Here is a 144,179-nt window from a genome sequence, read left to right on the forward strand (position 1 = left end):
ATGCTAGTCATACCAGTTATTCATGCCACTTATCAATACATTGTCATCGTGTATGCACATAACGGCTATTCGTGCTTCACACAAGTTTACATTACGGGTCTATGATTCCAGCAAAGATACTTAGCAGTCCCTCACGTTTAACAATTAGCAGGTAACGGAAAAAAAATCGTCACATATCACATAATATGCACATCATCTCGTAACACACATTAAGCATTTACACACATACAAGTTTATACACCACTTCACGTTGTAACCAGCGACTTAACCGTTCACTACCTAAATCAATTTAAGGCCCAAGTTTATACACCACTTCATCTAGTGTGTGATCGTTTACAAACATGCAGGCCACATGTTACACAAATAGCATTTATAGTCACATAAGTGGGCGACCCGCCTGGTCTGTGGCCCAAATACGTAAACACCTTCACGCAGCCCAGTTGAAGTTAAATGGACCCTTTTTGTTTGTGCAGCCCAATCACTCACAAATAGCCCAATCAGGATGTATGATAACAGCTCCCCTAATAGCCCGAAACAACTTGTATGTTATCAATTCAATCATGATTAGCAGTCAATTAATTTGACTTCAATTAAAACAAGATGTGTATGTGGACAATAATATTCATACGTGGCCAGTGTATTAATATGTAAACATGTGCCTACCACTTCACCTGGACAAGTTCTGACACTACCATAACTTTTCAAACAGTTACATCATCATTCACATTCATGGGCAATCATAACAGTCATCTCCACAACCTTTGATTAAAAAACAGATAGACAAGATGAATCACTTGGATCCGACACGTGTATTAGTATAACCTTTGATTATTTTCGCACTTTTGCACTTGTTTAAGAGATTATCTTAGTTATTGTAGTAGGCCCCTCTTTTGAAGGCGACGTTACCCTCAACCCAGTAGTTTGAGTCAGCAAGGATACAATCCTAAAGGGTCGGATTATTGAAAGATAATGAATTAAGTTATTAATGCAAATTGTGGTAGGCCCCGCTTTTGGCGGTGACGTTACCCTCGGCTAAGTAGTCTGAGTCAGCAGGGATACAGTCCTAAATAGCCGGGTTATAGTATTAATAGTAGTTAACTTATGAGGGGGTCAAAGAGTTTGGATCCCCGCCATCCAATACCTATGGGCATTGAAGGAGATCCTACTAAATTTGACCCAGGTCCCAAGCAGGACCTCTAAACGCTGAACAAGGGCAAGACCTTTACCAAACCGTTCCCTTAACCCCCGACCAGGTAGCCAACATACCTCCATATAGACCGTGGAGATATGAATGGTGAAAATCTTTTATTTTATATAGACAGTAAAATAATGCCAAGACACCACGGACAAACGATAAGGAAAGATCACCTTCAACATAAGTAACTAGTTATTAAAGTCATTAATACAAAACCAAATAAAAAGTGCAAAAGATTAAAAATAAAAAGTATTATACTAAACACTTGTCTTCACCAAGTGATGTAAGAGACTTAGGCAAACATGGCCTTGATTGTCAAGAACTCTTACGATCAATCTTGGATCCCGAGACGACTCACACACTCTACGATGGACAATGGATGATGGTGGTGGATGATGGTGTTATGGTGGTGGTGGGTGGTGGATGAGGTGTGAGAGAGGTGGTGTGCCAAGGGATGAGGGAGAATGAAACCAAGCTCCTCTATTTATAGGCTGGACAGAACGCTGGACACGGCCCCGTGTCCGCTGGACACGGCCCCGTGCCCGTCTGACACTCTCTCTCTTCATTAATTGTAATTGCGAATTACAATTAATGCGCCTGCTGTACTTTCAACACGCCCCCGTGCCCGCTGGGCACGGCCCCGTGGTGAGCAATGGAAGCTTCTACTGGTTTGTCTTTTCTGCTGCTTCCTGGGCACGCCCCCGTGTTCGCTGGACACGGGGCGTGTTCAGACTCTGTTTTCTTCTCTTTGTTTTGGGAGGTGCCGTTGAGGGTCCGGGCAGTCCACTTTTGTTCCTTTTCTTGTATTTATGGTAGAATTAGTGGTCTTTTTGCTTCTTTTGTGATTTTGAGCTCATTTCATCCTGAAAATACAAAAGGAAGACAAAAACACTCTTTTTCCAACATTAGTACTTAAAAAGGGTTAGTTTTATGCCTTAATTGATGTGTTTTATATGTTGCATTTTACACACATCAAATACCCCCACACTTGAACTTTTGCTTGTCCTCAAGCAAAACTCTTTTAATGTGGCTTACACTCCCAAATGGAATAGGTAGAAGAGAAGTTTTTTAGCTTGTCCTAGAGTGTCGGGAATCCAAGGTTTTTATAGGTTTTATTTTTATTTTATTTACAATCCTATTCGTCATGATTTATTTTGAACTTTTCATAAGATAAACTACTTATTTTGGTATAACATGACTTATTAAAATTCCATTTATATACAAGTTCACATACCTCACAGGAGATCACTCAACACTCGGCCGAAGGTGTATATTTAAGTGAATCGCTCGAGAGCGGCACGGACTTACGTTTTCCATAGGCTTGCCAAGCGATCAATCCTCCTCCTTTTTAACTTTTTACCTTTGTAAATATCAAGAGGACTTTTGGGGTGAAGGCTTGGGTTTAAAGGTGGGTGGTTGGTTAGTGGTTAGTAAAAAGGGCGAAAATCGTAACAAGTGTCGGTTTTCATACCTTTTTTTTTTAGTGACATTTATTTTTGAAGTATTTCTCCAAACAAGCTTTTGTAGCTTTTGTTTGCTTTTGACTTCATTATTCATTTTTTTTTTTCGTCACGTAGAGGGTATGTTTATGAAAAACCGAGCTTGTTACTAAAATAAGGGTGAAAAAATGAAAAAGGTTTTTGGTGGGTAAAAAAAAATTGTTTTGGGGGTAATGAAATGAAAGGTTTAGGCTCAAAGGGGTTTTTCTAGGGGGATTTTGGGTAGGTAAAAAAAAATGAAAAATAATGGTTTTGAAAGAAAAATAGTTAGTCCTAATGCCTCCATCATTTACTTACTTGGGTTTAAGTTGGTAAGGACCGGGAATGTATCGTCGTGGCAAGTTCTAGATTTGTAAAGACCGAGCGGCTATTCACACAAGAAACGAAAAATGAGCATTTAATCTAAATATGTATATTTTTATGCTCAATAAAGGCTCAAAACTCACTTTTGTGGGAATGGGTTTTTAATGTGACCAAGCATATATAATCGAATTTTAGCTAGACTTGTTATACCGTTTCATAATTTTCTTATGTTAGTTCTTTTTATCACGACGCTATCGGTTGTAAAATAAAAAAAAATATATAACCCTTTTATAACTTGTTATTCCCAACTTAAACTAAGACAAGTAAATAAAAAAAATGAAAAAGTTTTTTGAAAAAAATTTGGGGTGTTTAGCGGTTCCAATAGAGTTTTGTGTAAGGCTTGTTTTAGGATTTTGCAAAATTTCAAGGTTTTAGCATCCCCCCCCACACTTAAATTACACATTGTCCTCAATGTGTCCAAAAATAAAGTTTTTGGTTGATTAGAATATGTAAAAGTGTGTTTAAAAACAAAGATTTGTGTTACTGGCACTCTGGACACGGCCCCGTGTTGACCGGGCACGGCCCCGTGGTCAAGTGCCAGTAACAAAAATTATAGAAGTGAAACAGAAGCCTGGACACGGGGGCGTGTCCGCTGAACACGGCCCGTGTCCAGTTACCTGAACTGGGTGATTTCCTGCAGGGGGCTCAGCACGGGGCCGTGTTGGTTGGGCACGGCCCGTGTGGAGCCTTCTGTTATGGAGATTTTTGTCGGTTTGTTCTGTTCTTCTGCATGGTTCCATTTTTTCTCGTTCCCTTTTTCATCCATTACCACCATGAGTCCATAAATCATAAAAACCATCATAACATTGCTAATCATAAAGACATTACATAAAGATAAAAATTACATAGATATTAAGCTTATGGAGTTCTAGCCCTATGTTTTATTTTAATTTAGCAAAATTTCCAAGAATCTACTGATCTTGGTTAGATAAGGCTTTGTAGAGCTCCACTTTTCGGGCGCGGTTCTCCTCACATGTCGGCAAGCCACTCCTCTACCTCCCTTGGAAGGAGGAAGGAGGGCTCGTTTGCATTTGTTTGAGGAGTTTCAACTTCCGCCGGAACTTCTTGTGGGTTTTCCATAGGAGGTTCCGCGGGGATGTCTCCCCACCCGGTAGGGTTGTTAATACCGAGTGCCAGGTTCCAGTCTTGTTGTGGAAGAACTGGTTCCATAGGGGGTGCCACCAAAATGTTTAACCTTTGGTGCAAAAGGTTAATCTCTTGGAAGCTGCTTTCCAATCCCATTGTAAGATCGTTAATACGGTCAATGAGGACCTCCTCCACGGATGTCATTTCGTCGAGAGCTTCCCTTAGCGCTATCACGTAGTGCACAAGTGTAGCTTCAACGGAGGGCCTCCTTCCCCTTCGGCTGTTTGAGGAATGCACGGATGATGTTTCGCTGTTTTCACTCGCCATTCTACGAAAAATAAACCAGAAATAGTTTATAAGACGAAACAGCTTCTGGACACGGCCCCGTGCTCACTGAGCACGGCCCCGTGTTCATCTTTCTGCAGAATTTTGGAGCAAGGAACCTTGGTTTTTCAAGTTATTTTCTGAGTTTGTGCAAGCTTTTTGACAGTAAATAACTCTAAACAATGCTACATAACATGTTTTTACCAAGATTCCATGACCAAAACTCCTTGTTTCCTACCATAAAGATTGAAAATTCAAACTTTTCATGGTGGCTTTTGAAGAAAGATGAAGAAGAAGGAAATGTCTAGAGGAGGAAAGGACAAGATGGGTTGTTGGAAACTTCTTTTAGACTTACCTAGGATTGTTTGAGAGAAGATTCCTTCAAATCTCTGTCCCCAAGTTGGTCCAAATGTGCAGGAATTTTGGCTGCATTTATAGAAAATGACAGCCTGCTGCACACGGCCCCGTGTCCGCTGGACACGGCCCCGTGTGCAGATGAAATTCTGACACAGTTTGTCCGTATTCTGACGTTCTGATCAGATAGGAATCTTTTGGTGGACACGGGGGCGTGTTGGCCGAGCACGGCCCCGTGTCGGAAAGCTGGCTTTATGAAGTTTTGTCTTTATTAAGGAGCTAATTTGTATCGGGTGGCTCCTGACTTGTTGGAACAACCCCAAAGTGCCTAAGATACCTTAATTGTCCTATACTAAGGCGAGAACGCAAGAGGTTGTCGGTGAGGGTAATTCCTATTTTCATTCTAGGTGGACAAGTCCAACCCTTTCCCGGGCTCTCGTTAAAGAAGGTGTATGCCGAATCGCTCAGGTCTATGTATGCACCGAACGAGGTCGATGGGGAGTCCTTCACGGCACAATCGGCACAGGGACGACTATCGTCCACGTCTTGTTTAGGAAGAAAGGTATTTTCGGGAGCAACGAGGTTGTCAGAATGCGATTCCAACATTTCCTCATGGTCATCTTCTTGGGATGGATCTAAAAAATCCTTCCTAAGTTCTTTTGACCAATTTAGAAGTAGTTCTTCTAGTTGAAATAGCTCGTCAAGGAGCATTTCTCCTAGAATGTCTGGCTGGGCGCATTCAAGGGAGAAATAATGTTTATTTTTACTTTCGCCCCTCTTAAGGTTACAAGGAATTGGTGGGTCTATATAGTGTGGCCTATAAGTGAGGAAGAAACATTTTAATTCCTCGTGTTCGCCTCCACATATTCGACACCACAAACCATAAGAGTGCCGAAAGTAAAAAGAATCATTATTACTCATGTTTGTATCAGAAATTACCAACCGCCGGGATCAAACGGTTCTGTTTTCAGCAACTGAATCTTGGGCACGGGGGCGTGTTGAGTGGACACGGCCCCGTGTTCAGCCTACTGTCTGATATAAAACAGGATTGCCAGTTCCAATGATTGGGCACGGGGCGTGTTCAGCGGGCACGGCCCCGTGCTGAGCTCTGCAGAAGCTGAAAAATCTAAAAAAAATCCTAAAAATTAAAGAAAAATAAAAAGATGATTAGGCCGTTGATTCCTAACTTTCTTAAAATCCTTGTGTCCCCGGCAGCGGCGCCAAAAACTTGATGTGTGTCGGTGTGTATATATTTTTAGATATATATTTAAGCCCTTTTTACACTTTTAGCCAAGTTTTAAATTTATAAAACACGATATTTACTAACACTAAACACACATATGGGCAAGTGCACCCATCGTGGACGTAGTATAGTGTTGGTAAGATACCGAGGTCGTCCAAGGACACAAGAGCTTTTAATACCGGTTTATCCTCAACGTCTAATCAAATCAAAAGGTTAGAAAAAATGATTTAAACTAAGAAAAATAAAAACTAACTAAATGCTGAAAAATAAAATAAAATAAAAAACAGATAGACAAGATGAATCACTTGGATCCGACACGTGTATTAGTATAACCTTTGATTATTTTCGCACTTTTGCACTTGTTTAAGAGATTATCTTAGTTATTGTAGTAGGCCCCTCTTTTGAAGGCGACGTTACCCTCAACCCAGTAGTTTGAGTCAGCAAGGATACAATCCTAAAGGGTCGGATTATTGAAAGATAATGAATTAAGTTATTAATGCAAATTGTGGTAGGCCCCGCTTTTGGCGGTGACGTTACCCTCGGCTAAGTAGTCTGAGTCAGCAGGGATACAGTCCTAAATAGCCGGGTTATAGTATTAATAGTAGTTAACTTATGAGGGGGTCAAAGAGTTTGGATCCCCGCCATCCAATACCTATGGGCATTGAAGGAGATCCTACTAAATTTGACCCAGGTCCCAAGCAGGACCTCTAAACGCTGAACAAGGGCAAGACCTTTACCAAACCGTTCCCTTAACCCCCGACCAGGTAGCCAACATACCTCCATATAGACCGTGGAGATATGAATGGTGAAAATCTTTTATTTTATATAGACAGTAAAATAATGCCAAGACACCACGGACAAACGATAAGGAAAGATCACCTTCAACATAAGTAACTAGTTATTAAAGTCATTAATACAAAACCAAATAAAAAGTGCAAAAGATTAAAAATAAAAAGTATTATACTAAACACTTGTCTTCACCAAGTGATGTAAGAGACTTAGGCAAACATGGCCTTGATTGTCAAGAACTCTTACGATCAATCTTGGATCCCGAGACGACTCACACACTCTACGATGGACAATGGATGATGGTGGTGGATGATGGTGTTATGGTGGTGGTGGGTGGTGGATGAGGTGTGAGAGAGGTGGTGTGCCAAGGGATGAGGGAGAATGAAACCAAGCTCCTCTATTTATAGGCTGGACAGAACGCTGGACACGGCCCCGTGTCCGCTGGACACGGCCCCGTGCCCGTCTGACACTCTCTCTCTTCATTAATTGTAATTGCGAATTACAATTAATGCGCCTGCTGTACTTTCAACACGCCCCCGTGCCCGCTGGGTACGGCCCCGTGGTGAGCAATGGAAGCTTCTACTGGTTTGTCTTTTCTGCTGCTTCCTGGGCACGCCCCCGTGTTCGCTGGACACGGGGCGTGTTCAGACTCTGTTTTCTTCTCTTTGTTTTGGGAGGTGCCGTTGAGGGTCCGGGCAGTCCACTTTTGTTCCTTTTCTTGTATTTATGGTAGAATTAGTGGTCTTTTTGCTTCTTTTGTGATTTTGAGCTCATTTCATCCTGAAAATACAAAAGGAAGACAAAAACACTCTTTTTCCAACATTAGTACTTAAAAAGGGTTAGTTTTATGCCTTAATTGATGTGTTTTATATGTTGCATTTTACACACATCAGTGACTACCTAGTAGCCCAACTAAACAGCCCATCTCTCATTATGTGTGTGTATAATCTGACATCAGAAACCGGCCCCAACACACAAATAACTTTGGGCTTCACTAGGCCCAATATAGATCCGGTGCACAGAGGTGCTCGCTTTGGGCTTCGGCTCGTGTAGCTCGGCCTAGAATGATTTGCGTGTGTGTGCGTGGGCCGAAGGGAAGTGTAACAAATGCGGCCCAAACTAAACTAAGGTCCAAACATACGAATGATGAATCTCGTTTTCGTTAAGGTTTAACAATAACAAATAGCAATCGTCCACCGTAACGTGTGATAAAAACGTAGTGTAACGGGAGTAATACAAAATTAAAGTTACAAGATTAGACGACACTAACCTTGGCAATACGGGTTGTCACAAACTCTAACTTTGAAAGGTGAGAATACGATAGAATAATGTATAATATAGGTTCTAATAATCTATTATAATAAATAAAAGTTTTTATTTTGTGTCATGGGCCGTTTCAATAATGCGAGTTTCTGCCTCCGGTTCTTGCCCAAAGTTTCAGACCCTACTCGCAACTCCAATGACTACAATTTTCAATTCAAAACAATTATAAAACAAAATTACGTTTGAAAACATCTCTTTTTATTTATAGTTCGATTAATATAAAGTAAATTTTCCTACCCGCGAAGTTCGCGGGTGATAACCTAGTAATACTATATACAAGTTTTTTTTTATTGTCTTGTTAAATGCCGACTAAAATTCAACGCATCCTTTACCATCTAAGCCGGTGTGCTTATTGTTATCTCCTAATTTATTTTTTCAGATCCGTCTATTTTTGTGAATACTAAAATTCAATGTTTATTCGTAGATACTGTTATAAATAAATTATAATATTATGGTTATCAACTCTTAAAATAGACTGGCTTCTTCTCCAAGTTTTCTTCTTCTATATATACTACATTGTATCTCTTGTATTAGACACACCTATCAATGAAATATCAATCTCTTTTCTCTCTACATCTCTTCTATATTGTTTTGCTTTTAGGCTAGTTTCACAACACGTTATCAGCACGAAAGTTCTCTTTGTTTTCAGTCGACCTCGCTACCCTTTTGTTTGTGAGGTCTTTGAAGTTCATAAATTTCCAGTCTGAATCAATCTCTGGCAGCGATGAGAAAGAAACCTAATAATTAAAGGAGAAGACGGAATCCACACTTATGCGATGGAAAGTTGGAAACCGTAGTAGCGTGAACAGGTAATAAATTTCCATTCAATTTTTTTTTTTTTAAATATTTGAAGTGCTATATTGGGAATTTTGTTTTGCTTCTATGTTACATAATCTGTTATTAATTTTCCCTGGTTGGTTGGTTTACAAAGTGCATGTATGAACTCCTATAATGGCTGTTAATCTTGGATTAATATGTAAGTGAAATTTTTGTCATTACAACGGCTTATTAAATGTTAAGAAAACCAAAAGGAGGCTATATGAATAAAATAAAAGGGTTAGCTATTTTGAAAATTATAACTTTAGTTGAACTCTTAGAGCACTATTAAACTGAAGTTGTCGTACCTATATAGCTATTTTTAAATCTTGCTTTATTTTAAATCCTAAAACCAAATTTTGGATTAAATAAGTCACATTTGGAGGTGTGCCATTATTTCCTTTACTTAAATAACTTATAATTTAATATATTGTCATTGTTATAATAACATAATAATAATTAACTTGTATCATATGGTATATCAACAAGCGGTAGTCTCTTTTTATTGGTTATAAATCATGTCTTTCTAAATACTTGAGGAAGTTTATGAATCTATCGTATGAATATATGAATCTATCATATGTTTGCATGGATCAAGAATATAATTTATTTGTTTTGAAATCATATACTGGAATTATTTTAGATATCTTTAATGCAAAAGTTATGAATCTATCATATGAATATTTTTAATTTCCTTATTGCATAGATATGCGTTATGCTGATTCAATTTAATTATTATTGTCATTCAAAATATGCAACGAAATAAATAAATTTAAATCAACTGGTGCCCTATGAAGATGGGTTCCAGGATGCTACTTTATGAAAATTGGTTGATTCATGACAATTGATTTTAATATATACGTTTTGTTTCTAGTTCAATAACACGTTCTTCAAATGAATTGAATATCAAACACGAACATAACATATACAAATCTAAATGAGCTTTACTAATAAGTCACCTAAAGGGCATTCTTTAAATTGTTAATCCCTGGGCTCCACATTGTTATGTGAGATCTTTGTTTCTTGAATTGCATGATACACCATTATGAACTAAACCATTAAAATGTTGATAATAGAGCATGATACATATCACATATTATTTAGTGTTATTAATATGTCTCTATTTTATATCTCATAGGTTTTATATATGATTTATGGTTTTTTTGTTTCAAAGTAGTGTGACAAATATTTTAATTAACAATATGCATGCAATTAGTTAGTCATGGTAGGTTAATACATGAATTATATATGTTTGCTTATAAATGATGAAAAACAAAAAAATATTGTTTCATAAAGTTTTATTATAACTCATTTTATATGGTGATATGTTATAATGTCATGCATTGTATAATATGATTTCTTGGTATACCATGTATTTTGTATGCTATTATTTATGTATACAAAAAAATATTGAATAACATAACTAAACCAAAGTTATGATATGTTCACTTAATGAAAGGGTACAAATATGCTAAGATATGGCACCTGAAGTGTCATACTTTCTGATTATGAAGTTATAAAAGGCTGTAAGATGTTAGACCAATAAATTTATATGATTCAGACATGTAATTACATCTCAATTGATGTCATGTGAAGAGAAGATTATAAAACAATTTATGGAATATTATAGATTAAGTATAACAGGTTCGAAATGATTTCATATTCGTTTGTCCAAGAAAGCAATGATAAACTATGAAACTTAGTTGCTTCTACTACATTCCTTAAAGTGAATATGACTATATATTAATCTTTGTGATCATGAACATAACTGAGAAATTGTAATAATGGAGTCTGACTATCAGTATTGTAAGGATAGTCATAATGTGACAAACCATAAAAATGTAATGATGGTCATGTTGATAATGAGATTTACCACCATAAGCGGCAAAGTAAGGGATTGATTATATGAGAATGAAGTGCGGAAAAGATAAAATTGATATTACATGATAGTTTGAAATGATTCTTTCGTATATTTTATCTTGTAAGCATAAGTGTGTATAAAGCATAAATGATCATAGACTACGAGGTTATGGATCATGATTATTAACATAATGGTTTTAACCTTAAAATTATAATACATTTTCTCGTATCATAAGTTTTGTATTACATACGAGCAAGTAACACATACACGATCATAAACCAAAAGTTTATAGATCATAATTAATTAATTAATTAATTAATTAATTAATTAATTAATTAATTGGCATGACCGGTTAGACCACACCGTGTCAATGATGATGTGAAATGTATTGAAGAACTAGAAGATTCTTCAAGTTGGTAATTAGCATGCAATATTTTCTCTAAAGTGAAATTCATTATTTACCAACCAAAGTAGGGTAGGAATCCCTAAATATTCTGAAAGTGCTTAAAGGATATGCATATCTCAACATGATACCATTTAGTGTTTTAAATCGATGCATCGTCTAAATGGTTATCAAATCCACAACCTGAAGTTTGTGTGATTGTGGCTTAGCTAATGTGATAGCAAGCATATTAATCCAGATTAGTATGTTTATTTGGTAATAATGAATTTGATTCCCAAGTTATTAACCATCATTGGAATAAATGTTGAACTTCATATAGCTTATGTTTATACAAGAATTGCTTTGTTGAGACGATCATTAAACATTCACAATTTATTGCAAAGCCAATGATCATAAGAGCAACACTTCATATTTGTATTTGGGTACATGTGATTTTACATGTACAACATTTATTCACATCAAGCCAATATGTCATCATACTTTCCCCGTTATAGTTGGTTTTTGGTCAGGAACCAAATACATCCCTTCTAAGATTTTGGTTGTGTGGTATATATTGAATTTGATCCACCACGACGCACAACGATGGGAACTTAAAAGGTGGTTGGGAATATATGATAACGAATAGAGCCTTTCACAAGATATTGATTTACGGCTCAATTGATTGATATCCATCTCAATGGATTAACATTCCCAACATCAGGGGGAGATAAAACGCAGTTGGAAAAGAAATGAGTTAGTATCATTGATCCTCAAAGCTAAAAGAGTGAACGAGAAGTTCAAAGGATAACTCAATTACAAAGATTAGCGAATCTATTACCAGACGCATTCACTGACCTTAAAAAGGTGACTATGTCACATATACCAACTGCTAATGCTCCAATTAAGATGATTGTCCCAAAAGGACAACCACATGTTTATAATGAGTCTATTGCACGTCTGAATCATGGTAGACTAGTCGATTCCAATAATAAAATTCCTCGAAAGTTAGAGCAACTAATTAAGATGGTCAATTCGAGGTTATATTAAAAAAGGTCTCTTGAAGAGACATTAGACATGATGGTTCCAGAAGAACCTCAGGTACCTGAAATTAAAGAGATCTCGTTAATTTGTATCATGTCTAAATATATATATGGAATCGAATTAAAATCGACGTCGTTATACTTTTGTATATAATGTAGCGCTTGAAATGATTAAATGAGGAGGATCAAGGTTTGAGATTTGCCGATGAACGTAAACATAGAAATGATTGGCCAAAATAGAAAGACGCAAATAAGGCAAAGTTGAATTCTCCAATGACATGGAAAGTCTTTGGACTAACAGTCCATATACAACTGAAGTTGTAAAATATGTTGGATATAAACAGGTCTTTTATGCGAATTATGTGAAAGTCAAATTGAGTGATATAAGGAAAAAATTGGTGGCACAAGAATTTTCGAAAAGACCTATGATTGATTACGAGGAGACGTGTTCTCCAGTGGTGGATGCATTGACTTTCCAATATTTTATTAGACTGGTAATATAAAGAGAGAATTGATATGTGTCTTATGAATGTTATGTATCACTTGATACTGAAAGTTTACATGAAAGTCCCAAAGGATTAAATTATGTAAGTCATGTAAAGTAAGTTTTCGAGAACAATATGATCATTGTATACATATTCGGATTTGAATAGGTTATGAATTTTTACATGTTAGATATAATTGGAACTCCTGATGAGTTTCTAAAGCAATTGAGTGTCTTAAAAAGTTAATTGAAACATCTTAACGATGTAATACTTGTGCACCAAGAAACATACATAGAAAACGTGTACCCGATGATTATGATATCTCAATAAATAGTGTACACACATGGTACAATATGGATTTTGGAGATAAAATCAAGTGTTTATGAAATTTGTTGGATAAGATGGGAAGAATTCCCTCATGGATTGATAATGCTAGAAGCATTGATATAAAAACCTTAAGGACATACTATATGAAGTTGACAAAATATGTATGGACTAAAATAGTCGGGTCGAGTTTTGTACAACTCGAGATATTCGCATAAAGAGGGATATAAGTTTGATTAAATTAGCCATGTTTTATCAATATTCTGCTTTTAAAAGCTCACTATAATCGTAGTTTACAGTGATGGTGTGTAGGCATCAAAGAGAGAAACTGTCGAGCTTTTAGATGGAGAATTTTTGAATGACCTTGGCACAGTCTAATCATTACTCGAACTGCAGTTCGAGTATATATATGTAATTATATTTTATCAATCCCTCAAGTACATCTAGAAGATGATGTTGGGATATTTTAATATGGGCGTAGTTGAACCTTAAAGGATGTTAAAGGTTCTTAAGTCACTTGTTATAAGAAATGCTTATTATCATCTCCTACCAAAGTAGAGATTCTCATTCTAGAAGTACCATCGTGAAATGCATATGTTCATTAATATATTTTGCTAGCTATGTATGGTTATAATATCTTTCACTTGAGCTAATTGTCATGATATAGCCTTTGTCAAACGAAGAGATATTGAAATGAGTTCAAAGAAATATTTCAGGTATAAATGATATTTGATTATATTTTACTAACCCATCAAAACAAGCTTGGTTAGTCTTATAGATGAAGGAATGTAACAAAACATAGTCATGGACATATGATATTTTTGGAGACACCTGAAGTCTCGTTAGAAGATTGTACAACATTCCTCAACATAAATGATTGCACATTAAAGGATGGAGCGACAAATAATTGACTACAAAAGCTTTGATCAACTTTAAAGGAGGATAGACACACGTCACTTAAAGGATACATGTTAAAATGAGGGGGAGACTTATTCAAGTTGCACTCTTTTTCCCTCACTAAGTTTTGTCCCATTTGGGTTTTCTTAGTAAGGTTTTTAACGAGGCAACATACATGATCCAGATTATCATGAGAAGAAAATACGTGCTGCACTCTTTTTCCCTTAACTGAGGTTTTGTCCCACTGGGTTTTCCTAGCAAGGTTTTTAACGAGGCATCATCTCAAAGCGTATTAAGTTGATAATCAAGGGGGAGTGTTATAAATAAATTATAACATTATGGTTATCAACTCTTAAAATAGACTGGCTTCTTCTCCAAGTTTTCTTCTTCTATATATATAGTATATTGTATCTCTTGTATTAGACACACCTATCAATGAAATATCAATCTCTTTTCTCTCTACATCTCTTCTATATTGTTTTGCTTTTAGGCTAGTTTCACAACAGATACAAACTATTTGAAAATACACTTATGCTTTTAAATTTCATTTCATTCTAAAATACGTGACTTCTGATTAAGAACATCGTTTTGTTAGTTTTATATCATGTGTTAATTAAAAAAACATGTCTCATTTTTCTTTTTGTAATTACAAAATAAGAAAAACTAAAAAGTTTAATATCTATTATAGGCTAAAAACTAGAAACCAAATTTGACCCGACTTATGGTTAAGTCGTCAATTGGTTTGGACGTAGTTATTGTATAAAACTATAATATAGTAGAAGAATGAACTATTGTGATAAATATTTCTTTTACTGTCCCTTTTAAATCAACTTTTCTATAGCCATATCATTTCAAGTAATAAAAGATATCCTGAATTAATAAAAAGTAAATTCAAAATGATATTGTAAAAATGGTTTATGGATGCTTGAGGCACCATAACACTTTGGTCACAAATAATATTAAATTTCTTTCATAGTACTATCATTGTTAATGGTCACAATTAATATTAAATTTCTTTTATAGTACTATCATTGTTAAGTTCGTTTATATCGGTAATAGTAATTGATCCTCGTTACACACATGCGTCTAATCTTTGAAATGTACTTGTCACTATTAAAATTGTCAAAACTCGTAATAATAATACAAAAACACCAGAATACCCAAAACAAATTGTTAATGAAAACTCAAAATTATACAGAATTGTTTTAAAAAAAAAACAAAGACAACTTTGACATCAAGTTTTTATGTCCACTTATTACCTGCATATATACGAATCACATGCTACGCATACAAAAAACAACTAAACTAAAGTTTACGATCATTGTTTCATTCCAATTATCAGCACAAATTACATAAAGATGGCAGGTAGACGAGCAATAAACTGCGCCGTCATCCCCTTTAGAATAGAAAACCCTAATCTACTAAAAACAAAGCCTCGCCCCTGAGGGGTTGAAAAGTTGATGTGGATCACACGCTGAACTCTAGCCAAGAACTGAACCGCCTCCGGCGCCAAGGAGCCGAATGTGTCAAACGACAGGGGGACAAAGGCATGCTGATTATCCTCGCAAGCTTTGGTGTGCTTTTACATTTTCTTTGACTCTGCGTTCAGTACCACTTGCCCCGCCAAAAACCCATTTTCCCGGAACCCGGCTAGGGGGGATACACCTGTGAGATCGACACAAGCATGTTCCCGCCCTCCCAACTAAAAACTAGCACGTCAGGCGGGCCTTCCGCCGGGTCTGTAAGAAAATTAACCGGCGCCTCTTTCTTTGCCGAGATCCACGCTCGTCTGAGAATATCTATTAACGCATCTCGAACAAAGTCATGGTGATAGTTAAACATCGACAACTCTCTACAGTGTAACGCATGCTCCCCGTTTTTATCCACGCATGCTTTACGGCAAATTGGACAAGTTTCATCATTCGGGAACAGAGGGATCATCAGACGGTACTTAAGGATTGACCGGTACTCCACCGCTGACATACGTTGACCCAGACCTTCAATAGGAATAACAGTTAAGAAATCCTGAGCGTGAGGCCTTTGTAGGCATTCAATGACGGCTTTCTAGCGGTGGGACAAATGGAAATCTTCTCCCAAACTTTGTGCAATTCGACAACAAAGAGTATTCGCCAAAGTTTTCTGTGGCTTTTTGGAGGCAGTATCCTTGTTATATGTTATTAGAAAGTTGGTTCTTCATAATATCCGTATTGGTATTTGTTGAGTTATTTGAATTAGTTGATCATGAAAAATATTTTTCTCTAAGCATGATAATTATCTTACTAAAAGTCATTTGTGTGTTCATATTTGATTCCTGGTCCAGATTCATTGTTTGAGCCGACAAATTTACATTACACAAATATATATGATGATCAAAAGGAATAACACTTAATTAAAAATTAATATAAATCATCAAAAGAAAACAAAATATGCATATATGGAAACGACGCAAAAAATGGATTGCGTGGGCTATTTTAATTCTTTTGAAATGATCTTAAAGTTTGTTTCGAATATATTATTTTAAACGGGACGATATGATAATATGACAAGTCGCCATTGTATTTCTAAACATGTTACTTTTAAGCAAAATTTGGACTCCGTTGTGTAAATTCAATCACGGTAAAATATCTAGGAACTGAGTCTACTTTATATGTGGTTGAATGTGTAGATTTCTGGTCACATTATTTTTTTTGAACGGCTAATTTTTTTTTAGGCTAATTTTTTTTTAAACTGCTAATTTCTTTAATTATCTGTGGTACCACTTGAATATTGAATATTATGGTTGGATACTTTGTATTCAGATTATACACACATCATATAACTTAAAAAAAATTAAGCCTACCAACTATAATTTTATAGTTTATTTTTTTCGGTCCAAAGCCCGAGTAGAAGGGTTTGTATCAAAAAGCTTTTTAAAAGAGCTCCGACTTTTTAGTTTGTTTAGAGCTTTTAAAAACGTTGGACCGACCCTGTAACCGACTTTTGAAAATACGACACGGTCGCACGTCGTGATGCTAATAACACTAACATTTGCCTATTAAAAGCACGTGACGGCCACAACTTATCCTCTTAACCACTCTTAAAGAGTGATGACGGGGTAGCTCAAAGCTCAATAAAATGACTAAGAATACATAACGGCTTGAAGGGTTAAAAGGTTCAAAGTTTTAAAGCCCGGGAACTGAGCTAAGGCAGCATGTGTATAGTAATCAGTCATTTCACTGATTACTTGAGCAACTCTCCCAGCCGCAAAAGCAGAACGTGTGCACAGAGTGTAGTCTTTTATCCGCAGGTCCAAACGCTTCAACCCCTAAAAGGGTAAGTCCTCCACTGCAATCAGGGTTCACTAGTCCAAGGTTTCCTCTTTTAGCGATCTCTTCCTCTATAAATGACACTTCATTTAGTGCATTTGAGACATTCCGATCAGCCCTGATTTCCTTGGGATCTCTGATCTTTCTTCTCGAGCACTTGTTTCATACAAGTCTCCTTTCTTCACATTCAACACACACAACTTGAACAATCAACGAACATAATTAGTGAACCTCTCTCCAGGTCTTGCAAACGTGGGGGGACCCCACGACCTGCGTTAGGCAAACCGGAAGCCTCCAAGCCTTTTGCCTAACCAGACTACTCACTATTGTTGGTCTTGTATTTGTTGCATCAACAAGTTGGCTCCCACCGTGGGGCCACGCCGCTTACTTTCTTCAAAAGACCTAGCAGTGTAGCTCCATTCTCTCAAGAGTTATCATGTCGGAAAGTGAATCTCCGGGAGAGGTAAACCAAGTCCCACATACCTCTACCCCAAACACCAGCCAAACACATGCGGCTGTACCAACTTCCTTCTCAACACCAGGAAGCACTCCAACTCGAGCAACTTACCCCGAGTTCCTCACTTTCCAAATGCCGACACCGTCTCGTTCCGGAGTTCCATCCCCCAACGTTGGTGCTTCTAACACCCCCTCACGTGTTGACCTTACTCCCAAAGGAGTCGCCAATAACTTTCTAGAGTTAAGGTCTCTGCTTAATCAATACGTGAGTAGAGAAAGAGACAAAGGAGTGGGGATCCATCTGGATTATGACGAGCCAGAACCATCACTATCTCCTGGACCTCCCGCTCTTCCTTTTACAAGCTCACAGCGAACCGTGTCCTGGAATGACGCTGGTCCCAGCAATCCTCCACCAAATCCTAACCCATATCTATACACAAGGTCAGATCCAATGTCTTTTCCCCTCTTTTCTTCCCAACCGGTGGCAACCGGTGCTCCCTTGGGGCACGAGCTAACTTTGGACCAGCTCCTACAATCCCCAGTAGCAAGCCTTCCACCTTTGGCGACAACTACGTGGGAACAAGCTTTGTCTGTGCTCCCTTTGGCACGACGTGTTGTCATGAGCACTCCTTTAGGGATAAACTGCCCAGTTGCACCTGAAAGCCTTCAAGGCTTCAACCTTATGCCTCAGATGATGGCTCAAATGATGGCAAGCTTCCCTTGGCAACACTTTATTAATCAAGTGCTGGCCACCCAAGGGAACAACAGTAACAAGAACACAGGTGTAAGGGTGGAAGAGGATTTGGCCAAGCCATATAAACCAAGCAATTTGTCATGCTTCTCCCAGCAAATCGCTGATTATGATTTCCAAACAAAGATCAAAATTCCGTCCCTTATCAAAACATATGATGGAACTGAAGATCCAGAGGATCACCTCCAGATCTTTACCGGTGCTGCTAGAATCGAGAAATGGTCTAACGCTGAATGCTGCCTCATTTTCATGCAAACCCTAGTTGGGTCAGCTAGAATATGGTTCAATGACCTGCCTGCCAAAAGCGTTCGAAGCTTCGATGACCTTAGCAAAGGGTTCCTGGCCAACTTCTCCCAACAAAGGAGGTACGTTAAAGATGCCACGGTGATCTTCCAGATAAAGCAAAGAGATGACGAAAGCCTTCAAGAGTTCATAGAAAGGTATAAAAAGGAAGGTCTAACATATGTGGGGGCAGATGAAAAGATGAGAGTGGCCGGCTTCATGAACGCCATCACCTCCAAATATATTACAAGGGATTTCAACAAGTCCCTGCCAAAGACCTTGGAAGAAGCTCTCGAAAGGGCCGAAGCCCACATCAGAGGAGAGGAGGCTGTAGACATAAAGGAACAGAGAAAAAGGGGGTATAGCTGGCGAGGCAACAGCCCCACTAGAAATAAGGGAAATTTTCATCCCTATGACAGATGCCAAAGGGGTTCAGAGCAACGAAGGTCTGAAAGCCGGAACCCTCCAAGCAGGGAGAAGGCTGTAAACTTTACAGTTCTTACAAAAACCCCACAGGAGATCCTCGCTACAGAGGAAGTGAAACAAAGCTTCCAACCTCCTAGACCTCTCCCTAAAAGCAAAAGGAATGAAGATTCCACCCAGTTTTGTGAATTTCATGAGGAGAAGGGTCACCATACTAACGATTGCTTTCAACTCAAAAAGAGGATTGAGGAGGGCGTCAAGTCCGGAGAGCTTTCCCACTTGGTAAAGGGGGTAAGTGACAAGATAACCGAAGGAAAAAGCAAGGAGGTTAACAAGGTGGATTTCAATAGAAAGGTTCCTCACAAAAGGCAACGGTTGGAAGCATGGGAGCTTCAGTGTGTCTGCTTCCCGCCAACAGAAAGGGACCCACTCTCAAACCCTCTTGTAGTTGAAGCAACTGTGGGTACGCTAAAGACAAACAGAGCCTACATAGACACCGGAGCAGCTACTAAAATTATGTTTGAAAAGTTCTTCAATCGTTTAAGCAATGAGGAACGTTCAAAGCTTCAACCATCCGGAACCTCTATAAAAGGTATTGCCGATATACCCCTCAAGCCTTTAGGGCAACAAACCCTTGATGTCCGTTTCAGTGAAGGCGAGATGGAAAGAGTTCAGCCTCTCACCTTTGTGGTTATCAATATACCTTCCAACTATGATGTCATCATAGGAAGGCCAGGGCAGTGTGCATTCTATATGGCTGTTTCAGTTGGTCATGGCACAGTGAAGTTCCCCACCGAGAGAGGGATTGCAACCCTTCAACCCTATCAAGAAGCTTACATGGTTAAGGGGGAAAGTTCAAAAAATGAAGGCGACAAGCAAGGGCTGATCATAAACCCCAAATATCCTGAACAAAGGATAAGGGTTAATCCAAGCCTTTCTCAAGAAACCCTCTCGTACCTTGAAAAACTGCAAGTACACTATAGTGATGTCTTTTCTTGGTGCCCAGAAGATATGACGGGTATCCCTCGAAGCATTGCTGAACATGAGCTAAAGATACCACCTGATGTCAAGCCTGTTGTCCAAAAGAAATGAAGTCTAGCACCCGAAAGAAGCTTGGCAACATGCCAAGAAGTAGAAAAGCTTGTCTCAGCCGGAATTATTCGGGAAGTCAAGTATCAATCCTGGGTTGCAAACCCAGTCATGGTTTGAAAGTCTGACAATTCTTGGAGAATGTGCATCGACTTCAAGGACTTGAACAAGGCTTGTCCCAAAGATTGTTACCTGTTGCCAGAAATCGACCTTAAGGTTGATTCCCTTACTGGTTACCCTTTCAAGTGTTTTCTTGATGCCTACAAGGGTTATCATCAAATCCGTATGAAAGAAGAGGATGAAGAGAAGACCGCTTTTCACACGGATAAGGGTATCTTTTGCTATCAAAAGATGCCTTTTGGCCTCAAAAATGCGGGTGTAACCTACCAACGCCTGGTTGACAAAGCTTTTACTAGTCAAATTGGTAGAAACATGGAAGCATATGTCGACGATTTGGTAATCAAAAGCAAAACAGAATACCAAATTCTTGATGACATACAAGAAACTTTCAAGAATCTAAGGAAGGTCAACATGAAACTCAACCTTGAGAAATGTTCGTTTGGGTTTGAAGAAGGCAAATTTCTGGGGCATATTGTGGGAAAACAAAGTATAAAGGCCAACCTAAACAAAGTCAAAGCTGTTCTTGAAACCAAACCACCACAAAGCAAAAAGGAGGTGGAAAGTCTGAATGGAAAGCTTGCAGCCATGAAGCGTTTTACCTCAAAACTGGCTGAAAAATCTTTACCCTTCTTTAAAATGCTTAAGGGATGATCTGACAAAAAAGATTTTAAATGGACTGAAGAAGCAAAAGAAGCCTTCAACCAGATGAAGCAACACTTGGCTTCACTCCCAGATATTGCAGCCCTAGAAACAGGAGAGCTGGTCTCTGTTTACCTTTCAGTTGCCGAAGAAGCAATAAGTGCGGTTTTAACCATCGAACGAGACAAAGTTCAGGTACCCGTTTATTTCTTCAACAAAACCTTAAAATTGGCAGAGATCAAGTATCCTCCTCTGGAAAAACTTGCTCTAGCCCTAGTCCAAACGGCTAGAAGCCTTCGAAGGTATTTCCAAGCACACCCCATACAAGTGGTCACCGACCAACCCATTAAGAGTGTGCTTGAAAAACCAGAAAACTCGGGATGGTTAGCCAAATGGGCTGTGGAACTAGGTGAACACAAAATCACCTATGTTTCAAGAAAAGCTATCAAAGCCCAAGTCTTGGCTGACTTCATTGTGGAAGTTCCAAAACAAGCCACCACAGAAGTCAATACAACTACCGCTGAACCCTCTGACCTTGAAGCTTGGAAGCTCTTTAACGATGGGGCTTTAAGCGTTGAAGGGTCAGGGGCTGGGCTCATTCTAATCAACCCTGAAGGGTTAGAATTTACATATGCTCTTCGACTTGAATTTCAGACCACCAACAATGAAGCTGAATACGAAGCATTGATAGTTGGCTTAAGGATAGCCAAGGAAATGAAGGTTCAAAAGCTTCAGGTCTTCACAGAATCGTTGCTTGTATCAAGTCAAGTCAATGACAGCTATGTTGCAGAGGAGCCCAACATGAAGATGTACAAAGAAAAGTCTAAAGAGTTGATGAACACATTCCAAACATGTACCATCAAGCAAATTCCAAGGTCTCAAAACAAGAAAGCCGATGCCTTGAACAAACTTGCCTCTCTCACCTTTGCCCATCTTACCAAAAAGGTATTGGTGGAGGTGTTGAAAACTCTTTCGATTCAAGAATTGGAGGTTCAAGATGTAATCATCGAAGAAGACCCCAATTAGATGACTCCTATTAAAAAGTTCCTCAAAAATGGTGAGTTACTTGCAGATCAAACAGAGGCTGAAAGGGTTAAAATTAAATCTAGGCAGTATGTATTGCAAGGTGAAATCCTCTACAAAAAGGGTTACCTTGAACCATTACTAAGATGTGTTGGCCCTGAACAACACCAGTACCTGGTCAAAGAGGTTCATGAAGGGATATGTGGATCCCATTTTGGGACAAGGACGGTGGTTGCCAAGCTAATGAATCTCGGGTATTTTTGGCCTTCCATGCACCGAGACACCTCCGAACAACTAAGAAAATGTGAAGCTTGCCAAATACATGCACCGGTGCCCAAAAGCCCCAAACATGATCTTGTTCCGATATCTTCAGCTTGGTCATTTCATAAATGGGGGATGGATATCGTTGGTCCATTCCCACTAGCCAAAGGTGGAGTAAAGTTTCTATTGGTGGCCATAGACTACTTTACCAAGTGGCCTGAAGTCAAACCACTTGCAAAAATCACGGCCAAACAGGTCATCGACTTCGTTTGGGAAAACATAATTTGTCGCTTTGGGCTGCCAGGAGTGCTGGTCACAGATAATGGGAAACAATTCGCTAAAAAGCCTTTTAGCAATTGGTTCAAAGAATTCAGAATAACTCATGTATTCAGCTCAGTTGCATACCCACAATCAAACGGCCAAGTTGAAAGGATGAATTGGAGCATAGTTGAAGGGATCAAGACCCGATATGGAAGAAATGAAAGCAATTGGATTGAAGAGTTGCCAAACGTTCTATGGGCTATATGAACAACGGAAAAAACAAGCCATAAAAGAACACCTTACAGCTTGATGTTCGGATCAGAAGCTGTGATCCCAGCTGAAATAGGAGTTGTGACTCAAAGAATACTCAACATGGATCCCGAAATAAACAACAAAGTGACCATGTTGAACTTGCAACTCCTCGAATAAACACACGATCAAGCTGCCATTCAAGAAGCCAAGTACAAACAAAAGATGGAAGCTTATTACAACACGAGAGTCAAGCATGAACGCTTCAAGCCAGGAGACCTCGTACTTAGAAACAACTAGGCTATCACCCGGGAACATCCCGGGTTAGGAGAATTTAGTTTTCGATAATAAAAGGTACATAAACAACATGTTTTTTTAAATTATATTAGAATACGTTATTACTTGAATTTGCAACGAAATACATTAATAAAGGAATTATAATCAACGGTTTTTTTTTTGAAATCTTATGTAATTGGTTTTGGTTTTTCTTTTATAAAGATTCATTGATTTATGTTAAATAGAGTATTTTGACCAAGGTGATAAAAGCCTTAAATGTCAAATGTATGGACGATTAGCTTAAATAAAAACAAAATTATTTACTTTAAAAACGATAGAATTATTCACACATATAAAAACAAAATAAACATCAAACAGTAAACTCAACAAACAGAAATAATAAAAAAATTAATGTTTAAGACGTAAAAACATAAAAACTAATTTTCAATTCTTAGATATAGGAAGCTCAATCTCTTTCTTGCTAACTTTCTCCGAATCCTTGATGTTACTTGAAGTTGGAGAGTTGTAGACGTCAACCAGTTTACGCTTGTTTATTTTATTATTATAACAACTCGTATTCACATCATCATTGTTAGCGGTTGTGATGGTAGTTTGACTTTTGACACATTGAAGAATGTTTTCTAGAGACAAATGTTAAAAGTACGTGAGTAACAATAGAATTTTATAAACTATAAATATTAATGTATTAATATGAATCATCTGATTGTATAAATAAAGACCTCATTGGAGCTCATTAATAATTGACTCATCATCAGTCATGTTTGTAACAGCATATACTTCATTAAAAGTAGTCAAATTATCACTTGTTATCTCATGAAACCTGGCCTGACCTCCAGAACGATCTCCACCGTCCAATTATCACATTGTTAAAATGATCACGAAATTCGACGATTGCTTTGGTTATGTTATATCCTCTTCGTGTGCATTTGCAAATAATTCTTTACCAGATTCCATTACTTAAAGCTAACATAAATTTTAACCCGTTAAAAACATGATACGTCATATGACAACACGTAGCAACAATAATATGTAGATACTTTTTTTTGAACCCAAAATATCAATGTAAATTTTCAAAACTCTATGCCCTGTCATTTACCTTTTTTACCCATTCTTCATTTTATCAAATAAAAACTACTTATATTGAGATTTCAACTACTTCACGCTATGACTTAATGTATGTACACAGTATTTTTTCTTGGTGTTTTGTTTCTTTTTTTTTTTAATCTACAGTTCAACCGGTACAACCGGCCGGTTTGAACCGGTTTTTAAAACATTGGTTGAAAGTGGTTCACATTGGTGCTCACATGTTGTGATAGCCAACCCATAAAAGATCCGGTTGGAGCATAGAGAAGCAAGTCAACAGACCCACAACCCTACCCGGGTGGAGCGGCATGGACCAACCTAATTCAGCCGTCGCCTTTAAAGTCCTAGCAACTACACGCATGAGCATTTCATGCACACCCACGTTCACATGTTTACATCAGCGGCGAGTTTATAAAAGTGTTAATTTTATCTCCATGGATTCGTGAATTAGAATCAATTCTTCCGTTGCTGATTGCTAGTTTAAATTTGGCAATTTAAATTGTGTTCTTTGGAATCTAATCACATGTTTAAATTGTGATTTATGTATCCTAAACTCGTATTAGACTTCCCTATAGGTTGGTGGAGTTGTGTATCTGGATCTCGAGTGACCCGTAGCCTGTCCGTTTTGTTTCATTGCCTCTTTGATTCGTATCATGTTGACACGGTGTTTTCTTGGTAACATGGTGCACCGTTGGTTCTATTGGTGATGCCTCTTTGGTTTAGAGTGAGTTTTTTAAGGTATTGAGTTGAGGTGTGTACTTAAGATGAAGCATAATGAAGCAATTTGATAACGTAAGGTCATTAAATTTTTATCCAAGTGTTTCTTTTTAATAATTAAGTTGTAAATTTTTGTTTTACTGAACATCAAATTATTTTAAAGAAACTAATAATGAACTTATGTGTCATGTAACCAACTTAGCATACCAAAGACAAAAGTAAAATATTTTGTTGGTTTGAATGCAGGATTCCTATTGTTGTGGCAGTATTGCCACAAGTGGATGCGGTTGCACTCCCACCGCCCTTAAAGACGTAACCCTAAACATGAACCATGCCGTTCGGACCACCACATCGAGGTTAGTATAACCATGGAGTACAAAATTCGAATCACAAGCACCCTATTATCAAGGTAAATTACGGAAACATTATACACGATGTGACTTTACCCATGATGCACTCATGAGCAGAAATCACCTACAGTAGGAAAGATACCATTGGCAAAAGTCAATTGGATATCGATATGACATTCAGTATGGTGTATCGATTGTGTCTACCCTACATTAAACTATAAAAGACCTCAACCTCAGACGACAAAGATATGTGTAAGTCCCGTTTAACCGGATCTTTCAATGATATCAAACCTAATCTTGTGAGAGTGCGGAAACCAAACACAAGATGATTCAAGATAAACCGAAAATATGAAACACGAAAACCAAACCGAGTCACCTTTCAAACTTGCACACGATTCTATTACTATCAACTAGCAAAACCGTCTGGTACAAGTTCCTACACCACAATCGAATCGCCTCTCTCTAACTCTAGAACTTTTTCGTAACAAGAGGCTCCAAGAGGTTCAAACCCTAAAACAAGTTGTAAACTTGTTTATATACTAACTCAAGCCCAAGTCCCTACATGGGCTCCCCTTGGGCCTGCTTGGCCCACATGGCCTAAAGCTTGGCCCAAGTGACCTATAAAGGTCCACAACCTAATATAAACTAACCCAATAAAGCCCAGTTCGTAACCATAGCCCGTTGTGTTAATTTGATGCGTCAGTCTCACACTTTAGGGTCTAACAATCTCCCCCTAGACTGATGCCATCAAATTGTCTTCATAACTTGAATTCAGCAACGTCTTCAACGAAATCTATGGTTGATGCTATGCTGCAGATGTTGTGGAAGTTCTTGACTTCTGAACTCTCAGCACTGGGTCTCTTTCTTCAGATTTTGTGGTTAGCTTCATATCAGGATCTCTATCAGCATTGCTTGAAAATCTTTGTCAAAAAGAATGTGAGAGGAGGATTCTCAACAGCTCTTTTCTTCTTCAGTCTTTTTCTTCCAAGCAGGTTCACGGTACTTCTTCAAACGTACTTCCACTGTCAGACGGAGTTTCGTATCCGGTTCTTCTGACTCAGGTACATCTTGTTGTTGTGCTGCTTCAGGCTTCGTTAACAGCAAACAACATCTCAATCTTCATCAACCCCTGTTCTTGATTGAAATCAAGTTCTGCACATGCTCACAAACTCATAAGCAAACATTTCTTATGCAACAGGGAGAGTACCACATGAACACTAGGTACATAAAATTTCACAATTTAAATTCTTTTAACTTTTGATGATCAGTCAAATCTTCAAGAACGGTTATATTTTTTTTATTTTTAAGAAAACAAATAAACACTCTATTTTTGGATTTTTGGTTTTATAGAAAAGCAAGACACTATTTTTGTATTTTTGAATTTTTCATTTTTTTTATTTTAAAAAACTAGAAACAAATAAAAACTCAAAATATAAACAACTACCATAATATACAATTACAATTGCAATGGGATCAAAATTCGTTCTCAGGCAGACTAAGGAACACTTTTCAGCACGAGCCTAATCAAACTGGTCTATGCGATTGCCAATATGTTTGTCCACTTAAACTTTAACGCTCAACTTTCAATTTTCAACTTCGTGATATGCTTAAGGTAATATTATACTATTATACCCGTTTGTCCCATTCCAAGACATACCCCCGCGATCAAGGTAAGCACAACGATTCATCGTAGCAGGTGAGTATACTGATGTCATCCTTTAAGATATCCTGACTGTGTCTAGGTCTGCATATAATCTGTTTTATCATGTTTTGATTTCTTAACACTGAACACCCAAATAAATACTAATCAAATCCCAAAAATGTAAACAGCACACTCTATCATGCAAGTATCTTCCCTACCACATATTTCACAAGTCCAATCCAGATTTCTGAAATCTTAACTGGGAATAGGTTGAGAAGAGAACAGAATAGATCTTAAGCAGAGATGGTATAATATACAGATCAAATGAGTTTTTCTCAATTTGATATAGGTTTCTTGGGGTTTCTTTTGGGCACTAGAGGGCCTCTTTCGGGTGTATTAGATCTATAGCGCGACAACGTACAGCTAGGTCAGCCTGTATCTGGATGCAGCAGAAGCTGACGTTGCCTAGCACCTCCAGGTCAGCATATATCTGGATGCAGCAGAGGAGGTACACGACTTTTTCAGAGAAGATTTCAGAATCAGATCAAAATTGTGTGTATCGGGATAACATACAGACATTCAAATAGAAATGAGCTAATTCCAAGTGACTTTCTTTCCTGGGGTCATGTACAATTTTAGTTCTAAGCAGAAGAACAGCCAAGATATCCCCGGATGATTCAACAATATAAAGACCCGAAACCTCAGATGTTGGCTATCTATCAATGCAAGATTTAAGACCATAAAATCATACGCCGTTGGTATGTTACCCACATGGTACATAGTTCGTTATGTTTATATCACTTAATATCTATTATCATTTTGAGCGTCAAGCCTATCGACATATCGCAGTAGATCCTAGTCTTTTCAGCTATGACACCTTACATGTGTTTGTCAAACCCTTTAACACAAACATTTATTTCACTTCCCATATCATGCAATTTTTCTTTTTGGCTTTTTCATTTTTCTAATGTTTTTGTATTTTTCTCATTTTCTCCCCCTAAAACAATGCATATATATACAGCAAACTCTTTTTGAATTTTTCTTTTCTGAGAGTTTTCTCCCCCAAGACTCTATATCTATCTATATGTTCCTCTCCCCCCCCTAAATTTGTGCATAAATCTTGTATTTTTGCGCAAATTTACCATTTACTAGAGAAAGGACACTTTATGTACAAAGTTATAAACTAAGAAAAAGAGAGAAAAATATTTTTGCTTAACCGTTCTGTCATCAGACTGAAGACTAATCAAATTCAAATCAAAGTACTGAATTTAAACGGTAGCTTTTGCTGATCTTATCTTACTTCTCTAATCTCCTCCAAAGGAAACATATCATCTGTAAAAAAAATTTGAACTTTTTGCAACAGTGAAATGTTACCCGTTTTTATCTCTGGAACAACCGCTATCAACATTCCAGAGATTGTCAACAGCTCCTCCTTAGTTGTTCCTGAAAAGTAAGGAGATTAGTAAGACATGGGTACCCAGGCCATCGTGGTCCTGGGATTACCTGAAGCATCAAAATAAGACACTTCTTTCAAACACAAGTCCCCTTTAATTTCAAGGATTGGAGACGTTGCTGCTTTGGATTTGGGTTTCCAAAACTGTTTCGGTCTAGCAAACGCGTTTGTTGCCTTCGGTTGAGCAACTTTAGCTGTTTCAGGTTTGTTAGTTTTAGAAACACGTTTTTGTTCCTGAACAGCCTTGCGTTTGTTTTTAGCAGCATTCCAATCCCCATCAGAAGGTTTAACCTTGGGATTCACATTCTTCATTGCCTTAGGTGAAGATACCTTCATTGGCTTAGAATAGTATTTATCCTTAGGTGTAACCCTCTGATTTTGCATATAGTAGGGTACATAGGGACGATGTGTGCAGTTTCGAGCAATGTGACCAGCAATGCCGCAATTGAAGCATGTTTGTCTTTTCATGTAGAAAGTATTCTGATCAGCTGGATTTGCTCTTGCAGGCCCTGAAGGACGAACCGGTCCTTTCTGTTCTTGTTTATGTTGCACATTTCCAGTAGACGAAGATGAATTTGGATGCCTATACTTGTCATTTACTGGGGCCTTCTGTGGTAGAGATTTCTTTTGATTCTTCTTGTTTTGTTGAGACTGCAAGTCTTGTTCAGAAATCTCACCAGTCTTTCTGAAAGCTTTGTTAGCACAGTCAAATGCATATTTCTCACATTTGCCATTACAGACTGGCTTAACAAAAGTATTTTTCACATTACGAGCCTTTTGCGGAAGATTGCTGCCCGTTGAGGACTGTGGAGAGCCTGGTTGTCTTTGATGTTTAGGCTTCTCATTCCTTCTCTTTCTATTTGCTCGTTTCGGCTCTTGTTGCTTGATCTGAACCTTTTCATTTCTAACAGAAGGTTCAGACTTCTCAGATATTGTACTTGGAGCCTTGTTCACATCAGTCTTCTCTTTATCTTTCATGTCATCAGCTTTGACAGAATCGAAGAGTTCTGGTTTGTCAGATGAAACACTAGAAACTTTAGTAGAAACTTCAGCTGAAACATTTGCCGAATTTTCAGCACAGGACGGTTCTGCACATGACACCTTTGGGCTGAAACCACTAGAATCAACTGATTCCAATTTCTCAGAATCAACTGCTTCAGATGAATCACATTTGGAATCAGATGGTTCAGCTGACTCATTCGTTTCATCTGCCGATTCAGTCGCTGTTACACAAGCATCAACATTTTCGCCCAAACCATTAGGCCTAAAATTAAACACAGAGCGAAAAACCGAGTTAAAAATACTACACGCCAAAATAGAGTCTGGATTGGGTTCATTTATTAAATTTTCAGATGAATCAGACTCTGATGCTTGTTCATCCTCAATTACATTTTCAACTTTCACTTCATCTGCAGGGGAGGACAAAGTATTAGTATCATTCACAGATGGAGAAGTAAACGTGATCAGAGGAGTCGCTTGTTTTTCAACAGGTTTGCTGTTGAATGATGACTTATCAGTCTTTGGACCGTAAGTCATCTTGTCCTCATTCATTAACTCCTCTTCCGTGAAAGGCAGATATGTATAATTATGATTGTATGGAGGAGGAGTTTTAGTGTATCCCAAACCAGCCCCTTTCTTTTCTTTGTACTCAAGCTGAATATCACAAATGTTCTTGACCAAATTACTAGAAGTGTCATACTTTTTAATATTAATTTCATTTACCTGATATTTCAACTTTAAGTCTTCTAGTTCTTTGGTCAAGTCACTAATTGTTGCTAGAGCATCTAAAAAGTTACAATTCTTAGCGCTGAGATCTTCTTTCAACTGAATGATATCTTTCCTTTGGGCTTCAATTTTTTCTTTATAAAGTTTTTCATTTTTAGCCAAAGTAAAGTTTTTATTTTTAATATCTTTGTAGTCTTGAATCAACTCAGCGTTGTGTAACCGATATGCCTCAACTCTTTCTCTACACTCAGGTGTGCAAAAGACAGAAAGTATCTCTTCACGTAATGTCATAATTTCAATGGGTGGTTGATACTTTTGTTCTTCTCCTCAAAACACAAACCAAACGAGCACCCGTGTACTCGCTAACTCAAACCCTTTGCACGCGAATGAACCTGCTTTCTGAACCGTGCCTCAAAAACCTGTCAAAACCGTTATCACTAACAAACAAACTTTTTTTTTTATAATTAATTTTTTTTATTTTATTTATTTATTATTTTTTTTGTTTTTTTAATTAATATATAAGAAAACTATTTATTATTATTATTAAAAATCAATGATTATGTAATAATTACTAAATGATTATGTTATGATTATTATAATTATTATTACTAAAATTAAAAACTAATTCAAACAAAAAGAACCAACTGTTCTTCTTCGTTACAAAAAAGACCCAACGGAACTCTAATATCAATCTGTAACCGCCAAATCTATAGACGAGCAAGACGATGAAGGTGAACGGTTGTGAGACTACGGTGGTTGGAGTATGAACGGAGACGAAGATGAACGAAGAACGGAGAATGATGACGGCGGACAAAGGTGGTGAATGATGTACGATCAGAGGTGAGTGATCGGAAAAGTTTGTCGGAGACGGGAAGAAGATAGTTGCAGAGATGATGATGGAACGAGAGGCTGAGATTGCGACAGGAACTCGAAATCAATGGTTGCGAGTCGAAACGGTTGGACTCGGAACCGTGGTTGCGAGTCAGAGAGTGACTCGAGACCGGAGTTGATGAGTTGCAGGTTTTGACGGTTGCGACTCGGAACGACGGTTGCGACTCAAGATGCTGTGATGTCGAAACCACAAAAGATGATTGCGAGTCAGACGTTGGTAGATGTAAAGATGTAGACGTTGCGAGTCGGAAGCAGACCTGTTGATCGAAGGGAACTCGAGACCGTGAAGGATATGCTTTCGTACTCGAGACCGTGAAGGATGAAGATGGTGAACGATGATAACCAGCAGATGATGTCGAAACTGAGTTGCAAGTAGAAACCGCGGTTGCGACTCGAGATTGCGAGTCGGAAACGGTGCGAGTCGAGACAATGGTTGCGACTGGAATGTTGATGAGTCGAGATCTAGGAGATGATTGCTACTCGAGACTGGAGGATGTAGATTCGGAACCAAAGGATAAGAAAACAGTGAATGGAAAGTTTTAAAAACAATTTTGAAATTATGGAAAGAGAAAATCTTTAAACCAAAATCTCGAAAAACTTGGGAATTTTTTTTTAAAATCCTTTTCAAACTTAAAACAATATCAAATCTTAACAACTTTAAACAAAAATCAAAACACCAAAGTATAGTGATTTTTGATAAATTTTCGATGAACACCACGAAGAACTTGAACAACTCGAAGAACACCAAACCAAATACAACGAAAATCTTGAATATTTGATATCAAACCGAGCCTAGAAATAGGTTCTAAAAGCTCTGATACCACTTGTAAGTCCCGTTTAACCGGATCTTTCAATGATATCAAACCTAATCTTGTGAGAGTGCGGAAACCAAACACAAGATGATTCAAGATAAACCGAAAATATGAAACACGAAAACCAAACCGAGTCACCTTTCAAACTTGCACACGATTCTATTACTATCAACTAGCAAAACCGTCTGGTACAAGTTCCTACACCACAATCGAATCGCCTCTCTCTAGCTCTAGAACTTTTTCATAACAAGAGGCTCCAAGAGGTTCAAACCCTAAAACAAGTTGTAAACTTGTTTATATACTAACTCAAGCCCAAGTCCCTACATGGGCTCCCCTTGGGCCTGCTTGGCCCACATGGCCTAAAGCTTGGCCCAAGTGACCTATAAAGGTCCACAACCTAATATAAACTAACCCAATAAAGCCCAGTTCGTAACCATAGCCCGTTGTGTTAATTTGATGCGTCAGTCTCACACTTTAGGGTCTAACAATATGCACTTATTCATTGCAGTACAATTACCACAATCATTCAGCACGCTTTCACTTTTCTCTCAACCACAGTACTCGTTCGAATGCCTGAGTCAGTCATGAGAGGAAACACCCATCTCTATGTGACGAAGGCTAACACTTGTTCCATATATCAAAGATATCACTCATCGTTACACAATACCCTGTTGGTAACAATCTTCTTTTAAGTACACTTACTTTTGCGGACCCAAACAATTTCCAACCAAGCGAGACTATTTATTGTGTATCCCAGATCAAAAATTGAGAGTTGAAAGAGTTTTCTCTTATTAAATGGTTATTCCCCAACTGCCGACTTTCATTTGAAATGAAATAAGCAAGCCGAACCCATCTCCATTGTCCATCTTCTTCCTACATGCTTGCATGTACCATTGGAAAAACTTGGGCTGGTTTTTACACTAATACACCAACAATTAATACCATACACAGCAATAAGAACCTTATATGCGAAACCCATCAAAACTACATAGTTTTGATTATACCTAAACTTCTACTGTAGATAAACTTTATAGCACCCAGAGGTCCGTTTCTTGACACGAACATGAACTCCATCTTGTTTGAACCCTAAACAACATTCTTGAAATGGTTGACTTTTCATTCCCATTAGCATCTTGAAACTTATGATGAATTCGGGTAATATTGTATGTGAATAAATTAGGAACAATAATGATAATAAAAACAATTTTAAAAGTAAACAAAAAGTGAACCAAGAGTACCAGCACTTTGGCAAGAAAATACCATCTTATTTGTCTCCTAGCAACGTTGCATACTGGTGTTGGCTCGAAGGAAACTGAACAAACTGAGAACCAACATAATTCATTGTTCCATAAACTCCAACAGGTATCTCGCTTTTAGGAGAAGTTAAGCAGTAGTGCCAGTGGAATGCAGAAGGCGGTACTTGAGTATAAGCATAATCTGGAATCTTTTCTTGTTGCATCTGAATTCTAGGAGCAGTTTGAGCAGTCCTGCCAGTGACCGCTGTTGTTCAAAGACTTGATATTAAAACAACTGATCATGATAAATCATAGCTGGTTTTTGTCTATCGTCACTGCATTCCACACATATAGTCATATAAAACATTTAATAAACATCAAAACCCTGGGGTTTAAAAAGCACGCCTAGGGCGCGCCTAGGCGCAAGGCGCACTAAAGCACAGGCCTCAGCGCCTCATGTCACCCGAGTCGCACTTTTTCCAAAAAGCGCACGAAAAGTACAATTTTTGGGTTTTACACAAAGCGCGCTTTTGTGTGTGTCTCGCTTTTTAAAACCAAGATCGAATATCAAAATCAAACATCATTTCCACCTAGGCATTTATATAAACACTGAATATGGACTCTAAACAATCAAACTAAAACACCTAATTCACATCTAAACTCAAAATCACACATCATATTCACTCGGGCATTTCTACAAATACTTAACATGCATTCTAATCAACCAAATTAAAGCATACAACACACCTCGAAACCGAATCCATAGAAGCCAAATCAAAACCAGCAGATAGCTCTATCTTACCCGACAGATGACAAATCAACCTCCTCCTTTGATAAAGTAACTGTAATCACAGACGCATGACGGGTTGTTTCAAGACTACATTCAAAGAAATATAAATAAGTTTCTGCACATCTATATATAAGAGAAAATAGATTATGAACATTCACATCATAGCAATATTATTAATTTTTTCATTCTTACGGAAGGAAGCCTTCTTCTAGTGGTTACACGTGGGAGGTTTATCTCAATACACGTAACAACACATCCAACGGAATCTCCTGTCACTCGAACTGCTTCAATAGCTGCGATCAACACATTGTAGCTTCTGAACTCATTTATACTACAAAACTATGAGATATATTCAAAAAACGATACCCAGAAAAGCAAGCGATAGCAGCATGACGTTTACCCATTGTGCCCCCAAGCGCACCTTTTGGCAATAGTCGAAACTGTCCAAAAAGCAAATCTATGTCATCCTAAATCTGCAAATGATATATTATGACTCATGAATTCAACGTATACAAAGAGGTAAGGTTAAAAAGCAAAAACATTTTAGAGACTTTACCATGAGCATTTGCTTTGGTAGAATGTTATATTAAGAAACAATTGCTCCAACCTTTTTAAAAGAAACCAAGAATACAATAAATTGCACAATATAAAAAAGAAAAGAAATACAATAAGAAATCTTTGACCAAACGTGTGCTTACCTTAAGCCTCCTGAATAAAAAGGACGCAGTCATGATCCTATCTTTTCAGTATGCATGTAGAAACTAAAAAGCATAACAAAAAAAAATTCAAATGGAATAAAAAATACTGCAAGTACATCAATAATAGATAAGGACCTTGTTAAAGTCCCAATTGCAGCATTTGAGGACAAACAATAGTATACACTTTCAAGTTGCTATCCTTATCACACCAAATTCATCCATCTTTGATCTCTTATACTACAAAATTATAAGTCAAAAGGGCAACTAAATAACTAACGATAATCACAAATAGGTAACTAAAAGAATGCAGCACTTTGAATTGAAAACAAAAGTTGATCAAGTTTACCTTAGTATTCTGGTGCCTGTGAATGCCACTAAGGTCCTCATCTCCATCAACCTTCCTTTTCTGAGACCATTGAATAACAATAATAAGATTTATAGTGTGGGTGACTTAAACATGAGCCTAAAAAAGTTTCTTACTCAATTTTCTTTTAAATTTCTCAAAATAAAAGCAGCGTAATACGACAGAAGAATCTAACCTTCTCATGGGGTTTCTTCAAATGCTCAGCACCAGAGTCACGAGGATTTATTTTATCATTCTCGTTTTTCTTATCCTTATGATGATGATGATGTTTGTGTTTTTTATGTTCTTTGTCTTTGTGCTTTTTATCCTTCTTTTCCTTGCCCTTTAATTCGCACATTGATCTTCCAGCTTGTGTAGGAACTCCCTTCTTTGACTACAAAACAACACAAGAAAATAACACCTCTCATTAGTTACATATTTCAGTACTTTACATGATATGTAATATAGGTAAAACAAAGCAATGTAAAATTGAGCATTGAAATAAAATAGTCAACTTTCTTACGTCTGGAAGCTCAATGGGAGCCGTTTCCCTCAAGTGAAAGGCGTCCCCGAGAGCATTAAGATCAAATGGATGCATTGCCTCTTGTGAAATGGACTTATTATCATTAATGAGCTGATTTAACTGCATCCCTTCGCATTTACGAATTTCTTTGTCTCCGAAAACATTATGAAGGTAATGTGCATCTAAAACCGATAAAGAAGTTGACTTCTTGCAAAAGAACTCATAGTGAAGAAACAATTTGTAGTATTGTACAAGATCGACGGCTCCAGTAAGTTCCTTTGGACCTGATGGCAAATAGCACAAATTACTCGTGAAACCACTAAAGAACAGATGAAATATTAGATGATCTTAAGTTACAAATTATTTTAGAGATTGTTGGGCGTAGTAACAGTTTTTACCTGAAAGAAAGGATGCTGAAGAGCTTCTGATGCTGTTGGCCTCTTACACGGATCCCAAGGATAAAGCAACTACATAGCAAAACAATGGAAAAATTAACATCTTTAGTTTAAAATTTTTTGCGGTTGCAAAGCATAGTAACCAATACCAATGCTTACCGAAATCAGATTGACTGCATCCTTGCTTGCAGATGGTACTAATGCAGAAAGATTTACACCACCAAGCTGCTAAGGAAAAACAAATCAACATGCACCATTATTTTGTAATTATAAATACAGGAATTTAAATAAACCAAAATCAAGATTATTATGATATACCCGTTTTGAGTGAAAGTTTACCTGCAGAAGGCAGAGGAACACCAGCAAAATGATAATTTTATTTAAGTTCAGGGGTTGTAGTAAAGATCGATTAAAAAATGAAAAAGAAAATCAACCAACTAAATTGATGGGGGTGTAAACAAAAATTTAAGTGTAGGGGGAAAATAAACCAACTAAATTGCAAGGGGTGTCAACCGAAAGTTAAACTAAAGTAGAAAGGATAAAGTTAATTTTATTAAAGTTAAAGGAGTGTTAATAAACCTTTGGCTAAAAAGTAAAAATTACTAAAAAACAAAACTGTAGCTAGTGTTCCCAGAATTGTTATATGTATAGATTTGAAAAAAGTAACCGTTATGTAAGTAAATTTAAAGTTTGTAATTACCGTTGCCAGAAAGCTTAGCAATAGCTCCAGCCACCATCCGAAGAGTTTGAGGATCATCGGCATTTTGTGCGGTCATTGCGAGCAAACTGATACCCCCTTGAGACATTATAAGCTCCTGGTTGGTTTCTTCAAATGTATTTCATTATTAAACTTATGCGATACACAACATCTTTAAAACGCAAAAGACAGGAAACAAAAGACTACCGTTCATTGATAGGTTTGCAATTGTGCCTGCAGCAACTCAATGGATATTTCATTATTTTTTTATTTTTTTTATTTTTTATTTCACCTATCTGAGATAAAACATAACCCACATCGGCCCGTACCTAAGTGATTGGGTCAAAACTGCCAGGGTTGACCAGAAGACACCATCTTATCTACTTTTTATGAATAACATGATAACAAAAAAGATATTATTACAGTAATGATCTAACTCTTTAAAAAAAATTTGGAGGCTGTTTGCATCAAAAAAACAAACTTTGGGTGTATTTCGGACCGTTTTGAGATAAAAATGCAACCAAAATTGACCCGTTTGTCACACCTATACAAACTTAGATCCGGGGACACACTATGAGTTCAATATTTGTCATCCCAATACATTGTACTGATCCGGTACAACTGTTGTACACTAAGAACCTGTAAAACAAAACAAAATAAAGTATAAACACACAAATAAAACACTATTCGTACAGGAAATATAATAATCACCTTGCTCAAATAGTTTTGCCACCGAGCCCTTCTCTTGCTCCCCTGAATGCTTCATATGCGGTTGCCTAACGGGAGAGATAAGGGAATCCATGTCTACCGTCATTTCGGCACTATGATCACCACTCTCCAGCTGTTTCTTGTCTAAAAAAGTAAAAAGTAAAAGATATATAGTCAGACATTTAACAATTAACACATCATATACCAAACATCATCATTAGCATCAAATTCCTCATCGGCATCAAAGCTTAACTGCAGTAGCTGAGTTTGTAAAACAGATATTTCTTCTTCAAGCTTCTCTGTCTGATGAACCTTGTCTTCCAGCATCTTGCAAAGCTTTACGATTTCAGTGTTTCTCGCCACAAAAAGACAACTTTTTTATTACGGTTCATCTATCGATTCCTTAGATAACGCACGTAGAACACTATAAATTTTATGATAATCTAATGAGTAAAGTACACGGATGGTCCCTGTGTCACACCCTGGCTTTGCGGAAGCGTGGTTAATTTGGTGTGACTTCTTAATACCATAGCTTAATCATAACAAAGCTATATGAATTGAAAATATGCAAGATCATCCATTAAAATAAAAATACCATAACATTGTCTTAACGGGATAATACCCTAACAACCATAAACTTGTTCACCAAACATTACAAATTCAAACATAACATAAACATGATTCAAGGACTGTGACTTGTCCAGGAAAGAGTCACATTCCCCAAACCCTGGATGACCTCGGTGACTAATGCAGCGGAAAACATGTCATACCGTGCCAGATCTTTAATTCCCTGAAATACATGTAAGTTGAAAAATCAACAATAATGTTGAGCGAGTTCATGTGTAAGTGAGTAAATAAACCTTTGTATTTATCAAAAACCCTGGTATGTAGCAAATAAGGAAAAAGAGATCACCAATGGTTTGCAAGGCCATTGATATGTGTGAAATGCAAGTAGGAAGACTCAAACCTAGCGGATTTATGCGTCGGGCACTAAGTCACCCCGAGGTCCGTTATGCTGGACCTGGGGCTGGGCTCGCTACACCCAGATAGATCTACCGCTTCTGTCCCTCGGTCCTACCATGAGGATTAATGGCCTCAAGTTTCCGCCTACCCATTCACATGATCTAAGTAACCAACCTCCTTACGCTAACCATACCATGTATAAAGTATTCATAGACATTGTAACATGTATTTCACCCCCGCAGTTTAGAAAACTGAAAACAGTTAAGAGAAAAGGGGGACATGAACTCACAGTCAGTGCGTCGCTATACCAAGTAATCCGGATGTCAGGCAGCTGTGCAACGACCTACATGTGCTAATTCTATTAGACGGATGGCCGTGCCTTAGCTTTATAGTTTAAGTTTTTGGGAAATAGTTAGACAACTATTTCGTGTTTATATTTTGCATGTACTTGGTAGTTAATCTCCTTCCCAAGGATGGGGGATTTAATACATGTGTATTTGTATTATATCATTAAGTACCACTTAATATATTTTTACTTCTACTTCCAAAATATAGATATTTTTCTCAAAAATATTATATTTTCACTTCACATAATACTTCCAAAATAATGCGTTGACAAGATACGCGTTCATGAATATTTCCGTATAATGCGTAAGTTACGTTTTAACGATTAAGTGGTAATAATAATTACCGTTGTAACTTATATGTTTGTCGTGTAAGCGTTTGTATTATTTTGGAGCTGTTATCGTTTGAAATATTATTTTTTTCTCTAAAAATAATATTTATATATTTTCACAAAATAATCATAAACAGTGTTGTGAAAAATATATTTACCAAATATATATTTATCACGTTTAGTTTTGTGAAAATCCCACCTCTGAATATTTGTAAATAAAGTCGTGGCGAAATATATTTTGAAAACATATCAAAAATAATTCTAACACTTGTAAATAATTCTAAGTGTTAGATTTTAGAAAAATTTCGCCAGAGTTTCCCCTGTAACTGGAGGTGGCCACGCTTTCTAGCGTATCATTTTCTTTTACAAAATCATTTCAACACTTCTTTAATCAATCAATCAATTTCCGACACATCAAACTAGTCGACAAGTATGTAAAATCGCATAATCACATGAACTTGTGGTTTTTCCGAAAACTATAGTGTAGATCCCGTTATATTTTGTGGATCTATGTGTAAAATAACTTAATCCCGTAAAAACCTCGTTTTTTAGAATAAATCATCCTTTACAACTTCCCGTCATCTTTTTCAAAGATTGTTATTTTGTCGAAACTTTTCATTTCACAAGTGTTTATACACTTATGGTTTGTAAAAATCATATTTGTTAGTGTGTCATCCGACTTTTATAAAACATGATTTTCTCGACACTTGGTTCTACGAAAATACCACTTGCAGATACGTAGATCCGCTAGTTTTAAATACTATTTTACAAGTAAAAACACTTTTACACAAGTTCATGTTTCTCGTGTGGTAGAGTTTCACCTTTTAACCCTTGTACCGATAGAAACAAGCTTATGTCAAGATCTAAGACCTTAACAAAGTTGGGTTAAACGATGATCCGAGCCACCACAACGTAGATCGGGCCTAAATCATCACCATATTTAAACACTACAACTTTTACACAACTTATGATCTTTTAACCAACAAGATTCATGTTTTTAGTAGACTTTAAAGTTTCAAAACGCAAGTTTCCGCATTTTAACCGTTACAAATCTTATTAACCACTTTAGATACGTTCGAGAATGAGTTTTAAGTGTTATTGTAACACCTCGAAATTTTGTGTCCAATAATGTGTTAACACGTGTCATTTGATTACACGTGGCATTGATATTAAATAAAGGACTAATATTGACAAACCTTGAAAGTATATAAATTCAAGGGTTATAAATGTCAATCAATGGTAAATATACTGTATAGTCACCCTAAATGATGCTCATACCTTCAAACGAATAAATCATGGATCGTACGGAAGCGAAACACGAAAGAAAGTGAGAGATTACAAGCTACAGGGGTTAACTGTGTCAACATGTTTAATTATACCTCTGAGTGACCCTTTAACGTTCCCAAAGCTTTGTAACAGTGTTATACACTCACTAAAATATAATATATAAATTTCGCAAGGTTTCGTTATGAAACGGGAAAGTTACGATCGAATTCGTAGGAGAAGGGTTAAAAGCGTCAATAATATAAGTTAAGGCCTTCTGAATAATAAATAAATTAACCAGGGGCTTAACGATACGGGTAAATAACGCGAGGTCCTTAATTGTAATTAACCGAGGGCCATATCGCAAAGTTACCCCTTCAAACCCGAAAGGTCAGGTAATGAATTACCAAGATTCTTAATCATTACAAAAAGATTTGAAAAAGATTTAATTTTAACCCCTTACGGACCGTAAAGGGTATGCCTTACGGACCGTAAGGAGGGGGAATGATTGTATTGGATCCGCCTATGGCTTACGGACCGCAAGGCCGAAGCCATACGGTCCGTAAGGGATGCCCAGCGACAGATTTTTGGCTGTTGGCTGTTTAAAGCGGCAAAACACTCAATGATGGGTCTTCCAGACGTATGGGCGACCCCTACTCGACCCATAACACTTAGGGACACCTGCCCATGATCCATAAGCACTTGTAGACCCTTGTGTGATGATCTTGGACCATGTCTTTGGCTATAAATAGCAAGCTTGTGTTCATAAGTTCATCACAACTCAAACTCACTCATCTGATCATTCTAAAGCTCCCAAGCATTTCTTCTCTGCTCTCTAAGCAAGATACAACTTCTGTAAGTCGTTCAAATCCATTTTGGTCTTATATTTCCATAGATTTAGCTTATAAACTCAACCGTCGTAACTAACGGTTGTCATAACGATAATTCACAAATGGTCCAGTGAATTGTCGGATCAAAAGTAGTTTTGAGTTGGTATTTATGTGGGTAATAAACCCCTAAAAGGGTTCCCTCTGATCACCACTCTAACTATGTCAAATGTCGAGTCAAACGTGCACTTAAAAAGTCAACAGAAAGCCATTTTGCCGTTTTATACATAATCTGTAAAGTATAAGCTATGAAACCTGTTTTGGCACTCATAAAACATGATATTAAGTATATAAACTTGTTTACGCTCGTTTGAATCGACCATTTGCTATATTGACCCGGTTCGGAGCCGAATGTCGCAAAAGTTTGACTTTTGCTTTGACTTCAGTTCTGACCCGTTTTAGTGAGGTATAGATATGCCTTAGGACTCTCTTAGGACCAGGTTACATGATGGTATAGACCTCTGTGATCGGTTCATGAATTGTCCGAGTCTTTTACGCATTTCCGTTAATCGCCTAAAAAGTTGACCGTAACGGCCTTTTAAAAATAAAACGAGTATTTCGGACACGTGAACGGACTATAACCTTGCTTACTAAATTATAAGCATGTCCTTAAAGTTTCACGCCAATCCGAGGTCTAGAATGAGAGTTATGCTAAATAGCGCGATTAAAGTAAACTTTTGTAATAAACGGCGCAATTAGCATAACGCCCATCTAAACCAAGATTTCGTCACCAAAACTTTTACCCACTGTTATAAAATAATATTTTTGGAATTTTAAAGATTTTTAATAATTTTTACCTTGCTCATAACCTGCGGTTATGGCTACGGTTCGGTAAATACCGAATATGCCCTTTTCGGCCAAAACTTGAGTTCTACAAGGTCTTTTGACCCGATTCCAGTTGCTACTGATTTTAAATAATAAATAAAGTATTTTAGACTTTATAAACTGTTCGGGAAACTCAGATTTCCTGTAGAACTCGAAAAGCTCTTTAAAAGTCTTTAAAATGACCGAAAAGCCCCTACGGGGCATAATATTAACTTAAACTCGTTACGGGCACCACGGAAGGTATCCTACTGATACCACAACCTCTTTAAGGCATATTGACTTAGGAAATAAGCGTAGGACTCTCATGGTTAACCGTTTCGCCTATTAAGCGCACGGTTCGGCTTATGAAACTAGTTTTCACAAATAAGCCGATACGGGTCAAATTATATTATTTGAACCCCAAAATCCATAGTGTGAACCTTGAACCCATATAAAACAAGTCTCTGAACTTGTTTGGGGCATAATCACATTCCATTCTCGGTTTTCGCCTTTTCACGCGATTAAACCATATTTATATTCCGGAACCAACCGGTCTAGGCTACGGCCAATAAAAAGACCCGTTAGGATTCTAAGAGGTTAATTAAAACCTTCGTTCCAGATTAGGAGCCCAGTAAAAGCTATCGGTGATTTAATCAAATTAAGGAATAATACTTGCAAAGGTAAATACTTTAACTTATTTCCCCTATACGGGCTTGGGTTACGGTATGTTAATACCGCTTGGTTGAGCATTATATTTTTCCATCGCTTAGGTGGTTAATTAAATAATATGATCGGCTCATTTAAACAGTTTTGTTTCTTAAAAGCCTTTGGGGGGTTTAATGACCGTTGTCCCGGATATCCTTGGCATCATTTTACGAAATGGCCACGACCATCGACATCCCGGTGTAGGCGTACACCCGGTATACATTGTCGACATTAAATTAAAAGACGTAGCCGTTGGTTTTTATACTACGGTTTTACGCAATGTGGTGTGTCTATAAATCTTTAACCCGGCACGACCCGGGCTACTGAACGCATAAAAGAACATGTAAAACGTTCACAAGATTTTAATAATTTTCCCAAGTTATAAAAGAGTTTGTGCCTTGTGCATTCAAATCAATTTTAATAAACATTTTCAAATGTGTCAGTTGAATGTATTTACCAGCGTAAACTGACGTATTTTCCCCAAAAGATTAAGTGCAGGTACTATACGAAATTGGCTGGTACTAGCTTCCTAAGCATCACGAATAGTCTCGCAAACTCGATGCCGTATCTGAATGAACAATATTTTATTATTATTTTGATCCGCTGTGGATATATTCGACTTCTGTAATACATTTGATATTACAACCAGAGGTTGAAGTATATATTTATCTTTAAGCTTCCGCTGTGCATTTATATAATTGTGTGGTTTGACTATATTGTTGCCAACATCGTCACGGTAATCCCCCACCGGGCCCACCGGTGAAACACGTGGAAATCGGGGTGTGACAGGTTGGTATCAGAGCCAACATTGAGTGAATTAAACACTATCCTATTGTGTTTAATCTCAATGACACAATTGCACATACTTGAGTCTAGACAATAACTTAGGACAAATTCGGATTAATACTCCTTTTGTCTTTATTTTCATTCGATTTTTAATAAGTTTTGGAGCAGGAAAATGCCACCTGTTATATTCCGAGGAAGAGGAAGGGGAAGAAGAGGCAGAGGAGATATCGTGACACGTCACGATCACGAAGCTGGACCGTCAGATACAAGACCTCCTTCGATGACAAGGAGCGAAGAACCACAACGACGAAGAGATCTTTACGAACCCGCGAGGCATTCCACCTCGCACAGCTCGACGCCATCATACCGGCACTCCTTTGGGCCAAACTCAGAGAATGATCCCAACAACCCGCAACCTTCCTTCATACCTCTACAACGTTCGGTATCGCACCGAAATTACGACGACCCTACTCCATACTTCATAGGTTAGTTTAATCCAGCTGACTACATACAGGAACCTTCGGGTTTTGTCCCATTAGGGCCACAAGATCACTTCTCCGAAGACCATATGGATGAAGATACTGATCCAACAGAACCTGCTCGTGGTACGCCCACGCATCCGATAGAAGTCTCTGATGGGTCATCCTTCCATGGCACACCCTATCAGGGACCAGATAGTTTCCAAGCGTTGTTCGACCGACATGAGTGGTACTACACACCACCTCACCAGACATCACAACAACCGCGACATCCACAGGATCCCTCTGAGGATTCACGCTTTGAGGCAGTTACGCCATCACCTCCGCCACCGGCGCAACCAGTAATGCCTGATCCGCCAAGGCGTAGGAGGACAAATGCTCGTATGTCCACACGAGGAGGAGGGTATCCACTTTAGCACCCCTCGACATTCTAGTAGTAGCCACTATCCGCCACTACAAGAAGAAGGACCTTCAAGTCCTATACAGGAGGCGAACTCCGCACCAGCTGCACCAAATTCGCCACCATTTGGGTACGACCAACCCATACCTGCTTACACGGGTCCAACGGCTTACAACCCGTTCGAACCGTCACAAGCACATTACAACTATAATTATGAGCGCGACCCATATGTGGTGTCGGCTAGATATAATGCACGCTACCCTGACGGAGCTCATGGGAACATGGGAGCTCCGGACTACTCAGCTCATGGGTATCCAATACCTCCCAGACTTCCAGTTCCGCAACAAGCGCCACAACCACGATTCTCTCCTCCTGAACAGGAAGAGATACTCCATCAACTAGATCGTGTGGAGAGAGAGTTCGAGGAAGAGAAAAAGAGCCACCGAGGATTTCTCAAAGGCTTGGCGAACCTACTAAAGGGCAAAAAGAAGAAACGTGACCATTAGGCCTTAATAGTTGTACTAATGTAATTTCTACTTTAAAAGAAGTCCCTACGTGGACACTTATCGTATTTCAGTCCCTACGTGGACTTATCTTTTAGTCCTTGCATGGACGCTTATGTTATGTTAGTCCCTGCGTGGACTTGTCACCTATTTTAAAACCTCTATGGAGGTATGTACTATTTGAAAGACCCGTTTAGGGCAATATGTGATTGTATTTGAGATTTTGGAATGTATGTTATGAGTTTTGTTTTAATACGTATGAAATAAATCAATACCATTCCTTTTAAATTGATCTGCCTAAATAAAGAATCTTACGAGTGAAACCTAGCCTGGTGTCTTTTAAGATCCGGCCAAGATGGTAGGACTTAATTAAAAGATTCAGATTCCCTGTTAACCGCTGCAAGCATGTTACCAATCATGGCAGATGTGATTCGTTAAAATCACGCACGTCATTCTTATACAATAATCCTTTAAGGATTTCAAAACCCAACTAAATGATCTATAAATCATGGGTTAAATCACCAATGAAGGTGATCAATCTTATTTAAACATCCATTAGTGATGTAGTGCCTGAGGGCCAAATCTTATTAAATCATCCATTAGTGATGTAGTGCCTACGGGCCAACCATATTGAAACATCCATTAGAGGTGTAGTGCCTATGGGCCGTAATAATTGTCTTATAAAGACAAAAGACAGTGGTGGTCTATGACTCCCTGTCAGAAAGAGATAAAAGAACTACGTTTCAAATCTCTATGCCTTTGATTCTCTGAAATCTCGGCTAATAGTATAAAAACATCCTCGTGATTAGGCTTTATGCCGCCAATATTATTGTTATAGCTAAAATAGGATGTATTCAAATCCTAAGACTTAATGAGTAATAAGTTAACCAAATATGGCCTCTTTTACCATGGTTGACAAACTGTCATAAAAGACAATTATATAATAATCTCCTGAATAAAATTTTGTTATCTTCTGTAACAGATTCAAGTTATAATGGCGGATCCCAATGGAGAGAACAGCCATACAAATGAAGATGACTACGACAATGCGTCAGTGCATCTGACAGGCGCATAGCTAAAGGCTCTAATTGACAATGCTGTTCAGGCAGCTCTTGATCGTCAATACACTGAGTCTCATAGCAAATCTGTAACAAGACCACTCTCCAAACCAAAGACACACTCCAAACCACCCTCTCAACCCAAGAAGGATGACGACAATCACTCGTCAGCTGAAAATAGTATTCGTCGTGAACGAGAGTACACTGATGCATCTGGTGCCAAGGGTTGCACCTACAAGTATTTTGTATCTTGTAAGCCCCGGGAATTTACGGGGGAGAAAGGTGCTGTTGATTGTATCACCTGGCTAGATGAGATGGACACTATTGTGGACATCAGTGGGTGCGCAGAGAAGGATGTGGTGAAGTTTGTGTCCCAGTCATTTAAGGGCGAGGCCCTGGCATGGTGGAGAGCGTTGGTGCAGGCATCAGGTAAGTCTGCTTTATACAAGATGACATGGGAGGAATTTATTGCTCTCATTAAGGAAAACTACTGCCCTCAGCATGAGGTTGAGAAGATCGAGGCTGACTTTGTGTCACTGGTAATGACGAACCTGGACTGCCAGGCTTATTTGACGAGCTTCAATACGATGTCTCGCCTGGTTCCGTACCTTGTGACACCAGAGTCTAGAAGAATCGCCCGTTTCATTGGGGGCTTAGAGCCTGCGATAAAGGCTAGCGTGAAGGCCTCCCGGCCGATGACCTTCAGGTCAGTTACTGACCTCTCCTTGTCTCTAACTTTAGATGCTGTCCGTCTGAGGACACTAAGGAGCAAGGAGGCTGAGAAGAGGAAACGTGTGGATGATACCTCACGAAGGTCAGGGAAGAAGCACCGTGGAAACGGTGAAGGCAAAAGAGGGTCGGAGGCGAAGAAAGATGGGCAAACTGGTGAAAGGCCCAACTGCAAAATCTGCAAGAAACCCCACTCTGGGAAGTGCAGGTTTGCATCAAATTCACAGTCACAACCAAAGACTCCTTCCTGTGGAATGCAAGAAGATCAAGGATGCAACCTGCTATGGTTGCAACGAAAAGGGGCATATCAAGAGTAACTGCCCTAAGAACGCCAGGAAACCGGAGGAGACCAAGAAGACAAACGCGAGAGTCTTCCGCATGGATGCAAAGGAAGCAGTATAGAACGACAATGTGCTTACAGGTACTTTTCTCGTAAATAATATATTTGCAAGAGTACTTTTCGATTCTGGCGCTGATAAGTCCTTTGTAGACCAAAAGTTTTGTAAACTATTGAACATGCCGATCAAAACCCTAGATATGAAATACGAGGTAGAGTTAGCAGACGGCACGATAGAAACCGTCTCCACTGTTCTAGAGGGATGTGAAATGTCCATTAAGAACCATTCTTTTCCTCTATCTCTACTTCCTTTCAAACTAGCGGGTTTCGACATAGTCCTAGGCATGGACTGGTTATCCCGTAATCAGGCCCAAATCATTTGCGGCAAAAGGCATATAGTATTAAAGACCCCGAGTGGTGAATCGCTTACCATTCGAGGAGATACGCAGTACGGATTGCCCGAGGACGTATCTATGCTCAAAGCTTCTAGGTGTTTGAACAGAGGCTGTGTAATTTACATGGCTCGGGTGTTAATTGAAGAACCTAAGCCGAAGATCGAGGATCTTCCTGTCATTTCTGAATATCCCGAGGTTTTCCCCGAAGAACTACCTGGTTTACCACCAGATAGACAAGTGGAATTCAGAATAGATATCATACCAGGAGCAGCTCCTATAGCTAGAGCACCTTACAGGCTAGCTCCTACTGAAATGAAGGAACTGAGAACCCAGTTGGATGAATTGTTGGCAAAAGGTTTTATCAGACCTAGTTCATCTCCTTGGGGAGCACCTGTCCTATTTGTAAAGAAGAAGGACGGATCGATGCGGTTGTGCATCGATTACCGTGAGCTGAACAAAGTTACCATAAAGAATAGATATCCTTTGCCAAGGATTGACGATCGGTTCGATCAGCTGCAAGGAGCGAGCTACTTCTCAAAGATCGACTTAAGGTCGGGCTATCATCAGCTAAGGGTCAGAGATGAAGATGTACATAAGACAGCATTTAGGACTCGTTATGGTCATTACGAGTTCCTAGTGATGCCTTTTGGGCTCACAAATGCACCGGCTGCGTTCATGGATCTCATGAATCGCGTCTGCAAGCCGTATTTGGACACACTACAACAAAAATGGCTTTTTAGGACCTTTTCTGTGGGACGCTTGTAAAAGATGGTCCTAAAAAACTATTTAATGGGACTGATGAACTTTTGGGGTCCTTTTATAATATACTCTACTAAACCGGTGTCCTAAAAAACTATTTAATGGGATTGATGGTTTTTTAGGGTCCTATTATCCTATAATTTAATAGGACACTTAAAATGTAGATCCTAATAAAGTACTTTATAAGACATTTAGTTGTTAGTGTCCCATTATGTGGTACTGTATTAGGACACTTGATCATCTGGGGTCCTATTATAACATAACTTAATAGGACACGATGTAGTTAAGTCATAAATGTTCAGTGTTATAGGACTCTTTCTAGTCGAAGTCATATTAGAACTTAACTTAATAGGACACTTGACACTTGGGTCTTATAACTTTAAACTTTATAGGACGCTTAATCATTGTGGTGTTATTATAATACAACGTAATAGGACACTTGATATTTGAGTCATAAAACATTAGTTTTATAGGACGCTTATTCGCTAGAGTTTTATTATAATATAACTTAAAAAGACACTTGACACTTGGGTCTTATAAATTTCACCTTTATAGGACGCTTAATCATTGTGGTGTTAATATAATACACTGTAATAGGACACCTGATATTTGAGTCATAAAACATTAGGTTTTATAGGATGCTTATTCGCTAGAGTTCTATTATAACATAACTTAATAGGACACTTCACACTAGGGTCTTATGACTTTAACCTTTATAGGATGCTTAATCATTATGGTGTTATTATAATACACTGTAACAGGACACTTGATATTTGAGTCGTAAAACCTAAGTTTTATAGGACGTTTATTCGCTAGAGTTTTATAACACTACAAAAAAAATGTCATTTAGTGGCATACAAAAAATGCCATTAAACCCCAAAAAGTGCCACCAATGGCCCTTGTAAGAATGTGTGGCACACAAATAAGTGCCACTAGAAGTGGTGACACTAAAGCCTTTTAATGGCACTTTTTAATTCTGCCGCTAGAAATTTTTGGACTTTTAGCGTCACTCTTTTTTTGCCGCAATACAAAAATGGATTTTTGTGGCATACATTTTGTGTCACAAAAACTATTCATGATTACATAACCATACTACTTTTAGTGGCACTTTTGTTTTGCCTTAATATAAAAGACTTTTATCGCACAAATTTTGTGTCGCTAAAAACAAACATCTTCTTTGCACTATAAATGTTTATCAAATTAATTTGATTACTTAAAACTGTTTTTATTTACAATATAAAATAAATCACACAATCACAAGTGTCACTAATAAAACAATAGACATCTTCATCTTCTTTGTTATCATATGAAGTGTTCGATCCTAGGCATGCAATCCCACCATCACATACAACATGTGTCCACTCCATCATGTCTCTCATTAAGACTCCGCTATCATCATCTGAACCCGATCCTGTCGACATATACAAAACAAATTCATGCATGCTAGTTGACTAATAGGAGTACCCAACCAAATATTTATTTCAGGTCTTACCTTACCTGGAACCCGCGTAGCTCTCAACATCCCACAACATTAACTAAACGTAACATCCTCCAGCATAAGCCTTCTCAACCCACTATATTTGATTTTAATAACTTCATCTTTAGAGGAGATCATATGTTCCTTCAGTTGGTAGGTCTACCAAACAAAGCTTTCATATATTGCTCAATGATAGTAAAAATAACTACCATTTTATACATGCAAAATAACTAAATAAGTATGGTACTACAACTTGTGTATGGATTAAAATTTGATATAAAAGTAACTAAAAATTTGATTAAAAAAATCAAAACACCATATATATATATAATCTACTTAATCAGTTATTCTAATCTAACTGATATTGACGAATCGAGGAATCAAAAAAAAAAAAAAAACATAATACATGCTCATCAATCAAGCCAATCATAACATATATTGTTTTTTATCAAAAACCTATTTTCTTACACAAAAGAACAATGATACACCTAGCGGTGTTAACAAGCCCAGAGGCTTGAGATGTAGGTAATGACATTGCCTTTTACCTTCGAGCCGAGCTCAAGGTTTAAAAATAAAGCTTGGATCGAGCCGAGCTCGAGCTCGAGCTTTCATATGTTAAACGAGCTCGAGCTCGGCTCCGCTAGTTTGCACCCCTATAGTTAAAGACCACCCAATATAATTAAAGACCTTTGACTAACTAAAAATATTGCAGCTATTAGCAAAACTATGACTTGTAGCACCTGCTACCCATCAATTAACAAATAGAGGCAAAATAAACCCAACTCATTTGTTAATCGACCAGGAGAATAGAAAGCAAAAGAAAATTTAATACATATTGATCTTATTTGAATCAAATCAACTTTATGAGATCTCTGTTTAAATCTCAAAATGATGTTAACCATGATACAACTTAGTTAACTGATGTACTCTATTTTGTTTGATATAATAAATTGATTTAAATGTCTTTTCCCTTTTAAGCCCCATAATCCCATTACTTAAACTGAACCAATAACAGTTTCTCTTCGATTCAACTTTTCAGTAATCTTGTTGCATAAAAAAAGCAAACAAATTCTAAGCCATCAATTCATTATTAACATACAATTAAAAATCATATCTTAGACTCAACCGAATAGACTAGCCCAACATCCTATCTGACAAAGAAGAAGTCGATTACAAGTTACAGGAAAAGAATACTTACAATCGACTCTTGAGAAGAATGCTAATCACCAAACGCCGCTTATACTCGCAATCTTCGTGTGCGTGAGTAATGCAGATCCAACTTAGGGATATATTGAGATGAAAGAGTCCACAACCTACCGATGTGTTTGGTAAGTTTGCTAGTAACAGATTAGACCCAAATTTATTAATTAAGTTGTTAAGTGTAAAAATATACCTATATTTGTAAGCAATCTGCAACGAAATGAAACTACCATTAGCATATTAAAAACACAATTTGACATTTTTTTTCTCAAACTGTACCCCTTTTCTGAAACTTAAAGAACATGAGAATTCTGTAAATTTACAAACCTTAGGATCCTTTGAAGAATCATTCTCCAGATTCCCTGACCTTGTAACGGAGGGATCACCTATAAAGTTTACGTTAACATGAACTCAAATAAGAGAATTTAATCTGTCAAAGTTTTTAACATTCTACATGTACATGAATCATGAAGATACAAATTTGATTTAACTTAGTTTATCAAAGATGTAATAAACTACCAAGAAGAAGTATTTGTATCAAATTTATGCCAAAATCAAATGTACAGGGGATTAATTTGCTAGGAAAATAAGAAGATGAAATTAGGGTTTTTACCATGAGATTATAAATTATGCAGTTAATGCACTTTCAGACACATATCTGCTGAACCCGACTAATATCCGCCAATTAGCATCAACGGAATCATTCGTTGGTACCAATCGCCGCTAGCACTCGATTCCGGTATCTAGGTGACGAGTTCCGATATGGCGACAACAGAAACAACGATGCCCGACGATGAGGGAATTTGACTGCAATCTGATGATGTTAGGAGATGGGGATGGAAGAAATTTTAGGATTGGAGTTGCCCTAGTTTGCAAAGGGAAGTTGATTTGATGAATGTGATTTTGGGGGGAGTCGTAGAAGACTTAAAATGCTTGAAAAATTCTAATATTAGCTGGGAGGGAAGAAATTTTGGAGATTTTTACTAAAAGGTTTAAAGGAGGGAAAAGAAAACTTTTTAGAAAAGTGCTTGAAAATTTCAATTATGTATGTAAATGAAATAAGTCACTCGAGATCCGTTTGAAAAAAAAAATAATCTTGATAAGAGTTAAGATTAAATGAGTTTTAACCGGAGCCTGTATATAAAAATAAGTTTGTTTAATAAATGAGTCAAGCTTCACTTATCGTGCTCACAAGCCTAAATGAGCCAATTGTTTTTGTAGTTTTAATCAATATTGTTTTTATAGTTTTAATTAATATACTAAATATATAGTTAATTATTAATAATAAATGAGCCGAGCTCGAGCTTGAAAAACTACCTATGAGCCGAGCTTGAGCTGAGTCAAGTTCAATGCATATGTAAAGTGCCATTAAAACTTTATTAAACGTTTTAGTGGCATAGATAAAGTGCCATTAAAAACCTAACTCTGTGGCATAAAAGTTAAATGCCATTAAAAGTGAGTATTAAGCAAGTATGGCACACATAAAGTGCCATTAAAAACTTACATTAGTGGCACAAAAGCCAAATGCCATTAAAAGCGTGTGCCACTGAATGGCATTTTTTTTTGTAGTGACACTAAGTTATTGACCCGCTTAATCATGGCCGGTGAGTGGTGGGGGTGAGTGGTGGTGGAGGTGGTGAGAGGTGGTGGTGAGTGGTAGTGGTGGCCGTTGAGTGGTGGTGGTGGTGGCCGGTGAGTGGTGGTGGTGGTGGTGAGTAGTGGTGGTGGCCGATGAGTGGTGGTGGTGAGTGGTGGTGGTGGTGGTGGTGGTGCTGAGTAGTGGTGGTGGCCGGTGAGTGGTGGCCGGTGAGTAGTGGTGGTGGCCGGTGGTGGTGGTGGTGAGTAGTGGTCGTGGCCGGGGATTGGTGGTGGTGGTGGCCGGTGAGTGATGGTGGTGAGTGGTGGTGGTGGCCGGTGAGTGGTGGTGGTGGTGGTGGTGAGTAGTGGTGGTGGTGGTGTTGCTGGTGAGAGGTGGTGGCGGCCGGTGAGTGGTGGTGGTGGTTGCCGGTGAGTGGTGGTGGTAGTGAGTAGTGGAGGTGCCGGTGAGTAGTGGTGGTGGCCGGTGGAGGTGCCAGTGAGTGGTGGTGGTGGCAAAAATGAAGTACTCAATGGTACAAAAAGATTTAACTGAACTTTTTTTAATAAAATTGTTGCAAAAATATATTGAAATAGCAACCATTTTATTTAAAAGTTGCAAATTTACTAAAAACGGCAACCGTTTTCTTGAAAGATTGCAATTTTTGTTGAATTTTGCAACTTTCGTTAGAAAGGTTGCTTTATTAAATTAAGACACAACTCTTATTTTAAAAGGTAGTGTAGTTTAATGAAACAAACAAAATAAAGTATATAAGTTTTGATTTGTAAATACTAAAAAACTTCAATTAGGGATTTTTTGCCATTTTCATTCAAAAATCTAATTTGTTCTATTTTTTCTATTAAACACTTGAATGAAAATGGCAAAAAATCCCAAATCTCAGGGACGATTTTGGCCAAAAAAAAGTCTGACGTTTGGATGAAAATGACAAAAAATCACAAAAAATGAAGGACTAAATGGTACAAAAAAGTTGTTTCGAATGAAAATGACAAACATGCCCAAATCTCAAAGACGATTTTGGCAATTTACTCTAAATTAAAAAAAAATGAATCTCATCTTGAAAGAAAAGATATTAGAATATTTACGAGAACCATTTTTGCTATGCACAAATAAATAAGTGTAAGTTATATTATGTAGAGTAAACTGTCATTTTGGTCCCTGAGGTTTGGCCAGTTTTGCCACTTTAGTCCAAATATCAAACCTTTTGTCATTTTGGTCCCTGTGGTTTCGTTTTTTTGCCATTTTGGTCCAAATTTCAAATTTGGCCAGATTCCCTAAGTTAAAACCTGATATTGTGTCTTTACCCTCAGGGGTATTTTAGTTATTTTGGAATTATTATAACACATTTTTAATTAAACAATACACATTAATCAATAAACCCTCATCTTCATCTCCCCCTTCAGATCTTCAAAACCCTCATCTTCATCACCCCTTTCAGATCACCACCGCCAGCATCACCTCTCTCTCTCTCTCTCCCTCTCTCCTTTATGCCGCCACAAGCACCACCACCACTGTTTCTGAAACTCCGGCCTGGTCTTATGTCCTTCATCTCCGTCGTACATGGGTTGAGCATTCTGGGTTGTATTTAAAGAAATGGCTTTGAATGTTAGGATCTGCAAGTATGTTAATAACCCTAATTTGGGGCAGCAGATGATTTGGGGGTGTTAGAGAGAGAGAAGAGAGAGAGACATAGGGTTGTTTAGAGAGAGAGGAGAGAGAGAGAGAGACAGGGGTTCTAGAGATAGAGAGAGAGGCAGGTGGTGGTTAAAACGTAATTCAGCAATTCCGGTGAGCTTGATTATGTGTTCTTCATCATCATCATGCTGGTGGTCTTCGAAGCAACCAAAATTCATTATCTGTTTCATTATCATCCGCTTGATTTGATTCTGACCTCGTTGTGGTGAAATCATATGTTTGTTCGACGATCTCTTTGATTGATCACAGTAGAATGATGCAGATGTCATTTTTGTAACAATTGAGAATGAAATTGAAATGAATTTGTGGTGTATTTGGGTCAGACCCGGGACTGTTGATTTGTGGTGTATTTGGGTTTAATTATGTTTAATCAATTTTGAGTTATAATAAATCTAAAATGACCAAAATACCCCTGAGGATAAAGACAAAATATCATGGTTTTAGTTGGGGAATCTGACCAAATTTGAAATTTGGACCAAAATGGCAACAAAAAAAAAAAAAAAACGAAACCACAGGGACCTAAATGACAAAAGGTTTGAAATTTGGAGTAAAATAACAAAACTGGCCAAACCTCAGGGACCAAATGGCAGTTTACTCTATTATGTATTATCATCAATAATCAATAATCAATAATTAATAATAAACAAATTTAAATCCAAAAGATCAAAGTCATCGCTTCCCCCAAATATTTTGGTTCCACCACACCCAAATTAACTTCCCTCCCCCTAATTCTAACCTGCTCATTTCTCCCAAACCTAATCGATTCTCGGTGTTTGCTCTACCTTTCTCCCCTAAATCAATCATCGCTCAACGATCTATGGATCTGCAGTTCCGATGAAATCGTCCTTTTGGCCCTTTATTCTCATCGTTCGTAAAGGTCCGGTCAATCTCTCTTCCCGATTTCTTTTTTATTTCTGATTTGGTTTCAAAAGTTTCTGCAATAAGTTGCTTTTTTTTGTGTGATTAACTTTATATATAGATTTTTTGATATTGTGGTGGAGGAATTCAACAAAACAAAGAAAGATTGGGACGAAGCCTATCTTCAAACCCTAGCCCACATTAAGTTCAAGTTGTTATCTTTGTTGCTGTCACGGCCCCCGACCCGGTTTGACCCGTTTCAGGAGCCGCGGGACAGAAATCCTGCGGTATTTAATTTAGGCGACAGCGGAAGTCTTTTAAAACAGGATCTTTAGTATTGAAACTGCTCATTACATAATTTAGGGATAAAACCCAGTAATTGACAATAATGTGATTTCCATGGAAATCTTTATTTTTAAAACATGTTCCTTTATTTATTTACACTGAGCCACTTTTCTAAGCTGGTAGTGCTTCCTGGCACTTTTCTTTGCTCATAACAGATTACCTGAAACATGTTTGAAAAAGGTTTTGTCAGCGGGGAAATACTGAGTGAGTTCATTCAGTTTTTAGGAAATGACCCATAGTTATAAATTACAGCATAAGAGCGATTACAATGGTTTACATCTTTATTTTTATCTGGCTTTCTGCCACAATGGTGACAAGTCACAATGGTGACGATGGTCATACCACTATTAGGTTAATGAACTCTAATAGTGACGTTTCTCCCTAGTAGGTCAATGAACCTAACTGGGAGAAATAGTAATGTGCACAATACCCCACTAACCAATAAATCAAGATATCCACGACTTAGTCCCTGTAATTATAACATTTTGAAAATAATTTGGAGTATTGTAAAATAGTTGATAAAAAGAAGAATGACTCACATTGCAGATTTAACGAGCAGTGTATAAGCCTACTGATTAGCCTTGATTATTTCTAATCTAACAATAATGCACACAAAACAGGATTAGTGATCAATACAACAGTTACGATAATTCCCCGAGATCAATTTTGACAATGAATGTCCAAGTGCAATACTTCGGCTCATTTATCAAAATGACAAACGATAAAGTATAGTACTTCAACTCGTATATCGAATTATCGACAACGACAAAGTACAATGCTTCGGCTCATTATCGAATTATCGACAACGATAAAGCATAACCCAATGTGGGCGGCACTTAGACATTCTTTGAATGTATTGATTCCGGAAACTGAATCGTAATAGCGATCGAGTAATTACCCTGTTCTGCGGCAGCGATTCGATAATTGTGTGTGTGTGTTGGACTGTTTTGCTTATAACTCGACCTACGTAACTCCGATTTTCGTCGTTCAAGTGCCAAAATTCAAGTCCCAACCCCTGCTATTTATACTGAGATTTTGACACCGTCGCGTAGCGCGAGGGGTACCCCCTTAGCAGTCGCGCTACGCGAGTGACCATCCTATTTTCATAGAGTAGCCCTTCGTGCGTGTAGGCTGGCTGTGTTGTCAGTTTCTTAAAATTCGATTTTTACAATTAGTTATGAAGATAATCGTTGGCTAGGGTTTATCCCTCCTGAGTTTTAGGGGCCCTGATCCTGATTCTGAAAATTCTGAAAATTTTAGGGTTTGTGTAGAATCACTTGGGTGTCTCAATTAGAGTTTCCTTAATAGCTAATTACTATCCTAATTTAGGGATTTTAGTGACAGTTGTTACAGTTGCCACTATCTTTGTTAGTAATGCTTTTTTTTTTTTGTAATTACACATACCATTGAAGTATGGCTAATGGCTGCAATTAGTATCAACATTCTTTTACTTGATTTCTAATTTGGCAGTTGAACTTGCTAGGCTTTTAACTATGTAGTTAAAACCTTTTGTTTAGACTATACGGAGTGGGAGGGGATGAGGAGGGGGCATTAAGCACCATGTGGCAGCCACGTCGCATAGCAAGAGGGCGTGGTAAAAAAAAGCACGGAGTGTGAGGGGCGTGAAAGTTGTGTTTTTAAAACAAAAAAAATCAACCAATTGAAACAAATCCAAACAACACCCACCAATCATAGGTCATCAAAATACGACTCGATAAATTATAAGTTACCAGAACGGACATTAGGTCTATAGCATCGCGACATTCAGATTAGCAAGGCACTCCTCAAGGAGATTTTGGCAGCCAAGAGAAGAAACAAATCAGTGAAAGGTTTGGGGCTTGAAAACCTGAACAAACACGCTCCTATTATCCCTTCTCACCTCACAAGTTCCACTCTTTGGACAGCTTAGTTTCAGGTAATTAAACATTAAACAATTTTAGGACGTGCATGAATAGCATAAACTTGCTACACTTTTACCTTTACATAGTCTAAAACTTTTTTTGTGGCAGGCTGACATCTTCTGCCTACAGGAGAGAGATTGGGGAAAGCATGGAACATGTATTTACAATGGTTAGCTAACTTGCCTTTATCTCAAATGGGTTACAACATGGGTCGGGCATGGGGTTGTCTGATGTGTTTAGTAATCCATAAAAGATTCTAAATTGTTTTATTAAAAGATTATATTTATATTATTATTCAAATAATAAATGTTTCTCATCATACTTCACATGTTAAATTTTGTTAGTACGTTTAATCAAAAGTGTTTTTCACACGTTACCTGACCTTGGGTTTTGCCTCCTCCAATCTCATTTTTTATTCTCCAACTACTATTAATTAGACCTGCCAGATCGCTGAGGATTTGGGCAGAGCCTTCTCAGTCCGGTTAGTTTTACAAACATTTCTTGATGTTGAAGCAACTGTTCCATATATTTGGTCGCTTCTCTTATGCTGCAATCCAGGTACGTCTAGCAGCGGAATTTAAAGTGATATCTTTTACACTTGGTGTATGTTATTTACTGTATCTTGCACTTTCCCACTTTGACCTCGCAGATTGCGTTCACAGTTTCACATTTCTGGTTTATTTGGCATCCATACTTGCTTATCTGGGTCAACTTGATTAAGATAGAGGGAGTGGAATCTAAGTTTCATTTTTAAATGTTCTTGGTTAGCATGATTTGTTAGAATTAGAATCTAAATTTCATTTGTTTGGTTGAGAAATAGAACTGAAACGTATTCGCTTAATGATGAGTTTGTTTTGCGATTTAATGCTTTGTCCCGCTGGCGCAATGAGCGGGACAAAGCATTAAGTGTTTATGGCTAAAAGTTAATGATGTTTAGTCATATATTAGTTTATTGACCCCGACCTGTTCTAACCCAGCCCTGTTCTGACCTGGACCCGTTTCGTCCCGAACCAAAACAACTTTTTTTATATTTGACCCGTTTTGACCAATGACCCGACCCGACCTGACCCATTTGCCAGGTCTTATAAGCACTGATCCTTAAATAAATTGGGCATTATGTACCAAGAGTAAAGGTGGGATTATTGTGTATAAGATTGTAAACATGGGATTATTATGTACCAAGAATAAAGGTGGGATTATTGTGTACAATATTCTGAACGTGGGATTATTAAAATCCAATTTTTCTTAGTTTTTTTTATAAAAATTGTTAGCCTGCTAATGTAAAACTTTGTTAATTTTTTTGTAAAATGATTTTTTGCACTATTACTACTAGAGGTAAATAAATATTTGTTGAAAACTAAAATCTAGATCGGAGATGAAGCTTTCCTCAAAAGCATTCTAAACTCTACCGAGACTGTAGCAAGAGGAAGGTTTTAAAGCTTGGACCCAAATGATCTAGTTGGTGGTACAGAGATTGGACCAGAACGGTGTGAGGTAAACGTTCAAGTACCAATAAAAAACATGAAAACTTGGTAAGACCATGTGGTTTATTTTCTACAATTCAAGATTGTATTGGTGCATCCATCGCATGCCCCCTATTCATTCATCTAGGTATGTAATTGTTAAACTTATGATATAAATAATTTTAATATCATGGAACTTAATGCTTATACATGGATGGTTTATTTGTAGGTAGTCCATGAGGATTGAGGACGCATGATGACTCAAGATTTTATGCTTCTTATTTCTTAAATTGCTTTTAATTTCTTTGTTAAATGTTAAGACTTTATGTTAGATAATGTTATAACTTATTTATGGCTAGTGTTTTTGTTATGAACATGCTTATTTGAATTATAATGAAGTTTTATTTCTTTTATTAGTTGATGTTATACAATAACTATTAGGATGTTATATGTTGATGGTCTCTTTATCAAATTGGTTTTATAATCTTATTTGGGATATTAGGACCATTTTCTTGATATTAAAGTAGTTATAACATTACATCATAAGGGTCCTATAAATTAATTTTTAAGGACGCTTGTATGTGTATCAAAAGATTAAAAGTAGGTAATCACATATTAAAACATTGTAAAAGTGTCCTAATATGTTCTTTTTAGGACGCTATTTAAGTTGTCTATAGACATATTATGCGACCATAAAATTGGTGTCATAATCTTATTTGGTATATTAGGACCCTTTTATTGGTACTAAATTAGCTATAATGTTACATCATAAGGGTCCTATCAATTAATTTCTAAGGACGCTTGTAAGCGTATCAAAAGATTAAAAGTATGTAAGCACATGTTAGAACATCGTAAAAGTGTCCTAATATGTTTTTATTAGGACACAATTTTGATTGTTCAAAGACATATTACGCGACCATAAAATTGGTTTCAAAATCTTATTTAAGATGTTAGGACGCTTTTTTAGTTTCGGGACTTATTACGACCCCTTTACATGAAACGCTTTTACCGTTGGTCCTATTAAATGAAAGGTCCTATAAAATAGCATTTTAGGACGCTTTTGCGCGTACTAAAAACCCAGTTTTCTTGTAGTGACAAATTTGTCATAGTCTTCATCGACGATATCCTTATATATTCCAAGAACCAAGCTGACCACGAGAAGCACCTCCGTTGCATTCTCGAATTACTACAGCGTGAGAAACTCTACGCCAAATTCTCGAAATGTGAATTCTGGCTACGAGAGGTTCAGTTTTTAGGTCACGTTGTGAGTGAGCGTGGTATCCAAGTGGACCCCGCTAAGGTAGAGGCAGTCATGAACTGGCAAGAGCCAAAGACGCCTACCGAAATTCGTAGTTTTCTGGGATTGGCAGGATACTACAGGAGGTTTATTGAAAATTTTTCGAGGATTGCTGCACCCTTGACCTCCCTAACCAAGAAGAAGGAAAAGTTTATTTGGGGCCCAAAGCAGCAAGAGTCCTTTGAAGTTCTGAAGCAGAAGCTAAGCAACGCACCTGTGTTGACATTACCGGAAGGTACAGATGAATTCGTAGTTTACTGCGATGCATCACACACAGGCATGGGGTGTGTGCTTATGCAGAAGGGCAAGGTGATTGCCTATGCTTCAAGGCAATTAAAGGTGCATGAAAAGAATTACACCACCCATGACTTGGAGTTGGGTGTCGTTGTATTTGCACTGAAATTGTGGAGGCATTACCTTTATGGTATTAAATTTGTGATTTATTCTGATCACAAAAGCCTCCAGCACCTGTTCAATCAGAAAGAGTTGAACATGAGGCAGCGTCGTTGGATGGAAACCTTGAATGACTATGATTACGAGATCAGGTACCATCCCGGCAAGGCGAATGTAGTCGCTGATGCCTTGAGCAGGAAGGAAAGGGTAAAACCTATTCGAATCAATGCCAAGAGCATTGAGGTCAAGAACAATTTAATTGAAAGGATATTAGCTGCACAGCGAGAGGCTGTGTTGGAAGCTAATTATCCTAATGAAAAGTTAGGAGTAACCGAGGAGCAGTTGACTCTTAGCAAGGATGGAATCCTTAGATTAAACAGACGAATATGGGTTCTGATTTATGGAGGACTACGAGATGTTATCCTCCAGGAAGCCCATAGTTCCAAATATTCTGTCCATCCTGGTGCAGACAAGATGTATCAAGATTTAAAGGCGAACTATTGGTGGATAGGCTTGAAAAAGTCTGTGGCCGCCCATGTAGCAAAGTGCTTGACTTGTGCTCAAGTCAAAGCCGAGCACCAGAAACCGTCTGGCTTGCTACAACAGCCTGAGCTTCCCGAGTGGAAGTGGGAATGTGTAACTATGGATTTCATAACCAAGTTACCCAAAACCAGGAAAGGAAACGATACAATATGGGTTATAGTCGATAGGCTGACTAAATCAGCTCATTTTCTACCCATCAAGGAGACGTATAGCTCCGATATGTTAGCCCAACTTTATGTTGATAAGATTGTAGCCTTACACGGCATACCTGTGTCTATTATCTCCGACAGGGATACTAGATACACGTCTCATTTCTGGAAGAGTTTCCAGCAATCTTTGGGCACGCGTTTGAACTTCAGTACGGCTTACCATCCACAGACGGACGGTCAAAGTGAGCATACTATCCAGACGTTAGAAGACATGCTTCGTGCATGTGCGATCGATTTAGGTGGTAACTGGGATAAGAATCTACCCCTGATTGAATTCTCCTACAATAATAGCTACCACACCAGCATAAAGGCTGCGCCTTTCGAGGCATTATACGGTAGGAAATGTAGATCGCCTGTTTGTTGGGCGGAAGTAGGAGAGGTCCAATTATCGGGACCAGAGATAGTTTTCCAGACAACGGACAAGATTGTCCAGATCCGGGAACGTCTCAAGGCTGCCCGCGATAGGCAGAAGAGCTACGCTGATCCAAAGCGTAAGGATTTTCACTTCGAAGTGGGTGAAAAGGTGTTGCTTAAAGTATCACCCTGGAAAGGGGTGATGCGTTTCGGCAAGAAAGGTAAGCTGAGTCCGAGGTACATAGGACCTTTTGAGGTCATTGAACGTGTCGGATCAGTTACCTCTAAATTGAAATTGCCTGAAGAGCTCAATGGAATCCATAAGGTGTTCCACATCTGCAATCTCAAGAAATGCTTCGCCGATGAATCATTGGTAATCCCGCATACAGATGTGCATATAGATGAGAGCTTAAAGTTTATAGAAAAACCTTTGTCGATTGAGGATCGACAGGTGAAAAAGCTTCGAAGAAAGCACGTACCGATTGTAAAAGTCAAATGGGATGCTCGTAGAGGTCCTGAATATACGTGGGAAGTCGAAGACACAATGAAAGAAAAATAGCCCTATTTATTTGAGTAAATCTCGGGTCGAGATTTATTTTAAGGGGGTGAGGATGTAACACCTCGAAATTTTGTGTCCAATAATGTGTTAACACGTGTCATTTGATTACACGTGGCATTGATATTAAATAAAGGACTAATATTGACAAACCTTGAAAGTATATAAATTCAAGGGTTATAAATGTCAATCAAGGGTAAATATACTGTATAGTCACCCTAAATGATGCTCATACCTTCAAACGAATAAATCCTGGATCGTACGGAAGCGAAACACGAAAGAAAGTGAGAGATTACAAGCTACAGGGGTTAACTGTGTCAACATGTTTAATTATACCTCTGAGTGACCCTTTAACGTTCCCAAAGCTTTGTAACAGTGTTATACACTCACTAAAATATAATATATAAATTTCGCAAGGTTTCGTTATGAAACAGGAAAGTTACGATCGAATTCGTAGGAGAAGGGTTAAAAGCGTCAATAATATAAGTTAAGGCCTTCTGAATAATAAATAAATTAACCAGGGGCTTAACGATACGGGTAAATAATGCGAGGTCCTTAATTGTAATTAACCGAGGGCCATATCGCAAAGTTACCCCTTCAAACCTGAAAGGTCAGGTAATTAATTACCAAGATTCTTAATCATTACAAAAAGATTTGAAAAAGATTTAATTTTAACCCCTTACGGACCGTAAAGGGTATGCCTTACGGACCGTAAGGAGGGGGAATGATTGTATTGGATCCGCCTATGGCTTACGGACCGCAAGGCCGAAGCCATACGGTCCGTAAGCGATGCCCAACGACAGATTTTTGGCTGTTGGCTGTTTAAAGCGGCAAAACACTCAATGATGGGTCTTCCAGACGTATGGGCGCCCCCTACTCGACCCATAACACTTAGGGACACCTGCCCATGATCCATAAGCACTTGTAGACCCTTGTGTGATGATCTTGGACCATGTCTTTGGCTATAAATAGCAAGCTTGTGTTCATAAGTTCATCACAACTCAAACTCACTCATCTGATCATTCTAAAGCTCCCAAGCATTTCTTCTCTGCTCTCTAAGCAAGATACAACTTCTGTAAGTCGTTCAAATCCATTTTGGTCTTATATTTCCATAGATTTAGCTTATAAACTCAACCGTCGTAACTAACGGTTGTCATAACGATAATTCACAAATGGTCCAGTGAATTGTCGGATAAAAAGTAGTTTTGAGTTGGTATTTATGTGGGTAATAAACCCCTAAAAGGGTTCCCTCTGATCACCACTCTAACTATGTCAAATGTCGAGTCAAACGTGCACTTAAAAGTCAACAGAAAGCCATTTTGCCGTTTTATACATAATCTGTAAAGTATAAGCTATGAAACCTATTTTGGCACTCATAAAACATGATATTAAGTATATAAACTTGTTTACGCTCGTTTGAATCGACCATTTGCTATATTGACCGGGTTCGGAGCCGAATGTCGCAAAAGTTTGACTTTTGCTTTGACTTCAGTTCTGACCCGTTTTAGTGAGGTATAGATATGCCTTAGGACTCTCTTAGGACCAGGTTACATGATGGTATAGACCTCTGTGATCGGTTCATGAATTGTCCGAGTCTTTTACGCATTTCCGTTAATCGCCTAAAAAGTTGACCGTAACGGCCTTTTAAAAATAAAACGAGTATTTCGGACACGTGAACGGACTATAACCTTGCTTACTAAATTATAAGCATGTCCTTAAAGTTTCACGCCAATCCGAGGTCTAGAATGAGAGTTATGCTAAATAGCGCGATTAAAGTAAACTTTTGTAATAAACGGCGCAATTAGCATAACGCCCATCTAAACCAAGATTTCGTCACCAAAACTTTTACCCACTGTTATAAAATAATATTTTTGGAATTTTAAAGATTTTTAATAATTTTTACCTTGCTCATAACCTGCGGTTATGGCTACGGTTCGGTAAATACCGAATATGCCCTTTTCGGCCAAAACTTGAGTTCTACAAGGTCTTTTGACCCGATTCCAGCTGCTACTGATTTTAAATAATAAATAAAGTATTTTAGACTTTATAAACTGTTCGGGAAACTCAGATTTCCTGTAGAACTCGAAAAGCTCTTTAAAAGTCTTTAAAATGACCGAAAAGCCCCTACGGGGCATAATATTAACTTAAACTCGTTACGGGCACCACGGAAGGTATCCTACTGATACCACAACCTCTTTAAGGCATATTGACTTAGGAAATAAGCGTAGGACTCTCATGGTTAACCGTTTCGCCTATTAAGCGCACGGTTCGGCTTATGAAACTAGTTTTCACAAATAAGCCGATACGGGTCAAATTATATTATTTGAACCCCAAAATCCAGAGTGTGAACCTTGAACCCATATAAAACAAGTCTCTAAACTTGTTTGGGGCATAATCACATTCCATTCTCGGTTTTCGCCTTTTCACGCGATTAAACCATATTTATATTCCGGAACCAACCGGTCTAGGCTACGGCCAATATAAAGACCCGTTAGGATTCTAAGAGGTTAATTAAAACCTTCGTTCCAGATTAGGAGCCCAGTAAAAGCTATCGGTGATTTAATCAAATTAAGGAATAATACTTTCAAAGGTAAATACTTTAACTTATTTCCCCTATACGGGCTTGGGTTACGGTATGTTAATACCGCTTGGTTGAGCATTATATTTTTCCATCGCTTAGGTGGTTAATTAAATAATATGATCGGCTCATTTAAACAGTTTTGTTTCTTAAAAGCCTTTGGGGGGTTTAATGACCGTTGTCCCGGATATCCTTGGCATCATTTTACGAAATGGCCACGACCATCGACATCCCGGTGTAGGCGTACACCCGGTATACATTGTCGACATTAAATTAAAAGACGTAGCCGTTGGTTTTTATACTACGGTTTTACGCAATGTGGTGTGTCTATAAATCTTTAACCCGGCACGACCCGGGCTACTGAACGCATAAAAGAACATGTAAAACGTTCACAAGATTTTAATAATTTTCCCAAGTTATAAAAGAGTTTGTGCCTTGTGCATTCAAATCAATTTTAATAAACATTTTCAAATGTGTCAGTTGAATGTATTTACCAGTGTAAACTGACGTATTTTCCCCAAAAGATTAAGTGCAGGTACTATACGAAATTGGCTGGTACTAGCTTCCTAAGCATCACGAATAGTCTCGCAAACTCGATGCCGTGTCTGAATGAACAATATTTTATTATTATTTTGATCCGCTGTGGATATATTCGACTTCTGTAATACATTTGATATTACAACCAGAGGTTGAAGTATATATTTATCTTTAAGCTTCCGCTGTGCATTTATATAATTGTGAGGTTTAACTATATTGTTGCCAACATCGTCACGGTAATCCCCCACCGGGCCCACCGGTGAAACACGTGGAAATCGGGGTGTGACAGTTATACCTCTAGCTCGGGGCTAGGGAAGAATCTAGGCGAAAATGTGGTGGATAAAAGCAAGGTAACGAGGTCCTTCCGCTTCCGTTTGCTCCAAGACTCCTAATACGTGACCTTGAATACTTGTGTGATGTTGGAATGGATTGAACAAGACTCGACAATGGATGTAGGAGAGGGAGAGGGTTCGGCCAAGAGCTCTTGGAGGGAGAGAGAGAGTGTTTTTGGTTGATGTGTGGTGAGTTATGATCTTATGTGTTTAGTGTTAGTATTTATAGACAATTTCAAGTTCCAAATCCAATGGTTAATGTGTCTTCAAGATTTGAGACAAGATTTATTATTATAATCAAAAGGGTACTAGTCTAGTTACAAGGGGACCGAATCGGCCCAAGGGGGGGGGGTGTCTTGGTTCGATTTCAAGTGTTTAGTTAGAGTTTAGTTAGATTAACTAAGTTAGATTAGGGGTTAACTTAGTTAGTTACATGTTGCGCTTTAACGCGGGTGTTGGGGTAATCAGGGACCCTAACTGGCTCAGAAAAAGATCAATAATATTTTTGTCAATATTTTCATGTTCCGGGTTTAGTCCGGTTGTTCGGTTGGATGGTAATCCGTTAAAGTGCTTAAGTAAGCTTTTAAGCGTCGTTAATAATATTTTTAGTGACACAATTTATTTCCAAAAGTGTCAGGAATACTTCCCCATGTTTTGGCACTTTATCAGTTAGCCAGAAGCTAGTATGTTAATAAAAGTGTTGTGTTTTGTGCTTAGAGTACGTTTTAGGCACATCCAATCATTATATCTTATTCCTAGAGACGCAGTTCTACAACCCTTGTATCCCTACACTCACTATGGGTGTAGTAAAATATTTCTGGCTCATACAGGCCTTTAGAGGCAGTGTCTGCCTGATGCTGGCTTTATCAGCATGTTCAATAGGTTATCCGTTCTAATGCTACTGTGCTTTTGTGCATCATGTTTGTCACTAAGGTTCAACTTGTAAATAATGTAGTGACGGCAATCAAAGTATGATGCAGGAATATACAAGTGCTAGAAATCAAGTAGCAGTTCATTGGCAATTTCAGTTAAGCACAGTAATTAAGCAGCAATTATTTATTAATTAATTCGTACGGATACCTGGTTTAGTGAGGGTTGTCACATTCTCCCCCCGTTAGAAAAATTTCGTCCCGAAATTTTAAGCTACAAGCAGAGCTTAGGAAATAAGTGGGGGTATTTCTCTTTCATTTGGTCCTCACGCTCCCAGGTGAATTCAGGACCATGTCTAGCATTCCAACGAACTTTAACAAGCTTGACACTGCTCCGGCGGGTCTTGTTAACTTTCCAATCCGTGACCTCGACAGGTTCTTCAACGAAATGGAGCGTGTCGTCAACATGAATTTCGTCGGTAGGAATGACAACGGTATCTTGTGTTGGACTTCTCTTCAGATTGGATACATGAAATGTATCGTGAACACCATTCAGTTCGGCAGGTAGGTCCAACTTGTATGCTACTAACCCGATTCTCTCCAAGATCTTGAACGGTCCAATATACCTCGGGTTCAACTTTCCACGTTTCCCAAAACCTGCCACACCCTTCCAGGGTGATACCTTCAACAAAACCATCTCACCAACCTCAAACTCTAGAGGTTTCCTGCTTCGATCTGCGTAGGCTTTCTGCCGGTCACGAGCCGCGCTGATGCGATCTCGTATCTGTGCGATCTTATCTGTGGTTTCCTGTACCACTTCAGGACCAACCAACTGTCTATCACCTGCGTCAGCCCAACAAAGCGGCGATTTGCACTTGCGCCCATATAAAGCTTCGAATGGCGCGACACCAATACTGGTGTGGTAGCTGTTGTTGTATGAAAACTCAACCAAAGGCAAATGCTTATCCCAGCTACCACCCAAATCCATCACACATGCTCTCAGCATATCTTCTAGTGTCTATATCGTCCGCTCGCTTTGGCCGTCGGTCTGTGGGTGAAACGCAGTGCTCAGGTTCAACTTTGAGCCAAAAGCTTCCTGGAAGGATTGCCATATCCTTGACACGAACCTTCCGTCTCTATCAGAGATAATCGAGAGAGGTACTCCATGGCGTGTAACAATTTCTCTCATGTAAATTTCAGCCAGTTTGCTCGTATTATCCTTCTCTCGGATAGGTAGGAAGTGTGCTGACTTTGTTAAGCGATCCACTATTACCCAAATAGTGTCATGGCCTCTTGGCGTTCTTGGCAACTTCGTAATAAAATCCATAGAGATTTGTTCCCACTTCCACTTGGGAATCTCTGGTTGCTGCAGAAGTCCCGAAGGCTTCTGGTATTCCGCCTTAACCTTGGCGCATGTTAAACATTTGCTCACATAAACAGCAACATCGCCTTTCATCCTAGGCCACCAATAATAATCTTTAAGATCCTGGTACATCTTATCCGCTCCAGGATGGATAGAGTACCGCGACTTGTGAGCTTCATCAAAAATAACCTTTCTTAAACCTCCAAACAAAGGAACCCAAATCCTTTTCTCAAAACACAATGTTCCTTCCTTGTTTGGTACCAATAACTTCTCCATCCCACGGAGATACTCTTCTTCAAGGTTTCTTTCCTTGAGAGCTTCTTTCTGTGCGGCACGAATGCGCAAAGAAAGATCGGTCTGAATAATCATCTCCAAAGCCCTAACCCTTATGGGTTTGATCCTCTCTTTTCGACTTAGGGCATCGGCGACCACATTCGCCTTCCCTGGATGATACTTAATCTCGCAGTCGTAGTCATTCAACAGTTCTACCCATCGTCTTTGCCTCATGTTCAACTCCTTCTGGTTGAATATATGTTGGAGGCTCTTGTGATCTGTGAAGATTGTGCACTTCGTACCATAAAGGTAGTGTCTCCAGATCTTTAAAGCAAAAACTACTGCGCCAAGCTCCAAATCATGCGTGGTATAGTTCTTTTCGTGCACTTTCAGTTGGCGTGACGCGTAGGAAATAACCTTTTGGCGTTGCATCAACACACAACCCAATCCTTGACGCGATGCGTCGCAGTATACCACAAAATCATCTGTACCTTCTGGTAGAGCTAAGATTGGCGCGTTGCAAAGCTTATCTTTCAATATCTGAAATGCTTCCTCCTGTTTGATTCCCCAATCAAACTTCTTATCCTTCTGCGTGAGGAGCGTCAATGGTTGAGCGATCTTTGAAAAATTCTCAATGAACCTTCGGTAATAGCCAACCAAACCCAAAAATTGCCGAATCTCGGTTGGCGTCTTTGGCGTTTCCCAATCCTTGATCGCCTCGATCTTGGTGGGATCCACGTGGATTCCATCTCCGTTTACCACGTGCCCAAGGAATTGCACTTCTCGTAGCCAAAACTCGCACTTAGAGAACTTGGCGTACAACTGTTCCTTCTTTAGCAGCTCCAGAATGGCTTTTAAGTGCTGCTCGTGCTCAGCCTTCGTCTTTGAATAAATCAAAATATCATCGATGAATACAATCACGAACTTATCCAAGTACGGCTTACAAACTCGATTCATCAAATCCATGAACACTGCAGGTGCGTTTGTCAAACCAAACGGCATAACGAGAAACTCGTATTGTCCATATCGAGTTCTGAAGGCTGTCTTCGGGATACTCTCCTCCTGTATCCGTAGCTGATGGTATCCAGATCGAAGATCGATCTTTGAATAGAAGCTTGAACCTTGTAGTTGGTCAAACAGATCATCGATTCTTGGCAGGGGATACTTATTCTTGATCGTCAGCTTGTTCAACTCTCTGTAGTCAATACACATACGGAAACTACCGTCCTTCTTCTTGACAAACAAAACTGGAGCTCCCCAAGGCGAGAAGCTCGGTCGGATGAATCCCTTGTCTAACAACTCTTGAAGTTGTGTCGACAGTTCTTGCATCTCACACGGAGCAAGTCTGTAGGGTGCCTTAGCCACAGGCACGGCGCCTGGAACTAAGTCAATGCGAAACTCCACTTGCCTTTGAGGCGGCAAGCCAGGCAAATCTTCTGGAAAGACTTCTGGGTATTCCCTCACGACAGGGATGTCTTCGATCTTTGGCTCAGCAGCCTTCTTATCTACAATGCCAGAAAGGCAGCACATCCCTTTTGCAAACACTTTCTTGCCTTCAGGCAGCTAATAATCCTCAACGGCGTCTCACGCTTCTCTCCGTGAACAATAATGGTCTCACCATCATCGGTCGGGATACGAACGACCTTCTCATGACAAACTATCTCGGCCTTGTTACTCGATAACCAATCCATCCCTACTACCACGTCGAAGCTTCCCAACTGGACTGGTAGTAGATCTAGAGCGAACTCGCGCTCTCCCAACTCGATTACGCAACCTCGAATCACCTCATTAGCTTCTACTAACTTCCCGTTTGCTAATTCGATCGAGTATGGAATATCTAACTTACTAGCGGCTAACCCAAGCATATTCTTAAATTCTAACGACACGAAGCTATAATCGGCGCCAGTATCAAATAAAACGGATGCATAGCGTTGGTTTACAGGGAACGCACAAGTGACAACATTGGGATCCTGGCGCGCTTCCCTTGCTTCTATGTTGAAAACCCTTCCGCGGGCTTGGTTCAATTCCGGGCAATTCCTCTTGTAATGCCCAACATCACCGCAGTTGAAACATCCGGGCCTCTGCCCGTTCCCACCATTGTTTCCAGCCTGATTGTTTCCCTGATTTCGATTCATGGCGCCCGCTTGGTTTGCGTTGTTGACTCGGTTCCCATCACCTCCATGGTTTCCTTGGGGGCGGTTCCCATTACCACCACGATTATTCCTATTCCCAGATCCTCCTTGGCCTCCCCGGCCAGCACTAGCCCAACAAAAATCCTTCGTATGACCAGTCTTCCCACATGATTCACAAACTCTTAGCCTGCAACGACCAGAGTGATGTCGTTGGCATGAGTTGCACTTGGGTTGTGCACCCATATATCCCTTTCCTTTCTTCTTACCAACTGTATCCTGAGCTGGCGCGTTCTGCTCTCCTTTCTTAACCACCACCCCGGTGCCCTGCTTGAAGTTTGAAAACTTCCTCTTGTTTCCTCCAGATGACTCCACATGAGTCTCCTTCTTCTTAGGCTCCACTTCATCAAACTTGTTTAAACGAATTGCCTCCTCCGTAAGAGCCACACTCAAATCAATGGCTTCAGTGATAGTTGCAGGTTTGGAGGAGGTCACCATGCTGATGATTTGAGGAGCTAATCCCAAATGAAGCGTTCAATTCTCTTGAACTCAGGTGTAACCATGTAGGGTACCACATGCGACAAGTCGTGGAACCTCTGAACATACTCAGCTATCTTAGGACCTTCCATTTTTAGATGCCAGAACTCGGTCTCCAATCTCTGAATTTCAGCGCGAGAACAGTACTTCTTGCGCATGAGTTCTTTCAGCTCGGTCCAAGTCAGTGCGTAAGCAGCAGCTTCGCCAAGTGTTTGGACTTGTAGATTCCACCATGATAGGGCTCCATCCAAAAATAGCCCTGAGATGTAAGTGACTTGTTGATCCAGCGCGCATTTGCTCATGCGAAGTACGGACTCAGTTTTCTCAGCCCAGCGGACAAAAGCGACTGCACCTCCTGTGCCATCAAAGTTTACGGGCTTGCAGTCCAAGAACTGTTTGTAGGTGCACCCTGCACATACATTACAACGCATGATTGGCATTAGCACTCTGCTAAGGAAATCCATTTAGGTCATGGTACGTCTTAATGACTTAGGGTTACCATGAGGTGGATTGTTGTTGTTGCCCGTGTTGCCAGAGTTGCTTCTACTCATTCCTCCTTGAGAGGCAGCATATTGAGCAATGGCTGCAGCAATGACTTGCTGTAGTTCGTCCTGAGTAGTGGGCATTGGCTGAGGTTGACGTCTTGGCGGCATCTTCTAAGGATGTGTTTACGTCGGTCAGGCCATAGTAAAGCGTACGTATATAGTAATAGTAATAGCACATAACATCTCATGTTATCAATACTTCACAAATACTAATCACACAACATCCCATGTCACAAATATTATACAAACAACATCCCATGTCATAAAAATATACACAACATCCCATGTCACAATAATGTAAATAAGCAATCAAGCGAATCAAATATGATGAGAACACTGCGATTGCCATATATATCGAGACCACAACGTAAGTGTATCAGTACATCACTGTGTCATACAATCATCAATCAACTAGGGGCTACATCACCCCTGTCCAAAAGCTATATCAAATCAGTGTCAAATACATCAAATACATCAAGTATGTGTCAAAAGTCAGTATCATCATGTAGTCTCCAAAATGCTGTGCAACCAAAAGCAATCGCGGTCCTCTCACCAACGTCTACACAAGCAGTACTGATGAGCTCTATTCAGATGGCGGTGGAGGAGGGGGAAAGTAAGTATAAAGCAAGCGGCGTAGCTGAAGCCAGTCCTCCTCCATAGCCTGCTGAGTGCGAATGACAGAGGCAACCTGCTGCTCTAGTGTAAAGAGACGAGCAGCAAAATCTGGGGGTAATGATCGACATGGCTGAAGAGGAGGGTGTATCTGATCATGGCATGAACATGGTGGCAGCTGAGCTTTCTCAAGCTCCTGGAGACGCTGCGTGTGTGACTCATGCTGATGAACGAATGTCACACCCCAAAATCCACACACGGAGTACCACCGCTTGGGAGCGTGACTGACCAGGATCAAGCCACCAATCATATTGAACATGTAATTAATATCAAGTAAAATAAATGTAAACCATACATCCAATACGATAGGTGTTCAAAACATAACCATAGTTTCAAAGTGTAGCGGAAGCATAGTAAATAATCCAACACTAGTTAATAGTTTTAAATGTCATAATAGTTCAACGTAGGAACCACGATCCTTGCCCACAACGACCCGCTTCTCCAGTGCAAGCTCCATATGTACCTAAGGTCCTGCAAGGCATGCAACAGAGAGTCAACAACTAGTTGAGCGAGTTCACAGTTAACAGTTCAGTAATAATATGGTATGAGTAATAGTAAGTTCGTTCGTTTATATCATGTTTCATATTCCATCGCGGCCTCCCAGGCAGGTGTGCGAAGATATTAGGGGATGTTCTTCCCAAGTATTCTAGACTAGGTTTATTTGTATCGCGGCCTCCCAGGCAGGTGTGCGAAGGTTAGTAAGTTTAGTTCGCGGCCTTCCAAATTCAGGTGTGCGAAGATGTCATAGTATCGCGGCCAACCCGTGGCAGGTGTGCGAAGATCAGTTCAATGAGTGTTACTAGTCTAGTAGGTTCGTATCCGTTAAGTTCTACCATCTGAGTGTGCATAACAATCTATCAAATCCCATTCCCCACCCAGGAACCCATGCCTTGGCTGTGTGAACTCACCTTGGGTTTGCTCGGTATGCTAAGTATGTGCTCAAAGTAAATCAATCATGTCCTAGAGTATGCACGTATTCAAATCAGTTTATATCCAAGTTGTGCACGTATAAAAAAAATCATACAAGTACCAACATGTATTCGTTATCACATAAGTTAGGTACAACACTTAACAGCAGTTAGATAATCCAGTTATCATTTAACAGAGTTACTATGTTACTGTGCAAGTTATCCTGGTTGGCGAAACACTGGTTGACGAAACACAATGTGTTTCGTCAACTACCCTTTGGCGAATCTAAATTCTGTTTCGTTAAAGACCTTTGGCGAAATACGTTTTCTAATTCGTCGACATCCTTGGCGAAACACATTCTGTTTCGCCAAGACTTTCACATTCGTCGAGCATTCACATTCGTCAAGCATTCAGTTACGTCAACATTCTGATTCGCCAAACATTCAGATTCGTTAAGCAGTAATTACGTCAACATATCAGTTACAGAAAATCATGCAATCAATCATGGAAATCCCTAATCATTCTAGCAGCCACCTAGAACACCATCAAGAACAATCATCATACTATCATCAGATCGACGCACCATTATCGTAACCCAGAAATCATAATCAACAAAGTTTAATAACATTAAACCGACATGAACATCGTTAGATCTAGATCCACCCATCACGTAATCATATCAATCCGATCAGTTAATAGTATTCCTAAATCAACATCATAATCCGCATAAGAATACGTAACCGATTAATCATGCATACGAATTAAGATTATCTAACGCATGTACTCACATCCGATCGTAAATCAAGCATACACAATATGTATAGAGAAATCCAGGAAATCCAGCATAGATATAGCATAAATCAAGAATCATGAACACATAAACAACTAACCGAAAGGATTAAGGAAGCAACTAAGTCTCGGTTCTAGGCTTCGGGTATGCAAGATCGCCGTCACAGAGCAAGGGAGTTCTTAGGGTTTCGGTAGTTTTGATAAAAGTGAGAAACAGAAGGTCGTTTCACATTTTACACACATACAGGCGGTTTGGGCCTGTAATGGGCTTGGCGAATCTGGGCTCGGCGAGACATTCTGTTTCGTCGGGGCTGAGGTTGGCGAAACATGCATTTGTCTCGTCGGGTTGCTATTGGCGAAACACAGTTTGTGTTTTGTCGAGCCTGGTCATATGCTTATACTACTAAGTCTCATATTATATTACAATCACACACACATGCAATAATCCCAACGCATTTATTATAACACAACATATACAGCTGTACGTTAAACAAGTAAACAACCAAATAGTCAAAGTCAATGGTCAAAGTCAACGTGCATTTAAAGTCGAAAGGTCGAGTTGTCACATTATCCCCAACTTGAAAGAAATTTCATCCCGAAATTTGGTACGTACCTACTGAGGAAGCTAGATAGGTTGCATCGTTCACTGGTTTTCCTGGGGTGTCACATCCTCCCCCCGTTGATCTGGAATTTCGCCCCGAAATTCCGTGGTAGTAGCTTCAGCCTCAGCAGTGGTTGTATTGGTTTCGAATAACTGGGGATACTTTTCTTTCATTTGGTCTTCGCGTTCCCAGGTGTACTCTGGGCCACGTCGGGAGTTCCAACGAACTCGAACAAGAGGGATTCTCTTGTGTTTGAGGACCTTCACATCCCGGTCCGTAATTTCAACAGGTTCCTCGACGAACTGCAACCGCTCGTCGATAGTGAGTTCCTTAAAAGGAATGATAAGGGTCTCATCTGACAGACACTTCTTCAGATTCGACACGTGAAAGACATTGTGAACTGCCCCGAGTTCTGCTGGTAAGTTCAATCTGTAGGCTACCTTGCCGATTTTCTCAATGATCTCGAATGGTCCAACATATCGCGGATTTAACTTACCCCGTTTGCCAAAACGTACCACACCCTTCCAGGGTGAAACTTTTAACAATACCCGGTCCCCGACCTGAAATTCCAAAGGCCTTTTACGCTTATCCGCGTAGGCTTTCTGACGGTCGCGCGCTGCCGCCATACGTTGTCGTATCTGTGCAATCTTTTCTGTGGCGTCCACTACAATCTCTGGACCCGTAATCTGACTATCCCCCACCTCTGCCCAACAGAGAGGTGACCGGCACTTACGCCCGTACAATGCCTCGAATGGAGCGGCTTGAATGCTGGTGTGATAACTGTTATTGTATGAGAACTCCACCAAAGGGAGGTGCTTTTCCCAGCCGTTGCCGAAATCGATAACACATGCCCGGAGCATGTCTTCAAGAGTTTGGATCGTTCGCTCAGACTGCCCATCCGTCTGAGGGTGATATGCCATGCTCATGTCTAACTTTGAGCCGAAAGATTTGTGCATTGCTTGCCATAGCTCTGACGTGAATCGTGCGTCGCGATCTGAAATGATGGAGATGGGCACCCCATGCCTCGAAACAACTTCTTTGAGATAAACGTCTGCGAGAGTGGAGAACTTATCTGTTTCCTTTATAGCCAGAAAGTGTGCAGACTTGGTGAGTCGATCCACGATCACCCATATGGTATCGTTCCCGCGCTGGGATCTAGGTAAGCCTGTAACGAAATCCATGGAAATTTCTTCCCATTTCCATTGCGGTATCTTAGGTTGCTGAAGTAGACCCGCTGGTTTCTGATATTCCACTTTGACCCTTGCACATGTCAAACACTTGCCGACGTAGGTGGCGATGTGGGCCTTCATGCTTGGCCACCAATAAGTAGTTCTGATGTCGTGGTACATTTTGTCCGACCCTGGATGTACCGAATAACGGGACTTGTGAGCTTCATCCATTACAAGCTCTCGTAGACCGCCATAAAGTGGAACCCAAATACGCCCCGTTACATAGTAGGCGCCGTCTTCCTTTTGTTCCATTTGTTGCCTCGAACCACGTAAAGCTTCAGCCTTTACGTTTTCTGGTTTCAATGCTTCCACTTGAGCATCTCGTATCTGTGCAGGAAGACTAGACTGAATAGTGAGCTGCAAAGCTCGTACGCGTCTAGGTAGAGTGTCTTTCCGACTAAGGGCGTCAGCCACAACATTGGCTTTGCCTGGATGGTACTTGATAGCGCATTCATAATCATTCAGTAGTTCCACCCATCTTCGTTGACGCATGTTCAAATCCTTCTGCTTAAGGATATGCTCGAGACTCCTGTGATCGGTGTAAATCGTGCACCTGGTACCGTACAGGTAGTGTCGCCATATCTTAAGCGCGAAAACAACAGCTCCTAGCTCTAGATCGTGCGTCGTGTAGTTCCGCTCGTGAATCTTGAGTTGACGAGAGGCGTAGGCAATAACTTTATCCCGCTGCATCAACACGCAACCAAGACCCTGTATTGATGCGTCACAATAGACCACGAAATCTTCCGTGCCCTCTGGCAATGAGAGTATAGGCGCGCTGCAAAGCCTATCCTTTAAGTACTGAAAAGCCGTTTCCTGGGAGTCTCCCCAACGGTAGGTGACACCTTTCTGTGTCAGAAGTGTGAGCGGCTGAGCGATCTTCGAGAAGTCTTTGATGAATCGCCGATAATAACCCGCCAAACCCAAGAATTGGCGTATTTCTGTCGGTGTACGCGGTGCAGGCCAGTTCCTAATCGAATCCACCTTGGACGGATCGACATGAATCCCATCCTTGTTAACCACATGGCCTAAGAAGTGGACTTCACGAAGCCAGAAGTCACATTTAGAAAACTTGGCGTACAGCTGTTCCTTCCGAAGGAGTTCCAAAATAAGGCGGAGATGCTGCTCGTGCTCCTCCTGACTCTTGGAGTAAATCAAGATGTCGTCGATGAAAACAATGACGAACTTGTCAAGATAGGGTTTACACACCCTGTTCATAAGATCCATGAATACGGCAGGCGCGTTCGTTAACCCGAATGGCATGACTAGAAACTCGTAGTGTCCGTAACGAGTTCTGAAAGCAGTTTTGGAGACGTCCTCATCCCGGACTCTCAGCTGATGATATCTTGACCTCAAGTCTATCTTGGAGTAGAAACTCGACCCCTGAAACTGGTCGAATAGGTCGTCTATACGCGGAAGAGGATAACGATTCTTCATCGTCACCTTGTTCAGTTCACGGTAGTCGACGCACATCCTGAAAGTGCCATCCTTCTTCTTCACGAAAAGTACTGGTGCTCCCCAAGGCGAAGAGCTTGGACGAATAAAACCCTTTTCCAAGAGTTCTTGTAGCTGCTTCGACAGTTCTTCCAGTTCGGTTGGAGCTAAACGATACGGTGCGCGGGCTATAGGTGCTGCTCCAGGGGCTAAATCAATCTGAAACTCGACTTGGCGATGAGGAGGTAAACCGGGTAAATCTTCAGGAAACACCTGAGGAAAATCACGCACAACTGGTATATCCCCCAGTTTCCTTTCCTTTGCCGATGCGTCAGTAACGAGTGCCAAGATGGCTGTGTGCCCTTTTCGTAAACATTTCTGCGCCTTTAAGAAAGAGATGATGCCAACCACAGCACCACTCTTGTCGCCTTGGACTTCGAGAGGTTCCTGACTAGAGCGAGGAATACGAATAACCTTTTCCTTGCACAAGATTTCTGCGTGATGCTGGGATAACCAATCCATACCGATGACGACGTCGAAACTACCCAAGACTATGGGTATAAGATCAATCGAGAAAGTCTGACCAGCTAGAACGATGTTACAGCCCTTGATTACATGTGCCGCTTCTACACTTTTACCATTTGCCAGTTCTACGACGTGTTTAGTGTTTAGGGGTGTTGGTGTACGTTTTAACAATTTACTCATTTTCAATGACATATAACTTGTATCAGCACCCGAATCAAATAAGACAGTAACATAAATATCGTCGAGAAGAAACTTACCCATAACCACATTGGGGTCATTCATTGCGTCACCCCGACCTAGCACGAACATACGACCACGAGCTTCGTTGCCATTGTTGTTGTTTCCCCCGTTGTTGTTGTTATTGTTGTTATTCCCGTTGCCCTGGTTGTTGTTGTTGTTGCGATTCTGGTTCAACTGTGGGCAATCGCGTTTGTAGTGGCCTTCAGCCCCACACTGGAAACATCCCCGGTTTCCACGCTGTGGCTGCTGCTGCTGGTTCTGTGGAGCTGGCGGTGGGAGTTGCTGGTTTTGGTTTGCTGGTCGCGAGCTTCTACAATCTTTAGCCTCATGGCCCGGCTTGTGGCATCTTTGACAACGTTCCTTGCGACATCTTCCACTGTGGTGTTTGTTGCACCTGTTACACCACGGGTGAGTTCCCCTATAACCACTCTGTCCCTGGTTGCCCGATGATTGCTGATTCGGGCTCTGATAATCGTTGGTGCGACGCTGCTGAGTTTGGGACTGAACCGAAACTGATCCCTTGCTAGAATCCCCATCCCACTTTCTTTTGTTCTCGCTGGTTGTGGCAGAAGTAGTAGCAGGTGGAGTGGCTGAAGTAGTAACTGTAGCAGTAGCGTTGACACGCTTAGGCAGTTTATTCTGGTCCACTGCCTGGTCGGTGATGCGATGAGCGAGGCGTTGAACAGCCTGGATGTTGTCGAGATTAGCCGATGTTACGTGGCTCTGGATTTCCGGTGCCAACCCCTTGAGATACATCTCGATGCGCTTGTATGGAGGGTCTACCATAGTTGGGCACAGCACGGCCAGCTCATTTGACCGTTTAGTATATGCTTCAATCTCTGATCCAACCATTTTCAGGTTATACAGCTCGTCTTCCAGTTTGTGAATATCTTCACGCGTGCAATACTCTCTCTTGATAAGTTCCTTAAAATCGTTCCAGGGTGTGGCGTTAGCAGCTGCCAACCCCAGAATTTGCACCTGCGCGTTCCACCAGGTTAGCGCTATTCCCTCCAAGGTGCCAGTTGCATACTTGACCTTGCGAGCCTCAGGGCACTCGCACATTTCGAATACTGACTCTAGCTTTTCAAACCAATGGAGGAGTCCCACTGCCCCCTCGGTGCCACTGAAAGAATTTGGACGACAGTCCATGAAGTTCTTGAATGTGCAGACAGACTGCTGCGCGTGTTGACCTATTGTACGAATAGGACGAAGTTAAATACGGGAGTTAATGTAGGATCTAAAGACCCTAGTATGAGTCTATACTGCAGGGTATACTACCTGCTTGAGCGGCTGCAACTGCCGCAGCAACGAGAGCCTCTAGCTGGGCTTGAGTCATGTTAATTCGTGCGGCCATTGATCTTCACATCAAAGGCAACATGAGTGAGAAAGGTTCGCGAATAGTGCGATGACAGAAGAGTGTAAGCACATAAGTGTTCTCAAGCAGTAACAGATAGCGAGCAATAGTAGGGTAAGCATACTACGAGCAAAGTTCTAAGCAGTTCTAGCAAGCAGGTAATAAACATAAACCTTATTACCTAGGATGTCGAGTCTTGCACGTGGAGCGAAGCGTCGTTGTGGATCGTTGAGAGCACTGTTCTGGTTATAGTCTGGTTTTAATAAAAACGTTTTCCCATATTACAACCAAGTTCTCTATAACCAATGGCTCTGATACCAATCTGTCACACCCCAAAATCCACACGCGGAGTACCACCGCTTGGGAGCGTGACTGACCAGGATCAAGCCACCAATCATATTGAACATGTAATTAATATCAAGTAAAATAAATGTAAACCATACATCCAATACGATAGGTGTTCAAAACATAACCATAGTTTCAAAGTGTAGCGGAAGCATAGTAAATAATCCAACACTAGTTAATAGTTTTAAATGTCATAATAGTTCAACGTAGGAACCACGATCCTTGCCCACAACGACCCGCTTCTCCAGTGCAAGCTCCATAAGTACCTAAGGTCCTGCAAGGCATGCAGCAGAGAGTCAACAACTAGTTGAGCGAGTTCACAGTTAACAGTTCAGTAATAATATGGTATGAGTAATAGTAAGTTCGTTCGTTTATATCATGTTTCATATTTCCATCGCGGCCTCCCAGGCAGGTGTGCGAAGATATTAGGGGATGTTCTTCCCAAGTATTCTAGACTAGGTTTATTTGTATCGCGGCCTCCCAGGCAGGTGTGCGAAGGTTAGTAAGTTTAGTTCGCGGCCTTCCAAAGGCAGGTGTGCGAAGATGTCATAGTATCGCGGCCAACCCGTGGCAGGTGTGCGAAGATCAGTTCAATGAGTGTTACTAGTCTAGTAGGTTCATATCCGTTAAGTTCTACCATCTGAGTGTGCATAACAATCTATCAAATCCCATTCCCCAACCGGGAACCCATGCCTTGGCTGTGTGAACTCACCTTGGGTTTGCTCGGTATGCTAAGTATGTGCTCAAAGTAAATCAATCACGTCCTAGAGTATGCACGTATTCAAATCAGTTTATATCCAAGTTGTGCACGTATAAAAAAAATCATACAAGTACCAGCATGTATTCGTTATCACATAAGTTAGGTACAACACTTAACAGCAGTTAGATAATCCAGTTATCATTTAACAGAGTTACTATGTTACTGTGCAAGTTATCCTGGTTGGCGAAACACTGGTTGACGAAACACAATGTGTTTCGTCAACTACCCTTTGGCGAATCTAAATTCTGTTTCGTTAAAGACCTTTGGCGAAATACGTTTTCTAATTCGTCGACATCCTTGGCGAAACACATTCTGTTTCGCCAAGACTTTCACATTCGTCGAGCATTCACATTCGTCAAGCATTCAGTTACGTCAACATTCTGATTCGCCAAACATTCAGATTCGTTAAGCAGTAATTACGTCAACATATCAGTTACAGAAAATCATGCAATCAATCATGGAAATCCCTAATCATTCTAGCAGCCACCTAGAACACCATCAAGAACAATCATCATACTATCATCAGATCGACGCACCATTATCGTAACCCAGAAATCATAATCAACAAAGTTTAATAACATTAAACCGACATGAACATCGTTAGATCTAGATCCACCCATCACGTAATCATATCAATCCGATCAGTTAATAGTATTCCTAAATCAACATCATAATCCGCATAAGAATACGTAACCGATTAATCATGCATACGAATTAAGATTATCTAACGCATGTACTCACATCCGATCGTAAATCAAGCATACACAATATGTATAGAGAAATCCAGGAAATCCAGCATAGATATAGCATAAATCAAGAATCATGAACACATAAACGACTAACCGAAAGGATTAAGGAAGCAACTAAGTCTCGGTTCTAGGCTTCGGGTATGCAAGATCGCCGTCACAGAGCAAGGGAGTTCTTAGGGTTTCGGTAGTTTTGATAAAAGTGAGAAACAGAAGGTCGTTTCACATTTTACACACATACAGGCGGTTTGGGCCCGTAATGGGCTTGGCGAATCTGGGCTCGGCGAGACATTCTGTTTCGTCGGGGCTGAGGTTGGCGAAACATGCATTTGTCTCGTCGGGTTGCTATTGGCGAAACACAGCTTGTGTTTCGTCGAGCCTGGTCATATGCTTATACTACTAAGTCTCATATTATATTACAATCACACACACATGCAATAATCCCAACGCATTTATTATAACACAACATATACAGCTGTACGTTAAGCAAGTAAACAACCAAATAGTCAAAGTCAATGGTCAAAGTCAACGTGCATTTAAAGTCGAAAGGTCGAGTTGTCACATTATCCCCAACTTGAAAGAAATTTCGTCCCGAAATTTGGTACGTACCTACTGAGGAAGCTAGATAGGTTGCATCGTTCACTGGTTTTCCTGGGGTGTCACAACGAAGGACATCAAAACGTCCTCTATAGTGTGTCGCACATGAAACGGATGGTATGGATCAGTAGGTGGCACGGCTGGTGGTGTCGACCAAAAGCAAAGGCTCACTGGTGGGGTCAAACGGTGCCACATGAAATGGTGAAGTAGAGGGTGGAACAGATGACATCTGGGGTATGAAGGGAATAGACATCGGTACGTGCCCAAAAGGATGGGCTGAAGAGCCCTCTCCAGGCCTCGCTGGAGGTACGAACTGAGGAACCTGAAAAGTGAAATCAACAGGTCGTGTAACAGGGATCTGAGGGGGCAAAGGTGGAACGTCCTCATCAGCAGGTATCCAACCGTGCTGTGCATGCTCATCCGGTGGATCCATGTGGTCTGCAAACAGTGCGTGCTCAGGCTCAAGTGGAATGGGATCAAATGGGGGAGCAACAATAGGATCAACTGGTGCAATGTGCTCAACAGGTATATCAGCAACAAAAGGTGGAGGAACAACAGGATCGACAGCAACAACATGATCATCCTCCAGATGATCATCAATGGGCGGGTCAGCTAGAACGGGCTCAACAGGGATGCCAGCATGTACGGGGTCATGCTCGGGCATAGGATCTAGAGCAGCTGCCTGCTCAGGAGCCAAGGCAGGCTCATGGTCATCAAAAGCCATATCAAAGTCGAACTCAGGATCAATAGGGTCAACTGGATCAGCGGGGTCCTCCATGAGCTGGTCCATCGGGATAAACTCGATATCATGATCCGGGTCGAATCCCGGAGGAAAAATGGGATCAGAATCCTCTATGTCGTCATGCTCAAATGCAAAGCTCGGAATAGGTGCTGCTGAGGATGCCTGGTCAGGATCCGAGTCGTGTGCAAAGTGCTGTGCGCTCACCTCGTGAGAAGGTGCGGATGCCACAGACTCAAAGGAGTCTGGGACCGGTGAATGTGCGGGTGAGTCCTCGGCAGGGGCATCAGCGATCATCAGAAGATCGCCAGCAGGAAGTAGGGCTGCGTCCGGGATCTCATCCTCTATAGGCTCATCCTCAAACAGATCGATATCGCCGTCAGCCTCGGCGTCAAGTAGTAAGTCATATGCGGGATAAACGGCTAACGGTATAGGAGCCGGAATCACAACTAAGGGTAAGTACTCAGCAGGGGGGCCATCCGCAAGCTCATCAGCTCCCTCGGGTAGTGCGAAGGGCTGGAAATCATCGTCATCCGTGCTGGTGGAATCAGATGTATGCACATCATGCTCCGAAGATGGGAGGTCATCAGATACGATAGGTAGGGGTCCGATGGTGTCCGAGTCACCTGTGCCTGGTGAGTCCATGTGTCTGTAACACAAGCACAAATATGCACAAATAATCAGTCATACAATCAGGTAATCACATAAGTCACCAAGTAAAATATCACATAATTCTCCTAGTCCCACTAGCTTCCCAGCCTCCCAGACTGCTTTTCCTAGTCCCACTAGCCTCCCAGTCTCTCAGACTGACTCCCTAGTCCCACTAGCCTTCCAGTCTCTCAGACTGACTCCCTAGTCCCACTAGTCAATTCTCCCAGCCTCCCAGCCTGACTCCCTAGTCCCACTAGACAACTACCTCGATCCATTAGATCGAGCCTCGGCCTCCCAGACCGAGCCTCAGTCTCCCAGACCGAGCCTCAGCCTCCCAGACTGACCCTAAAAATAATAAATAAAATGCGCTCAACATTTGTTTATAAAAAGGTTTTTGATCTGGGCTTAAGTGGTATGCAGTAAAAATGTTTTCGTGAGAGCCCTATTGATCATAGTCTAGACTCGAGAAGGAATCCTAGTTCGCTATGATCAGAGCTCTGATACCAAGCTGTCACACCCTGGCTTTGCGGAAGCGTGGTTAATTTGGTGTGACTTCTTAATACCATAGCTTAATCATAACAAAGCTATATGAATTGAAAATATGCAAGATCATTCATTAAAATAAAAATAACATAACATTGTCTTAACGGGATAATACCCTAACAACCATAAACTTGTTCACCAAACATTACAAATTCAAACATAACATAAACATGATTCAAGGACTGTGACTTGTCCAGGAAAGAGTCACATTCCCCAAACCCTGGATGACCCCGGTGACTAATGCAGCGGAAAACATGTCATACCGTGCCAGATCTTTAATTCCCTGAAATACATGTAAGTTGAAAAATCAACAATAATGTTGAGCGAGTTCATGTGTAAGTGAGTAAATAAACCTTTGTATTTATCAAAAACCCTGGTATGTAGCAAATAAGGAAAAAGAGATCACCAATGGTTTGCAAGGCCATTGATATGTGTGAAATGCAAGTAGGAAGACTCAAACCTAGCGGATTTATGCGTCGGGCACTAAGTCACCCCGAGGTCCGTTATGCTGGACCTGGGGCTGGGCTCGCTACACCCAGATAGATCTACCGCTCCTGTCCCTCGGTCCTACCATGAGGATTAATGGCCTCAAGTTTCCGCCTACCCATTCACATGATCTAAGTAACCAACCTCCTTACGCTAACCATACCATGTATAAAGTATTCATAGACATTGTAACATGTATTTCACCCCCGCAGTTTAGAAAACTGAAAACAGTTAAGAGAAAAGGGGGACATGAACTCACAGTCAGTGCGTCGCTATACCAAGTAATCCGGATGTCAGGCAGCTGTGCAACGACCTACATGTGCTAATTCTATTAGACGGATGGCCGTGCCTTAGCTTTATAGTTTAAGTTTTTGGGAAATAGTTAGACAACTATTTCGTGTTTATATTTTGCATGTACTTGGTAGTTAATCTTCTTCCCAAGGATGGGGGATTTAATACATGTGTATTTGTATTATATCATTAAGTACCACTTAATATATTTTTACTTCTACTTCCAAAATATAGATATTTTTCTCAAAAATATTATATTTTCACTTCACATAATACTTCCAAAATAATGCGTTGACAAGATACGCGTTCATGAATATTTCCGTATAATGCGTAAGTTACGTTTTAACGATTAAGTGGTAATAATAATTACCGTTGTAACTTATATGTTTGTCGTGTAAGCGTTTGTATTATTTTGGAGCTGTTATCGTTCGAAATATTATTTTTTTCTCTAAAAATAATATTTATATATTTTCACAAAATAATCATAAACAGTGTTGTGAAAAATATATTTACCAAATATATATTTATCACGTTTAGTTTTGTGAAAATCCCACCTCTGAATATTTGTAAATAAAGTCGTGGCGAAATATATTTTGAAAACATATCAAAAATAATTCTAACACTTGTAAATAATTCTAAGTGTTAGATTTTAGAAAAATTTCGCCAGAGTTTCCCCTGTAACTGGAGGTGGCCATGCTTTCTAGCGTATCATTTTCTTTTACAAAATCATTTCAACACTTCTTTAATCAATCAATCAATTTCCGACACATCAAACTAGTCGACAAGTATGTAAAATCGCATAATCACATGAACTTGTGGTTTTTCCGAAAACTATAGTGTAGATCCCGTTATATTTTGTGGATCTATGTGTAAAATAACTTAATCCCGTAAAAACCTCGTTTTTTAGAATAAATCATCCTTTACAACTTCCCGTCATCTTTTTCAAAGATTGTTATTTTGTCGAAACTTTTCATTTCACAAGTGTTTATACACTTATGGTTTGTAAAAATCATATTTGTTAGTGTGTCATCCGACTTTTATAAAACATGATTTTCTCGACACTTGGTTCTACGAAAATACCACTTGCAGATACGTAGATCCGCTAGTTTTAAATACTATTTTACAAGTAAAAACACTTTTACACAAGTTCATGTTTCTCGTGTGGTAGAGTTTCACCTTTTAACCCTTGTACCGATAGAAACAAGCTTATGTCAAGATCTAAGACCTTAACAAAGTTGGGTTAAACGATGATCCGAGCCACCACAACGTAGATCGGGCCTAAATAATCACCATATTTAAACACTACAACTTTTACACAACTTATGATCTTTTAACCAACAAGATTCATGTTTTTAGTAGACTTTAAAGTTTCAAAACGCAAGTTTCCGCATTTTAACCGTTACAAATCTTATTAACCACTTTAGATACGTTCGAGAATGAGTTTTAAGTGTTATTGTAACACCTCGAAATTTTGTGTCCAATAATGTGTTAACACGTGTCATTTGATTACACGTGGCATTGATATTAAATAAAGGACTAATATTGACAAACCTTGAAAGTATATAAATTCAAGGGTTATAAATGTCAATCAAGGGTAAATATACTGTATAGTCACCCTAAATGATGCTCATACCTTCAAACGAATAAATCATGGATCGTACGGAAGCGAAACACGAAAGAAAGTGAGAGATTACAAGCTACAGGGGTTAACTGTGTCAACATGTTTAATTATACCTCTGAGTGACCCTTTAACGTTCCCAAAGCTTTGTAACAGTGTTATACGCTCACTAAAATATAATATATAAATTTCGCAAGGTTTCGCTATGAAACAGGAAAGTTACGATCGAATTCGTAGGAGAAGGGTTAAAAGCGTCAATAATATAAGTTAAGGCCTTCTGAATAATAAATAAATTAACCAGGGGCTTAACGATACGGGTAAATAACGTGAGGTCCTTAATTGTAATTAACCGAGGGCCATATCGCAAAGTTACCCCTTCAAACCCGAAAGGTCAGGTAATTAATTACCAAGATTCTTAATCATTACAAAAAGATTTGAAAAAGATTTAATTTTAACCCCTTACGGACCGTAAAGGGTATGCCTTACGGACCGTAAGGAGGGGGAATGATTGTATTGGATCCGCCTATGGCTTACGGACCGCAAGGCCGAAGCCATACGGTCCGTAAGGGATGCCCAGCGACAGATTTTTGGCTGTTGGCTGTTTAAAGCGGCAAAACACTCAATGATGGGTCTTCCAGACGTATGGGCGCCCCCTACTCGACCCATAACACTTAGGGACACCTGCCCATGATCCATAAGCACTTGTAGACCTTTGTGTGATGATCTTGGACCATGTCTTTGGCTATAAATAGCAAGCTTGTGTTCATAAGTTCATCACAACTCAAACTCACTCATCTGATCATTCTAAAGCTCCCAAGCATTTCTTCTCTGCTCTCTAAGCAAGATACAACTTCTGTAAGTCGTTCAAATCCATTTTGGTCTTATATTTCCATAGATTTAGCTTATAAACTCAACCGTCGTAACTAACGGTTGTCATAACGATAATTCACAAATGGTCCAGTGAATTGTCGGATCAAAAGTAGTTTTGAGTTGGTATTTATGTGGGTAATAAACCCCTAAAAGGGTTCCCTCTGATCACCACTCTAACTATGTCAAATGTTGAGTCAAACGTGCACTTAAAAAGTCAACAGAAAGCCATTTTGCCGTTTTATACATAATCTGTAAAGTATAAGCTATGAAACCTGTTTTGGCACTCATAAAACATGATATTAAGTATATAAACTTGTTTACGCTCGTTTGAATCGACCATTTGCTATATTGACCCGGTTCGGAGCCGAATGTCGCAAAAGTTTGACTTTTGCTTTGACTTCAGTTCTGACCCGTTTTAGTGAGGTATAGATATGCCTTAGGACTCTCTTAGGACCAGGTTACATGATGGTATAGACCTCTGTGATCGGTTCATGAATTGTCCGAGTCTTTTACGCATTCCGTTAATCGCCTAAAAAGTTGACCGTAACGGCCTTTTAAAAATAAAACGAGTATTTCGGACACGTGAACGGACTATAACCTTGCTTACTAAATTATAAGCATGTCCTTAAAGTTTCACGCCAATCCGAGGTCTAGAATGAGAGTTATGCTAAATAGCGCGATTAAAGTAAACTTTTGTAATAAACGGCGCAATTAGCATAACGCCCATCTAAACCAAGATTTCGTCACCAAAACTTTTACCCACTCTTATAAAATAATATTTTTGGAATTTTAAAGATTTTTAATAATTTTTACCTTGCTCATAACCTGCGGTTATGGCTACGGTTCGGTAAATACCGAATATGCCCTTTTCGGCCAAAACTTGAGTTCTACAAGGTCTTTTGACCCGATTCCAGTTGCTACTGATTTTAAATAATAAGTAAAGTATTTTAGACTTTATAAACTATTCGGGAAACTCAGATTTCCTGTAGAACTCGAAAAGCTCTTTAAAAGTCTTTAAAATGACCGAAAAGCCCCTACGGGGCATAATATTAACTTAAACTCGTTACGGGCACCACGGAAGGTATCCTACTGATACCACAACCTCTTTAAGGCATATTGACTTAGGAAATAAGCGTAGGACTCTCATGGTTAACCGTTTCGCCTATTAAGCGCACGGTTCGGCTTATGAAACTAGTTTTCACAAATAAGCCGATACGGGTCAAATTATATTATTTGAACCCCAAAATCCATAGTGTGAACCTTGAACCCATATAAAACAAGTCTCTGAACTTGTTTGGGGCATAATCACATTCCATTCTCGGTTTTCGCCTTTTCACGCGATTAAACCATATTTATATTCCGGAACCAACCGGTCTAGGCTACGGCCAATATAAAGACCCGTTAGGATTCTAAGAGGTTAATTAAAACCTTCGTTCCAGATTAGGAGCCCAGTAAAAGCTATCGGTGATTTAATCAAATTAAGGAGTAATACTTGCAAAGGTAAATACTTTAACTTATTTCCCCTATACGGGCTTGGGTTACGGTATGTTAATACCGCTTGGTTGAGCATTATATTTTTCCATCGCTTAGGTGGTTAATTAAATAATATGATCGGCTCATTTAAACAGTTTTGTTTCTTAAAAGCCTTTGGGGGGTTTAATGACCGTTGTCCCGGATATCCTTGGCATCATTTTACGAAATGGCCACGACCATCGACATCCCGGTGTAGGCGTACACCCGGTATACATTGTCGACATTAAATTAAAAGACGTAGCCGTTGGTTTTTATACTACGGTTTTACGCAATGTGGTGTGTCTATAAATCTTTAACCCGGCACGACCCGGGCTACTGAACGCATAAAAGAACATGTAAAACGTTCACAAGATTTTAATAATTTTCCCAAGTTATAAAAGAGTTTGTGCCTTGTGCATTCAAATCAATTTTAATAAACATTTTCAAATGTGTCAGTTGAATGTATTTACCAGTGTAAACTGACGTATTTTCCCCAAAAGATTAAGTGCAGGTACTATACGAAATTGGCTGGTACTAGCTTCCTAAGCATCACGAATAGTCTCGCAAACTCGATGCCGTATCTGAATGAACAATATTTTATTATTATTTTGATCCGCTGTGGATATATTCGACTTCTGTAATACATTTGATATTACAACCAGAGGTTGAAGTATATATTTATCTTTAAGCTTCCGCTGTGCATTTATATAATTGTGTGGTTTGACTATATTGTTGCCAACATCGTCACGGTAATCCCCCACCGGGCCCACCGGTGAAACACGTGGAAATCGGGGTGTGACAGGTTGGTATCAGAGCCAACATTGAGTGAATTAAACACTATCCTATTGTGTTTAATCTCAATGACACAATGGACATACTTGAGTCTAGACAATAACTTAGGACAAATTCGGATTAATACTCCTTTTGTCTTTATTTTCATTCGATTTTTAATAAGTTTTGGAGCAGGAAAATGCCACCTGTTATATTCCGAGGAAGAGGAAGGGGAAGAAGAGGCAGAGGAGATATCGTGACACATCACGATCACGAAGCTGGACCGTCAGGTACAAGACCTCCTTCGATGACAAGGAGCGAAGAACCACAACGACGAAGAGATCTTTACGAACCCGCGAGGCATTCCACCTCGCACAGCTCGATGCCATCAACCCGCAACCTTCCTTCATACCTCTACAACGTTCGGTATCGCACCGAAATTACGACGACCCTACTCCATACTTCATAGGTCAGTTTAATCCAGCTGACTACATACAGGAACCTTCGGGTTTTGTCCCATTAGGGCCACAAGATCACTTCTCCGAAGACCATATGGATGAAGATACTGATCCAACAGAACCTGCTCGTGGTACGCCCACGCATCCGATAGAAGTCTCTGATGGGTCATCCTTCCATGGCACACCCTATCAGGGACCAGATAGTTTCCAAGCGTTGTTCGACCGACATGAGTGGTACTACACACCACCTCACCAGACATCACAACAACCGCGACATCCACAGGATCCCTCTGAGGATTCACGCTTTGAGGCAGTTACGCCATCACCTCCGCCACCGGCGCAACCAGTAATGCCTGATCCGCCAAGGCATAGGAGGACAAATGCTCGTATGTCCACACGAGGAGGAGGGGGTATCCACTTCAGCACCCCTCGACATTCTAGTAGTAGCCACTATCCGCCACTACAAGAAGAAGGACCTTCAAGTCCTATACAGGAGGCGAACTCCGCACCAACTGCACCAAATTCGCCAACATTTGGGTACGACCAACCCATACCTGCTTACACGGGTCCAACGGCTTACAACCCGTTCGAACTGTCACAAGCACATTACAACTATAATTATGAGCGCGACCCATATGTGGTGTCGGCTAGATATAATGCACGCTACCCTGACGGAGCTCATGGGAACATGGGAGCTCCGGACTACTCAGCTCATGGGTATCCAATACCTCCCAGACCTCCAGTTCCGCAACAAGCGCCACAACCACGATTCTCTCCTCCTGAACAGGAAGAGATACTCCATCGACTAGATCGTGTGGAGAGAGAGTTCGAGGAAGAGAAAAAGAGCCACCGAGGATTTCTCAAAGGCTTGGCGAACCTACTAAAGGGCAAAAAGAAGAAACGTGACCATTAGCCCTTAATAGTTGTACTAATGTAATTTCTACTTTAAAAGAAGTCCCTACGTGGACACTTATCGTATTTCAGTCCCTACGTGGACTTATCTTTTAGTCCTTGCATGGACGCTTATGTTATGTTAGTCCCTGCGTGGACTTGTCACCTATTTTAAAACCTCTATGGAGGTATGTACTATTTGAAAGACCCGTTTAGGGCAATATGTGATTGTATTTGAGATTTTGGAATGTATGTTATGAGTTTTGTTTTAATACGTATGAAATAAATCAATACCATTCCTTTTAAATTGATCTGCCTAAATAAAGAATCTTACGAGTGAAACCTAGCCTGGTGTCTTTTAAGATCCGGCCAAGATGGTAGGACTTAATTAAAAGATTCAGATTCCCTGTTAACCGCTGCAAGCATGTTACCAATCATGGCAGATGTGATTCGTTAAAATCACGCACGTCATTCTTATACAATAATCCTTTAAGGATTTCAAAACCCAACTAAATGATCTATAAATCATGGGTTAAATCACCAATGAAGGTGATCAATCTTATTTAAACATCCATTAGTGATGTAGTGCCTGCGGGCCAAATCTTATTAAATCATCCATTAGTGATGTAGTGCCTACGGGCCAACCATATTAAAACATCCATTAGAGGTGTAGTGCCTATGGGCCGTAATAATTGTCTTATAAAGACAAAAGACAGTGGTGGTCTATGACTCCCTGTCAGAAAGAGATAAAAGAACTACGGTTCAAATCTCTATGCCTTTGATTCTCTGAAATCTCGGCTAATAGTATAAAAACATCCTCGTGATTAGGCTTTATGCCGCCAATATTATTGTTATAGCTAAAATAGGATGTATTCAAATCCTAAGACTTAATGAGTAATAAGTTAACCAAATATGGCCTCTGTTACCATGGTTGACAAACTGTCATAAAAGACAATGATATAATAATCTCCTGAATAAAATTTTGTTATCTTCTGTAACAGATTCAAGTTACAATGGCGGATCCCAATGGAGAGAACAGCCATACAAATGAAGATGACTACGACAATGCGTCAGTGCATCTGACAGGCGCACAGCTAAAGGCTCTAATTGACAATGCTGTTCAGGCAGCTCTTGATCGTCAATACAGCTAAAGGCTCATAGCAAATCTGTAACAAAACCACTCTCCAAACCAAAGACACACTCCAAACCACCCTCTCAACCCAAGAAGGATGACGACAATCACTCGTCAGCTGAAAATAGTATTCGTCGTGAACGAGAGTACACTGATGCATCTGGTGCCAAGGGTTGCACCTACAAGTATTTTGTATCTTGTAAGCCCCGGGAATTTACGGGGGAGAAAGGTGCTGTTGATTGTATCACCTGGCTAGATGAGATGGACACTATTGTGGACATCAGTGGGTGCGCAGAGAAGGATGTGGTGAAGTTTGTGTCCCAGTCATTTAAGGGCGAGGCCCTGGCATGGTGGAGGGCGTTGGTGCAGGCATCAGGTAAGTCTGCTTTATACAAGATGACATGGGAGGAATTTATTGCTCTCATTAAGGAAAACTACTGCCCTCAGCATGAGGTTGAGAAGATCGAGGCTGACTTTGTGTCACTGGTAATGACGAACCTGGACTGCCAGGCTTATTTGACGAGCTTCAATACGATGTCTCGCCTGGTTCCGTACCTTGTGACACCAGAGTCTAGAAGAATCGCCCGTTTCATTGGGGGCTTAGAGCCTGCGATAAAGGCTAGCGTGAAGGCCTCCCGGCCGACGACCTTCAGGTCAGTTACTGACCTCTCCTTGTCTCTAACTTTAGATGCTGTCCGTCTGAGGACACTAAGGAGCAAGGAGGCTGAGAAGAGGAAACGTGAGGATGATACCTCACGAAGGTCAGGGAAGAAGCACCGTGGAAACGGTGAAGGCAAAAGAGGGTCGGAGGCGAAGAAAGATGGGCAAACTGGTGAAAGGCCCAACTGCAAAATCTGCAAGAAACCCCACTCTGGGAAGTGCAGGTTTGCATCAAATTCACAGTCACAACCAAAGACTCCTTCCTGTGGACTGTGCAAGTCCAAGGATCATAAGACTGTGGAATGCAAGAAGATCAAGGATGCAACCTGCTATGGTTGCAACGAAAAGGGGCATATCAAGAGTAACTGCCCTAAGAACGCCAGGAAACCGGAGGAGACCAAGAAGACAAACGCGAGAGTCTTCCGCATGGATGCAAAGGAAGCAGTATAGAACGACAATGTGCTTACAGGTACTTTTCTCGTAAATAATATATTTGCAAGAGTACTTTTCGATTCTGGCGCTGATAAGTCCTTTGTAGACCAAAAGTTTTGTAAACTATTGAACATGCCGATCAAAACCCTAGATATGAAATACGAGGTAGAGTTAGCAAACGGCACGATAGAAACCGTCTCCACTGTTCTAGAGGGATGTGAAATGTCCATTAAGAACCATTCTTTTCCTCTATCTCTACTTCCTTTCAAACTAGCGGGTTTCGACATAGTCCTAGGCATGGACTGGTTATCCCGTAATCAGGCCCAAATCATTTGCGGCAAAAGGCATATAGTATTAAAGACCCCGAGTGGTGAATCGCTTACCATTCGAGGAGATACGCAGTACGGATTGCCCGGGGACGTATCTATGCTCAAAGCTTCTAGGTGTTTGAACAGAGGCTGTGTAATTTACATGGCTCAGGTGTTAATTGAAGAACCTAAGCCGAAGATCGAGGATCTTCCTGTCATTTCTGAATATCCCGAGGTTTTCCCCGAAGAACTACCTGGTTTACCACCAGATAGACAAGTGGAATTCAGAATAGATATCATACCAGGAGCAGCTCCTATAGCTAGAGCACCTTACAGGCTAGCTCCTACTGAAATGAAGGAACTGAGAACCCAGTTGGATGAATTGTTGGCAAAAGGTTTTATCAGACCTAGTTCATCTCCTTGGGGAGCACCTGTCCTATTTGTAAAGAAGAAGGACGGATCGATGCGGTTGTGCATCGATTACCGTGAGCTGAACAAAGTTACCATAAAGAATAGATATCCTTTGCCAAGGATTGACGATCGGTTCGATCAGCTGCAAAGAGCGAGCTACTTCTCAAAGATCGACTTAAGGTCGGGCTATCATCAGCTAAGGGTCAGAGATGAAGATGTACATAAGACAGCATTTAGGACTCGTTATGGTCATTACGAGTTCCTAGTGATGCCTTTTGGGCTCACAAATGCACCGGCTGCGTTCATGGATCTCATGAATCGCGTCTGCAAGCCGTATTTGGACAAATTTGTCATAGTCTTCATCGACGATATCCTTATATATTCCAAGAACCAAGCTGACCACGAGAAGCACCTCCGTTGCATTCTCGAATTACTACAGCGTGAGAAACTCTACGCCAAATTCTCGAAATGTGAATTCTGGCTACGAGAGGTTCAGTTTTTAGGTCACGTTGTGAGTGAGCGTGGTATCCAAGTGGACCCCGCTAAGGTAGAGGCAGTCATGAACTGGCAAGAGCCAAAGACGCCTACCGAAATTCGTAGTTTCCTGGGATTGGCAGGATACTACAGGAGCTTTATTGAAAATTTTTCGAGGATTGCTGCACCCTTGACCTCCCTAACCAAGAAGAAGGAAAAGTTTATTTGGGGCCCAAAGCAGCAAGAGTCCTTCGAAGTTCTGAAGCAGAAGCTAAGCAACGCACCTGTGTTGACATTACCGGAAGGTACAGATGAATTCGTAGTTTACTGCGATGCATCACACACAGGCATGGGGTGTGTGCTTATGCAGAAGGGCAAGGTGATTGCCTATGCTTCAAGGCAATTAAAGGTGCATGAAAAGAATTACACCACCCATGACTTGGAGTTGGGTGCCGTTGTATTTGCACTGAAATTGTGGAGGCATTACCTTTATGGTATTAAATTTGTGATTTATTGTGATCACAAAAGCCTCCAGCACCTGTTCAATCAGAAAGAGTTGAACATGAGGCAGCGTCGTTGGATGGAAACCTTGAATGACTATGATTACGAGATCAGGTTCCATCCCGGCAAGGCGAATGTAGTCGCTGATGCCTTGAGCAGGAAGGAAAGGGTAAAACCTATTCGAATCAATGCCAAGAGCATTGAGGTCAAGAACAATTTAATTGAAAGGATATTAGCTGCATAGCGAGAGGCTGTGTTGGAAGCTAATTATCCTAATGAAAAGTTAGGAGTAACCGAGGAGCAGTTGACTCTTAGCACGGATGGAATCCTTAGATTAAACAGACGAATATGGGTTCTGATTTATGGAGGACTACGAGATGTTATCCTCCAGGAAGCCCATAGTTCCAAATATTCTGTCCATCCTGGTGCAGACAAGATGTATCAAGATTTAAAGGCGAACTATTGGTGGATAGGCTTGAAAAAGTCTGTGGCCGCCCATGTAGCAAAGTGCTTGACTTGTGCTCAAGTCAAAGCCGAGCACCAGAAACCGTCTAGCTTGCTACAACAGCCTGAGCTTCCCGAGTGGAAGTGGGAATGTGTAACTATGGATTTCATAACCAAGTTACCCAAAACCAGGAAAGGAAACGATACAATATGGGTTATAGTCGATAGGCTGACTAAATCAGCTCATTTTCTACCCATCAAGGAGACGTATAGCTCCGATATGTTAGCCCAACTTTATGTTGATAAGATTGTAGCCTTACACGGCATACCTGTGTCTATTATCTCCGACAGGGATACTAGATACACGTCTCATTTCTGGAAGAGTTTCCAGCAATCTTTGGGCACGCGTTTGAACTTCAGTACGGCTTACCATCCACAGACGGACGGTCAAAGTGAGCGTACTATCCAGACGTTAGAAGACATGCTTCGTGCATGTGCGATCGATTTAGGTGGTAACTGGGATAAGAATCTACCCCTGATTGAATTCTCCTACAATAATAGCTACCACACCAGCATAAAGGCTGCGCCTTTCGAGGCATTATACGGTAGGAAATGTAGATCGCCTGTTTGTTGGGCGGAAGTAGGAGAGGTCCAATTATCGGGACCAGAGATAGTTTTCCAGACAACGGACAAGATTGTCCAGATCCGGGAACGTCTCAAGGCTGCCCGCGATAGGCAGAAGAGCTACGCTGATCCAAAGCGTAAGGATTTTCACTTCGAAGTGGGTGAAAAGGTGTTGCTTAAAGTATCACCCTGGAAAGGGGTGATGCGTTTCGGCAAGAAAGGTAAGCTGAGTCCGAGGTACATAGGACCTTTTGAGGTCATTGAACGTGTCGGATCAGTTGCCTATAAATTGAAATTGCCTGAAGAGCTCAATGGAATCCATAAGGTGTTCCACATCTGCAATCTCAAGAAATGCTTCGCCGATGAATCATTGGTAATCCCGCATACAGATGTGCATATAGATGAGAGCTTAAAGTTTATAGAAAAACCTTTGTCGATTGAGGATCGACAGGTGAAAAAGCTTCGAAGAAAGCACGTACCGATTGTAAAAGTCAAATGGGATGCTCGTAGAGGTCCTGAATATACGTGGGAAGTCGAAGACACAATGAAAGAAAAATACCCCTATTTATTTGAGTAAATCTCGGGTCGAGATTTATTTTAAGGGGGTGAGGATGTAACACCTCGAAATTTTGTGTCCAATAATGTGTTAACACGTGTCATTTGATTACACGTAGCATTGATATTAAATAAAGGACTAATATTGACAATCCTTGAAAGTATATAAATTCAAGGGTTATAAATGTCAATCAAGGGTAAATATACTGTATAGTCACCCTAAATGATGCTCATACCTTCAAACGAATAAATCATGGATCGTACGGAAGCGAAACACGAAAGAAAGTGAGAGATTACAAGCTACAGGGGTTAACTGTGTCAACATGTTTAATTATACCTCTGAGTGACCCTTTAACGTTCCCAAAGCTTTGTAACAGTGTTATACACTCACTAAAATATAATATATAAATTTCGCAAGGTTTCGCTATGAAACAGGAAAGTTACGATCGAATTCGTAGGAGAAGGGTTAAAAGCGTCAATAATATAAGTTAAGGCCTTCTGAATAATAAATAAATTAACCAGGGGCTTAACGATACGGGTAAATAACGCGAGGTCCTTAATTGTAATTAACCGAGGGCCATATCGCAAAGTTACCCCTTCAAACCCGAAAGGTCAGGTAATTAATTACCAAGATTCTTAATCATTACAAAAAGATTTGAAAAAGATTTAATTTTAACCCCTTACGGACCGTAAAGGGTATGCCTTACGGACCGTAAGGAGGGGGAATGATTGTATTGGATCCGCCTATGGCTTACGGACCGCAAGGCCGAAGCCATACGGTCCGTAAGCGATGCCCAGCGACAGATTTTTGGCTGTTGGCTGTTTAAAGCGGCAAAACACTCAATGATGGGTCTTCCAGACGTATGGGCGCCCCCTACTCGACCCATAACACTTAGGGACACCTGCCCATGATCCATAAGCACTTGTAGACCCTTGTGTGATGATCTTGGACCATGTCTTTGGCTATAAATAGCAAGCTTGTGTTCATAAGTTCATCACAACTCAAACTCACTCATCTGATCATTCTAAAGCTCCCAAGCATTTCTTCTCTGCTCTCTAAGCAAGATACAACTTCTGTTAGTCGTTCAAATCCATTTTGGTCTTATATTTCCATAGATTTAGCTTATAAACTCAACCGTCGTAACTAACGGTTGTCATAACGATAATTCACAAATGGTCCAGTGAATTGTCGGATCAAAAGTAGTTTTGAGTTGGTATTTATGTGGGTAATAAACCCCTAAAAGGGTTCCCTCTGATCACCACTCTAACTATGTCAAATGTCGAGTCAAACGTGAACTTAAAAAGTCAACAGAAAGCCATTTTGCCGTTTTATACATAAACTGTAAAGTATAAGCTATGAAACCTGTTTTGGCACTCATAAAACATGATATTAAGTATATAAACTTGTTTACGCTCGTTTGAATCGACCATTTGCTATATTGACCCGGTTCGGAGCCGAATGTCGCAAAAGTTTGACTTTTTCTTTGACTTCAGTTCTGACCCGTTTTAGTGAGGTATAGATATGCCTTAGGACTCTCTTAGGACCAGGTTACATGATGGTATAGACCTCTGTGATCGGTTCATGAATTGTTCGAGTCTTTTACGCATTTCCGTTAATCGCCTAAAAAGTTGACCGTAACGGCCTTTTAAAAATAAAACGAGTATTTCGGACACGTGAACGGACTATAACCTTGCTTACTAAATTATAAGCATGTCCTTAAAGTTTCACGCCAATCCGAGGTCTAGAATGAGAGTTATGCTAAATAGCGCGATTAAAGTAAACTTTTGTAATAAACGCCGCAATTAGCATAACGCCCATCTAAACCAAGATTTCGTCACCAAAACTTTTACCCACTGTTATAAAATAATATTTTTGGAATTTTAAAGATTTTTAATAATTTTTACCTTGCTCATAACCTGCGGTTATGGCTACGGTTCGGTAAATACCGAATATGCCCTTTTCGGCCAAAACTTGAGTTCTACAAGGTCTTTTGACCCGATTCCAGTTGCTACTGATTTTAAATAATAAATAAAGTATTTTAGACTTTATAAACTGTTCAGGAAACTCAGATTTCCTGTAGAACTCGAAAAGCTCTTTAAAAGTCTTTAAAATGACCGAAAAGCCCCTACGGGGCATAATATTAACTTAAACTCGTTACGGGCACCACGGAAGGTATCCTACTGATACCACAACCTCTTTAAGGCATATTGACTTAGGAAATAAGCGTAGGACTCTCATGGTTAACCGTTTCGCCTATTAAGCGCACGGTTCGGCTTATGAAACTAGTTTTCACAAATAAGCCGATACGGGTCAAATTATATTATTTGAACCCCAAAATCCAGAGTGTGAACCTTGAACCCATATAAAACAAGTCTCTGAACTTGTTTGGGGCATAATCACATTCCATTCTCGGTTTTCGCCTTTTCACGCGATTAAACCATATTTATATTCCGGAACCAACCGGTCTAGGCTACGGCCAATATAAAGACCCGTTAGGATTCTAAGAGGTTAATTAAAACCTTCGTTCCAGATTAGGAGCCCAGTAAAAGCTATCGGTGATTTAATCAAATTAAGGAATAATACTTGCAAAGGTAAATACTTTAACTTATTTCCCCTATACGGGCTTGGGTTACGGTATGTTAATACCGCTTGGTTGAGCATTATATTTTTCCATCGCTTAGGTGGTTAATTAAATAATATGATCGGCTCATTTAAACAGTTTTGTTTCTTAAAAGCCTTTGGGGGGTTTAATGACCGTTGTCCCGGATATCCTTGGCATCATTTTACGAAATGGCCACGACCATCGACATCCCGGTGTAGGCGTACACCCGGTATACATTGTCGACATTAAATTAAAAGACGTAGCCGTTGGTTTTTATACTACGGTTTTACGCAATGTGGTGTGTCTATAAATCTTTAACCCGGCACGACCCGGGCTACTGAACGCATAAAAGAACATGTAAAACGTTCACAAGATTTTAATAATTTTCCCAAGTTATAAAAGAGTTTGTGCCTTGTGCATTCAAATCAATTTTAATAAACATTTTCAAATGTGTCAGTTGAATGTATTTACCAGTGTAAACTGACGTATTTTCCCCAAAAGATTAAGTGCAGGTACTATACGAAATTGGCTGGTACTAGCTTCCTAAGCATCACGAATAGTCTCGCAAACTCGATGCCGTATCTGAATGAACAATATTTTATTATTATTTTGATCCGCTGTGGATATATTCGACTTCTGTAATACATTTGATATTACAACCAGAGGTTGAAGTATATATTTATCTTTAAGCTTCCGCTGTGCATTTATATAATTGTGAGGTTTGACTATATTGTTGCCAACATCGTCACGGTAATCCCCCACCGGGCCCACCGGTGAAACACGTGGAAATCGGGGTGTGACAGTTATACCTCTAGCTCGGGGCTAGGGAAGAATCTAGGCGAAAATGTGGTGGATAAAAGCAAGGTAACGAGGTCCTTCCGCTTCCGTTTGCTCCAAGACTCCTAATACGTGACCTTGAATACTTGTGTGATGTTGGAATGGATTGAACAAGACTCGACAATGGATGTAGGAGAGGGAGAGGCTTCGGCCGAGAGCTCTTGGAGGGAGAGAGAGAGTGTTTTTGGTTGATGTGTGGTGAGTTATGATCTTATGTGTTTAGTGTTAGTATTTATAGACAATTTCAAGTTCCAAATCCAATGGTTAATGTGTCTTCAAGATTTGAGACAAGATTTATTATTATAATCAAAAGGGTACTAGTCTAGTTACAAGGGGACCGAATCGGCCCAAGGGGGGGGGGGTGTCTTGGTTCGATTTCAAGTGTTTAGTTAGAGTTTAGTTAGATTAACTAAGTTAGATTAGGGGTTAACTTAGTCAGTTACATGTTGCGCTTTAACGCGGGTGTTAGGGTAATCAGGGACCCTAACTGGCTCAGAAAAAGATCAATAATATTTTTGTCAATATTTTCATGTTCCGGGTTTAGTCCGGTTGTTCGGTTGGATGGTAATCCGTTAAAGTGCTTAAGTAAGCTTTTAAGCGTCGTTAATAATATTTTTAGTGACACAATTTATTTCCAAAAGTGTCTGGAATACTTCCCCATGTTTTGGCACTTTATCAGTTAGCCAGAAGCTAGTATGTTAATAAAAGTGCTGTGTTTTGTGCTTAGAGTACGTTTTAGGCACATCCAATCATTATATCTTATTCCTAGAGACGCAGTTCTACAACCCTTGTATCCCTACACTCACTATGGGTGTAGTAAAATATTTCTGGCTCATACAGGCCTTTAGAGGCAGTGTCTGCCTGATGCTGGCTTTATCAGCATGTTCAATAGGTTATCCGTTCTAATGCTACTGTGCTTTTGTGCATCATGTTTGTCACTAAGGTTCAACTTGTAAATAATGTAGTGACGGCAATCAAAGTATGATGCAGGAATATACAAGTGCTAGAAATCAAGTAGCAGTTCATTGGCAATTTCAGTTAAGCACAGTAATTAAGCAGCAATTATTTATTAATTAATTCATACGGATACCTGGTTTAGTGAGGGTTGTCACATTCTCCCCCCGTTAGAAAAATTTCGTCCCGAAATTTTAAGCTACAAGCAGAGCTTAGGAAATAAGTGGGGGTATTTCTCTTTCATTTGGTCCTCACGCTCCCAGGTGAATTCAGGACCATGTCTAGCATTCCAACGAACTTTGACGAGCTTGACACTGCTCCGGCGGGTCTTGTTAACTTTCCAATCCGTGACCTCGACAGGTTCTTCAACGAAATGGAGCGTGTCGTCAACATGAATTTCGTCGGTAGGAATGACAACGGTATCTTGTGTTGGACTTCTCTTCAGATTGGATACATGAAATGTATCGTGAACACCATTCAGTTCGGCAGGTAGGTCCAACTTGTATGCTACTAACCCGATTCTCTCCAAGATCTTGAACGGTCCAATATACCTCGGGTTCAACTTTCCACGTTTCCCAAAACCCGCCACACCCTTCCAGGGTGATACCTTCAACAAAACTATCTCACCAACCTCAAACTCTAGAGGTTTCCTGCTTCGATCTGCGTAGGCTTTCTGCCGGTCACGAGCCGCGCTGATGCGATCTCGTATCTGTGCGATCTTATCTATGGTTTCCTGTACCACTTCAGGACCAACCAACTGTCTATCACCTGCGTCAGCCCAACAAAGCGGCAATCTGCACTTGCGCCCATATAAAGCTTCGAATGGCGCGGCACCAATACTGGTGTGGTAGCTGTTGTTGTATGAAAACTCAACCAAAGGCAAATGCTTATCCCAGCTACCGCCCAAATCCATCACACATGCTCTCAACATATCTTCTAGTGTCTATATCGTCCGCTCGCTTTGGTCGTCGGTCTGTGGGTGAAACGCAGTGCTCAGGTTCAACTTTGAGCCAAAAGCTTCCTGGAAGGATTGCCATATCCTTGACACGAACCTTCCGTCTCTATCAGAGATAATCGAGAGAGGTACTCCATGGCGTGTAACAATTTCTCTCATGTAAATTTCAGCCAGTTTGCTCGTATTATCCTTCTCTCGGATAGGTAGGAAGTGTGCTAACTTTGTTAAGCGATCCACTATTACCCAAATAGTGTCATGGCCTCTTGGCGTTCTTGGCAACTTCGTAATAAAATCCATAGAGATTTGTTCCCACTTCCACTTGGGAATCTCTGGTTGCTGCAGAAGTCCCGAAGGCTTCTGGTATTCCGCCTTAACCTTGGCGCATGTTAAACATTTGCTCACATAAACAGCAACATCGCCTTTCATCCTAGGCCACCAATAATAATCTTTAAGATCCTGGTACATCTTATCCGCTCCAGGATGGATAGAGTACCGCGACTTGTGAGCTTCATCAAAAATAACCTTTCTTAAACCTCCAAACAAAGGAACCCAAATCCTTTTCTCAAAACACAATGTTCCTTCCTTGTTTGGTACCAATAACTTCTCCATCCCACGGAGATACTCTTCTTCAAGGTTTCTTTCCTTGAGAGCTTCTTTCTGTGCGGCACGAATGCGCAAAGAAAGATCGGTCTGAATAATCATCTCCAAAGCCCTAACCCTTATGGGTTTGATCCTCTCTTTTCGACTTAGGGCATCGGCGACCACATTCGCCTTCCCTGGATGATACTTAATCTCGCAGTCGTAGTCATTCAACAGTTCTACCCATCGTCTTTGCCTCATGTTCAACTCCTTCTGGTTGAATATATGTTGGAGGCTCTTGTGATCTGTGAAGATTGTGCACTTCGTACCATAAAGGTAGTGTCTCCAGATCTTTAAAGCAAAAACTACTGCGCCAAGCTCCAAATCATGCGTGGTATAGTTCTTTTCGTGCACTTTCAGTTGGCGTGACGCGTAGGCAATAACCTTTTGGCGTTGCATCAACACACAACCCAATCCTTGACGCGATGCGTCGCAGTATACCACAAAATCATCTGTACCTTCTGGTAGAGCTAAGATTGGCGCGTTGCAAAGCTTATCTTTCAATATCTGAAATGCTTCCTCCTGTTTGATTCCCCAATCAAACTTCTTATCCTTCTGCGTGAGGAGCGTCAATGGTTGAGCGATCTTTGAAAAATTCTCAATGAACCTTCGATAATAGCCAACCAAACCCAAGAATTGCCGAATCTCGGTTGGCGTCTTTGGCGTTTCCCAATCCTTGATCGCCTCGATCTTGGTGGGATCCACGTGGATTCCATCTCCGTTTACCACGTGCCCAAGGAATTGCACTTCTCGTAGCCAAAACTCGCACTTAGAGAACTTGGCGTACAACTGTTCCTTCTTTAGCAGCTCCAGAATGGCTCTTAAGTGCTGCTCGTGCTCAGCCTTCGTCTTTGAATAAATCAAAATATCATCGATGAATACAATCACGAACTTATCCAAGTACGGCTTACAAACTCGATTCATCAAATCCATGAACACTGCAGGTGCGTTTGTCAAACCAAACGGCATAACGAGAAACTCGTAGTGTCCATATCGAGTTCTGAAGGCTGTCTTCGGGATACTCTCCTCCTGTATCCGTAGCTGATGGTATCCAGATCGAAGATCGATCTTTGAATAGAAGCTTGAACCTTGTAGTTGGTCAAACAGATCATCGATTCTTGGCAGGGGATACTTATTCTTGATCGTCAGCTTGTTCAACTCTCTGTAGTCAATACACATACGGAAACTGCCGTCCTTCTTCTTGACAAACAAAACTGGAGCTCCCCAAGGCGAGAAGCTCGGTCGGATGAATCCCTTGTCTAACAACTCTTGAAGTTGTGTCGACAGTTCTTGCATCTCAGACGGAGCAAGTCTGTAGGGTGCCTTAGCCACAGGCGCGGCGCCTGGAACTAAGTCAATGCGAAACTCCACTTGCCTTTGAGGCGGCAAGCCAGGCAAATCTTCTGGAAAGACTTCTGGGTATTCCCTCACGACAGGGATGTCTTCGATCTTTGGCTCAGCAGCCTTCTTATCTACAATGTGTGCCAGAAAGGCAGCACATCCCTTTTGCAAACACTTTCTTGCCTTCAGGCAGCTAATAATCCTCAACGGCGTCTCACGCTTCTCTCCGTGAACAATAATGGTCTCACCATCATCGGTCGGGATACGAACGACCTTCTCATGACAAACTATCTCGGCCTTGTTACTCGATAACCAATCCATCCCTACTACCATGTCGAAGCTTCCCAACTGGACTGGTAGTAGATCTAGAGCGAACTCGCGCTCTCCCAACTCGATTACGCAACCTCGAATCACCTCATTAGCTTCTACTAACTTCCCGTTTGCTAATTCGATCGAGTATGGAATATCTAACTTACTAGCGGCTAACCCAAGCATATTCTTAAATTCTAACGACACGAAGCTATAATCGGCGCCGGTATCAAATAAAACGGATGCATAGCGTTGGTTTACAGGGAACGCACAAGTGACAACATTGGGATCCTGGCGCGCTTCCCTTGCTTCTATGTTGAAAACCCTTCCGCGGGCTTGGTTCAATTCCGGGCAATTCCTCTTGTAATGCCCAACATCACCGCAGTTGAAACATCCGGGCCTCTGCCCGTTCCCACCATTGTTTCCAGCCTGATTGTTTCCCTGATTTCAATTCATGGCGCCCGCTTGGTTTGCGTTGTTGACTCGGTTCCCATCACCTCCATGGTTTCCTTGGGGGCGGTTCCCATTACCACCACGATTATTCCTATTCCCAGATCCTCCTTGGCCTCCCCGGCCAGCACTAGCCCAACAAAAATCCTTCGTATGACCAGTCTTCCCACATGATTCACAAACTCTTAGCCTGCAACGACCAGAGTGATGTCGTTGGCATGAGTTGCACTTGGGTTGTGCACCCATATATCCCTTTCCTTTCTTCTTACCAACTGTATCCTGAGCTGGCGCGTTCTGCTCTCCTTTCTTAACCACCACCCCGGTGCCCTGCTTGAAGTTTGAAAACTTCCTCTTGTTTCCTCCAGATGACTCCACATGAGTCTCCTTCTTCTTAGGCTCCACTTCATCAAACTTGTTTAAACGAATTGCCTCCTCCGTAAGAGCCACACTCAAATCAATGGCTTCAGTGATAGTTGCAGGTTTGGAGGAGGTCACCATGCTGATGATTTGAGGAGCTAATCCCCAAATGAAGCGTTCAATTCTCTTGAACTCAGGTGTAACCATGTAGGGTACCACATGCGACAAGTCGTGGAACCTCTGAACATACTCAGCTATCTTAGGACCTTCCATTTTTAGATGCCAGAACTCGGTCTCCAATCTCTGAATTTCAGCGCGAGAACAGTACTTCTTGCGCATGAGTTCTTTCAGCTCGGTCCAAGTCAGTGCGTATTGAGCAATGGCTGCAGCATATTGAGCAATGGCTGCAGCAATGACTTGCTGTAGTTCGTCCTGAGTAGTGGGCATTGGCTGAGGTTGACGTCTTGGCGGCATCTTCTAAGGATGTGTTTACGTCGGTCAGGCCATAGTAAAGCGTACGTATATAGTAATAGTAATAGCATATAACATCTCATGTTATCAATACTTCACAAATACTAATCACACAACATCCCATGTCACAAATATTATACAAACAACATCCCATGTCATAAAAATATACACAACATCCCATGTCACAATAATGTAAATAAGCAATCAAGCGAATCAAATATGATGAGAACACTGCGATTGCCATATATATCGAGACCACAACGTAAGTGTATCAGTACATCACTGTGTCATACAATCATCAATCAACTAGGGGCTACATCACCCCTGCCCAAAAGCTATATCAAATCAGTGTCAAATACATCAAATACATCAAGTATGTGTCAAAAGTCAGTATCATCATGTAGTCTCCAAAATGCTGTGCAACCAAAAGCAATCGCGGTCCTCTCACCAACGTCTACACAAGCAGTACTGATGAGCTCTATTCAGATGGCGGTGGAGGAGGGGGAAAGTAAGTGTAAAGCAAGCGGCGTAGCTGAAGCCAGTCCTCCTCCATAGCCTGCTGAGTGCGAATGACAGAGGCAACCTGCTGCTCTAGTGTAAAGAGACGAGCAGCAAAATCTGGGGGTAATGATCGACATGGCTGAAGAGGAGGGTGTATCTGATCATGGCATGAACATGGTGGCAGCTGAGCTTTCTCAAGCTCCTGGAGACGCTGCATGTGTGACTCATGCTGATGAACGAAGGACATCAAAACGTCCTCTATAGTGTGTCGCACATGAAACGGATGGTATGGATCAGTAGGTGGCACGGCTGGTGGTGTCGACCAAAGCAAAGGCTCACTGGTGGGGTCAAACGGTGCCACATGAAATGGTGAAGTAGAGGGTGGAACAGATGACATCTGGGGCATGAAGGGAATAGACATCGGTACGTGCCCAAAAGGATGGGCTGAAGAGCCCTCTCCAGGCCTCGCTGGAGGTACGAACTGAGGAACCTGAAAAGTGAAATCAACAGGTCGTGTAACAAGGATCTGAGGGGGCAAAGGTGGAACGTCCTCATCAGCAGGTATCCAACCGTGCTGTGCATGCTCATCCGGTGGATCCATGTGGTCTGCAAACAGTACGTGCTCAGGCTCAAGTGGAATGGGATCAAATGGGGGAGCAACAATAGGATCAACTGGTGCAATGTGCTCAACAGGTATATCAGCAACAAAAGGTGGAGGAACAACAGGATCGACAGCAACAACATGATCATCCTCCAGATGATCATCAATGGGCGGGTCAGCTAGAACGGGCTCAACAGGGATGCCAGCATGTACGGGGTCATGCTCGGGCATAGGATCTAGAGCAGCTGCCTGCTCAGGAGCCAAGGCAGGCTCATGGTCATCAAAAGCCATATCAAAGTCGAACTCAGGATCAATAGGGTCAACTGGATCAGCGGGGTCCTCCATGAGCTGGTCCATCGGGATAAACTCGATATCATGATCCGGGTCGAATCCCGGAGGAAAAATGGGATCAGAATCCTCTATGTCGTCATGCTCAAATGCAAAGCTCGGAATAGGTGCTGCTGAGGATGCCTGGTCAGGATCCGAGTCGTGTGCAAAGTGCTGTGCGCTCACCTCGTGAGAAGGTGCGGATGCCACAGACTCAAAGGAGTCTGGGACCGGTGAATGTGCGGGTGAGTCCTCGGCAGGGGCATCAGCGATCATCAGAAGATCGCCAGCAGGAAGTAGGGCTGCGTCCGGGATCTCATCCTCTATAGGCTCATCCTCAAACAGATCGATATCGCCGTCAGCCTCGGCGTCAAGTAGTAAGTCATATGCGGGATAAACGGCTAACGGTATAGGAGCCGGAATCACAACTAAGGGTAAGTACTCAGCAGGGGGGCCATCCGCAGGCTCATCAGCTCCCTCGGGTAGTGCGAAGGGCTGGAAATCGTCGTCATCCGTGCTGGTGGAATCAGATGTATGCACCTCATGCTCCGAAGATGGGAGGTCATCAGATACGATAGGTAGGGGTCCGGTGGTGTCCGAGTCACCTGTGCCTGGTGAGTCCATGTGTCTGTAACACAAGCACAAATATGCACAAATAATCAATCATACAATCAGGTAATCACATAAGTCACCAAGTAAAATATCACATAATTCTCCTAGTCCCACTAGCTTCCCAGCCTCCCAGACTGCTTTTCCTAGTCCCACTAGCCTCCCAGTCTCTCAGACTGACTCCCTAGTCCCACTAGCCTTCCAGTCTCTCAGACTGACTCCCTAGTCCCACTAGTCAATTCTCCCAGCCTACCAGACTGACTCCCTAGTCCCACTAGACAACTACCTCAATCCATTAGATCGAGCCTCGGCCTCCCAGACCGAGCCTCAGTCTCCCAGACCGAGCCTCAGCCTCCCAGACTGAGCCTAAAAATAATAAATAAAATGCGCTCAACATTTGTTTATAAAAAGGTTTTTGATCTGGGCTTAAGTGGTATGCAGTAAAAATGTTTTCGTGAGAGCCCTATTGATCATAGTCTAGACTCGAGAAGGAATCCTAGTTCGCTATGATCAGAGCTCTGATACCAAGCTGTCACACCCTGGCTTTGCGGAAGCGTGGTTAATTTGGTGTGACTTCTTAATACCATGGCTTAATCATAACAAAGCTATATGAATTGAAAATATGCAAGATCATCCATTAAAATAAAAATACCATAACATTGTCTTAACGGGATAATACCCTAACAACCATAAACTTGTTCACCAAACATTACAAATTCAAACATAACATAAACATGATTCAAGGACTGTGACTTGTCCAGGAAAGAGTCACATTCCCCAAACCCTGGATGACCTCGGTGACTAATGCAGCGGAAAACATGTCATACCGTGCCAGATCTTTAATTCCCTGAAATACATGTAAGTTGAAAAATCAACAATAATGTTGAGCGAGTTCATGTGTAAGTGAGTAAATAAACCTTTGTATTTATCAAAAACCCTGGTATGTAGCAAATAAGGAAAAAGAGATCACCAATGGTTTGCAAGGCCATTGATATGTGTGAAATGCAAGTAGGAAGACTCAAACCTAGCGGATTTATGCGTCGGGCACTAAGTCACCCCGAGGTCCGTTATGCTGGACCTGGGGCTGGGCTCGCTACACCCAGATAGATCTACCGCTCCTGTCCCTCGGTCCTACCATGAGGATTAATGGCCTCAAGTTTCCGCCTACCCATTCACATGATCTAAGTAACCAACCTCCTTACGCTAACCATACCATGTATAAAGTATTCATAGACATTGTAACATGTATTTCACCCCCGCAGTTTAGAAAATTGAAAACAGTTAAGAGAAAAGGGGGACATGAACTCACAGTCAGTGCGTCGCTATACCAAGTAATCCGGATGTCAGGCAGCTGTGCAACGACCTACATGTGCTAATTCTATTAGACGGATGGCCGTGCCTTAGCTTTATAGTTTAAGTTTTTGGGAAATAGTTAGACAACTATTTCGTGTTTATATTTTGCATGTACTTGGTAGTTAATCTCCTTCCCAAGGATGGGGGATTTAATACATGTGTATTTGTATTATATCATTAAGTCCCACTTAATATATTTTTACTTCTACTTCCAAAATATAGATATTTTTCTCAAAAATATTATATTTTCACTTCACATAATACTTCCAAAATAATGCGTTGACAAGATACACGTTCATGAATATTTCCGTATAATGCGTAAGTTACGTTTTAACGATTAAGTGGTAATAATAATTACCGTTGTAACTTATATGTTTGTCGTGTAAGCGTTTGTATTATTTTGGAGCTGTTATCGTTCGAAATATTATTTTTTTCTCTAAAAATAATATTTATATATTTTCACAAAATAATCATAAACAGTGTTGTGAAAAATATATTTACCAAATATATATTTATCACGTTTAGTTTTGTGAAAATCCCACCTCCGAATATTTGTAAATAAAGTCGTCGCGAAATATATTTTGAAAACATATCAAAAATAATTCTAACACTTGTAAATAATTCTAAGTGTTAGATTTTAGAAAAATTTCTCCAGAGTTTCCCCTGTAACTGGAGGTGGCCACGCTTTCTAGCGTATCATTTTCTTTTACAAAATCATTTCAACACTTCTTTAATCAATCAATCAATTTCCGACACATCAAACTAGTCGACAAGTATGTAAAATCGCATAATCACATGAACTTGTGGTTTTTCCGAAAACTATAGTGTAGATCCCGTTATATTTTGTGGATCTATGTGTAAAATAACTTAATCCCGTAAAAACCTCGTTTTTTAGAATAAATCATCCTTTACAACTTCCCGTCATCTTTTTCAAAGATTGTTATTTTGTCGAAACTTTTCATTTCACAAGTGTTTATACACTTATGGTTTGTAAAAATCATATTTGTTAGTGTGCATCCGACTTTTATAAAACATGATTTTCTCGACACTTGGTTCTACGAAAATACCACTTGCAGATACGTAGATCCGCTAGTTTTAAATACTATTTTACAAGTAAAAACACTTTTACACAAGTTCATGTTTCTCGTGTGGTAGAGTTTCACCTTTTAACCCTTGTACCGATAGAAACAAGCTTATGTCAAGATCTAAGATCTTAACAAAGTTGGGTTAAACGATGATCCGAGCCACCACAACGTAGATCAGGCCTAAATAATCACCATATTTAAACACTACAACTTTTACACAACTTATGATCTTTTAACCAACAAGATTCATGTTTTTAGTAGACTTTAAAGTTTCAAAACGCAAGTTTCCGCATTTTAACCGTTACAAATCTTATTAACCACTTTAGATACGTTCGAGAATGAGTTTTAAGTGTTATACCTCTAGCTCGGGGCTAGGGAAGAATCTAGGCGAAAATGTGGTGGATAAAAGCAAGGTAACGAGGTCCTTCCGCTTCCGTTTGCTCCAAGACTCCTAATACGTGACCTTGAATACTTGTGTGATGTTGGAATGGATTGAACAAGACTCGACAATGGATGTAGGAGAGGGAGAGGGTTCGGCCGAGAGCTCTTGGAGGGAGAGAGAGAGTGTTTTTGGTTGATGTGTGGTGAGTTATGATCTTATGTGTTTAGTGTTAGTATTTATAGACAATTTCAAGTTCCAAATCCAATGGTTAATGTGTCTTCAAGATTTGAGACAAGATTTATTATTATAATCAAAAGGGTACTAGTCTAGTTACAAGGGGACCGAATCGGCCCAAGGGGGGGGGGTGTCTTGGTTCGATTTCAAGTGTTTAGTTAGAGTTTAGTTAGATTAACTAAGTTAGATTAGGGGTTAACTTAGTTAGTTACATGTTGCGCTTTAACGCGGGTGTTAGGGTAATCAGGGACCCTAACTGGCTCAGAAAAAGATCAATAATATTTTTGTCAATATTTTCATGTTCCGGGTTTAGTCCAATTGTTCGGTTGGATGGTAATCCGTTAAAGTGCTTAAGTAAGCTTTTAAGCGTCGTTAATAATATTTTTAGTGACACAATTTATTTCCAAAAGTGTCAGGAATACTTCCCCATGTTTTGGCACTTTATCAGTTAGCCAGAAGCTAGTATGTTAATAAAAGTGCTGTGTTTTGTGCTAAGAGTACGTTTTAGGCACATCCAATCATTATATCTTATTCCTAGAGACGCAGTTCTACAACCCTTGTATCCCTACACTCACTATGGGTGTAGTAAAATATTTCTGGCTCATACAGGCCTTTAGAGGCAGTGTCTGCCTGATGCTGGCTTTATCAGCATGTTCAATAGGTTATTCGTTCTAATGCTACTGTGCTTTTGTGCATCATGTTTGTCACTAAGGTTCAACTTGTAAATAATGTAGTGACGGCAATCAAAGTATGATGCAGGAATATACAAGTGCTAGAAATCAAGTAGCAGTTCATTGGCAATTTCAGTTAAGCACAGTAATTAAGCAGCAATTATTTATTAATTAATTCGTACGGATACCTGGTTTAGTGAGGGTTGTCACACCCTGTGGTTTACGAAATTTTGGATTTGGTCCCTATCTTTTCGAAAGTACAAAGATCGTCCCTGAGGTTTGCAATTTGTAACGCATTTGTCCCCAGCTTTTTCCAAAAGTACATGATTGGTCCCTATGGTTTGCACTTTGTAACACATTTAGTCACTAACATGCTAAAACCTTCAGATTTGTTGGCTGGGAACTAAATGCATAACCAAGTGCAAACCACAAGGACCATCCGTGTACTTTTGGAAAGCAAAAGACAAAATCCAAAATTTTGGTAAACCACAGGGACCATCCGTGTACTTTAATCTAATATTGCATTTTAAGCATAAGTATACCTTCAGCCGCCAAATTTGCAATAACTTTCACAGCATGGATTCGCACATCAGGGTCTTCCGCTTCAAATAATGATAAAATCTTTTGCAATCCAATTGTCACAGAACATATTTCGTTAACAAACAATATAAAGTATAAACACACAAATAAAACACTATTCGTACAGGAAATATAATAATCACCTTGCTTAAATAGTTTTTCCACCAAGCCCTTCTCTTGCTTCCTAAATGCTTCATCTGCGGTTGCCTAACGGGAGAGATGAGGGAACCCATGTCTACTGTCATTTCTGCACTATGATCACCACTCTCCAGCTGTTTTCTTGTCTAAAAAGCAAAAGATATATAGTCAGACATTTAACAATTAACACATCATATATCATACATCATCATTAGAATCAAAGCTTAACTGCAGTAGCTGATTTTGTAAAACAGATATTTCTTCTTCAAGCTTCTCCGTCTGATGAACCTCGTCTTTCAGCATCTTGCGAAGCTTTACGATTTCTGCGTTTCCCGCCACAAAAGACAGTTTTTTATTACAAAAACAACATGTTTCGTCAGTTCATCTATCGATTCCTCAGATAACGCACGTAGAACACTCTAAATTTTATGATAATCTAATGAGTAAAGTACACGGATGGTCCCTGTGGTTTACGAAATTTTGAATTTGGTCTTTATCTTTTTGAAAGTACAAAGATGGTCCCTGTGGTTTGCAATCTGTTACGCGTTTAGTCCCCAGCTTTTTCCAAAAGTACATGGATGGGCCATATGGTTTGCACTTTGTAACACATTTAGTCACTAACATGCTAAAACCTTCAGATTTGTTGGCTGGGAACTAAATGCGTAACCAAGTGCAAACTACAAGGACCATCCGTGTACTTTTGGAAAGCAAGGGACAAAATCCAAAATTTTGGTAAACCACAGGGAGCATCCGTGTACTTTAATCTAATATTGCAGTTTAAGCATAAGTATACCTTCAGCCGCCAAATTTGCAATAACTTTCACATCAGGGTCTTCCACTTCAAGTAATGATTAAATCTTTTGCAATCCAACTGTCACAGAACATATTTCATTAACAAACAATATAAAGTATAAACACACAAATAAAACACTATTCGTAAAGGAAATATAATAATCACCTTGCTCAAATAGTTTTGCCACCGAGCCCTTTTCTTGCTCCCCTGAATGCTTCATCTGCGGTATGTACAAAACAGACATCTATAATCAAATAGGAAAAGGAAATATTAGGATTTTTGTTTACTTGAACTTCAGAATTGATGAAACCATTTCGAGTCTCTATGCCAATGATGTATTGAAGGGGGAAATGAAGTACTACAACAACACCCGTCAGTTGTGCCAGTTCTATAATTATGTAAAAATCATGTCAGCAATCATGTCAATATTTTAAAGAACTTTCATCGATATTTTTTCTAGTGATGTAATTTTTGTCATTATAGTCCTTGACATCAAGAGCTCACCAAGTCTTTTATATATTTCATCTATGTTTGTATTTCTTTTAACAATATCAAGTACATAATTTCATATCTTAAACAATCCCACAAAAGAAAAATGACAACTGTATAACATAATATTCGCATTTTAATACAATCTAATATAAAGGAACCTGAACTGATTAATCGACATCATCTGAAACCCAAACAACGAAATCCATATTCCAAAGTGAAAATTCTATTCAATAAAATCGATTGTCAACAATGTTTATTGCGTTTCAAGAACGTATGTGGATCGCGATTAATATCCACCTCAAAAAATAAATCTTCAGAACCAAAACAGATTTCGCAATTAGGGTTCCTTTCTCATCAAATCAACTTTGTACTCAATCTTTGAGCGCATTTGGATGATAAATCGAAATAACTTTGATTAAATCCAAAAATAACGAAAATCGTTTAAAATGGAACGACAGAGAACATACCTTGACAGTTCCAATACATGAAGCTTGAAGGTTAAATCACCGGAGGTTATTCAGAATTGAATGATTGTGGTGGTTGCGTGTCGATTTAGGGTTTCGTATCCAGGGAATGAAGAGAAGCGGCAGATAGGTTGGGAAGAAGAATGAGGGATTTAGGTTTTAGAAGTTTTATATACCCGGGTCAAAAAACCGGGTATGGTTGTCCCAATTCGGATCCCGTGGAAAAATACAAGGATTCCCTTATTTTCCCGCCAAAAATCTAGTGTGGTTGAACCATATAGCGACACGTGTCCCAAACCTTATTCATTTATTATATATATAGATGAGGCTAGTAAAAAAGAGAACCAAGGAAAACTGGGCTGAAAGTGGGAAGGGCCATACACAATCCTTGAAGCACATGAGGGTGGATCCTATAAACTGGCCGACACGGAAGGCAAAAAGCTTCCCAGACATTGGAATGGCAAGACCCTTAAAAGGTTCCATGTCTGATCAAGAAATTTTAGTTTGTATTTCAAGAGTTTTCCCATGCCCACTTTTTGTAAAACAATATCTCTTGAATGAATGGTGATGTTTTATCAAATTTGTCTTTCTATCCTAAGATCAGGTTGAGAACCTAGCAAAAAACTCCATGGCAAGGGCCATGTACGGGGATGAGCTCCCAGGCCATATCGCTCAATAGGTTCAAGGGTTGATTGAACCTATATAAGGGGTGAGTTCCTAAATCAATACTACTCCATGAGACTTATAAAATTATTAAAGAAAATAAATTTGTCTCATAGACGGGTCTAAACAGCCTTCACCAAATGTTCATTAAGCCTTAGAAAACTTATAAAAAAACAAATTATTATCAATAGGGTTATGAATCAAAATCAAACTAAGGAAAGTTATAGATAGGATAGGTGCTATGTCTTCTTGTTAAAAATACCAAGGCTAAGTGACTACAGCACTGAACCCTTTAAGGTATAAAAAACATAAAGACAACACAAACTCAACAAAGACAATGCCATAAACATAAGAATAATTGAAGTGGCAACACAACAACACAACAGTAAAAGGTTGTATACAACCCAAAATCAAAAATACAAACCAAGGCATCAAGTCACAAAAATAAGGTAGCAACCGGAAGCCTCGAAGGCTTCAAGCGTATCCCACAAAGCTGCTTTACAAAATATACAACTACATCTAAAAAACCACAACACAAAGCAAGTAGTAGAAAGTTAATAACATAAGATAACAAGCCTTAAAGGCTTCCAAATGTTCAAACCAGTCAAAACAAACCTTAACGGTTTGTAAACATAACAATTGTTATAATAAGCCACCAAGGCTAACAACCATCAACAGAAACCTTAAGGGTTTCTACAAAACCTAAAATTGTATTAGAAACATACAAACCATTAAATTGTTTCGGGGTGCTAAGAAAGCTACGAATATTGTTTAAACATCAGAAAGAGGCTTAGAAGCCCCAGAACAATTACCTTTAGCCTTCTTGGCCTTCTTCAACTTCTTGGCTTTCGAACCACCATCATCACCAACTGCTGAACCTTCGAGGCTTGCATCCTTGGAAGCATCAGGTTCTTCTGAAAAGGTCTCCTCACTATCCCCTGAACGAGGATGCTTCCTCGAAAGGGAGTCAAGCACTTCAGCACAAATCTTTTCATTAAGCCCATCCGGCTTCAGCTCTTGTAAGACAGAAAGAGGTTTACCAAAACAAGTTGCAACCTGACATACATATGGGTAAGTCAACCTCTCCATCTGCTGAACGGACTCCTTAAAAACCTCGGAAGCTTCAGGACGGTACATGGGAGACTGCTCCAACGGCTGACCAGATTCATGAAGTTTATAACCAGCAATAAGACCCTGATGTTTCCCCAAGTTTAGCAGTTTGGTGTAAACCTCTGCAAGAGAAGAATTGAATTCCTTGGAATGCAGGAGATAGGTAACAACTTGGTGAAAGCCTTGCTCAATGAGCCACTGGTTATCACTAGTGGCTTGAGCAACCGAAGCCTTCAAGCCTTTCTTCTCTTCGTCAAAGGCCTTCTGCTGAACATCTAAGGCTTCCCTATCAGCTTTCAACTTCAACCGATCAGCTTCAAAGCTTTTCTTGAGATCGTTCACCTCAATCTCATGTCTCCTTGTTAACTCTCCAACCTTCTTCACCCAAGCCTCCTCCTTCTTAGAGAACCCCTCAACCTCCTTCTTCATTGCAGCCATAGAAGCTTTCATTTTATCCTTCTTCTTGGTAGCTTTCTCATACTCCTGCATACCTTTTTTAAAGCGAGTAACACCCTCAGCCAACAGGGTCGAAAGTTTGCAGGAACTTAATCTCAACCTTGAAATAAAATGATCAGCTTCCATCTCAGAAATAGCACTCCAGACACTAGGGGGAGCAAAATGGGCTAACACCTCAGCACAAACAGCTGGATCCTTGAAGCTATCCCCAACCTTCACATCCCAGTTGGGAACAAAAACCTCTTCAGCTTCAGGACCCTCCAAGCTTTCAACACTTTTGCCCGATGAACCCTGAATGGCAGGAGTGACACCTTTCTTAACCAGCTTCTTCTTCTTCTTCTTCATAGAAACAACCAACTCTTTCTCCTTACCCTTCCCCACATCAACCTCAGGAACCTGTTCCACAGATACCTCAATGTCATCACTAATGTCAACGGCTTCTGAGCCAGAAGGTTGATCAGCACCTTTCAAGCGACGGTTTGAACGACGGACAAAAACCTTGGAACCCGAAGCCTTTGTAAAACCTTTAACATTAGGAACACCCACATAACTAGAACCCTCAACCTATGTTCAGATCCCCTAACAACCGCACCTTCACCCGGAGTAGCCGTAGCATCCCCAAACATAACATCAGAAGTATCATCACTCTTAATAAAATCAAGTGCAGACATAACTACAAAATAAACAAAATAAAATGTATAGGCAAACAAAAATAGGAACATAACAGCACAACAAGACAAATGCATACCCTGCCCGTCTCGCATAAGCACCGGATCTCGATCAGGTTTGCCCCACAACTTACTGAGGCCCAACAACACCAGTAAGTGCTCAGGAAAGGGACGAAGCCTTGAAGGGAACTCCCTGAGAGTTTCAAGAAAACGGGTATTTATCTCGGAAGCAGAGGGTTCAGGTTCATTTAAAACGGCATCCGGATGCCTCCAAATAAGCTTAAAAGGAACAATTTCATCGGAGTCCCAGAAAAACCGATCTTTCCAAACACCAAGACTAGAGACCATAGATGAAATTAAACAAGTGTCAACTTGAGATGTTTTGAATGTAAACCAGTCACCATTCCTGGGCAACTGAAAAAGCGACAGAAGGATAAAAGAGTGGGATCATACCCGGAAGCCCGTCACAATACTTCAAAGTGCAAAACCATAGCCAGACCCTGAGGGTGAATCTGGCCAAACGACACACGATAATACTCAAATATGTTCAAAACAAAGTTCGAAAAAGGATGACGGAGGTTTGAAAATTCAAAATGATGACAATAGAGGGCAATAGAACCAGGGGGACATTGATCGATCGAAAAATCACATCCCGGTGCAACCGGTTTAAACCTCAGCCCAATCCCCCATTCCATACAAAAGTTTTCTACTTCCTCTTGGGTTAATCGAGAAAACGATTTCGCTAGATCTTTACGAGCACCCATGCTAAAAGAAAATAACTAGAAATATGGAAATCGGAACTAACATGGAAGAAGAAAAGGAAAGGAAACTTGAGAGAAAATGTGTGAGTGATTGTTTCTCTTCTAAAGGATAAATCTAAATTAATGAAAGGAAAAACGTTATAATTACACGGAGGTTATTAAAACCGCCGCCTGACACAAAAGAAACTGCCAGGCGTTATATCAACTGTCTTGTCAAAATTTGAATATCAAAAAGCTCAACCGCTTCCAACCTTTCAAGCCTTCAAGCCTTCAAGCAAAGTAAAACAAATGTACAAAAAGTCAGACGTATTTGTGCCTACACCCAAAAACATCTGACTTGGAGGGCTGCTGACGGGGGTAGCTCAAACCTCAATAAAATGACTAAGAATACATAACAGCTTGAAGGGTTAAAAGGTTTAAAGGTTTAAAGCCCGGGAACTGAGCTAAGGCAGCACGTGTACAGTAATCAGTCATTTCACTAATTACTTGAGCAACTCTCCCAGCCGCAAAAGCAGAACATGTGCACAGAGTGTAGTCTTTTATCCGCAGGTCCAAACACTTCAACCCCTAAAAAGGTAAGTCCTCCACTGCAAGCAGGATTCACTAGTCTGAGGTTTCCTCTTTGAGCGATCTCTTCCTCTATAAATGACACTTCATTTAGTGCATTTGAGACATTCCGATCAGCCCTGATTTCCTTGGGATCTATGATCTTGTTAGTGTAGAATGTCTATCGCCTTCGTCAATTGGAACCGTAGCTGAAATAGAAGTAAAATAGGCTTTATATTGTAATTTGTAAGCAATAGGCAAGGTGGAATTATTGTAAATAAGGGGAAATCCCTTATAATCTTGTACCTATAAATAGGAGCCTTAGGGTTTAGATTTAGAACTTTTGCCACATTAGAGCTTGGAGAGCTAGGTGCTTAGAGAGAGAAACTAGAGAGAGAAAGTGGCAAAACGTGATTCACGGAGCTTGTATTCGTCACATCATAAATAGAATCACCGATTAGTGTACGTTATTGTGTGTTCGGTCACGCACGTTCACGGATTCCGCACATCGAACGTTCGTTACGCAATCGAACGGTGTCAAAACCGATCCTACAAGTGGTATCAGAGCTAGGAGCTCAATTGCACGATCAAACACATTGATTCGTACCAGATTTCAGCCGATTCAGATCCGATTTCATCATTTCTTCATCTTCTACATATTTTTCACATTTTTTTCTGAAAAACGTCAAATTGAACAGGTTTTCACGGTCCGATTCGTCTGAATTTTTAACATGTTGTGCGAAAATCATTGATTTACAACCCTACCAAGTTTCGGTTCAAGTCTCCTAGCCGTTTAGGAGAAATCGAAGTTTTTAGGTTCGTTTTTGCGATAACAATCAGATAGGTTCGCTCGTATAAACAACATAGGTTCGCTTATTCGGTAGCAATCAGGTTCGCTCATTAGGGTTCGCTTCTGTGAACAATTTTTAGATTCGCTTGTAAAGACAACTGCTGGTCCACTCATATGTTTAGGTTCGCTTGAATGAACATGTGTGGTCCGCTTTTGTGATCAACAATTGGTCCGCTCTTAAGTCAGTTTTAGTAGTCCGCTCTTATGGTCAATATATAGGTTCGCTCATAAGACCATTTCATAGGATCGCTTATCTGTCATCTTCATCGCTGTGTTGAATAAATAAACAAAACAGTTGTCGACCAATTGAATTTTTGATTAATTGAGTGTGTCGGCTAAGTATAAACTAAGGTCCAATCACTTTTGAATACACAAAATGGTTAGTAAATGCATTAATTTTTGTCGAACAAGTTTATAACTTAGTGGAGTGTTTGGCCTAATCATATTTGAACATTTGGACTTTAAGATAGAGGCCCAATCAGCTTTGAGATAATCATTCAGCTGTTACTATTGTTCACTCAAATCTGAATTGAATGCATCTTGAAGACCCAATCGTATGTGAAGGTGGTTAAGTGGCCCAATCATTCGGCCCAAAGTTTTCACGTGAAAGTAACAGCTTTTATTGTTCACTAATGTTGTCAGCTTAGTGGTTATTTCGGCCCAATCAAGGTTTAGTTTGGTGGATTTGAATGCCAAAGTGAGGCTCAATCACAGTTTGTTTTAAAATACAATCATTGTCGGCCACCATTGAAAGTTGCATGTGATTTGTTTGCTATCCACGAGATTAATAGGCTTGCATGTGTTTATGTTTTCATTCCTTTGAGAACAAGTTACGACCCAAATTAAGAGTTGGTGTATAGAGTAAAAATCATTCAAAGCCCATATATCGTGGTTCAGTCGATTTGGCCCATTCATTCAGTGATCTTAACTTGAACAACAGTGAAACGAGTTTGTCAACTGTTGACAACGAATCTTAGATTGGCTTCACAAACACAATTTCACGTATTCAGTTCAGTTTAAACTGATTGTTTGATTGTTGGTTTGCAGGTGACACGAGGCAATTTACAAGGTAATTCACGAATATAAGGACATGGCTGATGTTGATCCTGATAGATGGTGGAAAGCAGACTATGCAAGATGGGAAATCAGAAAACTCAATGAACCATTCAAAGAAGCCAAGAAAGTCGAAAGATGGAATGACGTTTTGGAATGTTACATGGATCCATGGGATAATCCAGTTGTTGATCCATCAAAGGTGAATTTTGAAGCAGTAATAAATTTGCTTCCAAGAGAAGCTACTTTCAACACACGAAGATTATCTGATAAAGAGTATTTGCCGGATTTGGAGAAAAAGATAAGAGAAGTTTGTTTAGCAAGTCTACCGAAGGTGGTAGAATTGAAGAAGAGAACAAAAGAAAGGATGAAAAAGATAGTTGAAGATTTGAAAAAGGAAGCCTTAGGAAAAGTCGAAACTGAAGCAGATAAAACTGATAAAGAGTGTGCTGATGATAGCAAAGAAATCGATGATGAACAGATTCTGGAGTTACGCTTGAACTGTGAAAAGCTGAAATCTGAGAATGATAAACTGTTAAACGATTTGAACAGTTTAACATCTGAAAACAAAATTTTGAAAGAAAAAGAAAAAGACTTTGAATGCAAAAGAAAATCTTCAGAAAATGAAGATTTCTGGATAAAAATGGAGAACAAGAATTTGAAAGAAAATGAAACAAGATTTCAAGAACAATTAAAAGTTTTGGAAAATGAAAAATCTGTGCTTGAAAATCTTAAATTTGAAAATGAAAAATCTATCAAGTCTCATCTTGAAAGAATATCTCAGCTTGAAAATGAAGCTGAGAATTCAAGAAACAAGATTGATGAACTTGAAAAGAAATTGAAGGGTTTTGTGACTTCATCAGATAGATTGAATTTTCCCTGTCCAAAACCAATCAATTCTGTTCCAATAAGTGACAATGTCACAAATTTTGACAAAGTCAAAATTGAAGATTGTGTTGAAATATCTGATGATGAAAAAGAAAAGAAAAGAAAAAAAATTTTAGATTTACAAGAAAAATTTCAAAATACTGTTTTGCAATCTACTGAAATAGGTGAATGCTCAAAGCAAAAACCTGTTAAGAAGAATGCAGAACAGAAACAAAAAGATAAAAATTTGAAAAATTCTAAAAAGGAAAATAAAAGCTCATCAGATAAGTCATCCAATCATTTTCAAAAATCACAAAAATTTAAAAATGAAAACTCACAAAGTGTTGGTAATAAGTGGTGCAGATTTGACCACAGTGCTCAAATGCCAAATCAAGGATACAAGAAGAGAAATGACTACCACAAGGCAACTCAATGCTATGATCTAAGCGTGTTGTATGAAAATGGTATACGATATGAAAGAGAGAAGAGGTATGATAAAAGAGTGTGTTACTCTTGTGGCTATCAAGGACACATTGCTGTTAACTGCCAAAGCCAGAGATTTGAAACAAGAAGATGCTATAACTGTCAAATCAGAGGACACATTGCCAGAGATTGCCCGAGGAGATCGATGGGAAGATCGAGGGTTGAATCTCAGAGAATAGTAAAGAAACCAGTCAACATCAAGCCCAAAGAACAGAAGGTTCAAGAACCTAAAGTTCAGGAAACAAAAGTAAAGCTTTCTCAGGGGCAAAAAGACAGACTGCGGAAGAAAAGAAAGAAGGCGAGAGAATATCTCGAAAGGATTTTGTCCCCGGGTTCTTCTGTTGGTAAGAATAAGGGTACTGATGAATCGCTTCACTCGACAACAAAGTCAAGTAAACCGAATTCGTCAGATGCAAATTTGAGGACAAAAGAGGAGATAAAGAAGAAGGTAAAATTTGGTGGCAAGGAATTTGTTTCTTCGGAAACAAAGGAGCCACGTGTTGGCAATGAATCTGACTCATCAAAGTCAGACAAGCCACATTCAGGCAATGATTCTGGTTCGTCAAAACCAGAAGAGCCAAGTTTTGAGGAAAAATTGTCAAAAACACCCAAGGCTGGTCAGGCTTGGGTGGATCTTTACAAATGAAAAATCCTGACTTGCCGGAGTTCCCAGGTTGGTAAGCGTGGAACATGAATCGGCATATTTCTTGAGAAATTTCACTTTGGTGATTTTTCGTCTTACATGTGGTAAATCACGGACATTAATTTGTACTTGATTTTCTACAAGTGATGTTTGAGATTTAAAATTGAAATTGTTAAATCTATCAAGTGATTAAAGTAAAACAATGTGATGAAAGAACCCCGAATTTGTGAAATGACACACAAAACAAATTTTCCAGAAAAACCATTTTGATTAAAACAAACTTAAGTGTTTTGAAATCTAAATGGGAAAATAGTTTGTTGTCAGGGGGAGTTCTGATTGTTTATGCCAATGAATGGCGAATTGAAGTAATTCGATATCAGTTTGTCATTTTATTTGTACAGTTTTCAAATTTTCCTTGAAAATCAAAATTGAAACATATTTTGATTTTAGGGGGAGAAAAATTTTAAAAAAAAATTAGAAAATTTGAAAATGCCAAAAACATTGAAAAAGCAAAAATGAGTTTTGTTGATAAAAGAGGAAATGATAGTACATCAGTGGACTATCACATCACGCTAAAGAAATGAATTGTCAAATGTGATAAACGGTCTCACTGATGATGTGTCGATAGGTTTTTGCACATTTAGTAGATTTATTCGGGATATAAACTTAATATTTCAAACTTGCGAAATTCATGGGGAACACTACTTGGATATATAGGTAACCCCTGAAATCTCGTTTGAAAGGTCTCGTATTCTGATATACTAGGTTTTTATACTCAATGATGTCTGGGGTATTATTCCGGGACTTCTGCTGAACGGTAGTTTTGACCTAGTCCTTGGCTAATACTTTGCTTTAAATGCTTGAAACATAGCATAAAGCCCTCAGCTGATTAGACAATAAAATTGATAATCATCTGTTGTAGCTGAAAAGATCCTCTAAAGGGGACATACTGCAAAGTCGAAACTGATATCTCTCTGCGCATACGGAAGTATCGACCTGAGATCCCTCAGTTCTCGCATTTAACCCCTAAATTATGTACAGATATCATTATAGTATACTCACCTGTAAGACTGAATATTGAGATTCTGGATACGGAAGTATATTCAAGAGGTGGGACACATGAATGAGCTAAGTTCATAAAACATCTAAATCGTATCCTGAATAGATTGAAAATTGTGTGAAAATTTAAGAGGACAACTATATCATCAATCTACGTGAATCGTTTAGAACTTAAAATCATTAAAGCTTAACGGTGCTAGTGATTTGTCTCATGAACTGATATGATCCTCTTACACAAACTCACAAAAATATTATCTGTATATATTTGTTTACTGTATTTCATTCAAAAACAAAAATCCAAAAAGATTTTCGGAGTGTTTTAGAATAAAATTTTTGAAAAATCAAAAAGATTTTCGACAGCTGATTTTGAAGAGCTGATATTCAAAATTCGAGTGCTAAACATGATGAACAAGTTTGGGAAAATATGTTGAAAACTTTGAATGTCATATACAAATGTTTTGAAAGGTTGTGTGCTTAGTTAATCAAGGTCATTTATTTGAACTTGATGTAACTATACAGATTGATGAATTAATGATTTCTACCAGTAAGTTTCTTAAATCTAACTGTTATAAATTTGTGAAACTTATGTTGAGGTAGAGGATGTGCAGGTTAACTAGGTTTCAAATCCTGAGCAGATGCAGAACAAAGCCAGGAATTGATCCTGAACTTGTGAAACGGTGAAAGCCAGACTACGATCCCGACAGCTGAGTCTAAGGGGGAATCTGAAGACGAGCTCAACGCAAACGGAAGCGTGTAAGGAGCCAGGTATCGTTCCTGGAAGAGCTTGTATCTGGAAATCTAGGTGTCGATCCCAAAAGCACGGAAGCTTGACGAAAGGGGGAGCCTGAAGAAAAAGAGTCTAAGCGAGAGGGGGAGCAATGGAAGCTCGTAAACAGATCCACGGGGATTTTGTTTGAGAAAGAGGGAGTCTATGGTTGCTGAAACCGTCAAACCTTCAAGAAGACTCAGAGAGAGAGAGAAAGTCAAGTTGCTACGAGTTTGACTACAGATTGACTGCGGCAATATCCAAGGGGGAGTCTGTTAGTGCAGAATGTCTATCGCCTTCGTCAATCGGAACCGTAGCTGAAATAGAAGTAAAATAGGCTTTATATTGTAATTTGTAAGCAATAGGAAAGGTGGCATTATTGTAAATAAGGGGAAATCCCTTATAATCTTGTGCCTATAAATAGGAGCCTTAGGGTTTAGATTTAGAACTTTTGCCACATTAGAGCTTGGAGAGCTAGGTGCTTAGAGAGAGAAACTAGAGAGAGAAAGTGGCAAAACGTGATTCACGGAGCTTGTATTCGTCACATCATAAATAGAATCACCGATTAGTGTACGTTATTGTGTGTTCGGTCACGCACGTTCATGGATTCCGCACGTCGAACGTTCGTTACGCAATCGAACGGTGTCAAAACCAATCCTACAGATCTTTCTTCTCGAGCACTTGTTTTATACAAGTCTCCTTTCTTCACATTCAACACACACAACTTGACTGTTCTTGCTTCCGAGGCTGAACGCCCTTCAGCCCACGACCTGCGTTAGGCAAACCGGAACCCTCCAAGCCTTTTACCTAACCAGACTACTCACTATTGTTGGTCTTGTATTTGTTGCATCAAAAAAGAGTATTAAGAGAGTAAAGTAGAGAGACATTGAAGGCTGATTACAGATCATTCGATTGGAAGAGGCTACAAAAGTGGGAAATGAAGATGTGGAATGGTTGCATCGATTTTACCTTTCTTTTTTTTTATTATGTTTCAGTTCTTCTACCGTGTGCTTTGATTTTCAATACCATGCTACACTAAACGTGTTTTTACTGTTTAAGTAGAGATAAATCGAGACCAAGTTTGATTCTAATAATTGAATCACCCACTTATAACATTAGGGATATGTACACCTAGTGTAGGCAATGTATGACGATGTCTTTAGTTGCACCTTTACCTAGTGTTTGGGTTCATTGTAGATATATATGGACCTCTATGACCTAGTACCTTGATTGTATTATGTGCAATGAATGTTAAGAAAGTATTCAACTGTTTACCCCTATGTATATATTTAAAACTAGAATTCCCTCTATAAGACCATGCGTAGTGGAGAGGATCCTACCCATGGGCATTGTGTGACACGTGTCATCCCAGTAACAAAGGGGCATTATGGGGCGTTTTTCACAAATGGACGTAGTGGGGATAATGCTCAATAATGCCCAGTCAATCATTAACCAATAATTTTTTTAATTAAAACTAATAAAATTTCATTAAATAAAAAGATTACATTGTTAAAATAAATAAAAACTGAAATAAGAAATAAAAAAAAAAATACAATGCAAAAATTAAAAAAAAAAAAAACTGAAAAAAAACTAATAATCTAGAGTCCGTATTTTTTAACGGATTTGTTGCCGATGCATTTGCGCTAGGATCAACGCGTCGCCGGTGAGATGGTCGATGGGTTTAGACAAAAAATCGATTTCTTTCTCCATTTAGCTCGATTCTTGTATCGCGACAAACTTTTTGTCTTCGGCGTTTCTTTCTTCCAGAATTTGTAAACGCCTATTACCGAGATCTCGAATGTCTTCAACGCGTCGATTCATCTCTTCGAAATCTTGCTTCAATATGCCGGGATTAGATGAAGAGGACTCCGCCTTTTTCCCTTATTTTTGCTTCTTCTTCTACCTAGCGGTCATTCCAACTCCAAATCCTCCTCGTCATATAAAATAATATTTAAATGGACATTACGAGCATCTAACGTGGGTGTGTCCGAGTCAACCGACGATGATGTTTTGGACCGCTTTGATTTACGTCTACCGCTAGACGTCATCGTCGGTACATTTGACCATTTGGGACTTCCTTGTAAAAGCTCCCAACATCTCAAATACGTGAAACTGCCTTTCGTAGCATTGTATTCTTCCAACGCTCTTGTTAAAATATTTGCATCGTTTTGGCCACTTTTCCAGTTGTCCCGAGTGTGTTGGAAGTATGACACTTCGGGTTTCCCCGAGCAACCTTATTGTATAATACCGTTATACATATGTACTATTAAATGAGAACATGTTATTTAGTTCTGTGCGTTATGTGATTTCTTGATGTGTTAGGTGTATTATATAATTAAATATGTGCTATGTATATGTATGATTACGAACCGAAACCACGGTCCAGACTCGGGATCTGTCATGTTAAAAACAGTGGGCTGCATACCCACTAAAGCTAGCCGAAGAACCCACTCGAGACCACACTAAGCCCAAAGTGTGCGGCACATTCACCTGGGTATAAAACCCCACAAATTCAGCCGACATTCTTTTAGTTGTGAGCATCAATCACATCACACATTCTCCCAAAACATTCCATACTCTCTCTCCCTTCTCTTTCTCTCTCTAAAAACCCTAAATTTCATCACAACACCCTCCATTCTTCTCGGACTCAACGGTGGCAGCTAAGGACTCGCAAACCAGCTAGTGTTCATCGCTTGGAAGCTTTCTTTTAGCTGATTCCACACAATCTCGCATTCGGACATGATCCGGTTAGTGTAGTCTTTTGTTTAATGATAATGTGTGTTTAAGGTGCCTATATGGTAATGTTTTATGCGTTTAATAATGTGCTCTTTGAATGCTAAAATGTAAACTGAATGAATGTCTTGAGTATTGAAAGAATGGTATAGCTTGAGCACGGCTGTTATGTGACATGATGATTGATCTATGTTGCTTTGATGGTACACAAGAATGTTCTTGATAAAAAGACCAGGAATATATAGGTTTCTTATCCATGAAATGAATACTATGTGTTATGGTAATGTAGTAAGCATATTGACATATCTTGATGAAAAGTTATAGTGTTAGATCCATTTTGATGAATCTGATGAACTGGATGAATGTGTTTGTTGAATGTGAAAACCCTAAATGTTGAACTGTTTGAATGTGTGATGAATATTTGAAATATGTTGTTTTGACCCATTCTGATAGTGTACGGTAGAATGAAAACATGTTAGGGAAATCTTATTGGATCGTACAATGTGGATAAGGGTTCTAGAAGAATTCCAGCCAGGTTGCGAGCCGAGAAGACACTACCATGATACGCACACCAGAAGACTCGAGATCAGCCAGGTTGCGACTCGTGATCTCCTGATCTCGACTCGAGACCTGACCCGAGACCTCATAGATGGTGACTCAATTATGCACTACTCGAGACCTTCTGATTGCGACTCAGAATCTCAAGGTTGCGACTCGAGATCCCTTGGTCTCGAGTCGAGACCACATGGTTTCGACTGGACTACTTAACTTAGTTATTGGGTCGCACTATGTAATGTCATGCTTTGGACTGTGTGTTCCTGTTACTGTTGAACTGCTCATGTGTTAGGACAGGCCCAATAATATATATACTAGTATGACATACATGCTATGTGTTAGATGCGTGTAGGATATACGTGACTTAATTGTACCCAAACCTGGCCTATACTGGTAACCATAATAGGACGTGGTTGACCAGCAAACTTGACCAAGTAAACTGTCTGCCGATCAAACTGAGGTAAGCTCACAACTTTTACTAAAAGCATGTGTTCTCGGTGGTTGGGAAACGAAATAAAAAACACTATCTCCTTTACAAACAACGCTATCTCCTTGTGCGGGATACAAACAACACTACCTCCTTGTGTGGGGTACAAACATACTTTTCTCCCCTTGTGTGGGACGCTCAGTCAATTACTATTTATATAAGATGCAACAAGCAAGACTAAACGAAACTCTATTACGAAAGTCCCTACTCATGATACCGATTAGTCATCGGGGCCTTGCGAACGGGTTATTAGTTGATAGCGCTATATTGGTCTCACCAACCTCACACCGTGCCTGTAGAGGACGGGCGTAAACTAATAGACTCAGGCAAAAACCGTCAATGATGATAGACATTGACAACGTGAGGTAAACAAACAAAGGTCCTTGAGTATTCGGTATAACGCAGTTTAGTAGCTTACATATGGGGTAGCTCCCCATGGCATGATATAAATGAGTAAATTAACTACTGAAACAAGTTATTAGAAATTAAAACTGGACAAACTCGTGAACTCGCCAACTTTATGTTGACACCATACTGCATGCTTTGTAGGTACTCAGTGACTTTGGAGCTTGCTGCTTGGGGATGTGTAGTGGACGTCTTAACCCATGTGTTGGGTTCTTTAAATAATCTTGAACTATGAACTTTGTTTGAACTATTCCCCTAATGCTTCCGCTACTTACTTAAACTGTTTTGAACTTTAAAACTTTAGACTCAAACTCTAAATTGTCACTAATCATATTGGTTTGGAGCAACTATTTTACTATTGCTATAACTGTTCATTGTGATTGATGGCTGGATCCTGGTCAGTCACACGCCTCGCAATGATACTCCGCATGTGGCGTTTGAGGCTGTGACAGATTGGTATCAGAGCCATTGGTTATAGTGAACTCGGTTTTAAAAAGAAAGTCTTTTTGAGAAAAACCAGACTATAACCCGTGACTCGCGACGACACTACACTCCAAGTGCAAGGCTCAACGTATTAGATCTCATGGCTCGGACTTGTGTTTACTTAATTACCTGTTTAGTGCTTATGTGATATTATACATACTAGTGTGCCTAGTTAAATATATACACATTCCTCCTTCTACTCATTCTCGTTACACTACAACATCGCACTCATACTGTGTTTTCTGGGTATGAAGACAATGAGCGAACGCGGAAGGGGAAACGTTAACATGACTCAAGCTCAGTTTACAAACCTGATCAACACCGTGGATGCGGCTTTTGCAGCCCATCCTGGAGGTAAAACTAGTCATCCTAGGATGCTTAGGTCCTACTCTCGTATCGTCTTGTCGTTCTCAATTCTGTTCGCTTCGTGTTACACGATAGGGAGACCTGCACCTGTGCAACCACGTGTCTGCACATTCAAAACCTTCATGGATTGCAAACCTCTCCCTTTCAATGGCACTGAAGGTGCCAAAGCCTTCTGCACTGGATTGAGAAGGTCGAATTTGTGTTTGCTGTTTGCGAATGTCCCACTTCTAATTCGGTGAAGTTTCCTACTGGTACGCTTGAAGGAAATGCGCTTTCATGGTGGAAAGCAAAAGTTCAAGTGCTTGGATTGGAGACTGCCAACGCTACTGCATGGGAAGACTTCAAAAACTGGATCAAGGAAGAGTACTGTCATAGGGATGACATCCACAAGCTCGAGAATGAGTACTACGAGCTCAAAGTGACTGGGTCAGAAATCGAGACCTACACCAAGCGGTCCAACGACTATGCTGCCCTCTGTCCCAACATGTCTCAGCCTGCTTATCGAAGAATCGTATCGTGTTGTCGTTCTCAATTCTGTTCGCTTCGTGTTACACGACAGGGCGACCTGCACCTGTGCAACCACGTGTCTGCACATTCAAAACCTTCATGGATTGCAAACCTCTCCCTTTCAATGGCACTGAAGGTGCCAAAGGCCTTCTGCACTGGATTGAGAAGGTCGAATCTGTGTTTCTGTATGCGAATGTCCCACTGCTAACTGGGTGAAGTTTGCTACTGGTACGCTTGAAGGAAATGCGCTTTCATGGTGGAAAGCACAAGTTCAAATGCTTGGATTGGAGACTGCCAACAATACTGCATGGGATGACTTCAAAAACTGGATCAAGGAAGAGTACTGTCATAGGGATGACATCCACAAGCTCGAGAATGAGTACTACAGCTCAAAATGACTGGGTCAGAAATCGAGACCTACACCAAGCGGTCCAACGACTATGCTGCCCTCTGTCCCAACATGTCTCAGCCTGCTTATCGAAGAATCTAGCTATTACATCAAAGGTTTGGTCCCCGAGATTCAGAGTCATGTGACTTCAGTGAATCTTACCACAATCCAGCAAGTCATTCGTCTGGCTCACCGACTCATTGATCAGGCCGTGGAACATGGCAAGTTGCCCAAAAGGATCAGTGCTACTACAGAAGCTTCAGGAAATAACATGCGTAAATGGGATGGCAACTAGAGCAAAGACGCCAACCTCACCCAGGCCCTAGCCTAGCAAAGGAAGTATGACAATAACAAGGGTCCTCAACAACAGGGTGGTTACTGGGGAACCCGACCCAAGTGCAACAAGTACAATTGCCATCACAATGGTCCTTGTGAGAAGAATCGCTGTCAAAGGTACAACAAGATGGGGCATGAGGCCAAAGACTGTAGAAGTTCGTACCCGGCAAAGCAAAACTAACCATAACAGCCGCGACAACTGCAACAACAATAGGGTAACAACCGTGGCTGCTACCAGTGTGGAGCAATGGGGCACATACGGAAGGATTGTCGCCAACTAAACCAGAATCGAAACAACAACAATCATGGTGCTGGAAACAACAATAGCGGTGACAATGATGCAAGGGGTCGAGTCTTTGTGATTGGGGCTGAAGAAGCAAGGAATGATCCCAACGTCGTAACGGGTAAGTTCCTACTTGATGATCGTTACGTTTCTGTATTTTTTGATTCTGGAGCTGATGCTAGCTATGTATCCCTACGTATTAGTAAGAAGCGTAAGCCTACACCTACACCGTTAAACTCTAAGCACGTCGTCGAATTAGCTAATGGTAGAAACATTGAGGCCTCACACGTTATCAGCAACTGTAAACTCGTACTATCTGGTCAATATTTTTGCTATCGTATATAGAAGTTTTGACGCTGTCATAGGTATGGATTGGTTATCCAAGCATCGATCCGAAATCCTCTGTCAATAGAAAGTCGTCCGCATTCCTCGTCCTTTTGGCGAACCCCTCATCATTCAAGGTGACAAATGTGGAGCTGTCACAGACATCATCTCGTTCTTAAAGGCCCGGAAGTGTTTGCAAAAAGGGCATACCGCTATTCTAGCCCTCATTACCGACGCACAGGAGAAAGAAAAGAGGATCGAAGATTTTCCCATCGTACGCGACTTTCCCGAGGTATTCCCCGAGGAATTACCTGGACTCCCTCCTCACTGTCAGATCGAATTCTAAATCGAGCTAACTCCCGGAGTGGCACCCATAGCTCGTGCACCTTATAGACTAGCCCCAACGGAACTGATTCGTCACCCTGGGAGCACCCGTGCTCTTTGTCAAGAAGAAAGACGACACATTCCATATGTGTATCGATTATCGTGAGCTAAACAAGGTTACCATCAAGAACCGCTACCCACATCCACGTATTGACGATCTGTTCGACCAGTTGCAAGGGTCGAGTTACTACCCCAAGATCGACCTGTGATCAGGTTATCATCAGTTGAGAGTCCGCGACGAGGATATCTCTAAAACTGCATTCAGGACTTGTTATGGTCACTACGAATTCCTCGCCATGCCTTTTGGAATGACCAACGCACCTGCGGTCTTCATGGATCTCATGAACCGAGTGTGCAAACCTTATCTCGACAAGTTCGTAATTGTGTTCATCGACGACATTCTGATATACTCGAAAAGCCAAGAGGAACATGAGCAACGCCTGCGTCTTATTCTTGAACTTCTTCACAATGAACAATTGTACGCCAAGTTCTCGAAATACGACTTCTGGCTTCGAGAATCCATTTCCTTGGGCACGTAGTCAATCAAGATGGGATTCATGTCGATCCAGCTAAGATTGACTCCATTAAGAATTGGCCTACACCGAAGACTCCGACCGAAATTCGCCAATTCTTGGGATTGGAAGGGTACTATCGTAGATTCATCAAGGGATTTTCAAAGGTCGCTCAACCCCTCACGACTCTTACCCAGAAGGGTATTGCCTACAAGTGGAACGACGCTCAGGAATCCGGTTTTCAGAAGCTGAAGTAGAACCTCTGTAGTGCACCTATTCTTTCGCTAACCGAAGGTAATGACGAATTTTTCGTCTACTGCGACGCGTCTATTCAAGGGCTCGGTTGCGTGTCGATGCAACGAGAGAAAGTTATTGCCTACGCTTCTCGACAACTCAAGACCCACGAACGGAACTACACGATGCATGACTTGGATCTCGGAGCAGTCGTCTTTGCACTCAAGATTTGGAGACATTTCTTGTACGGTACCAAGTGCACAATTTACACCGATCACAAGAGTCTCCAGCATATATTGCACTAGAAGGAGTTGAACATGCGGCAACGCCGATGGGTTGAACACCTTACCGACAACGAATGCACGATTAAGTATCATCCAGGCAAAGCTAATGTTGTAGCCGACGCCCTTAGCAGGAAAGAGACCAAACCTAAGCACGTTCGTGCTTTACAACTCACTATTCACTCGAACCTTCCTAGCCAGATCCGAAATGCTCAAGTTGAAGCACTGAAGGCAGAAAACCTCTTAGCTGAATCCAAATGGGGCATGGAGAAACGACTTGAACTCAAGGACAACGATATCCACTACTTTGTGGATCGCATCTCGGTTTCATCTTACAGAAATCTCTGCGAGCTTGTGATGGACGAAGCACACAAGTCTCGTTAATCGATACATCCTGGTTCTGTAAGATGTATCACGATCTCAAAATCTTGTATTGGTGGCCTAGCGTAAAGGCTACCGTTGCGAAATACGTTAGCAACTGCTTGACTTGCGCTAGAGTCAAGGTCGAATACCAGAAGCTGTCGGGCTTACTGCAACAGATTTCCATGGACTTAGTTACTGGCCTACCAAGATTATAAAGCGGAAACGATACCATCTGGGTTATCGTAGACCGATTAACCAAGTCTGGGTTATCGTAGACCGATTAACCAAGTTGCTCACTTCCTCACGATCAAAGAAACTGACAAGTTTTCGAAACTTGCTGCCACCTACTTGAAGGAAGTAGTCACTAGGCACGGAGTGCCAACCTCCATTATCTCTGATCGTGATCCTCGTTTCACCTCCGAACTATGGCAGGCTATGCACAAGTCTTTTGGCTCATAGTTGGACATGAGCACCGCCTATCACCCGTAAACGGATGGTCAGACTGAACGAACCATCAAACACTCGAAGAAATGCTTAGAACATGTGTTATTGATTTTGGAAACGGGTGGGAACGACATCTACCACTGGTAGAATTCTCTTACAACAACAGCTACCACACTAGCATTCAGGCAGCGCCATTTGAGGCATTGTACGGTCGTAAATGCCAGTCACTTTGTGCTGGGCGGAGGTTGGCGAAAGCCAGATTACCGGCCTAGAACTTGTGCTTGACACTACGAAGAAGATTGCACAGATCAAAAAATGCATGGCGGCATCTCGAGACCGTCAGAAAAGCTACACTGATAAGCGTAGGAAACCTCTAGAATTCCAGGTCGGAGACCGGGTTCTACTTAAAGTTTCACTCTGGAAGGGTGTGGTGCGTTTTGGTAAATGGGGCAAGCTTAATACGCGATATGTTGGACCATTCAAAATTACCGAGAGGATCAGTATGGTAGCTTACAGATGGAACCTGCCTGAAGAGCTGCGTCCGGTGCACAACGTCTTCCACGTGTCTAATCTGAAGAAGTGTCTGTCAGATGAAACACTTGTGGTTCCTTTTAAGGAACTTACTATTGATGACCAACTACGCTTCGTTGAGGAACCGGTTGAGATCATGGATCAAGAGAGCAAGACCCTCAAGCATAGCAAGATAACTATCGTACGAGTTCGTTGGAACTCACCCCGTGGTCCAGAGTTTACCCGAGAGCGGGAAGACCAGATGAAGTGCAAGTATCCCCAGTTGTTTGAAAACAAAATTCCCATCACTGAAGCTACAACGGAATTTCGGGACGAAATTCCAAACTAATAGGGGGATGATGTGGCACCCCGCGGAAACATCCTCGTACGCACTGGCTTGTTAGTGGCTACGCTCTAACTTTCAGGACGAAAGTTCGTAAAACTTGGGGATAATGTGACACTTCGGGTTTTCCCGAGCAACCTTATTGTATAATACCATTATACATATGTACTATTAAACGAGAATATGTTATTTATTTCTATGCGTTATGTGATTTCTTGATGTGTTAGGTGTATTATATAGCTAAATATGTGCTATGTATATGTATGATTACGAACCGAAACCATGATCCCGACTCGATATCGCCTGGTCTCGACACGGGATCTGTCGCGTTAAAAACAGTGGGCTACGTACCCACTAAAGCTGGCCCAAGAACCCACTCGAGACCGCACTAAGCCCGAAGTGTGCGGCACATTCACTTGGGTATAAAACCCCACAAATTCAGCTGACATTCTTTTGGTTGTGAGCATCAATCACATCACACATTCTCCCAAAACATTCCATACTCTCTCTCCCTTCTCTTTCTCTCTCTAAAAACCCTAAATTTCATCACAACACCCTCCATTCTTCTAGGACTCAACGGTGGCAGCTAAGGACTCACAAACCAGCTAGTTTCATCGCTCAGAAGCTTTTTTTGGCTGATTCCACACACTCTCGCATTCGGACACGATCCGGTTAGTGTGCTCATTTGTTTAATGATAATGTGTGTTTAAGGTGTCTATTTGGTAATGTTTTATGCGTTTAATAATGTGCTCTTTGAATGATAAAATGTAAACTGAATGAATGTTTTGAGAATTGAATGAATGGTATAGCTTGAGCACGGCTATTATGTGACATGATGATTGATCTATGTTGCTTTGATGGTACACAAGAATGTTCTTGATAAAAAGACTAGGAATATATAAGTTTCTTATCCATGAAATGCATAATATGTGTTACCATAGTGTTGTAAGCATAATGACATATTTTGATGAAAAGTTATAGTGTTAGATCCATTTTGATGAATCTAATGAACTGGATGAATGTGTTTGTTAAATGTGAAAACCCTAAATGATGACAAAGAAGGAAAAGACACAAAAATAAAGTTAACCAAACAACCGAACAATGTACAACCCAGGTGTGGCAACACGACATAGAAATAATTAACTAAGTGTCGGAGGTTGGACGAGATTCACTTGTTCTAGGTCTAGGAAGTTGTTTGGGTGTTCATTTATGAGTTTAAGTGAGGTGGTGGTTTTAGATTGGAAACCAAGGTTCCCACAGAACATACACTGCTGTTCCAGAATTAGCTATATAGAGGATAGCGATCTGGAAATCATTCAACACTTGAAAATTCGTCGAAACATGAAGAACAGTGCATGCGCACGAATGGGGATGTCACATCCGTGCGAATGAGGATGTCCCATTCGGGCGAATGCGCCTGCCATTTCAGGCGGATGTGGCCGTTTTTTAGGTAAATCAGCTCGGTTTTATTTGAACTGACCACCTACCCAACTGGTCTTGGTTATATCTTGAATCCACAACCATTTACCCAACTTGTGAGCTCACGAACCTTAGATCCAGTCAAGTTAAGTTCAGAAAGTTTGTAAAAATGGTTTTTGAAAAGATTTAACTTCATTCCAGCTTGGTCCTCAATAGTTTGAGAGTTCATATCAGATTACCCAAGCGAATCTAAGAAGCCAAGTAAAGGATGATGAAGAATCTTGTTAAAAACTTGTAAAACCAGAAAGAGTAGAAGATTAGGATGAAGAACAGAAGTTATCAGCTCAATACTCACTTTAAAAGTGACTAAAATGAGCTCCGAATGCTTCTGATCCGTGTTAGTTCGAGAGAGAAGTTTGAGTGTTGAAGGGTTGGAATGAAGAAGGAAGCCTTGTATTTATAGGCTGAGATGGCAATTAAGGGAGCAATGCCCTATCCTTGTCCTGTACATGCTTCGAGCAGGGAGCTCTTTAATGTTCGGACCGCGTCTACCTTTTGATAATGCTCAAGGACGCTTAGACAACCAGGGAGTAGTCTCTGACCGGGTACAAGTCGCCGTACTTATGCAGATGGCCCTAATCGCGGATGGGCCATTTATGGCGGATTGGGCTGTTAGCGCGGATTGGGCTGGCCCATCCGCACGGATGCGCCAGGCCCAAAGGCCCAATTGCTGATTTTTAAGTATTTTGACGATTTTAAGCGTATAGATGGAATGTATAACCGTCATGCATAAGTAAAGGAGTGTAAATATATATTTTGCATGTATAACAAGTATGAATATGTATGAATTTGCATGTAATGAGGTATCATGTATGTACGTAACACGAATAATCACCAAGTATCTATGAATAAAGCATAACACAAGTATGTAAAAAGATGGGATTTTCAATATGATTCAAGTCTCAGATTACAACGTATGAAATGAAGTAGGAATACAAAGGAATTACAAGTTTCCATAAATGGAAAGTACAATGAACTTGCTGACTAAGGTAAGTTACAAAAAGTGAGGCGTTACAGGTTAAAAGTTGAGTAAATAAAAAAATTTAACATCTTAAAAGTTTTGACCGTTGCAAACAGTCTTATTTCGAAAAAAGAGCCCGGGGAGTGTTTTTTAAAGCACGGTGTGTGCTTTTTTTTGGTTCAACAACGCCCCGGGGGGCGGTCTCTATGGCGTTTTTGGGCGTTGTTTTGGCATAAAACGCTCAAATTTCTCCCTACTACGGGTGGTCTATGATGTGTGTCGGTGTATATATATTTTTATGTATATTTTTTGACCTTTTTAACACTTTAGTCAAGTTTTAAATTTATAAAACACGATATTCTACTAACACTAAACACACATATGGGCAAGTGCACCCATCGTGAGCGTAGTATAGCGTTGGTAAGATACCGAGGTCGTCCAAGGACACAAGAGCTTTTAATACCGGTTTATCCTCAACGTCTAATCAAATCAAAATTTTAGAAAAAAGGTTTAAACATGAAAATAAAAACTAAAAATGCTGAAAATAAAAATAAAATAAAAACAGATAGACAAGATGAATCACTTGGATCCGTCTCGCCTTTAGTGTAACCTTTTATGTTTTCCGCACTTTTGCACTTTTCAAGAGATTATCTTAGTTATAGTAGTAGGCCCTCTTTTGAAGGTGACGTTACCCTCAACCAAGTAGTTTGAGTCAGCAAGGATACAATCCTAAAGGGTTGGCTTATTGAAAGATAATTGATTAAGTTATTAATGCGTAAAGTGGTAGGCCCCTCTTTTGAAGGTGACGTTACCCTCGGCTTAGTGGTTTGAGTCAGCAGGGATACAATCCCAAGTAGCCGGGTTAATGTATTAATAGTAGTTTACATATGAGGGGATCAAGCCATTCGCACCCCTGCCATCCAATACCAGTGGGTATTGAAGGAGGTCCTAGTAAGCTTGACGCAGGTCCTTGCAGTATCTATACACTAAACAAGGCAAGAACCTTACCAAACCATTCCCTTAACCCCCGACCGGGTAGCCAACATATCTCTATATAGACCGTAGAGATATGAATAGTGTGAATCTTTTATTTTATGTAGACAGTAAAATAAAGCCAAGACACCACAGACAAATGATAAGGAAGTTTCACCTTCAACATAAGAAATACAAAACCAAATAAAAAGTGCGAAAAGATAAAAAAAACAAAAGTATTACACTAAATGCTTGTCTTCACCAAGTGATGTAAGAGACTTAGATTACACTAAATAACGCCATGTCCTTTGATTGTCAAGAACTCTTACTATCAATCTTGGATCCCGAGACTACTACACACACTCTATGATGGATGACGGATGATGGTGGTGGATGAGGGTGTTGTGATGGTGGTGGAGTGTGGGTGAAGTGTGAGAGAGGTGGTTTGCCAAGGGATGCCTTTGAAATGAACCAAGCACCTCTATTTATAGCCTGCACAGAAGCCCGGACAAGGCCCCATTTCCATTGGGCATGACCCCGTGTCCATCCACTTTCTCTTTCTTCATTAATTGCAGTTTGTCTGTATTAGTTGACCACGCCCCCGTGTCCGCTGGGCACGGCCCCGTGTGCAGAAGCGTATCTGTACTATCAAGATTTGCTTGGATTCTACGAATCTTAGCGTTGACCACGGCCGTGTGGAGCTGGGCACGCCCCCGTGTTAGGAAATAGAAGCTTCTACGCTTTTGTCTTTTCTGCAGACACTTGGGCACGCCCCCGTGTCCGCTGGGCACGGGGCATGTTAAGCTTTCTGAAATCTTGTTTTTGCTTGGGAAGATGTTGTCGAGGGGTCGGGCATGCCCGTTTATTCCTTTTCTTGTATTTATGTTAGATTTGGAAATACAAAAGGAAGACAAAAACACACTTTTTCCAACATTAGTACTAAAAAAAGGTTAGTTTTATGCCTCATTTGATGTAATTTATATGTTGCATTTTACACACATCATTCTAACATTGACTTTTTTTATGTAGAGTAAATTACAAGTTTTATCCTTCATGTTTACACCGTTTTGCAGGCGATGCCCTTTAGCGCAAAAGTTTGCAAGTTTTGTGCTTTATGTTTCAAAATCTTGCACGTTTTAACCTTTAGGCCAAACACAGTTAGATTTTTTAGTTAATTTGGTCATGTGCCTTGCACATGAGGGTATTCTAGTCATTTTACCACCCTAGGGACTGTTGAGTAAATAACTTGATATTAAAGGACTAAGTGTGAAAGAAATAAAAAATAAAATATAAATACTAAAAATCCTGAAATTCTCTCAGTCTCTCTCTCTTTTTCTCTGACTCTCTCTATCACACATTCTCTTCTCCCTCCTCTCTCTCCACCCACTACCACCACCTTCCACCTTCCACCACCACCACCACATCCACCTCCCACCACTACCCTTCAGTCGCCGCCACAACCTCCTACCACCAACCTTTAGCCGCTACATCCCATCTCCCACCACCAACACCTAACTACCACCGCCTCCATTTCTCAGATCTGAACACCCAATCACCACCGCCTCCATCTAGACCGGTTAGAAGCTGTTAGACTCTGGATGCTTCATGTTAAAGAAGGAGAAATAATTGGTATAAACTGCATCTTCCAACTTCACAAACTGTTGTATGATCACAGTGGAAACACACTTAAAGATTTTCTTGGGCTTATTAACAGCACAAACCCAAGCATTATAGTAATGGCAGAGCAAGGAACAGAGCACAACGATGTTGTTTTGGAGCAGAGGGTGTCAAACTCATTAAAATATTATTCAGCAATCTGTAATTGTATAGATTATGTTCTATCTCTACAATACAATAATCAGATCAAGATTGAGGAAATGTTTGGTCGGGAGATTAGGAATATAATTGCATGTGAAGGGTTGGAAAGATTTGAGCACCATGTGGCATTTGATCAGTGGGGGAGGTTGATGACTGCGCTTGGTGGGTTGGTCAACGTCGGAGTCAACGATCAGAAGTTTGTTCAGAGCAAGATGATACTTAAAATGTATGGTGCGAGTTTGTTGAAAGTGGAGAAAAAGATGTTTGACGGTGGCATGGCGTCTGGAATTATGTTGAGCTGGTAATTACGTACTGAGCAATGGAGGAGGTGGTGGTTGGGTGTTGCTGGTGGGAGATGGGATGTGGCGGCTGACAGTTGGTGGTGGGAGGTTGTGGCAGCGGCTGAAGGGTAGTGGTAGGAGGCTGCAGCGGTGGGTGTTGGCCTTGGGGGGTGGATGTGGTGGTGGAAGGTGGTGGTAGTGGGTGGAGAGAAAGGAGGGAGAAGAGAATGTGTGATAGAGAGAGTCAAAGAAAAAGAGAAAGAGAGAGAGAGAGAGAGAGAATTTCAGGATTTCTAATATTTATATTTTACTTTTTATTTCTGTGACATTTAGTCCTTTGATATCAAGTTATTTTCTCAACAGTCCCTAGGGTGGTAAAATGACAATACCCTCATGTGCAAGGCACATGACCATATTTAACTAAAAAATCTAACTGGATTTGGCCTAAAGGTTAAAACGTGCAAGATTTTGAAACATAAACCACAAAACTTGCAAACTTTTGCACTAAAGGACACCGCCTGCAAAGTGATGTAAATATAAAGGACAAAACTTGTAATTTACTCTTTTATGTATATTAGATTGATCTTCATGTATTGCCTGAATATTCACATTCCAATTAGATTTTTATTATTTGATTTTGAATCTATTTGAATTATTTGATTATAGACTATGTATTGAATGTTATTGTAATAAGGTTAATTCTCTCCGATTAAACAAGAGAGATTTGATGATAGTATATACTTGATTTACATTGTACAAAAAGGAAAAAAAATAAATACAAATCATCTACACAATCACTAATTGATACAATGAGAAAATCATGGGATTCTATATTATCTTTTATCCCCCGTCAAGCTAAACGGCGGAGGATGTACGCAAAGAAGATCACGAAAGTGCTCAAATTGAGGTCGAGGCAAGCTTTTGGTGAAGATATACGCTAGTTGAAGCTTGGTAGGAACGAATTTGGTATGAAGCTTCCCTGACATCACTAGCTCTCGAACAAAATGGTAGTCCAGATCAATATGTTTTGCTTGTTTGTGAGAAACGGGATTCTGACTCATAAACAAAGCACTTCGATTGTCACATATGATGATATTATATACTTGATTTACATTGTACAAAAAGGAAACAAATAAATACAAATCATCTACACAATCACAAATTGATATAATGAGAAAATCATGGGATTCTATATTATCTTTTATCCCCGTCAAGCGAAACGGTGGAGGATGAACGCAAAGATGATCCCGAAAGTGCTCAAATTGAGGTCGAGGCAAGCTTTTGGTGAAGATATCCGCTAGTTGAAGCTTGGTAGGAACGAATTTGGTATGAAGCTTCCGTAACATCACTAGGTCACGAACAAAATGGTATTCAAGATCAATATGTTTTGCTTGTTTGTGAGAAACGGGATTCTGACTCATAAACAAAGCACTTCGATTGTCACATAAGAGAGTCGGACGGGAAGGTGGAAACGCACACAACTCCTGTAGTAAATGTGTTATCCTGACAATTTCAGCAGCTGTATTAGCCATGGCCTTATACTCAGATTCGCAACTCGAGCGGGACACTGTTGGTTGCTTCTTTGCACTCCATGAAACTAACTTGCCACCTAGAAAGATTGAGTAACCATACGTAGAACGTCTCATTTCTATACACCGTGCCCAATTTGCATCAGAGTAACCCAAAATAGTGGAGGAGGTAGGACGAGTGAACACAAGACCGTTAGATATGGTGCCTTTAACATACCGAACAATCCTCTTAACTAGTTGGAAATGTTTTTCAGTTGGTGCATGCAAATATTCACAAGCTTGGTTTACCGCATATGCCAACTCGGGACGGTTAATGGTTAGGTACTTAAGGGCGCCAACGATAGATCGGTAAAAGGTGGGATCATGAAACAAAACACCATCCGATACGAAAGTATCCGTGGTGGAGAGTGGTGTGGGAACGGGTTTGGCATGTGTGAGACCAACATGAGTAATGATGTCATTAGCATATTTGGTTTGAGTGAGAACGAGACCACCATTGGTAAGAAGTACCTCAAGACCAAGGAAATAGTTGAAAGAGCCGAGATCTTTAATGGCAAACTCCTGATGTAACCGATTTGTGAAGGTAGTGAGCAAGGAAGATTTGTTTCCAGTGAGGATAAGATCGTCAACATAAACTAGGAGGTACATAAGAGAATATCCTTGATTAAACATAAAGAGAGAAGGATCCGATCGGCTGCAGGTGAAGTCGTAGGAGATGAGAAACGAGCTAGGACGTTAAAGCCATGCCCTAGGGGCTTGTTTTAAACTGTAGAGAGCTCGATTTAACTTGCACACATAATCCGGATGCTTTGAGTTTGCGAAGCCGGGAGGTTGTTCCATATACACGGTTTCGGAAAAAGAACCATTTAGGAAGGCATTATCGACATCTAGTTGGTGAAGACACCAACTATTGATGACCGCTAATGATAGAACAATACGTATGGTTGATGCCTTAACAACGGGACTAAATGTATGACTAAAATTGAGTCCCAAGATTTGCGTGAAGCCTTGTGCAATGAGACGGGCCTTGTGCAACGAGGCGGACCTTGTGCCGATCGATAGATCCACCAGAACGGTATTTGGTACCGAAAACCCACTTTGATCTGACAACATTGGTGGAGGCCGGCTGTGGTATGAGAGTCCACGTGCGGTTTTTTGAGAGAGCTTGAAGCTCGACATTCATTGTATCCATCCGATGTTTATGTTTAAAGGCACTTTTGAAGTCTTTACGATCAACAGTGGAAATAAGAGAAGCATGCAAACATGAGTGCATGATACTAGCAAGATAGGAGATATGTTTGGGGTTGGGTTTGAAGGTGTCGACTTTTGATCGAGTTACCATATGGTGTGTTCATGCCAGTGAGGGAGCAACTACCGGTGGATCAGATGAATCGGTAGCAGAAATGATGGTGTGGTAGGGGATGGAGAATTGATAGGAGATGAGGCGGTTGAATGTGTAGGGGTTGACGGATGCGGCTCAAGAACGGGTTCGGATTCGATGGGTGGTGCGGAATGAACAGAAGGATGTTTGCAAAGAGAGCAAGGAGGTGAAGGTGGGTTGTGGGGCATGGGTGATGGGGAGCCGCTCGCGGAAGGAGGATAATAGATTGGTGGAGTGTTTGTGGATAAGTTGGGTTCATGGAATGTGGATAAGAATAGGTTGGCGATGTTCGTGTGGGAAGAGTTATCTTTGTAAGGGAATAACGCCTCATTAAAGCGAGCATGGCGAGTGACGTACATACAAGATGTGGAGGAATCGAAGCATTTGTAACCTTTCTATTGAGGGGCATAACCCATAAATATGCATTGAATGCTTCGAGGGGAAGTGTGTGAGGAGTGATGCGTGTAAAATGCAACATATAAAATACATCAAATGAGGCATAAAACTAACCCTTTTTAGTACTAATGTTGGAAAAAGTGTGCTTTCGTCTTCCTTTTGTATTTTTCAGGACCAAATGAGCTTAAATGAACAAAAGGAACAAATATGCAGCAAAAACTAACATAAATACAAAGAAAAGGAATAAACGAGGCATGCCCGACCCCTCGACAGCATCTCCCCAAGAAAAAACAAGAAACAGAAGGCTGACCACAGCCCGTGCCCAGTGGACACGGGGGCGTGGTCAGGTGTCTGCAGAAATGGACAAAGTTGTGGAAGCTTCTATTCCCACCATGGGGGCGTGCCCAGCTCAGCATGGGGCGTGGTCAACGTTAAAATTCGCAGAATGTTGCAAATCTTGATAGTACAGATACGCTTCTGCACACGGGGCCGTGCCCAGCGAACACGGGGCCGTGTGGGGCCTAATGCAGACAACTGCAATTAATGAAGGAAGAGAAAGGAGATGGACACGGGGGCATGTCCAACGAACACGGGGCCGTGGCCGGGCTACTGTTCAGGCTATAAATAGGGGTGATTGGCTCACTTCAAAGGCATCCCTTGGTAAGCCACCTCTCTCCCACTTTGCCACCACTCCACCACCACTACAACACCCACATCCACCACCATCATCCATCATCCACCTTAGAGTATGTGTAGTAGTCTCGGGATCCAAGATTGATAGTAAGAGTTCTTGTCAATCAAAGGCCATGTTTGGCTAAGTCTCTTACATCACTTGGTGAAGACAAGCATTTAATATATTACTTTGGATTTTTAATTTTTTAGCACTTTTTATTTGGTTTTGTATTAATGACTATAATAACTAGTTTCTTATGTTGAAGGTGAAACTTCTTTATCATTTGTCCGTGGTGTCTTGGCATTACTTTACTGTCTATATAAAGTAAATGATTTTCACCATTCATATCTCTACGATCTATATAGAGATGTGTTGGCTACCTGGTCGGGGGTTAAGGGAATGGTTTAGAAAGGTTCTTGCCTTGTTCAGTGTATAGATCCTGCAAGGACCTGGGTTAAGCTTACTAGGACCTCCTTCGATACCCACTGTTATTGGATGGCGGGGGTGCGAATGGCTTGATCCCCTCATATGTCAACTACTATTAATACATCAAACCGGCTACTTGGGATTGTATCCCTGCTGACTCAAACCACTTAGCCGAGGGTAACGTCACCTTCAAAAGAGGGGCCTACCACTTTTCGCATTAATAACTTAATTAATTATCTTTCAATATTCCGACCATTTGGGATTGTATCCGTGCTGACTCAAACCACTGGGTTGAGGGTAACGTCACCTTCAAAAAAGGGGCCTACTACTATAACTAAGATAATCTCTTAAAAAGTGCAAAAGTGCGGAAATCATCAAAGGATACATTAAAGGCGAGTCAGATCCAAGTGATTCATCTTGTCTATTTATTTTTATTTTATTTTTATTTTAAGCATTCTAGTTTTTATTTTTCATGTTTAAAACCTTATCTAAAAATTTTGATTTGATTAGACGTTGAGGATAAACTGGTACTAAAAGCTCTTGTGTCCTTGGACGACCTCGGTATCTTACCAACGCTATATTACGCTCACGATGGGTGCACTTGCCCATGTTTGTGTTTAGTGTTAGTAGAATATCGTTTTTTATAACTTTGAAACTTGACTAATGTGTAAAATGGGCTTAAAATATCAATAAAAAACAAAACACACCTTACACACACCAAGTTTTTGGCGCCGCTGCCAGGGACACAAGGATTTTAAGAAAGCTTAAAATCGACGGCCTAATCGTTTTTCAAAACCTTTTCAAAACTGCGCGCACATTTTTACATTTTTAGGTAGTTTTTGCATTACAGTAGACTGAACACGGGGTCGTGCTCATCGAACACGGGGTCGTTCTCATTGAACACGCCCCCGTGCTGCATAAAATTTACAAACTCCCAGATACAGAGTCTGAACACGGGGTCGTGCTCACTAAACACGCCCCCGTGCTGAACCAAACAGTCACATTTTTCAAAACGCCCAGATACAGAACCTGACCATGGGGCCGTGCTCACTGAACATGGGGCCGTGGTGAGCCTCTGTTTCCGTTTTTATTTTTGTTTTCTAGTCCCGAGACTCTGTTGTGATATGCTGAGTGATTCTTATGGATCAATACTCAGGAGGTTACAATTACCACTATGAGGAGGATGATTATGAAGAAGAGTATTGTACCATTTGTGGTAATCCTCATTCGGTACAATATTGTGACCTCTTTGAACCATCCCCTTCGTACACATACTATGAGGAGCCCAGGTACGAGCCATCCACTTCATACACATACTATGAAGAACCAAGGTATGAACCTTCTCCCTTATACTCATATCTTGATAAACCAAGGTATGAGCCTTCATACTCATACTTTGAGGAACCAAGGTATGAGCCATCACCTTCATATACTTACTATGAGAAACCATGGTGTGAACAACCCACCTCATATGAGTATTATGAAGAACCAAGTAACGATCCTTATCCATCATATACTTACAGTGAGGAGAAATTCTATGAACCATCTACCTCATACGAGTATTATGGGGAACCAAGGATCGAACTTCCGAAATCAAGCAGTGGGGATACTTATTCCACTCACTTTGACGAACCACCAACTATCTCACTGTGACAACCCTCACTAAATCAGGTATCCGTACGACTTAATTAATA

General features: G+C 40.2%; 1 protein-coding gene and 5 long non-coding RNA genes across 11 annotated transcripts; 1 reads left to right on the top strand and 5 right to left on the bottom strand.

Moving 5' to 3' along the window:
- Nucleotides 1–32,417: 32,417 nt before the first annotated feature.
- On the bottom strand, nt 32,418–33,207 carry LOC110934398. The gene is made up of 2 exons (XR_002588303.2): nt 32,815–33,207; nt 32,418–32,730 (listed from the first exon to the last, which is right to left on the bottom strand). It is a non-coding gene; the product is annotated as an uncharacterized LOC110934398 (long non-coding RNA).
- Nucleotides 33,208–34,653: 1,446 nt separating this feature from the next.
- LOC110932980 (mediator of RNA polymerase II transcription subunit 19a-like) lies at nt 34,654–35,973 on the bottom strand. Its single transcript, XM_035981083.1, has 6 exons — nt 35,969–35,973; nt 35,798–35,866; nt 35,400–35,718; nt 35,073–35,270; nt 34,880–34,939; nt 34,654–34,770 (listed from the first exon to the last, which is right to left on the bottom strand). The coding sequence occupies exons 1-6, from the start codon at nt 35,971–35,973 to the stop codon at nt 34,720–34,722; spliced, it is 702 nt and encodes a 233-aa protein (XP_035836976.1). The 3' UTR covers nt 34,654–34,719.
- Nucleotides 35,974–36,262: 289 nt separating this feature from the next.
- On the bottom strand, nt 36,263–110,872 carry LOC110935809. Its single transcript, XR_004881343.1, has 4 exons — nt 110,783–110,872; nt 37,203–37,535; nt 36,699–37,130; nt 36,263–36,620 (listed from the first exon to the last, which is right to left on the bottom strand). It is a non-coding gene; the product is annotated as an uncharacterized LOC110935809 (long non-coding RNA).
- On the bottom strand, nt 49,135–51,570 carry LOC110935810. 2 transcript variants are annotated; one of them, XR_002589451.2, is made up of 6 exons: nt 51,234–51,570; nt 50,948–51,006; nt 50,814–50,830; nt 50,619–50,733; nt 49,436–49,579; nt 49,135–49,354 (listed from the first exon to the last, which is right to left on the bottom strand). It is a non-coding gene; the product is annotated as an uncharacterized LOC110935810 (long non-coding RNA). The 2 variants fall into 2 exon arrangements; XR_002589450.1 differs by having other exon boundaries at nt 49,436–49,625; nt 51,234–51,567.
- On the top strand, nt 54,651–58,914 carry LOC110935811. Of its 5 annotated transcripts, XR_002589452.2 has the most exons (6): nt 54,651–54,786; nt 54,889–54,978; nt 56,630–57,027; nt 57,122–57,182; nt 57,451–58,624; nt 58,706–58,910. It is a non-coding gene; the product is annotated as an uncharacterized LOC110935811 (long non-coding RNA). The 5 variants fall into 5 exon arrangements; XR_004881347.1 differs by lacking the exons at nt 54,651–54,786; nt 54,889–54,978 and adding an exon at nt 56,465–56,479 and having other exon boundaries at nt 56,596–57,027; nt 58,706–58,909; XR_002589454.2 differs by lacking the exons at nt 54,651–54,786; nt 54,889–54,978 and adding an exon at nt 56,465–56,479 and having other exon boundaries at nt 58,706–58,908.
- Nucleotides 110,873–111,778: 906 nt separating the features above from the next.
- On the bottom strand, nt 111,779–112,831 carry LOC118487319. The gene is made up of 3 exons (XR_004881360.1): nt 112,710–112,831; nt 111,916–111,994; nt 111,779–111,828 (listed from the first exon to the last, which is right to left on the bottom strand). It is a non-coding gene; the product is annotated as an uncharacterized LOC118487319 (long non-coding RNA).
- Nucleotides 112,832–144,179: the final 31,348 nt, after the last annotated feature.

This window comes from Helianthus annuus, chromosome 2 (assembly GCF_002127325.2).
Source record: "Helianthus annuus cultivar XRQ/B chromosome 2, HanXRQr2.0-SUNRISE, whole genome shotgun sequence".
Lineage (NCBI taxonomy): Eukaryota > Viridiplantae > Streptophyta > Magnoliopsida > Asterales > Asteraceae > Helianthus > Helianthus annuus.

What these genes read in the sequence shown, in the direction of transcription:
- LOC110932980 (XM_035981083.1), bottom strand. An exon ending in CTCCCATTGAGCTTCCAGAC is followed by an intron (nt 35,271 to 35,399) that starts GTAAGAAAGTTG and finishes GTTGTTTTGTAG; the next exon opens with TCAAAGAAGGGAGTTCCTAC. An exon ending in ACAGGCACCAGAATACTAAG is followed by an intron (nt 34,771 to 34,879) that starts GTAAACTTGATC and finishes ATAATTTTGTAG; the next exon opens with TATAAGAGATCAAAGATGGA.